Below are 144,179 nucleotides of genomic sequence, written 5' to 3'. Positions count from 1 at the left end.
AGTTCACATTAATATTGTCTTATATGATTTTTGTGTTTTTTTCACATCTTTATTGGAGTATAATTGCTTTACAATGCTGTGTTAGTTTCTGCTGCACAACAAAGTGAATCAGCTATATGTATACATATATCCCCACATCCCCTCCCTCTTGAGCCTCCCTCCCACCCTCCCTATCCCACCCCTCTAGGTGATCACAAAGCATCAAGCTGACCTCCCTGTGCTATGCAGCTGCTTCCCACTAGCCATCCATTTTACATTTGGTAGTGTAAATATGTCAGTGCTACTCTCCCACTTCGTCCCAGCTTCCCCTTCCCCCCGTGTCCTCAAGTCCGTTCTCTACATTTGCGTCTTTACTCCTGCCCTGCCACTAGGTTCATCAGTACAATTTTTATAGATTCCATATATATGCGTTAGCGTACAGTATTTGTTTTTCTCTTTCTGACTTAGTTTACTCTGTATGACAGATTCTAAGTCCATCCACCTCACTACAAATAACTCAATTTCATTCCCTTTTATGGCTGAGTAATATACCATTGTCTATATGTGCCACATCTTCTTTATCCATTCATCTGTCAATGGACACTTAGGTTGCTTCCATGTCCTGGCTATTGTAAATAGAGCTGCAGTGAACATTGTGGTACATGTCTCTTTTTGAATTATGGTTCTCTCAGGGTATATGCCCAGTAGTGGGATTGCTGGGTCATATGGTAGTTCTATTTTTAGTTTTTTAAGTAACCTCCATACTGTTCTCCATAGTGCCTGTATTAATTTACATTCCTACCAACAGTGCAGGAGGGTTCCCTTTTCTCCATGACGTGTTTTTATTTTAATGAAGAAATCCCTTAACTCATTGGAGGGAAATAACATAAACAATGTGCCAACTTGCTTTTATTAGTATAAATGTTTTCTAATAGAGCTTTCCCATTGCCGAATGTAATCACTGTGGATCCATAACTTGATGGGCACAATGGACTTGTGGTCTAAGACAAAGGAAAGAAAAATTTAGATAATTGTCTCAGCTCTGCCTCATACTTATCTATATGACATTGAGCAGATCATCTGAGCTCTGGATCTTACTTTTCCTTTTACAGCAAGAGATAAACGGACCTCCGCTACATTATTTAGAGAATTACTATAAGAATACAGTGGTAGAATATAAGGAGGAAACGTACAAATTCTTATAAAATGTGAAACTAACAAATGCAAATGAATGCAAATTATTATTACCTAGGCATCTCAACATCCTAATGTAATTTATGTAATATGTAGAAGTATTAAAGGAACGACTTTTGATGAATGTTTCTTGAAGATGAGTGTTTCAAATTTGTTTAATGTGCTGAGGGTTGGTTTATGTTTTAAAAGACCTGTAAAGGGGTCAAAAGGATGAGTCAATTAGAGATAATTTGGTCTCCTCCTACCAGATTTGTCCAGTGCCTACAAAATCAAGTCTAAACACTACTTCCCAAAGGGGCAGTTCCTCATTAATCATCATCAGTGAATATTTATGAGGCCTACCTATGGCAGTGGTGACACAGCTGGCATCCTTAGGTTGGTTTATTAATCTACGGCATATATGGTGTAGGCAGGCAGTTGTTTCTGATGTCTTTATTTGAAAAAAATCAGGTTTGTGAACTTGGGTTGATAAGTTCATGTTTTTGCAATCACCAAAAGCTTGTTTTTGACAGGCATCATTCAAGGTTCCCTAGAGCAGAGGTGTCCGTGTTGACTGTAGACCCAATGGGAGATGACAGATGGGTAAAGGGAGTTAATTGTATACAAAACTTTGCCCACATGTGTGGCTGGATCCACAGTCTGGATCCACTTCTAGGCAAGGGGCTCCTGGCTGCCATCAGGTTCTCTAGGGAGAATGTAACTTCTGTGACAATACATCCTCACTCTAGAGAAGGGTGTTTTTGGGGCCCACACTGTGTGTGATATGGAAGAATGCTCGCCGTAAGAGATGTTCTGAATGTCAAGTCAATATGAGAAGCTCTTTTCGAGACTTTTTCCCCTTTTCTCAGAAGATATCCCATTTTTATTACTTTTGAATTCTACATTTATCATTTTCCTTATTACTTCAAGTGTTTTGACATTTGTAAAAGGCTAAACTGTGTTATGTTTAGCAATCTGTGAAATAGCGCAGTGATTCACATCTAACACGTAACCGCTTCCACAGATGTATTCCTGTTTATTAAAAACTAATTTAGAATTGCACTTCCTATTAGATCATCAAGTCTCTACTCAGGATCCTCATCTAATCTTCACGATGTTTTTCTAAAAATCTCAAGGTGGGGCTTCCCTGGTGTTGCAGTGGTTAGGAATCTGCCTGCCAATGCAGGGGACACGGGTTCGAGCCCTAGTCTGGGAAGATCCCACATGCCGCGGAGCAACTGGGCCCGTGAGCCACAATTACTGAGCCTGCGCATCTAGAGCCTGTGCTCCACAACAAGAGAGGCCGCGATAGTGAGAGGCCCACGCACCGCGATGAAGAGTGGCCCCCGCTTGCCGCAACTAGAGAAAGCCCTCGCACAGAAACGAAGACCCAATACAGCCATAAAATAAATAAAAATAAATAAATTTAAAAAAAAATCTCAAGGTGACATCACATTTCACAATATATCAATAAATAATTTACAATTTTTACCAATCATACCACAATCCTAGATAGTTACTACTATCACAGCTTAAAAAATGAAACTCAACCCCATTTTGTTTTGTAGTCTTGATTTCAAAGTCATAGCAAATAAATCTGTAACTCTTTAAAACAGATGGTCATTGCTCCAGAAATAGTATAATGGTGAAAATTTTTTTGCAACTTATTTATCCAGATTGAGTCACTTGTCTACTGTCTTTCTGTTGGGATAAAACATTGGCTAATTGTCTTGGGGCTATGAGACCAAAACCGCTTTTTTAAATGCCACGTTAATGGTAATTTGTAAATTATACTCTGTGTCTATTTCAGTGTGGTTGCTTTCTCAGCAGTCATTAGTAATAGCTTCACTACTATCCACATACTTAAATAGTCATTTAAGTATGTGAAAATCTGAGTATAGCCCATTTGGGCTTTCTGATGTTCGAGAATATTTTAATGAATACCAAGAAGAAAGCTGTTATGAGAGGCCAGAAGATAAGAGTTGGGACATTTGGTCTGGACTACATTGTACAAATTTAGCATTTATTTTAATTTGTGATCACATGAATGGTAGGTTGAAACATTCTGAAGAATTCTGATTTCTGAAGTTTCTTTAGGAAGACAGGGGTTGGGTTCAGGACCTATAACTGTCATGTGCTACACAGAACCCTGACATCATGATCCACAAAATTCTATTCTAGGTTTTGCAGATCATAACGAACTTTAAACAACAGGATTTCCTGAAAAAGCTAATATTATAAATGATAAAGTGATTAAAATATTTTGGGGGCAAGTTAAGAAGAGGATTGCTAATTTAGAATTCAGGTAAGTTATGTGGGATACTCAGGTTAAAGGGCAGAGATTTTAAATCAGTGCATATCTTCAGTACTTTCTTTGATCATCCAGATAAAGAACTGTTACAGATTTATTTTATTTGTTTATTAGGACAGAACAATTTGGTGGTAACTTACATTTGGTTCACCTTTAAAATTGTATAATAGTAAAGCTGGAATCCTTCACATTTCCATTATTTAATATGGATGACTAGTGTAATGTGAATATCTATTTAACCATTTATGTTAGACATAAGAGAGGAATATGCATAGAACTAAACCAACATCTTTGGGGCTACAATACTGAGAAATATCTTAGATAATTCTGGATCCTTTTCCAAACCACAAAGTAGGCAGTATATTTACACAAAGTCCAAAAAACAAAACAAAATAAAACACAGCAGTGTGTGTGTGTTTACTTGAGTCCTCTAGGGAAAATGTTTTTTAATTGGAGTCATTTCCCAATACACATTACAACTTCTTGTCTCTTCTCATAAGATCTCTAATATTTATCAAGGAATATTTGTTGTTATGGTGGTAGGGGAGACAGGATAAGATTGTGAGAAATATTTCAATGGATTGTTGGTGTTTAATCTCTTATCCAGACTCAAAAGCCAGACTCTGCTGGCTCCTCAAAACTTACTACACTCTAAATGACATCTGTTATCTCTTCACACTGCAATGATTCAAATTTGGTTGCTTGAAAAATGATACCTTAACAAAAAGAAGAAAGTCATTAAGAGACAATTGATTTAGGATAGGAAAGATTAATGTCATTTAAAGTATTGAAGTTCAAAGCGTAAAGTGGATATTTACCTAGAGGAAGATGTCCAGTGGGAATTGTGAAGGGGGGACAGAAGCTTATGACTGAAAGGCTTAACAATATATTCATAAATCACACTTGAGTTTAAGAGAGTGAACAAGATCAGTCCGAGGGAAGGATTATTAACCTGGGGTCAGTGAATCCCCTAAGGGTATTCATGAACTCCTGAATTTATATCAAAAATGTTATAAGAACCTGTTTCTTTAAAAAGAGCCCATAACTTAAATAGATTCTCAAAAGATGCTATGATCCAAAAATTGTTTTTAGAAGTTGAACCAAGGAAAGGACAAATGAACATATAAAGAAAGGACATGAATAATATGGATAGTGAAGAGACATTTGATAAAAGGCATTAAACCAGCATTTCTTGAAAGCCAATGATGTGCCAGGCAATGTCTCAGGGAATTTCATATAGAATGTCTCATTTAATCTTCTCAACAGTTCTGTGAGGCTGAGATCACTAACATGGTTTTACACATGACATAAATGAAGCTCAGAGATTAAAAGGATTTCTCAAAATCTAACAGTAACTAAGCAACAGGGCAATTCCTGTTTGGAGAGCATGATTCCAAGTTTGGTGCTCAGTATCATAGCTACAGAAGAACTAGAGAGAAAAGTGGTAGGAAAACAAAAATGTGCGAATACCAGGATACACACTATCAAGTAGGAAACAATAACAAAGACAATTTTCTGCAGCCTAAAGTAGATTTGACAGGATGCATGTCCATGGAATATTATGGTAACAAAATTTAGCTGCAAGTATTTTTAACAATTAAGTCAGGGAAACCTCAAGCATATTGAAATCTATTGATAAGTTGAAAAATAATTCCCTTGACTATTAAAAATCATCATTAAGATACTATTCAAAAACTTTTAATAATAGTTTCATTCATTCTTTTAGCCTACTTGGTGAAAGGTACTGCATTATAAAGCAGTTTAAATAACCTCAATAAGTTTTTCATTATGGTTGTGTCGTGTTTGAGTACTGAACATTTTCAAGAAAGTCATTACACAACATATGCAATGAACAATATTGAAATGTATGAAACGTTATTATATCTTCAATTCACTGAATTGATATGATCTAGAAAATGAGCTTGGAAATAACCTAGTTAAAGAGTAAAAGCATCTTTATGTGTTAAATGCAGGTTAACTGATAGTAAAAAAAGAAACTTTTACCAATGAAAATGTAACTTTTATAGTTTGAGACACAAAAACTGTATATTACTGTTTTCTTTAATATTTTTTAAAAATAAAATTATTCTTTCAGAAAAATCAGGCTGCCACCATTTAAATCTCTTGACCAGTATCGATATCAGTAAAATCAAGAAAGCCAACATCATGTGCTTTACAACATAATGCAGTAGAAAGTACACAACAACATCTATGAGATATTTTGGCCTAAAGAAATTAAACCTGAATCTCATAGAACCATTAGTCTAATTATCAATTTATAAGAAGTATAGAGGATAGAGGAACAAGTTAAATGATACCACAAGGAAGAAATAAGTCAAACTTGGAACATGGGACAAATAGCCAAGTTCTCCCCAGTAAACCAATGGCATTAAAAAAAAAAAGAAGAAGAAGAAGAAAGAAAAAGTAAAAGAAAGGGATAATTGTGATGATATAAAAGACACTTAAGAAACAGAAAACCCAACCAAATGTAGAGAACTTTTTGGATCCCGATTTGAACATGTAGCATTTCTTGAATCTGAGGATTCACGTCTTTTGTTAATTCAGAAAAATTCATAGCCATTATCACTCTTCACCATGTCTATTAACTACTTCCATGTCTTTTCTGTCTTAATCTGTGTGCTGCAGGGTAGGTAACTCCTTCATTTTATCTTCCAGTTTACTAATCCTCTCTTCTGGTGTTTCTGATCTCCTATTTAACCCAACCACAGAAGTTTTTATTTCTGAAATAAATATATTTCAGATGAAATATATTTTGTGAATATATTTTGTTATTTTTAGTTCTTTTGGGGTTTTTTCTCTACCCTGCCATTTTTAGTGTGTCTGTTTGCTTTAGGGTTTTGATTCTCTTTTATGTTTTTAATTTTTTTTAATAATAATTTTTTTCCTCACCTGTATCCGAAATTTTGTGGGGTTTAAGCACACTTGCCATTACACTGCTGACTCTGACTCATGCCACTTTATGCTTTGATAATTTAGGATAATAAACTCATCTTCAGGAGCCATCTTCAGTGGCTCCTAATTGATGGGAACTCTAAATAGCTAGAGTTAAGTACATAACATTCCAGAGAGGTTTTGCATTTGCTTCTCCCCAGCGACCCTGCATTGCTGCCTTGGGACTATCCTGACTATTAACTTGTCCAGTTACTGATTCCTGTATCTCATAGTAGCGTGTTATGGCATAGAACCTTAACTAAAAATTCCTAGGGGACACTATTTGTCCCCTAAGCCCAGACCAAGACAATCAAGATTCTTATTATCCATCCTAGCAAGTAAGCAGATTTTTCACTCAATATATAACCCTCTGAGATTTCTGCCTATTTTATGTTGCATTTTTAGGTGACTGAGGAAGGAGGGCTTTCATTTTATCTAGTTCACTGTTTATCCAAAATTATAAGATCTGTTTATTGGTCTTCAAAACTTGAAATTAAAAAATCAACAGAGATTTAATTATAGGTATCAAAAATGTCAGTTTTGTTAGTTTGGCTATATAAAAGTAAAGTACAGTCTTCAAAATATGGAGGAAGATAGGGAGGGTAGGTTGTATTCTCTATTACTGTCACATTATGATGGGAATTGAGAAATATAATCTATAGTTGATGTAACAAGAAACTGAGGTTTCAATAGATTATTCATAATTAAATATATAATTATGAATATAACAAAAAATAAACTAAAAATAGATATATAACTATTTAGAGGAAAGAGAAGGGAAAGTGAAGTTATTTGAGCTAACTCCCAAAAAATTTAGTTAGGATGTGACAATGGGTTTGGATAGGATTATGGTAAGATTAGGTTGTTCCCAAGACCATGAAGTGAAGTTGGAGGGGTAGCTCACTAGAGTTGAGGAGGTCAAGGAAGGGTTGTAGACTAAAATGTTGAAATTGAGAAAGAACACATAATCATAGTAGGAATGCAATGATATCATGGAAAGAAGGAGGGAGGGATATGCATGTGGGGAAGAGGAAGACACTGGGGATTATTAAGTACTTTTGTTCACATTCTCACAATGCTAGAAGGTAAATAAGGTATCAAGCTATTATTTATAATTTTGCAAATAAAAAATCATACTCAGACACACTGAGTAAATTCACAAAGATCACATATTTATTTAGTGACAGATCTGGGGCTGCACAAAACCTTCTGATTATAAATCTAGTAGAAAATCAGCACCCATTTTATTTAAAATAAAATAAATTTTATCCTGGATGAGAACATAGGTAGAGGAATGAAAGCTAAGAATCCTTTCTGGAAACATGAGAAAAACAAAACGATTCTAAAAATAAAGGGGGGGACCTTCAAGATGGTGGAGGAGTAAAACGTGGAGATCACCTTCCTCCCCACAAATACATCAAAAATACATCTACATGTGGAACAACTCCTACAGAACACCTGCTGAATGCTGGCAGAAGACCTCAGACTCCCCAAAAGGCAAGAAACTCCCCACATACCTGGGTAGGGCAAAAAAAAAAGGAAAAAACAGAGACAAAAGAATACAGATGGGACCTGCACCTCTGGGAGGGAGCTATGAAGGAGGAAAAGTTTCCGTGCACTAGGAAGCCCCTTCACTGGTGGAGACGGGGGGTAGGTGGGGGTGAAGCTTCGAATCCATGGAGGAGAGCACAGCAACAGGGGTACAGGGGGCAAAGCGGAGAGATTCCCACACAGAGGATCAGTGCCAACCAGCACTCACCAGCCTGAGAGGCTTGTCTGCTCACCCACCAGGGTGGGTGGGGGCTGGGAGCTGAGGCTAGGGCTTCAGAGGTCAGACCCCAGGGAGAGGACTGGGGTTGGCTGCGTGAATACAGCCTGAAGGGGGCTAGTGCACCACAGCTAGCTGGGAAGGAGTCCAGGAAAAAGTCTGGATTTGCCAAAGAGGCAAGAGACCATTGTTTTGGGGTGCACAAGGAGAGGGGATTCCTTCCCTGTCTGCCCACAGAAAGCAGAGCACCACCTAAACGAGCTCCAGAGAAGGGTGCAAGCCATGGCTATCAGCTTGGATGCCAGAGATGGCCATGAAATGCTAACAATGCTGCTGCAGCCACCAAGAATCCTGTGTGCAAACACAGGTCACTATCCACACCCCCAGGAGCCTGTGCAGCCTGACACTGCCAAGGTCTCGTGATCCAGGGACAACTTCCCCGGGAGAACACATGGCGTGCCTCAGGCTGCTGCAACGTCATGCTGGCCTCTGCCACCGCAGGCTTGCCCTGCATTCCCATTATAACTATCATAACCCTCCATCCCCCCAGCATGAGTGAGCCAGAGCCACCTAATTAGTCGCTGCTTTAACGTCGTCCTGTCTGGGTGGGAACAGAAGCCTGAAGGCAAACTACGCACAGAGGGGGGGCCAAAAACAAAGCTAAACATCAGGACCTGGGCAAACAAAGAAAAAGGGAAATTTCTCTGTGCAGCCTCAGGAGCAGCAGATTAAATCCCCACAATCAACTTGATGTACCCTGCATCTGTGGAATACCTGCATAGACAACGAATCAACCCAAAATTGAGGTGGTGGACTTTGGAGCAACTGTAGACTTAGGGTTGGCTGTGGGTGACTGACTTATTTCTGACTTTTATGTTTATCTTAGTATAGGTTTTATTGCTTCTTATCATTGGTGGATTCGTTTATTGGTTTGGTTCGTCTATTCTTTTTTTCTATTACATTTTTAAAAATAATACTTTCTATTTTTTATTTTAATTATTTTTTTCTTTCTTTTTTTCTGCCTTTTCTTCTGAGCCATGTGGCTTACACGCTCTTGGTGCTCCAACCTGGTGTCAGGCCTGAGCCTCTGAGGTGGCAGAGCCGAGTTCAGGACATTGGACCACCAGAGACTTCCCGGCCCCACGTAATATCAATCGGGGAGAGCTCTGCCAGAGAGCTCCGTCTCAATGCTAAAACCCAGCTCCACCCAACGGCCAGCAAGCTCCAGGGCTGGACGTCCCATGCCAAACAACTAGCAAGACAGGAACACAACCCCACCCATTAGCAGAGAGGCTGCCTAAAATCATTCTATGTTCACAGACACCCCAAAACACACGACCGGATGAGCCCTGCCCACCAAAAAGAAAAGATCCAGCCCCACCCACCAGAACACAGGAACTAGTCCCGTCCACCAGGAGACCTACAGAAGTCACTGAAACAACCTTACCCAGTGGGGGCAGACACCAAAACAAAGGGAATTACAAACCTGCAGCCTGTGAAAAGGAGACTCCAAACACAGTAAGTTAAGCAAAATGAGAAGACAGAGAAACACACAGCAGATGAAGGAGCAAGGTAAAAACCCACCAGACCAAACAAATGAAGAGGAAATAGGCACTCTACGTGAAAAAAAATTCAGAGTAATGATAGTAAAGATGATCCAAAATCTTGGAACTAGATTGGAGAAAATACAAGAAACGTTTAACAAACACCTAGAAGAGCTAAAGAGCAAACAAACAATGATGAACAACACAATAAATGAAATTAAAAATTCTCTAGAAGGAATCAATAGCAGAATAACTTAGGCAGAAGAACGGATAAGTGACCTGGAAGATAAAATAGTGGAAATAACTACAGCAGAGCAGAATAAAGAAAAAGAATGAAAAGAACTGAGGACAGTCTCAGAGTCCTCTGGGACAACATTAAACGCACCAACGTTCAAATTATAGGGGTTCCAGAAGAAGAAGAGAAAAAGAAAGGGTCTGAGAAAATATTTGAAGAGATTATAGTTGAAAACTTCACTAACGTGGGAAAGGAAATAGTCAGTCAAGTCCAGGAAGTACAGAGAGTACCATACAGGATAAATCCAAGGAGAAACACGCCAAGACACATATTAATCAAACAGTCAAAAATTAAATACAAAGAAAAAATATTAACAGCAGCAAGGGAAAAGCAACAAATAACATACAAGGGAAGGCCCATAAGGTTAACAGCTGATCTTTCCGCAGAAACTCTGCAAGCCAGAAGGGAGTGGCAAGACATATTTAAAGCGATGAAGGGGAAAAACCTAAAACCAAGATTACTCTACCCAGCAAGGATCTCATTTAGATTCAAGGGAGAAATTAAAACCTTTACAGACAACCAAAAGCTAAGAGAATTCAACACCACCAAACCAGCCTTACAACAAATGCTAAAGGAACTTCTCTACACAGGAGGCACAAGAGAAGGAAAAGACCTACAATAGCAAACCTAAAACAATTAAGAAAATGGTAATAGGAACATACATAGCAATAATTATCTTAAATGTAAATGGATTAAATGCTCCAACCAAAAGACACAGACTGGCTGAATGGATACAAAAACGAGACCCATATATATGCTGTCTACAACACACCCACTTCAGACCTAGGGACACATACAGACTGAAAGTGAGGGTATGGAAAAAGATATTCCATGCAAATGGAAATCAAAAGAAAGCTGGAGTAGCAATTCTCAGATCAGACTAAATAGGCTTTAAAATGAAGACTATTACAAGAGACAAAGAAGGACACTACATAATGATCAACGGATCAATCCAAGAAGAAGATATAACAATTGCAAATATTTATGCACCCAACATAGGTGCATCTCAATATAACGCAAACACTAACAGCCATAAAAGGGGAAATCGACAGTAGCACAATAATGGAATGGGACTTGAACACCCCACTTTCACCAATGGAGAGATAATCCCAAATGAAAATAAATAAGGAAACACAAGCTTTAATAACACATTAGACAAGATGGATTTAACTGATATTTATAGGACATTCCATCCAAAAACAACAGAATACACTTTTTTCTCAAATGCTCATGGAACATTCTCCAGGATAGATCATATCTTGGGTCACAAATCAAGCCTTGGTAAATTTCAAAAAAAAAAATTGAAATTGTATCAGTATCTTTTCTGACCACAATGCTATGAGACTAGATATCAATTACAGGGAAAAAAATGTAAAAAATACAAACACATGGAGGCTAAACAATATGCTACTAAATAACCAAGAGATCACTGAAGAAATCAAAGAGAAAATCAAAAAATACCTACATATAAATGGCAATGAAACCATGACGACCCAAAACCTATGGGATGCAGTAAAAGCAGTTCTAAGAGGGAAGTTTATAGCAATACAATCCTACCTCAAGAAACAAGAAAAATCTCAAATAAACATCCTAACCCTGCACTTAAAGCAATTAGAGAAAGAAGAACAAAAAAAGCCCCAAAATTAGTAGAAGGAAAGAAATCATAAAGATCAGATTGGAAATAAATGAAAAAGAAATGAAGGAAATGATAGCAAAGATAAATAAAACTAAAAGCTGGTTCTTTGAGAAGATTAAAAAAAATGATACACCATTAGCCAGACTCATCAGTAAAAAAGGGAGAAGACTCAAGTCAACAGAATTAGAAATGAAAAAGGAGAAATAACAACTGACACTGCAGAAATACAAAAGATTATGAGAGCTTACTACAAGCAACTATATGCCAATAAAATGGACAACCTGGAAGAAATGGACAAATTCTTAGAAAAGCACAACCTCTGAGACTGAACCAGGAAGAAAAAGAAAATATAAACAGGCCAATCACAAGCACTGAAATTGAGACTGTGATTAAAAATCTTCCAACAAACAAAAGCCCAGGACCAGATGGCTTCACAGGTGAATTCTATCAAACATTTAGAGAAGAGCTAACACCTATCCTTCTCAAACTCTTCCAAAATATAGCAGAGGGGGAAAACTCCTAAACACATTCTACGAGGCAACCATCACCCTGATATCAACACCAGACAAAGATGTCACAAAAAAAGAAAACTGCAGGCCGACATCACTGAGGAACATAGATGCCAAAATCCTCAACAAAATACTAGCAAACAGAATCCAACAGCACATTAAAAGGATCATACACCATGATCAAGTGGGGTTTATCTCAGGAATGCAAGGGTTCTTCAATATAAACAAATCAATCAATGTGATACACCATATTAACAAACTGAAGGATAAAAACCCTATGATCATCTCAATAGATGCAGAAAAAGCTTTTGACAAAATTCAACACGCATTTATGATAAAAAGTCTCCAGAAAGTAGGCATAGAGGGAACCTACCTTAATATAATAAAGGCCATTTATGATAAACCCACAGCCAACATCATTCTCAATGGTGAAAAACTGAAACCATTTCCTCTAAGATCAGGAACAAGACAAAGTTGCCCACTCTCACCACTATTATTCAACATCGTTTTGGAAGTTTTAGCCACAGCAATCAGAGAAGAAAAAGAAATAAAAGGAATCCAAATCAGAAAAGAAGAAGTAAAGCTGTCACGGTTTGCATATGACATGATACTATACATAGAGCTTCCTAAAGATGCTACCAGAAAACTACTAGAGCTAATCAATGAATTTGGTAGAGTAGCAGGATACAAAATTAATGCACAGAAATCTCTTTCATTCCTATACACTAATGATGAAAAAATCTGAAAGAGAAATTAAGGAAACTCTCCCATTTACCACTGCAACATAAAGAATAAAGTACCTAGGAATAAACCTACCTAAGGAGACAAAAGACCTGCATGCAGAAAACTATAAGACACTGATGAAAGAAATTAAAGATGATGCCAACAGATGGAGATGTATACCATGTTCTTGGATTGGAAGAATCAACATTGTGAAAATGACTATACTACCCAAAGCAATCTACAGATTCAATGCAATCCCTATCAAACTACCAATGGCATTTTTCACAGACCTAGAACAAAAAATTTCACAATTCGTATGGAAATGCAAAAGACCCCGAATAGCCAAAGCAATCTTGAGAAAGAAAAATGGAGTGGGAGGAATCAAGATCCCTGACTTCCGACTATACTACAAAGCTACAGTAATCAAGACAGTATGGTACTGGCACAAAAGCAGAAATATAGATCAATGGAACAGGATAAAAAGCCCAGAGATAAACCCATGCACATATGGTAACCTTATCTTTGATAAAGGAGGCAAGAATATAAAACGGAGAAAAGACAGCCTCTTCAATTAAGTGGTGCTGGGAAAACTGGAGAGCTACATGTAAAAGAATGAAATTAGAACACACCCCAACACCATACACAAAAATAAACTCAAAATTGTTGAAATACCTATATGTGAGGCCAGGTACTATAAAACTCATAGAGGAAAACATAGGAAGAACACTCTTTGACATAAATCACAGCAAGATCCTTTTTGACCCAGCTCCTAGAGAAATGGAAATAAAAACAAAAATAAACAAATGGGATCTAATGAAACTTAAAAGCTTTTGCACAGCAAAGGAAACCATAAACAAGATGAAAAGACAACCCTCAGAATGGGAGAAAATATTTGCAAACAAAGCAACTGACAAAGGATTAATCTCCAAAATTTACAAGCAGCTCATGCAGCTCGATATCAAAAAAACAACTCAATCCAAAAATGGGCAGAAGATCTAAATAGACATTTTCTCCAATGAAGATATACAGACTGCCAACAAACACATGAAAGACTGCTCAACATCATTAATCATTACAGAAATGCAAATCAAAACTACACTGAGATGTAATCTCACATCGGTCAGAATGGCCATCATCAAATAATCTACAAACAATAAATGCTGGAGAGGGTGTGGAGAAAAGGGAACCCTCTTGCACTGTTGGTGGGAATGTAAATTGATACAGCCACTATGGAGAACAGTATGGAGGTTCCTTAAATAACTAAAAATAGAACTACCATATGACCCAGCAATCCCACTACTGGGCATATACCCTGAGAAAACCATAATTCAAAAAGAGTCATGTACCACAATGTTCATTGCAGCTCTATTTACAATAGCCAGGACATGGAAGCAACCTAAGTGTCCATCAACAGATGAATGGATAAAGAAGATGTGGCACATATATACAATGGAATATTACTCAGCCATAAAAAGAAATGAAATGGAATTATTTGTAGTGAGGTCGATGGACCTAGAGTCTGTCATACAGTGTGAAATAAGTCAGAAAGTGAAAAACAAATACTGTATGCTAACACATATATATGGAATCTAAAAAAAAAAAAAGGTTCTGATGAACCTAGTGGCAGGACAGGAATAAAGACGCAGACATAGAGAATGGAATTGAGGACACGGGGAGGGGGAAGGGTAAGCTGGGACGAAGTGGGAGAGTAGCATTGACCTATATACACTACCAAATGTAAAATCGATAGCTAGTGGGAAGCAGCTGCATAGCACAGGGAGATCAGCTCAGTGCTTTGTGACCACCTAGAGGGGTGGGATAAGGAGGGTGGGAGGGAGACGCAAGAGGGAAGGGATATGGGGATATACGTATACATATACCTGCTTCACTTTGTTATACAGCAGAAACTAACACAACATTGTAAAGCAATTATAGTCCAATAAAGATGTTAAAAATAAATAAATAAGGTATAAAAATAATGAGGCCCACACTGTACATGTGTTTTGTCCTCTAATTGAAAGCTGCCTCAATTCGTGCTTGTCTAATGAGGTGCAATATAGCCATGCCTGAAATAACTTTGGGTAATGAGATGACTTCCGTTAATCTACTTATGAAAGAGTCTGTTCATTAATTAGCCTGGACAGCACAAAAGCAAGAACAGCGATGCTCCTGTTTCAGAGTGGCAGCCAGAATCCAATTAGAAATTAGTGGCTGAAAGGACTCAAATATTTCCACCTACACTGATACCGACCTGCAGGTACTCAGCTGTGATGGTAAATCATTTCATGTGTGAGACGGCTGGAGCAAGGGGAGCGTAGCTTGATGGGGCAGGTGGCAGAGAGCACGTCAAGGTCAGGGCCAGCTTTCAGACAGGCTCCTTTATCTCCAAAGATAAGAGGGTTATTAGGAAAGTGGAGTAAGAAAATCATCGCTTCATCTTTCTTCTCTCTCTGTGCTCTTTGCTCTTTCTCTCCCACTCCTCTTACACACACACACATACATGTCACCACTACCATACATGATCCTGAAGCTGTTTACAAAATAACATGTAGGTAATAATATGAGTGCTTATATTCTTATTCAAGTGATCTTTTATTCCTTCCAACTTCTAGATTAACAAAAGAGCCAGTTTCAATCCCTCTCTCTCTTTCTCTCCTCCTCCCACTATAGAAAAAACAAAAACAAAAAATCCCCAAAATAACCTTTCAATGAAATTTCCTAAACACTCATTCTGTCAATATCCCAGAAAGAAAAAGTCTATTCTGAGGCAAGGGATGATTGTTGAGTGATTTTAGAGATCGAGTGAGTCTATTCACGTTCAAGAATAATATTCTGAGGAAAAAGCACTTCAGTATTATCAATTACTTTTAAACCATTTTACCTAAGTTGAATTGCCTCTTTTATGAAAATATGTTGTCTAACATTTCTTTGCCTTTCAGCTCTATGTGGGCTTAGGTTTTTCTCACAATATTTTCTTAAGCAGGTCAACAGGGTCTAGTTCCCAGTTTTTCATCTTGAAATCATGAGACAATATATTAACCCTTAACCTATATCCCATTAGAGAATCTCTGTAAACTGAATTAGGTAGTATGTTTTAGGCAAGAAAATGAATTATTCTGTAACAATTTTCTGCTTTCTAAAGAAATGTGGCATACAAAATATCTAACTTTGCTCAAGATAAATATGTATTGAATAAATGGAATAATGACTGGATTGGGAGTTTCGTTATTGTCATGAAACAGGGATTTAAATGCTCAAAGGAATACCCAGTGGTCCTTTCCCACCATTAGCCTGGACCAAGCTTCCTCTTTGCTCAGAAAGCTGAAAAGTGTCTCTTGCAAGTAGGGGTAGGAGAAGGAAAAAGGCAGTTTATAAAAGGAAGGAGATTAACGCTACCCAAAAACATACAGGAAAAAGTTGCTCACAGATATTGTCCAGAACAGAATAAGGTGAATGAGAGAAAATATGTGAAACAAAATAAACTCCAAAGAGAATGCTAAATTAAAAAACCCAAGTCTAGGGAAAACTTGAATTTCTATATATTGTGCTGGATTTGGGGGAAAATTCTGAGATGGATAGATGGGCTATTAAGCTTTGTCTTCTTCACTCTTTCTGCTCAAATTCTTAAGCAAGTGTCAAATCAATATTTATTACTGATGATGACATTACTGATATGGATTCCTCTGCTTGCAACCTTTTCATAGACAAAGGGGTTTAGATTTGGAGGCCGCATAGAGTTTATTTAATCCACCTTCTCTGTAAATAAAGAACGTGAATCCTAGGGAGACCAGTGACCGGGTCAAAGGTACATAGTCTAGAGGAGCTTGGTCCTCCCAGTGTTATCTTTATCTGAAATGATTAGCTCAGATTCAGTCCTTGATTTCCAGGTTGGCTCCAATGCAGCCTTTATCCTGCTGTGATATAACTGTCAAGTCTCCTAATCAGTCTTTGTCATAGACTCTGAGCTTTTCAAAAACAGGGAATGTCTTTCGACTCTTCATTTCCAGGATACATGCCTGGCATGAGAGGGTATACACTCTACCTATTCATGCATACTCATCCCACACGAAATTTAAGCATTCAACTTGTAATTTACAATACTTAGGAACTCAGGCCTGCCTGTATTTCAATTCATAGTTATTCTCCTCAAACGGAGTCCTTCCCACCCCTCGAGTCCCATCTCTCATCTCACCTTCTCCTGAATGCTATGTGCCAGCCACAGTGCTCTCCTTGAATCAGCCCTGCTCTGCTGGTTTTCACATTCCCTTCCTTTGTTCACTATGCCTCATAATATACAATCACCAATTCCCCTTTCTACTTCCTCCTGGGCATACAGCTAGCCCACCTTTCCCAACCCTCCTTGCAATTACATAAAGCTACATGATTGAGTTCTGGCCAGTGGACAGAAGGTGAAGGTGATACATGTCTCTTCCAGGCCTGGCCCTTAACAACAACGAGCATGATACTTCAAGATGCATGGAGAGGAATATGGAGAATACAGATGAAGGAGCCATGTTAGGGAAGGAACCTGGATCTCTGAGTCATTGGCCCTGGAGAATATTTGACCAGGAGAGTCATTCAGCTAGGAACACTGTGTAGAACTGATGTATAAATGAGAAATAACTTTCGTTGTCTTAACGCACTGAAATGTGGGGGTTTTTTGTTACAGAAGTTAACCTACATGACTAATATTCTAATGTTGTTCCTTCTTCCTGGAATGCCATTCAAACCTTTTCTACTTGACAAAGACCTTCTCAGCTTTCAAGATTTACTTTAAAGAACAACTTCTACCTGAAATTCCTTTCCCTCCCTGCCTTTTGTAAACTTACTGTATCCTCACTTTCTGCTCCTATCTCCCTCTGAAGTCAGTATTAGCAGACCCCATGCACAAAGCAGATAAGGATTCAGAAGATGCTGATTCCATGAATTAAAGACTGAACTCTACCCACAGTTTCTTCCCTCCAGTGCTCTTGAATTGGACTCATGGAAAGTCCTTTATTTCTTTTTTCATTGGCATGCTCTGTACCCACTGCTCTTACACTGAAGATGCTCTTTTTTCCCTTGTTTGCCAAGTTGCCACACACTCCCTCTCAGGCTGTGGGGGAAATGATAATACCACAGTCTTACAGGAGGAAATAATTTATGTTTGCAGGATGTATACATTTACATGAAGAGTTTTACAAAACTTCTTGTTTCCAAATCAAGTAAAAATCTGGATCCATGTTTCCACTCATAAAACATGGCAATGTATCCAATATCCATGATTCCTGGGGGGCGGGGGGTATCCTCTCCTCCCTTTGGCTATAAAAGTGTCCGAGGGTCCTAAACAATCCCTGAAACTGAGAAGTCCTTTGTGCTTTGCAATTTGGTCATCACTAAGTTGGTCATTGCATGATCGTGTTGGGGTAATAGAAGACAGGGCTCCATTCCCCTTGACCTCACACCCAATAAACTTGAGGCCAGTGATACTAAGCCTGGTTCCTGATGGACCATTAGGAAGAGAAAAACATCTCACTTATTTTCTGAATTCTTTTCATAAGAGTTAGTCAGTAAGAAAACAAGACACAGTTCATTTTACTAACTGGTTTTTCTGCCACAAAAAATTATAAAATATTGGTTAAAACATCACAACATACTAACATTGTTGCTTAGGAAAATCATTTTACCTCTACGTGTTATTATTTATTAAAAGGGGTAAAAGTAAAGAGAGAATGGGAATGGAGGCTTATAGTAAACCATAAGATTTCTGGAAGCAAATTTAAACTGTATAACAGAAAGTTGAAATGAATTTACCTTTGGTCAAAAACAAGTAAAACGTAATTGTAAAACTAAACTATAGTCCAGAGCTTCTACTATTAGATGATAAATATTCAGAAAACATCTAAATGAAAGAAAGCAATATTTGTTCTACTTTGAGATATAGCCTCCTCCCCAAGGCAAAATAAGCACAATCAAATAAGCAAACAAAAAGCAACCCTGACAACTGCCTTTTTGTATAAAACTCACCATCTTCTGGTGCCCTCTTTGACCTACCAGGCCCTATTCTAAGTGTCAGGATACAATGATAAATAACAGATCATTTCAGCTCACAATGAGTTCCAAGATCAGCTTGGAAGATGAGAGATGCACACAAACACCTATACAACAATATAGACAGCGATACAATCACAGAAGAGAGAAAGCACAAGTAAATTATAAAAGTGATGTAGAAAAGACTCAACATCTTTGGGTGAGAGGAGTGAAATATCATGATGCTTCTTTCACTGCTGTTGCCTGCAGAGTATGTTCCTTTGCATTTGCTGTGAATGCGTCAGACTCACACTGTCTTATATCATTTGCTTCCTTCGGAATTAGAATTTATGACATTTTTATATCTGGAATGAACACATGGCAAATGAGCAAAAATCCAGTTTCTGAATTTAGTAATAAGCGCTCTTTGCCATCTGATATTTTCAAAAGTACATTCAATACCATTCATAATAAAATTAGTTCCTACATACTAGCTTGAGTACCTTTCTACTAAAAAATTCAACATTTGCAACCCATTTGTGCAGTTTATCTTTCAGCTGTTGTCTTTAACTACTAAGGAAACACACCTGTCATAGCATTAAAACAATACAGAAGTGTTTGAAATAAAAAGTAATGTTTTATTCCCACAGAAATTAGTGGCTATGAGATACTATACATGAAATGCTCATGTGAGAAGAGAGTTACTGGCAGAATTTAAAAATCAACAATGTTTCAATTAAGATTATCCTGCCTGAGGAATAGACGAAAATGGGAGGGAGAAAAAATGACCAGAGCCTGACAGAACTGTGACACATTGTCAAGCATGTCAGTATCTGCACAACGAGTGTTCCAGTTGGAGATGAGGCAGGTAAAGGGGTAAAAATAATATTTGAAGAGATAATGACCAAACACTTCCCACATGTGAGTTAAAAAATTATTTACACATCTAAGAAGTTCAATCAACAAGTAGCAGAAACTCAAAAAGATTTACACCATCAATAAACTGCTGAAAGATACAGACACAGAGAATGTTGAAAGCAGGTAAAGGAATGACTTGTCAAGGGATGTACAAGGGACCCTCAATATGATTAACAGCTGATTTCACATCAGAAATCATGGCAGTAGAAAGGCAGTGAGATGATACATTTTCAAAGTGTTGAAAGAAAAAGATGGCAAACCAAGAATTCTACATCAGCAAAGCTATCCTTAAAACATGCAAGAGTTATTAAGACATTGCCAGATTTTTTTTAAAAAAAGGAAAACAGAATTTGTCACTAGCAAACCTTCCCTATAAGAAATACTACAGGAAATCTTTCAGGCTGAAATAAAAGGATACTAGATAGTAACTCAAATCCACATGGAAAAAAAAGAGCCTTCATAAAGATAATACTGATAAAGAGAAAAGGCAGCATAAATGTATTTTTCTCTGTGCCTCTCTCCTCCTCTATCTGATTTAAAAGACAACTGTGTAAAACAATAATTATAAAACTGTGTTGATGTGCTTATTATATAGAAAGATGAAATGTATATGACAATAATGGCACAGAAGAGGGGAAGGAACAAAGCTATATAAGAACAAAGTTTTATATACTGTTGAACTATGTTGTCTGAACTGAAAATTATATGTAATAATCTGAACTATATTGTTATAAGGTAATATGTTCATTGTAATGCCCAAGGCAGCCACTGAGGAAATAACTTTTAAAAACGTAGTAAGGGAAACAACAAGGGAATTAAAATAGTTCAATATAAAGTATTTCTTTTAAAGAAGGCAATTATGAAGAAAGAGAGGACTGAAAAATAAGACATAAAAAGCAGATAGCAGACAAAAATCCTATCTTATAATAATAATTAAATGTAAAGGGAGTAAACACTCCCCAACAATGAAAAAGATTGTCAGACTGAATTTTTATTTTAATATAGGCTACCTACAAGAGATACACTTTAGATTCAAAGGCACAAATAGGTTGAAAGTAAAAGGATGGAGAGGTGTATACATGTAAACAGTTATTAAAAGAGGGCTTCAGTCACTATACTAACATCAGTGAGAGCAATAGAATTTAAAACTAAATTGTTAATTGAGACAAAGAAGGACATTTAAAAATGGGAAGTGTCAACTCCTCAAAGAATGACGATTATAAACATATATACACCAAAACAGACAATTCAAAAATAATAGTTGGAAACTTGAACTATAGAGACTTCAGCTTTCAGTAATAGAACAACTAGCTAGCGATCCATGAGCCAAAGAAGACTTGAAAAATATTATAACATTAAAAACCAACTAGATCTACCAGACATCAATAGAAACCTTAACAAGAGAAGAATACACATTCTTCTCAAGTTCCCATGGAATACTCTGCAGGAGAGAACTCTTATAACTCAACACAATAATAAGACAGAGTCCCAATTTTAAAAATAGCTAAAGGGTTTGAATAGACTTTTTTATATACAAATAGCCAATAAGCCCTCAAAGAGATGTTCAACATCATCAGTTATCACAGAAATGCAAACCAAAACCTCAATGAGATACCCCTTCACACCCACTAGAATGGCTACAATAAAAGAGACAAAAAATAACAGTGTGTGAGATGTAAACAGATGGGAACCCTCAAGTATTTACTGATGGGAATGAAAAATGGTACAGCAGCTGTGGAAACCAGTTCAGCAGTTCCTCAAACAGTCATGCTTATATGAGGGAGCTCAAGCTGCCTGGGGAGAGATCCACACTGAGAGGGACCAGGCCACACAACCAGATGGGCTCCCGGCCAGAGCCAGTAGCAATGTGAGTGAACCATCTCCAAAGTGGGTCCTCCGGCTCCCATTTGAACAGCCCCAGATGAGACCATGTCAAGCAGAGACAAACCATTTCTCCTCAGGCCTGCCTGAATTGCAGATTCATAAGCAAAATAAATTAACGTTGTTATTTTAAGTCACTAAAAAAAGAATCAAGCATAGTGTTACATATGACCTAGCAATTCTACTAAGTATTTACTCAAAAGAAATGAAAATATATCTCTGTACAAAGACCTGTGTATGAATGTCTATTGTAGCATTCTTCATAGTAATCAAAAAGTGCAAAAATCAAATGTCAGATGATGAACGGATAAACCAAATGTGGTGCATCCATCCAATGGAATATTATCTGGCCATAGAAATGAATGAAGTACAGATTGGTACAACATGGATGAACCTCAAAAGCATTATGTTAAGTGAAAGAAGCCAGACACAAATGGTCATATACTGTATGACCATTTATATGAAATGTCTAGAATAAGTAAATCCATGGCGACAGAAAGCAGATTATTAGTTGCCAGGGGCTGGTTGGTGCATGGAAGCAGGGGAATAGAGAGTAACTGATTAAAAGATATGGGGGCCTTTGGTGATGATGAAATATTCTGGATTCATTTGTGTCAATGGTCATACAACTTTGTGAGTATCCTAAAACTACTGGATCACACTCTAAAAGGGAATTTCATGTTATATGCATTACATCTCAATTTAAAAGTTGCCATGGTTTTGCTCCCAAACAAATGCCACTAATAAAATTCTGGAAATTTGAAATCACTGTATGCAGTAGAAAGTCCCACGTGTTGGGTACCCAGCATACACCTGGCATTTTACATGCATTGTCTCTTCCAGCCCTCACCTCATCACTCTTGCATAAGTAAACTAGTGTTTCAAGAGGTAAAATAACTTGTCCAGAGTTATATTACTAATATGGAAGGAGATGAAATTGAACTTAGGTCTCCTGATTCAAAATTCTCCATTGTATGCTGCCCCATGACCTGTGCTGAGGAGAAAATTGTGTCCTAATTAGGAACACGGCAAAAGGTCTGTTTATTGGACAACAATGAAAACTGAAGTTGAGTCGTAAACAGCAAACGAATGATAAGCCAAGAAAGGGATGCTCAGTCTTCTTGTCTTTGCATTTCTAACAAAGCTCTTACATTCAGGCTGATGGTGAGGAAGGGGGTTGAAATGATGAGTTGGGGACGGGGGAAGGTAGGGGAACAGGACAAGAATATTCCCCATAGAGAACAGAAAATGATTTTGCAATGTGTCTACTTTATTTCAATTTCACCTGAATGAGTCATTCTCATTAATAAAACTTTCCTCTGACACCTTGAACTTCCAAATGTTTTACAATTGTCTTTTATTACTGCCGTATTCTGCTTTTGCAAATGCACACATTGTTGACTTGAACTGTTCCATTCAATGAACAAAGTAAGTGATGAAAAAGCCAGCAAAAAGCAAAGCCAGACGTGGGTATGTAAACAGAAGTTAAGGAGAGAAGGTGACAGTGACTGACATAGATGTTAAAAGGGAGCTAGGTACCGACTATGGATGCTTGTTCATTTGCTCTCTCTGGGTGGTGAAGCTGAGTAGCTGGGGTTAAGAGTAGGAAGAAGATCCTTCACTTCCCCTTCGTATCCACTGAATTGTGATATGAAACCACTGAAATGTGAATACCTAGTTCATAAATGGTTATTTAAAATTAAATTTTTAGCGAAAAAGTAATTAAATGCCAAATTCTGGAAAAAGCATTAAAATTCCTTTGAGAGAGGCTGTTTTTGTTCCAAGCCAGGCTGTGGATGCGTGTCATGAGTGAGCACAAGTGGTGCATGGCCACGAGAAGCTGCCTCCAGATTCTGAAAAGCAAAGAGTTAAGACCAAGAGTCAATGAGAGCAAGGAAAAGAATTCCCCTAACTGGGGACAGAAGAGCCCCGGAGGAGTCACATGGAAAATGTTGGGTGTGAGAAGCTGTGATATTTCCTCTTCTGCTCTTTGGTCTATAAGAGGAAGTGTATAGAGTCCTTGAGTGCTCAGAGCATGAATGGAAGAGGGAAGAAAGATGTATAAATACATGTCAAAGATTTTTCCTGGGAAGAGCAGGAAGTCAGACTGATGACTTTCTTTCTAGTGGCAACAAAACTATAGCAAAAGGTTTAAAGATAAACGAAGGTGGTGGGAGGGATAAATTAGGAGTTTGGGATTAACAGGTACACACTAATATATATAAAATAGATAAACAACAAGGACTTTTGTATAGCACAGGGAACTATATTTAATACCTTGTAATAATCTACAATAGAAAAGAATCTGAAAAAGAATATATATATGCATACATATGTTATATATATAACAGAGTCACTTGCTGTACACCTGGAACTAACACAACACTGTAAATCAACCATACTTAAATAAAAAATTTTTTAAGGAGCTTCAAGATGGCGGAAGAGTAAGCCGTGGAGATCACCCTCCTCTCCACAAATACATCAGAAATACATCTACATGTGGAACAACTCCTACAGAACACCTGCTGAACGCTGGCAGAAGACCTCAGACATCGCAAAAGGCAAGAAACTCCCCACGTACTTGGGTAGGGCAAAAGAAAAAAGAAATAACAGAGACAAAAGAATAGGGACAGGACCTGCACCAGTGGGAGGGAGCTGTGAAGGAGGAAAGGTTTCCACACACTAGGAAGCCCCTTCGCGGGCGGAGACTGCGGGTGGCAGAGGGGGGAAGCTTCGGAGCCACGGAGGAGAGCGCAGCCACAGGGGTGTGGAGGGCAAAGCGGAGAGACTCCCGCACAGAGGCTCGGCACCGAACAGCACTCACCAGCCCGAGAGGCTTGTCTGCTCACCCGCCGGGGCGGGCGGGGCTGGGAGCTGAGGCTCCGGCTTCGGTCGGATCCCAGGGAGAGGACTGGGGTTGGTGGCGTGAACACAGCCTGAAGGGGTTAGCGCGCCACAGCTAGCCGGGAGGGAGTCCGGGAAAAAGTCTGGAGCTGCCGAACAGGCAAGAGACTTTTTCTTGCCTCTTTGTTTCGCGGCGCGCAAGGAGAGGGGATTAAGAGCGCCGCCTAAACGAGCTCCAGAGGCGGGCGTGAGCCGTGGCTAACAGCCCGGACCCCAGAGACGGGCATGAGACTCTAAGGCTGCTGCAGCCGCCACCAAGAAGCCTGTGTGCGAGCACAGGTCACTCTCCACACCGCCCCTCCCGGGAGCCTGTGCAGCCTGCCACTGCCAGGGTCCCGGGATCCAGGGACAACTTCCCCGGGAGAACATACAGTGCACCTCAGGCTGTTGCAACATCATGGCAGCCTCTGCCGCCACAGGCTCACCCCGCATCTGTACCCCTCCCTCCCCCCGGCCTGAGTGAGCCAGAGCCCCCGAAGGAGCTGCTCCTTTAACCCCATCATGTCTGGGTGGGAACAGACGCTCTCAGGCGACCTGCACGCAAAGGTGGGGCCAAATCCAAAGCTGAACCCCAGGAGCTGTGCGAACAAAGAAGAGAAAGGGAAATCTCTCCCAGCAGCCTCAGGAGCAGAGGATTAAATCTCCAGTCAATTTGATGTACCTGCATCTGTTGAATACCTGAATAGACAACGAATCATCCCAAATTGAGGAGGTGAACTTTGGGAGCAACAACATACATATATATTTTTCCTTTTTCTCTTTTTGTGAGTGTGTATGTGTATGCTTCTGTGTGTGCTTTTGTCTGTATAGCTTTGCTTTTACCATTTATCCTAGGGTTCTGTCTGTCCCTTTTTTTTTCTTTTTCTTGTTTTTTTTTTTTAGCATAGTTTTTAGCGCTTGTTATCAATGGTGAATTTGTTTTTTGGTTTGGTTGCTCTCTTCTTTCTTTCTTTGTTTTTATTACTTTTAAAAATTGTTTTTAATAATTATTTTTTATTTTAATAACTTTATTTTATTTTATTTTATCTTCTTCTTTCTTTCTCTCTTTCTTTTTTTGCCCTTTTATTCTGAGCCGTGTGGATGACAGGCTCTTGGTGCTCCAGCCAGGCATCAGGGCTGTGCCTCTGAGGTGGGAGAGCCAAGTTCAGGACAGTGATCCAAAAGAGACCTCCCACCTCCACATAATATGAAATGGCGAAAATCTCCCAGAGATCTCCATCTCAATGCCAAGACCCAGCTTCACTCAACGACCAGCAAGCTAGAGTGCAGGACACCCTATGCCAAACAACTAGCAAGACAGGAACACAACCCCACCCATTAGCAAAGAGGCTGCCTAAAATTCTAATAAGGTCACAGACACCACAAAACACACCACCAAACGTGGACCTGCCCACCAGAAAGACAAGATCCACCCTCATCCACCAGAATACAGTCACTAGTCCCCTCCACCAGGAAGCCTACACAACCCACTAAACCAACCTTAGCCACTGGGGACACACACCAAGAACAACGGGAACTACAAACCTGCAGCATGTGAAAAGGAGACCCCAAACACAGTAAGTTAAGCAAAATGAGAAGACAAAGAAACACACAGCAGATGAAGGAGCAAGGTAAAAACCCACCAGACCTAACAAATGAAGAGGAAATAGGCAGTCTACCTGGAAAAGAATTCAGAATAATGATAGTAAAGATGATCCAAAATCTTGGAAATAGAATGGAGAAATTACAAGAAGAACTAAAGAGTAAACAAACAGCGATGTACAACACAATAAATAAAATTAAAAATTCTCTAGAAGGGTTCAATAGCAGAATAACTGAGGAAGAAGAATGGATAAGTGACCTGGAAGATAAATAGTGGAAATAACTACCGTAGAGCAGAATAAGGAAAAAAGAATGAAAAGAATTGAGGACAGTCTCAGAGACCTCTGGGACAACATTAAATGCACCAACATTCGAATTATAGGGGTCCCAGAAGAAGAAAAAAAGAAAGGGACAGAGAAAATATGTGAAGAGATTATAGTTGAAAACTTCCCTAATATGGGAAAGGAAATAGTTAATCAAGTCCAGGAAGTACAGAGAGTCCCATACAGGATAAATCCAAGGAGAAACACACCAAGACACATATTAATCAAACTATCAAAAATTAAATACAAAGAAAAAAATATTAAAAGCAGCAAGGGAAAAACAACAAATAACACACAAGGGAATCCCCACAAGGTTAACAGCTGATCTTTCAGCAGAAACTCTGCAAGCCAGAAGGGAGTGGCAGGACATATTTAAAGTGATAAAGGGGAAAAACCAACAACCAAGATTACTCTACCCAGCAAGGATCTCATTCATTTTTGATGGAAATATTAAAACCTTTACAGACATGCAAAAGCTAAGAGAATTCAGCACCACCAAACCAGCTCTACAACAAATGCTAAAGGAACTTCTCTAGTCAGGAAACACAAGAGAAGGAAAAGACCTACAATAACAAACTCAAAACATTTAAGAAAATGGTAATAGGAACATACATATCTATAAATATCTTAACTGTAAATGGATTAAATGCTCCAACCAAAAGATATAGACTGGCTGAATGGATACAAAAACAAGACCCGTATATATGCTGTCTACAAGAGACCCACGTCAGACCTAGGAACACATACAGACTGAAAGTTAGGGGATGGAAAAAGGTATTCCATGCAAATGGAAATCAAAAGAAAGCTGGAGTAGAAATTCTCATATAAGACAAAATAGACTTTAAAACAAAGACTATTACAAGAGACAAAGAAGGACACTACATAATGATCAAGGGATCAATCTAAGAAGAAGATATAACAATTGTAAATATTTATGTACCCAACATAGGAGCACCTCAATACATAAGGCAAGTACTAACAGCCATAAAAGGGGAAATCGACAGTAACACAGTCATAGTAGGGGACTTTAAAACCCCACTTTCACCAGTGGACCGATCACCCAAAATGAAAATAAATAAGGAAACACAAGCTTTAAATGATGCATTAAACAAGATGGACTTAATTGATAATTATAGAACATTCCATCCAAAAACAACAGAATACACATTCTTCTCACGTGCTCATGGAACATTCTCCAGGATAGATCATATCTTGGGTCACAAATCAAGCCTTGGTAAATATAAGAAAATTGAAATTGTATCAAGTATCTTTTCTGACCACAACGCTATGAGACTAGATATCAATTACAGAAAAAATCTGTAAAAAATACAAACACATGGAGGCTAAACATTACACTACTTAATAACCAAGATATCACAGAAGAAATCAAAGAGGAAATCAAAAAATACCTAGAAACAAATGACAATGAAAACATGATGACCCAAAACCTATGGGATGCAGCAAAAGCAGTTCTAAGAGGGAAGTTTATAGCAATACAATCCTACCTTAAGAAACAAGAAACATCTCAAATAAACAACCTAACCTTACACCTAAAGCAATTAGAGAAAGAAGAACAAAAAACCCCAAAGTTAGCAGAAGGAAAGAAATTGTAAAGATCAGATCAGAAATAAATGAAAAAGAAATGAAGGAAACGATAGCAAAGATCAATAAAACTAAAAGCTGGTTCTTTGGGAAGATAAACAAAATTGATAAACCATTAGCCAGATTCATCAAGAAAAAAAGGGAGAAGACTCAAATCAATAGAACTAGAAATGAAAAAGGAGAAGTAACAACTGACACTGCAGAAATACAAAGGATCATGAGAGATTACTACAAGCAACTATATGCCAATAAAATGGACAACCTGGAAGAAATGGACAAATTCTTAGAAATGCACAACCTTCCAAGACTGAACCAGGAAGAAATACAAGATATGAACAGACCACCAATCACAAGCACTGAAATTGAAACTGTGATTAAAAATCTTCCAACAAACAAAAGCCCAGGACCAGATGGCTTCACAGGCGAATTCTATCAAACATTTAGAGAAGAGCTAACACCTGTCCTTCTCAAACTCTTCCAAAATATAGCAGAGGGAGGAACACTCCCAAACTCATTCTACGAGGCCAGCATCACCCTGATACCAAAACCAGACAAAGATGTCACAGAGAAAGAAAACTTCAGGCCAATATCACTGATGAATATAGATGCAAAAATCCTCAACAAAATACTAGCAAACAGAATCCAACAACACATTAAAAGGATCATACACCATGATCAAGTGGGGTTTATCTCAGGAATGCAAGGATTCTTCAATATACGCAAATCAACCAATGTGATATACCATATTAACAAACTGAAAGACAAAAACCATATGATCATCTCAATAGATGCAGAGAAAGCTTTCGACAAAATTCAACACTGATTTATGATTAAAAAAAACCTCCAGAAAGTACACACAGAGAGAACTTACCTCAACATAATAAAGGCCATATATGACAAACCCACAGCCAACATCGTCCTCAATGGTGAAAAACTGAAACCATTTCCACTAAGATCAGGAACAAGACAAGGTTGCCCACTCTCACCACTATTATTCAACATAGTTTTGGAAGTATTAGCCACAGCAATCAGAGAAGAAAAAGACATAAAAGGAATCCAAATCGGAAAAGAAGAAGTAAAGCTGTCACTGTTTGCAGATGACATGGTACTATACATAGAGAATCCTAAAGATGCTACCAGAAAACTACTAGAGCTAATCAATGAATTTGCTAGAGTACCAGGATACAAAATTAATGCAGAAATTAACAGAAATCTCTTGCATTCCTATACACTAATGATGAAAAATCTGAAAGTGAAATTAAGAAAACACTCCCATTTACCATTGCAACAAAAAGAATAAAATGTCTAGGAATAAACCAACCTAAGGAGACAAAAGACCTGTATGCAGAAAATTATAAGAAATTATAGATGAAAGAAATTAAAGATGATACAAACAGATGGAGAGATATACCATGTTCTTGGATTGGAAGAATCAACATTGTGAAAATGACTATACTATCCAGAGCAATCTACAGATTCAATGCAATCCCTATCAAACTACCAATGGCATTTTCACAGAACTAGAACAAAAAATTTCACAATCTGTATGGAAACACAAAAGACCCCGAATAGCCAAAGCAATCTTGAGAAAGAAAAACGGAGCTGGAGGAATCAGGCTCCCTGACTTCAGACTATACTACAAAGCTACAGTAATCAAAACAGTATGGTACTGGCACAAAAACAGAAATATAGATCAACGGAACAGGATAGAAAGCCCAGAGATAAACCCACGCACATATGGTCATCTTATCTTTGATTAGGGAGGCAAGAATACACAGTGTAGAAAAGACAGCTTCTTCAATAAGTGGTGCTGGGAAAACTGGACAGCTACATGTAAAAGAATGAAATTAGAACACTCCCTAACACCATACACAAAAATAAACTCAAAATGGATTAAAGACCTAAATGTAAGGCCAGACACTATCAAACTCTAAGAGGAAAACATAGGCAGAACACTCTATGACATAAATCACAACAAGATCCTTTTTGACCCACCTCCTATAGAAATGGAAATAAAACCAAAAATAAACAAATGGGACCTAATGAAACTTAAAAGCTTTTGCACAGCAAAGGAAACCATAAACAAGAAGAAAAGACAACCCTCAGAATGGGAAAAAATATTTGCAAATGAAACAACTGACAAAGGATTAACCTCCAAAATTTACAAGCAGCTCATGCAGCTCAATAACAAAAAAATAAACAACCCAATCCAAAAATGGGCAGAAGACCTAAATAGACACTTCCCCAAAGAAGATATACAGATTGCCAACAGACACATGAAAGAATGTGCAATATCATTAATCATTAGAGAAATGCAAATCAAAACTACAGTGAGATATCATCTCACACTGGTCAGAATGGCCATCATCAAAAAATCTAGAAACAATAAATGCTGGAGAGGGTGTGGAGAAAGGGGAACCCTCTTGCACTGTTGGTGGCAATGTAAATTGATACAGCCACTATGGAGAACAGTATGGAGGTTCCTTAAAAAACTAAAAATAGAACTACCATATGACCCAGCAATCCCACTACTGGGCATACACCCTGAGAAAACCATAATTCAAAAAGAGTCATGTACCACAATGTTCATTGCAGTTCTATTTACAATAGCCAGGACATGGAAGCAACCTAAGTGTCCATCAACAGATGAATGGATAAAGAAGATGTGGCACATATACACAATGGAATATTACTCAGCCATAAAAAGAAACAGAATTGAGTTATTTGTCGTGAGGTGGATGGAGTTAGAGTCTGTCATACAGAGTGAAGTAAGTCAGAAAGAGAAAAACAAATACCATAGGCTAACACATATATATGGAATCTAAGAAAAAAAAAAAAAGTCATGAAGAACCTATGTGTAAGACAGGAATAAAGACACAGACCTACTAGAGAATGGACTTGAGGATATGGGGAGGGGGAAGGGTAAGCTTTGACAAAGTGAGAGAGTGGCATGGACATATATACACTACCAAACGTAAAATAGATAGCTAGTGGGAAGCAGCCGCATAGCACAGGGAGATCAGCTCTGTGCTCTGTGACCACCTAGAGGGGTGGGATAGGGAGGGTGGGAGGGAGGGAGATGCAAGAGGGAAGAGATATGGGAACATATGTGTATGTACAACTGAGTCACTTTGTTATAAAACAGAAACTAACACACCATTGTAAAGCAATTATACTCCAATAAAGATGTTAAAAAAAATTTTTTAATTAAAAAAAATACATATATACGCTTAATAACATATGTGTGGTAATTTGTGTGTATAAGTAAAATTTACATATATTGAAAAAAAGACATATATGGAATCAGAGCTCTCAAAATTCTGGTCCCTTAGAAAGACCTAGTATTCCAACTGTGGAAGAAACTTCCATCTAACAAATGGGAAATGGCTGAACACTGGATTTTTCTAGGCTTAGCTTTTTGTCCAAATAATATATATTTGAATATTCATGTCAAAAAAACTACTTTTCAAAAAATAAAACTAAGCAATTTTCACTATTTTTGTTTGCCATGTTTTGCTTTTATGTTTGGAAAATTGTTTGTTTTTTGGTGCCAGTCATGTCTTTAATTAGTGTCATATTTCATCTGCAAGTATACTTATTGACCTAAAATACGAAGTCCTTAGCTGGTAGGACATGTCATGCTGTGTTAGAAGCAGAATTATGAAGTATTTCTGGAAACTAGGTGCCTGGATGTCCATTGCATGAGGACAGGATCTCACTGTAGCAGCTGCTGGCCCTGACCTTGACATTCATGGACAGAAGTCCCAAAGGTTTTCTGCTCTTTGATTTGCTTTGCAACCAAAGCGACCCTTGGCTTTCATTATTTATCAAGTCATTAGTCACAGCACAGATGCATAATGCAGAGATGAGTTTTAAATTGTAGATCCTGAATCCTGCAGACTCGGGTTCATGTGAGGAGAGAAGCACGCTTATTAGGCCTATCTCATGGATATTCCCTTCTAGTTATAGTGACGAAAAAGTAGAGAGAAAGTGTACTATCTCATTGCTGTGTTTTAAACAAGGTAATGCGAGCAAGTGGAGACAACTTTTTTCCTAGGTTATAATGCCCTCAGAACTTTTCTTTCTGGTCTAGAGAGTTTAATTACTATTTTAGTAGATACATTTTAGGAAGATATTTATAGAGCACAAAAAAGAAATAGAACTGACCTGAGGAATAGGTTTTGTGAAATAATTTCGGTCAACAGGGTAGTTCTAAAGGGTGACTAGAAGTGTGAAGTTATTACCGCCCCAAAACCACGCCCCAAAAAGTAAAAACAGTTTCTTTCTTATCCAAATGTAACTTTGAGTAAGACTTGCTGCCCGCACGTGCAACCAAATTGCCCCCCACCTCCTAAGTAGCTATTCCAGTGTTACCGTTACTAACTCGCTAACCCAGGAATATATTTCTCATTTTCTAACATCACGTTCACTGTCAAGGATTTGTAAAGTACCAATTACATAGGAAAACAGAAGAGGGCATGATGAAAGAATTTTGAAATACCAACAGAAAATTCAGCAGCAAAACACAGCTGGGGCTCCAATCTGATCAACTAAGAGTTCAGAAATATATCCTCAATTAGGACCTCTTTTCAGTCCAATGAGGTATATGTTGTTTCCCAGAATTCTCCTCCTTTCTTCTTTTTTTTTTTTTTTGTACTCTTTTTCCATGTAAATTGTGCAAAATAATCTCTTGGCATTTTTCCATACCTTATATAATCCTTTTGGAAAATTCCTAGCTATTATTCTCTCACAGACCCAAGAGCAGCTGCTTAATCAAAAAAAAAAGCTTAAATTTTACCAATGATGAACTGAAGGTAGAAAATACCACTCTTTTATGAATAATCATAAAGTGATAACACCAAACATTTATTGCATGCTTCCTATATGCTAGGTAGTGTGCTCAACAGTGAGGTTATCATGATAAAGGGGGATTACCTGAGGAAAGGATGTGATGGGGAAGATGACAAGGCAGGACCTTCCATTGAGAACATCAAGTGCAAAGCCATGGAGGCTTGAGCTCCCATGGCACGGTGGAGAGCCGCAAGCCGTTCCCTATGTTTGGAGGAAGTGACATTAGATAAAGAAGGAATAGATGCACATTTATGTTCACATATGCATAAAATATACTTGAGAGGATCCCAAGAAATTTAACATTGGTTTGCCTGGGGAAAAAACAGCACTCATCTAGGGTGGATGAGATTCTTTGTGTCAATTTAATATTCTACCTCATATTTTTCAATCAAGAAACTAATAATAAAAGCACTCAATGAGATGTTTCATTAAGATTACTACCGCAGTATCATGAAAAATAAGTTTTCTAGGAAGAGGAAAGAGCCTTATGCTGTGCAAAAGGGGAAAAAGTTAAGAAGGATAGGACTAACTCTATGGGCAACAGGAAATGAAGTAAACAGGAATATGGTCAATAATTGCTGACTTAGGGCCCAACCAGATTTAAGGCCCATTAATTTGTGGAGAATTTTCCCCATCATTGATTGGCAACCTTCGTACCACTGCCAGTGAGCAAGTGGTCAGGAAGGGAACTCATTGAATATGGATCAAGCACGAGGAGGCATGGAAGTTGTGGGGATCGGAGAGAAAGGGAAGGTAGTCATGCACTATAGGATTTTTATTGCTTAAGGTTGTAAAACCAGAAGAAAAGTGATGAAATGAGTAAGTAATGACTGGAAATTCTAAAGATGCAAAGAACAAATGTGGTGGAAATAAAGGCGGGAAAGAGCCAAAGGAAGAGAGGTCTTAGTCAGCAAAAGAGACAAGGTTTACTATTTCAGAGAGGAGCAAAGGTGTGGCCATGGGAGACGTTGGCTGAAGAGCCATGATGGTAAAACTTAGTAGAACTGGGCGGGTCAAGGTACTTCATGTCTTCAATGGTTAACGTGGCTTTTACTGATGTGTTGCCTAGAATGACCTTAGGACCTGGGATTTCTGGTTCATGACCATAAAGAGGTATTCTTCACATTGACCTGGAATTAATTTATCTGCAGCTGGGATAACACTGAGAAGGTACAGATGGTTTGGTAGAAGCAGTAAAGCAGAAAATAAATCTTTTTAATGGAATATAGATGCATGAATAACCAGTGGTGAAAGTCTCGGGGAAGACCTGCCAAAGAAGTGACAGTTGAAGTAGGTCTTGAAGTTTAAGTAAGAATTCAACTGGAAAAAAAAAAAAAACCTTGGGGAAAGCATTACAGCCTGAGCGAAGGGATGCTGGGGTCTCTGTATCTGTCCTGTGAATGACTTAGCTTGAAATCTGAATTCTGAAAATTGTTCTTTCATCCTCATATGCAAGTCATTCTTTGACTTGTCTTTTCTTTTAGGCAAATTCACCCCCTTCTTTGTGGGGCACATACTAGTTAGCACATAATAAATAAGTGGGCACTTATGAGATTTGTTTCATGTTCCACTTATTTTTATTTGTTTCCTTCCCACATGAAGGAGACAATAGTACAGCCTAGCAATTAGAGGAGAAATACTTTAAAGTGGTTGCAAATTATATAATGAGTACATTGTAAATGTAACTCAAATGATTAGAATTTGAATGAAGGTTGCTTTTTGAAATTCAACATCTAAGAAGTGTCTAGAGCACTTGGAGGAGGAATTGGTCAAATGTCCTGGGGTGAGGCTTTAAAATACGTAATTCAAGAGGAACTGGTGTGTATGGTTTGTGGAGCTGGTGCTGAGTTGGCAGGCCAAAATAATTTGTAAAATGTATTATACCTCCAACAACTATACATCAAGATAAAGCACAGAGGATTGGAGCTCCTACTCCAGTATGAAATATCTGAGACCATATTTTAAATTTCAATATGGCATGCAATTCTTAGCCATTCCTTTCAACAGCTAAAGCTTTAAATAATATGTCGGTATAAACATATAATTGTCAATCACAAATAAACATTCCAGAGATAGGTTTTGTTCATGGCTCATCTCGCTGACCCTTAAGCAGTATGTTAACAATAGAATAAATAAAATGAATTTTCTTTGCTACTGACACAACACAGATGGTTCCTCACTTTTGACACATAGCTAATTATAACCCTCTTCAAAATCATTACTAATAATTTTCAGATATTTTATGCAGATTAATTTCCTATACTTTAAGCTAAATAACCTTGGCCTCACACTCTGTGTTTCTCCACTCCAAAAGGAGGAATCTCATTTCCAGACAACTTCATTTTTTTTTTTAAGTTATTTATTTATTTATTTATTTTTGGCTGTGTTGGGTCTTCGTTTCTGTGCGAGGGCTTTCTCTAGTTGCGGCGAGCGGGGGCCACTCTTCATCGCGGTGCGCGGGCCTCTCACTATCGTGGCATCTCTTGGTGCGGAGCACAGGCTCCAGACGCGCAGGCTCAGTAGCTGTGGCTCACGGGCCTAGTTGCTCCGCGACATGTGGGACCTTCCCAGACCAGGGCTCGAACCCGTGTCCCCTGCATTGGCAGGCAGATTCTCAACCACTGCGCCACCAGGGAAACCCCCAGACAACTTCTAAGTCAGTAACTAATGCGACAGAAGGAAGGAGACCGAGGATGTGAGGAAGAGGGAGTTTCTGCCTTGCTACACTTAGAGATGAACCAGAAGATGATAAGTGTGACCTACACAGCCAGTGAGGATAACACAAGTGCTATCACAAGCAACGCATTGTGGGAACGTGGAAGAAAGGGGTACTGAGTCCAAGGATTAAGGATCAGAAGAGGCTTCATGGAGAAGAGATTTTCTGAATCATACTTGAGGACATGTGTATTTTCAGCAGATGAAAAGAGAGAAGAGAATAATCCAGGTTGCCATGACAGTTTGATTTAAGGAGAGAGGCCTAAAAGTGTAGGCAATATTGAGAAAATAGTGGGTGGTCCAATATCAGTCTAAGACTGTTTGCACCCGGAAGGCTGTATATGTATATATTTTTAAAAGATTATTGAAATCTGGCTTGAAAATATATCAGAAAGGACCTCGAATAAATTTCTAACAAGTTTGGAATTTAATGGGAAAGTCCTAAATACATTGTATAAACTTGAAGTACAGTGATGGTGTCTTATCTTCTAGGGAAAAAGTGTGTGTTTTATGATTTAGAAGGTAATTTAGGTCAAGAAATCAAGACCTGAAAACAAATTCAATGTTCCAATAACCGACTATAACAAGCAGCTCTCCAGTGCGTGTTATGAGGTTTTAAGGGCAGTTAGAAGGTAATAAAGGCTTAAAAAAGTTCACTGAGATAAATTCCACATTGACATTTTTATGTATGGACCTCATATTTTCTCCCACAAAGACTTGTGTCTGTAAGAGGTAGTCTGAGTGGTCATTTGTTAATGAGGTTTAGTGAAATCTAGCTTCAAAACATGGATGAGTCAAGAACTTAAATTTAGGGGTCTAATAATCGGAAGTAGGTAAACTTTCCTTCCTCTTAAAAGAAGTTAATACACATGCTGCAAAATTGACGGGTATGGATTCATCTATTCCTTTCTCTTAGAATGTTTCCAACATTTACCTATTAGAAAATGAATACTAATTGAAAACGGGTGGTAAGAATAGCAGCTGCCTCACCTTCCTAGTTCTAACCTAATGCAGCATCTACTGCAAAACTTATATATTTTATGTAATAGTTGAGGTGCCAGTGACAGAAACTCAACACAAAATTGTATACTGTTAAAACTGCTCAGTGACAAAACCAAGGAAACAGTGTAGATGGAGCCATGTTCTGGAGGGACTAGATCCAGGATATTAAGTACCATTAGGGTTCGCTCTTTCTCCTTATCTCTGCTTTTTTTTTTTTTTTTTTCTCTGCTTTTTTCTGTTGGTGTAGATTTGCTATTTCTTCATGGCTGGAATCATGACCACAGACAATTCTGAACTTTACATAAGGGTTCCTCAATTTCAGAACTGCTGACATTTTAAGCTGGATCATTCTTTGTTTGGGGGATCTGTTTTGTGGCATGTAGGGTGTTTAGCAGTTGCCCTGGTCTCTGACCACTAGCCTCCCCACCCCTGAGCTGTAACAACCAAAAACCAGACACTGCCAAATGTCCCCTGGGAGGAAAAAGTGTCCCCACTTGAGAATCACTGCCTTATAGGCTTAATGTCAGAGAAGAAGGAGCTGTTCATTCACACAGCTTTCATTTGGAAAAATCCAACAGAATTGTTTTGGCCCTATGTGGACCACATACCCATCCTGAACCACACTTTTCGACAAGGAAAAAAAAGGAAAAAACTTTATGACTTTGGGTTAGGTCTTAGGACACATAAAGCACAAATTATGAAAGAAAAAAGTGATAAATTGATAATCAAAGTTAAAATTTTACTCTTTGAAAGGCATTGCTAAGAACATGAAAACCACAGGCTGGCAAAACAAATATCTGATAACGGGATTTGATCCAGAATATAGAATGAACTCATTTAAAAGAAGATGGGCAACCCAGTAAAACACTGGCAAAAGATTTGGACACCTCACAAAAGAAGACATGCAAATGAAAAATAAGCATAAGAAAAGATGTTCATCATCATTCATCATTAGAAAAATACACATTTAAACCACAATGAGCTACGCCCACTAGAATGACTAAAATGAAAAGTACCAACTGTTGGTGAAGATGATGAGCAAGTGGTGGGAATACACAAGGACAAAGATACAGCCACTTTGAAAAAGTTTGGCAGTTTCCCATCAAGCTAAACATGTATTTATCTTAACATCCAGAAATTCCTCTTCCAGTCATTGCACCAAGAGAAATAAAGCATATGTCTACACAAAGACCTATATGCAAATATTCACATAAGCTTTATTCATAATTGCCAAACTCTGGAAAAAACTTATCAACTGATGAATAGATACATTGTTGGCCTTCCTTAAAATGGAATGTGTCTCTTTAAAATGGAATACAGCGACAAAAGGAAAAAACTATTAATAAATGCAATGATATGGATGATTCTCAAAGTAATTATGCCAAATGAAAGAAGCATGATATAATATACCTTATACTGTATATAATTCTATTCATTTAATATTCTGAAAAGCCAAAGCTAAAAGGAGAGAAATCAATTCCAAGATCTAAGTGTAGACGGAAAGAACCGACAATGTAGAATGATTGTACTGGTGGTTACATGACTCTGTAGATGTGTCAATTTTCACCAAACTTTACACTTTAAAGGGGTAAATTTTATTGGGAATGTATGTAAATGATACCTCCATATATCTGATTTAAAACCAGATATAGGGACTTCCCTGGTGGTGCAGTGGTTAAGAATCTGCCTGCCAATGTGGGGGACATGGATTTGATCCCTTATCCAGGAAGACCCCACATGCCGCGGAGCAACTAAGCCCGTGCACCACAACTACTGAGCCAGTGCTCTAGAACCCGTGAGCCACAACTACTGAGCCCACATGCCACAGCTACTGAAGCCCACACACCTAGAGCCCGTGCTCCACAATGAGAAGCCACCACAATGAGAAGCCCGCACACCGCAGCAAAGAGTAGCCCCTGCTCGCCACACTAGAGAAAGCCCACATGCAGCAACAAAGACCCAACGCAGCCAAAAATAAATAAATAAATATATTTTAAAAATAAAGTGTAAAGAAGAATTGCTGATCATATTCTTTAAAAAGAAAAAAAAATACAATTTTTTTTTAAAAAACCACAACTCAACTCTAACTTTAATACACCTCAACCACTTTCTTCATGAAGTAGGAAGTTTTGCTGGGCTCCGAAGAAGTCAATACTGGCCTCATACAATGACTTCATTAATTTGTCCCTTCATTCATCCAACAATTTTCTATGTAATATCTACTCTTGCCAGGAACTGACCTCAATGCTTGGGTTACATCTAGGAATATATTCAAAGATTCCTACCTTTAGGGAACTTACCTTCCAGAAGGAGGGAAACAGATAAAAATAATTTCTATAAGAAGAGAAAGGAAATTCTATCATATACCAAGTGATACAGAAGAAAAAAGAAAAAGGAGGAGGCGGGAAAGGATTAGGAGTTCTGGAATGGGCAGAAGAGAGCAGACTACGTAGTGTCAGTAAATTTAGGCCTCATTGAAAAGGTGAGTTGTGAGCAAACACCGGAAGGAGATTACAAATTTAACAAAGGAAAAATCTGGCACAACTTTTCAGGCAGACAGAACCCTAAAGCAAAGACCCCGTAACAGGAGTGTGATAATGTATTTGAGGAACAGTATGGAGACCAGTATGGCTGGAAAACAAGCAAGGGAGGAGGAGAGTGTTTTACAACATAGGTTTTGTTCTCATTCAAGTACTGTGAGGCCAGCAGACCAGCAGACGACTGCCATTAACAAGAGAGTTGTTACTCCCAGTTCCCAAGAGGAGGGGGCACCCCATACCACACAGGGGAAGCCCCAGTGTCAGTCAGGAGGCAGAAGGAGTGGGATGAAAGCATAGGCAAGAGCCTTGACTGTGGTTTTTGAGAAAAGGAACAGGCAAGCCAGGGTAAGCAGGCCTAGAATTGGCTAGTTGGAATAATTTCAGAGGGATTTGGGGTGCAGGGCTGTCCTGACTTGTCTGGTACCTGGTCTTGGGGTGATTAGGACAGATGGGAAGTAGCCCGGAGTGTGATAGCCCAGTAAGGTAGACGGCTGGAGTGTGGATTCTGGGTTGGCTAGTTTGTATAAGAAAGACGTGCTCATAAATGATCTCTAAGAATTGGGTAGACCTGGAAATGGCAGTCTTTTCCTGATCATCAAGGCCCCAGAAGCTACAGCATCAAGAACACAGGCATTTTTTAAAATATAGTTAATACAGAAAGCAGTTCAGAGGGATAAGGGGTAGGGCAGACAGAAATGAGGAGCCATGGAAAGGTTTTAATCTGACTTATGTTTATAAAATGCCATCCTGATTGCTCTGTTGAAAATGGACCACAGTGAACAAGAGGAGAAACAGGGAGACACGTTCCAGGCTGTGGCATAACTGAGCCTGATGGTCAGCAGTGGAGGTGGTTAGACGTGGCAGGTTTTTAAAATATTTTGAAGGTAGAGGAAACAAGATTTACTGAGAGATTAGATTTTGCATGTGAGATGATGTGAGAATGACTCCCGGTTTTGTCATCTAAGTGGAGGAAAGGGTGGAGTTGTCAGCTCAGTTGAGGAAGGCTGCAGGCAGCACAAGTCTGTATTCATCTGGGTTCCCCCAAAAGCAGAGCCTGAGACAAGGACTTGGGTGCAGATATTTATGACAGGTGATCCCAGGAAGCAGAAGTGAGGGAGTACAGAGTGAGACAGGCAATAGGGCTTGATTCCAGTGGGCTCTCTCAGAAGCACAGAATGTCTCCCAGAACTTTCTACTGGAAATACGGGAGCATTTATCCACTGTATATAATATAATATACACTATTATATTATAATAAATTTTATTCTAATTTTGTTTATCTTATCATCTACTATAGGAGAAAAGGTAAGACTAATCTGCAAGAGATATTTATTACATGAATGATTTAGGACACTCCTAGAAATAAACTCATCTCAAGGGAAAGAAGACTAGTTTATAAAAAAAGAAAATAATAAGACTATTAAAACAATTTGGTAGAAATCAACAAAGGGCCTGAGCAATAACCTGTAAGTATGCAAGAAGTATCCATTCAGAAACCTTTGTGAATATGCAAATCCACAAATAATTTTAGGGCATATAATTTACTTCCATAAAATGCAATTAGATAGAAATACAACTAGAATGTAAGCTCCATGGGGGTAGGAATTTTTGTCTCTTTTATTCACTCCTATATCCCTGGTTACTAGAATAACACCAAGAACATACTATGTGAATATTTGTTGATTGAACAAGTAAGCCAAATATTTTAAGAAACCTCAACTCATCTACGACCTGATACATGCAGGACTGTGTTGAATATTTTCCATTAGTCCCCCCAGATCTACTCCCCAAATTCCACCCTGCTCTGTATCCCAGGAGGTGGACCTTTATTGAGTCCATCAAGAGTTTTCCTCACTCTTTGGCTTCAATGAAGGCTCAACCAATGACAGGCTCCAGCAGATCGGTTGGTAGGAGGAGAATAAGGATAGGTATTACCCTGGCTCCATCTCTTCCAAGCTGCCACAGGTTGGCTGCACCTCTCCTCCAAAGGCCGCCACCCTTTAAGAAACCGCTACCCTCTCCAGGTTCAGGTACCCACTCCCATCCCTTGGCACTTTAGACCTGCAGGTCTAAATCTCCTCACGTTTGAGGAGGTCTAAAGCTAAGGTCCTCCACCTTTGAGGACGTCTAAAGCTTTAGACCTGCAGGTCTAACAGCTCCTCACTTTTGCTTGCTTTGGGGTCCAGAATCATTGCTTGTCCGTTTCCTTTAAACCCATCTTCACTTTTGCAAATAGTTTTTCTTCATCTCCCCTCCATTAACTTATCTAAATGTGCCATCTTCTTCCTGTTCAGACCCTGACTTTTACAAAATTCATTCATGAAGAGATTAAAATAAATGTGCTTTTAGCATCCACTGAAACAGTTTTGTGAGTTGTCTGGTCTTGATTCCCCGAAGATAGTATGGTGGACTCACTCAAAAAGGTGTTGACTGGCATTGAATCTGACATGCCATGATTTAACTTACCCATTGCTTATATTTTCTAGCTAAGATCCGTTCAGTTCTTGAGACTTCAGCATGTTCTCTTCATTTCAATCACCAATATGTTTTAGAGCCATTTTTCACGCATACACACACAGCCCCCCAAATTCTGTTGTTCCTGTTTTATCACTTTGCATGAAGTATTGCCAGTGGAGCGATAAGAAGGAACAATAAAGCTGAGTTGAGAGGTGGGTAGCTCAGCACTCCCACACGCTAGCCTCCCTATACCTGTAACTAAGACTTACACCCCGGTAATATTACACGTGATTACATGTTACAGACCATCAGAGGTGCTGACAACCAGGCCAAACCACGAATATAATGGTCATGAATGCAAAGAGCCTCATGTACTACTTTGTGAATCAATGTGTCATCTCCAGGTGGGGGTGGCCTATGAAATAGTATCACTGGATGAATTAGTTGAGCACGACATCCCTTAGTAAAAACTTCTCAAAGCAAGCACTATTTTTATTCCCATTTTCAGATGAGGAAACTGAGAAACATGCAAGTTAAGTAAATTGCCCAAGTTCACAGAGTTAATAAGTGTTAGAGCTGGCATTCAAATAAGGAGTCAGGTGGTACCATAGTTCATGCTTGTAACTCCAAACTCTCAAGTAATTAAATGACAGGATAGAATAACGGTCCTTAGATGTAAGCCAGTAGATAGATAGTCTCCATTATATCCTTGCTAAAGATTAAATGGGGCTTCCCTGGTGGCACAGTGGTTGAGAATCTGCCTGCCAATGCAGGGGACACGGGTTCGAGCCCTGGTCTGGGAGGATCCCACATGCCACGGAGCAACTAGGCCCGTGAGCCACAACTACTGAGCCTGCGCGTCTGGAGCCTGTGCTCTGCAACAAGAGAGGCCACGATAGTGAGAGGCCCGCGCACCACGATGAAGAGTGGCCCCCGCTTGCCGCAACTAGAAAAAGCCCTCGCACAGAAACGAAGACCCAACATAGCAATCAATCAATCAATCAATCAATCTTAAAAAAAAAAAAAAGATTAAATGTCTCCTCATGTGTCCTCTTCAGACTCCATTTCCACATACATAAAACAGAGACAATAAAAATGCCAATTCTTGAGGTTGTTGCAACGAATCACATCAAATGAGACAATGAATGTAAGGTACTTGGCTCCGTAAATTTTAAGCGGTACCATTTTCTTAAGTCTCCGGAAATATCCGTCAAATGCAATTGTCTTCATTAGAGTTAACATCTTAATTATTGTTTCTAAATATTGTTTCCAAGATAACAAATCATCTATTTCTTCCACATTGTAATAATAAGCTATAAAATCCACAGACAAGAGGCTATTTTAAATTTCTTTGATTTTTATAACAAGAAAATGTACATCCAAATGCAAATTTCAAAAAGGGCCAGGGGGGAAATTATCCTTCCCATGTTCCGCAGAGGTGGAAAAGCGAATTTTCCTCAGATTTGCCTGGTGGAAAATTTGAACCCCACTCTGAAGGATTCCAATGTGTTGGATAGTATTCTACCCCAAGGCCACCCTCTTCTCGGAAAACCAGGTGCTGGAGGAGCCCATGAAACTATAGGAAATCCAGCACCTTCCCTGCAACATACTCTTGTTCCCCCTCCAGTTTTACCTGGTAGGTAAGACTTAGGGTGAAATCTAAGATTTTATTGGCATGGAATGATGAAAAATATCATGAATTCACATGGATAAAGGCATATTCCCCATTCCCACAGAGTCAACACATTTAATTTCCTGTTTCACTTCCAAGGTGTATAAACAGATGATGGGAGCCCAGCTTCTCCAATGGATAGGTTGTACAGGTAGTCTGGGAGAGAAACCAGAGCATCCCCACTGAGGGCTTCCTTCATGGCTCATGTCTTGTCCTGGCCCTTGCCCACCAGCAAATGTCAATGTTTTTGCCAATCACATAGCTATCCACGTGTCAATGTCCATCTCTTAAGAAAGCTTAAGGATACAGAAATATGGTATGTATTTTTAAAATGTCAACTGTGTCTCATGGTCACTTAAAATACAATTTTATTATTTTTTTAAAAACATGAAGATATTATGGAATATGATTCAAAAGTCACATTAATTTTTATGATGAAATACAAATTTTTGAAGAAATCTGACTCTTGGTTCAGGCTTCTTTAAGACAGACTCTCCCCACCCCAATGATGTCTAAGCTATGCATTTCTCTCTTTTGATATTGCTAATGGTAGCTTAGTTAGTGAGAATTAAAGGAATCATTTTACAAGGCAGATGATAGTGCTGCGGGTTAGGTACGGAATGGTGAGAGGCTTTGCCATTGAAGTCTTTCTCTAATACTACCTAATAATGCTGTGGACCTCTCGTATATGCCACATAACATTATATATAGAAGAGCCTTTCTAGAGTTAGATACCCAAAAGACGTGAAGCTTTTAATTCAAAATGAGCATGTAGGTAGTGGGGGAAATGCTGAGTGTAGAGAGCTGATTCTATCATTTTGGACGTTAATTTCAAGCTAGTAGTGAGGTGCAGGTTCCAGAGTGTAAAAGAATAAGTAATGAGGACTCTTTTTTTTTTTTGCTGCATTTGGTCTTTGTTGCTGCACGCGGGCTTTCTATAGTTGCCGTGAGCGGAGGCTACTCTCCGTTGCGGTGCACAGGTTCTCATCACGGTGGCTTCTCTTGTTGCAGAGCATGGGCTCTAGGCACGCAGGCTTCAGTAGTTGTGGCTCACGGGCTCTACAGTGCAGGCTCAGTAGTTGTGGCGCACAGGCTTAGTTTCTCCATGGCATGTGGGATCTTCCCGGACCAGGGCTCTAACCCTTGTGCCCTGCATTGGCAGGCAGATTCTCAACCACTGCGCCACCAGGGAAGCCCGAGGACTCTATTTTAACTTATGTATTTTAACCCAAAACTGGTTCCCTCTCTCTGCATACACACACACACACACACACACAAAAGGTCACTAAATATTGTGGAATAAAAAACTGAAATTAAAAAATTGAAACTAAAATACTCTCTGAAGTTTTTGCCACTAGATGATGATTAGTCCATACTAGAATAGCTCTACTGTATGGCCTGTTTATCCTCATGTCAAATGCTGGCCTTAAAAATCAAGACATCAGATGGTAAATGAGAAAACAGTCAAAAGCTTGGAGGGATAATCCAGCAAATTAATACTTCTTTCCTTTCAAAAATTTTAACTCAACTTAATCAGTGACATAAACTAAAATTTTGTTTGTATTTTACATACTACTATTTAGTTTCAACTAAATAATAAGAACTTAAAAATTCTTGTTATAAGAACTTACAAGGTCTTGTTATAAAAACTTAAAATTTTGATTTTAACTTCAGTATGATTAGTTTGGAAAGCTCTAAGTTGTTTTGTATGTATAACTGAGGTTTACCTGATGAATTTTTCTTGGGGGACATGTTCTAGTGTCTTATTTCCCTGTGGTTTAAAGACTTACTAGCCTGGAGAATTCTCTTTAAGCCCTTAAAGCTTGAAAAATGACATTTCTTTATTATCAACATTAACAACATTGTATTTTTGAATTTTATTTTATTTGTTTTTTTATACAACAGGTTCTTATCAGTTATCCATTTTATACATATTAGTGTATATATGTCAATCCCAATAACAACACTGTAATTTTTAAATGAGCACATAGGTAGTGGGAGAAATGCTGAGTGTAGAGAACTGATTCTATCATTTTGGATGTTAATTTCAAGGTAGTAGTGAGGTGCAGGTTCTATAGTATAAAAGAATAAGTAATGAGGACTCTATTTTAACTTATGTATTTTAACCCCAAACTAGTTCCCTAAGTTCCCTAAGGGGCTTCTGAGCACTTGGAGCACTGGTTCATGAAACTGGTCAAAGGTTTAATTTACTTTTGTCATATTATTCTTCTAACTCAGAATCTGTGACCAAACTACGGAAACTTCAAAGTCTCTTGTTTTACTTATTCTTTCCATTTCATTGTTTTCTGTGACACATTCAGAGAACTGTACACACAGTTTCCTATATTATCAAGCTCTTCTTGTTCTATTCTGCTCATAATGAAATTCAAATTGTATTCAAGAGCTCATTCTCCAGCGTGAGAATTTTTAAGAGGAAACTAATCTCCAAGTCTTAACTTTGCCATTATTCCCTAAAAAGACAAGATGCTATTAGATTCACTTTATTTAATTATGCCTTCTCCAACCTACTAAAACATTAATGTCTCTAATACAAAGTACAGGATGAAGTTTTCCAAGGCGAACCTTTGGATGTTAGACTGTTGGGTGGCAAGACTGTTAAGTGGCTATTCTTTCAAGGTTAAAACTTGCTGTTCTTGTTCATGGGATACTTTATGAGCTGCTTTCTTTCATCTAACTTTGAAATACATACTCAGCATCCACAGTGTACTGTTAATGGAGCCTTAGACTCAGAAGCAATGTAACATTTAACATTCTAATGGGGAGGAGCTATATAATATACAAATAAATAAAATAATTTCAAATAGTAATAAGTACAATGAAGAAACAGCAAATGAAATGATATGCTAGTGAGTGATAGAGTAAGAACTTGTTACATAAGGTCTTTTTTTCAATTTAATTTTATTTATATATTTATTAATTTTATTAATATCATTTATTAAATTTATTAAATTTATTAAATTAATATTATTAATTTTTATACAGCAGGTTCTTATTAGTTATCAATTTTATATATATTAGTATATATATGACAATCCCAATCTCCCAATTCATCCCTGAACTGAACTTGTTCAGTTCAACTGAAGTTGTTACATAAGGTCTTTCTGAGGAACCGACATTTGAGCTGAGATTCAAACAAGGATCCAACCATGCAAAGATCTCAGGAAACTGGTATCTGGGTAGAAAGAAGAGAAAGAGCAGGAAGAACATAACTGGCATGGCCAACGAGTAGAAAAAAAAAAAAAGCCAACTGAGTGAGGAACAAGAGAGTAGTGAAGATGTAGGAGAAGTAGCCCCAGGCCAGAACACTTGAGACTTGGATTTGTTTTCTAAGTGCCATGAGAGGTCACCAGAAAATTTTAGGCAGAAGAGTGTCATGATCTCTTTTCTATTTTTCCAAAGAAATTACCCTGGCTTTTCAAATTTTACTTGCTTGAAAGTGTGCTCAAGAGGGCAAGAGCTGAAAAAGCCAACAGTCGTCCGTGTGAAACAATCCTATGCTAGACTCTAGCAGGGACATCATCACAGATCATGCTTTCCAAAGCCAAGGTCACATTAGAACCACCAAGGAGTTTTTAGAGCCTTTAAAAACACAGATTTCCAGGCCTCACTCCTTCAAGTTTCTGATTCAGGGGTCTGGGGTTGATGCCAAGAATCTGTATTTTAAAAATCTCCCCAGAAGTTTCTGAGGCGCATCCCTGCTTAAAAACCCGAACTAACTAAGCCATGCCGATCTAAAAATAGTGGAGAAAATTATTTTAAATGCCAAATAAAATTTTCATGTAAGAAAACTGTACAATGAATAGGCATTTTGAAAATAATGGTTTTTTTCTTATGGTTACCAAAGGGGAAAGGGGGAGAGGGATAAATTAGGAGTTTGGAATTAGCAGATACCAACTACTATACTATATATAAAATAAACACAAAGGTCCTACTGTATAGCACAGGGAACTATACTTAATATCTTGTAATAACGTATGATGGGAAAGAATCTGAAAAAGAATATATATATGTGTGTGCATGTGTGTGTGTGTGTGTGTGTATATATATATATATATATATCTGAATCACTTTGCTGTATTCCTGAAACTAACACAACAATGTAAATCTATACTTCAATTAAAAAATTAACGTTAAAAAATTAAGTTTTCTCACAATTATTTTTCACAATACTGAAGGGAATCAGCAGTACTTATGGATGAGAACACAGGTACTGAAATATTCCCTTTGGTATTCCTTCCGTCCACTGACCATTTGTTGCCTGCAACCTCTCTTAAAGCTAGTCGGTGCAGAGAAAGACAAATACTGTAGGATGTCACATATGTGGAATCTAAAAAAAGGTTACACAAATGAACTTATTTACAAAACAGAAACAGACTCACAGACATAGGAAACAAACTTATGGATACCAAAGTGGAAAGGCTGGGGGTGGGATAAATTAGGAGGCTGAGATTAACACATGCACACTACTATATATGAAATAAATAAACAAGGACCTACTGTATAGCACACAGAACTATAGTCAATATCTTGTAATGACCTATGATAGAAAAGAATCTGAAAAAGAATATATATATGTATATACATATATATATGTATAACTGAATCACTTTGCTGTACACCTGAAACTAACACAACACTGTGAATCAACTCTCCTTCACAAGAAAAAATTAAAATTAAAAAAAAAAAATTTAAAAAGCTACTCAGTGTATTTACTCCTTCGTACACACAGTCTCTACAGAACTTTACCAGGCAAGTTAGGTATACATTGGCCTCTAACCTAAGGTTCAACCTCAATTCTACTGTGTTTTCTTTGATCTTCCTTTACACGATTCTTCAGGACGTGCATTCTAAGCATGGTCTCCCTTGGTTACTATAGTGGCTAATAACTTTTCTACTCCTCTAATTAATTCTGAAGCACAGCAGTGGGATTTGCCTAATGTGGCTGACCGGCCAGTTGTGTTTATTAGCTCCTCCTCTCCTGACAAACTCAGCAGCCACGCTATGAACTTGCCTCCACCTGACCTACATTCACCCTCCTCAGTGGACCCGAGTGCTGGGTAAGTTGAGAGGATTAGGTCAGAGATTGTAACCCAAATAGCTAACTTCTCGACTTGCTGGTTTCTCTGAGCCTGAGCTGGAACCCTCACCATCCCCTCAGGAGCGTAAGGCGACATCACTTTTAGACGTCACGGCCCAATCAGAACAACCTGACTAGACAAATCTGCCTTTTTATCCCCTCGCTCTCATTCATCAACCTGAGCGTAGTTCTCATAGGAAATTTCAGAACTGATTTTGTTCTGCTTTTGTAACAGGCAGAGTTTTTCATCTTTTCCTATTGGCACAGTTTATTAGATGCTCCTCCAGTGGGTGGATCTGAGACAGGCTGGGACCTGGGACCCTTTGCTGCAGTGCTTGCACCTGGACACACGTCTTCTCAAGCAACAAAATACAAAGAAATTATAAGGGACTAAAAATAACTGCATGCATGCACAGTTGGGGCAAATTCTGGACAAAAGACCAAAAACATTCAACTGCCACTTCTGAAGAGCCAGGAGCAAAAACAGGGCACATGCCCCCTGCACACACCACCACCAAAGGGGTGGGTAAACCACCTAAGACACCCCTCCGGCCCGACCCCTGGACACACTCCTAACCTCACCCCATTTAAGGAACCAGCTCGCCCCTCCTCGGGGAGCAAGCAAGGGAAGCTGTTACTTGTTTTTGCTCCCTCCTGCGGAGGCAGGAGCCCCAATAAAGCCTTGCCTGAATTTCCTGGCTGACCTTCTATCAATTTCTATTGACTGGGGAAGGCCAAGAACCCTGGTCGGTATCAGATCTGCTCCTTGAACAATTTGCCTCTCTAGCTCTGTCCAGCACGATGACAGCCTCCCCACTGCCCACGTCCACCCCCTTCCACACGGGAGGGGAAAGTCTGCATGAGTCTGAAGGACAAGTTCAGTCTCCCCGGGCACCACATGACAGTGACTTGGACTCCACAAAAGCTCTGTTTGAAATAATACTGGGGTTTGACTTGAGCAGAGACTTTCCACTTCTCTTAAGATACTCAGGAAGGGGCTTCCCTGGTGGCGCAGTGGTTGAGAATCTGCCTGCCAATGCAGGGGACATGGGTTCGAGCCCTGGTCTGGGAGGATCCCACATGCCGCGGAGCAACTGGGCCCATGAGCCACAACTACTGAGTCTGCGCGTCTGGAGCCTGTGCTCCGCAACAAGAGAGGCCACGATAGTGAGAGGCCCACGCACCGCGATGAAGAGTGGCCCCCGCTTGCCGCAACTAGAGAAAGCCCTCGCACAGAAACGAAGACCCAACACAGCCAAAAATTAATTAATTAATTAATTAAAAAACTAAAATAAAGTGCATGAAAATTGTTAAAAAAAAAAAAAAAAGATACTCAGGAAAAGGAATGTTTTCCCATTTAGTGTAAGCAATTGGGTGCCCACAGTGTCTGGCACAGTTCTAACCAATGGACAAGTGCTGCCCTCCTTAGGCATATGGCCCGAGACCACAGAGACCTTCCTGAAAATAGGAAACGGTGTAATATCCTCACAGAGCAGTGGTTCTCAACTGAGGTTGTACCACCTCCTAATGGACACTTCGCAAACTTGCAGGGGTGTTTTTGTTTTTGTTTTGTTTTGTTTACTGAAGTATAGTTGATTTACAATATTGTGTCATTTTCAGGTGTACAGCAAAGTGATCCCATTATACATATATTTTTCAGATTATTTTCCATTATAGGTTATTACAAGATATTGAATATAGTTCCCTGGGTTATACAGTAAATCCTTGTTGCTTGTCGATTTTATGTAAAGCAGTTTGTGTCTGTTAATCCCATACTCCTAATTTATCCCTCCCCCACCCCTTGCCTCTTTGGTAACCATAAGTTTGTTTTCCATGCCTGTGAGTCTGTTTCTGTTTTGTATATAGATTCATCTCTGTATTGTTTTTTTAGATTCCATATATAAGTGATATCATATAATATTTGTCTTTCTCTGTATGACTTACTTTACTAAGTATAATATTCTCTAGGTCCACCCATGTTGCTACAAATGGTATTATTTCATTCTTTTTTATGGCTGAGTAGTACTCCATTGTGTATATGTACCACATATTCTAAAGCCAATTGTCTGTTATGATTATGACAAAAGTAAGCACTACTGGCATTTAGTGGTGAAGATGGGGGTGGGGAAGGGCAAGATGCTCTATGACCTGCAATGTGAAGAACACTCTTGCCCAATAAAAAATTGTTCCATGCCCTACACTACTCTTGAATGTCCCACAGAACAATTAGTACAAGTGAAAAATCTGTAAGTTTCCGATTCTAGAGTCTAAGACCATTTTACATTTAAATATAAAGTATTTTTTGCACAGTTTTAATATAAACTGAATTATGCAGGGATACAATTACAAAGTAAAATAAGGAAAAGTGTTCCTTTGATTTGTTGGAAATTCTACCAAGAGCTCTTGCTTATTTCATAAAATCATGTTACCAGTAACTGTGCCACTTTTGGTATTTGAGTCAACTCTCTCAATGTCACCTGAGAGCTGTCCCACTGCCAGTGATTCTACATATGAGGACATCATCTGACAACTTCACTATGCTTTCCAGAGCAGTGGTGCCTATGCGTTTGCATATTAAAATACACATTTTATTGTGAATGTCTTTCCTTGGATTTTCCCTGTATATTACATTAGAACATTATATTGATTTTTAAAAATAATTTAAGTGTGGTTAAGCTATATTACCTATGAATTTTTTTTCAGTAAAAGGTAGTGTTTTAAATACTATAAAAAGGAGGCTTTGTCTGATAAGATTGGGAACTTCTTCCTAGATATAAGTCTCTCTTCACATAGACTTTATTTAAACCTGATTGAGGATAGCTCACTGAAAGCCCAATCTGCCACCTCCCTACCCAACACTAGTAGCATAAAAGCCTATTTGTGACAGGACTTTCTTATACCAAATATAACAACAATTCTTATTAAGTGAACACCTGTTATGTACCAGGCCCTGTGCTACACACTTTCCATATATTGTATCTAACCCTCAACTCGCCAAAAGAAGTAGTATTTATTATTAGCTCTGTTTTACAGGCAAGGAAATCAGTGCAGGATAAAGGTTAAATAACTTCACTGAGGTCACACCATTGTAAGTGATTTGATCCATATGGATCAAATACTAATGTCTGACTTTGCCCAAGGCAGATGGGTCAGAATTCAAAACTGGAAATTTGGTAAGTAGCCAGGAACAGCCATGCTCAGTTTGGCTGAATAACTGTGGAAAAGTGGAAGCAAAGAACAGGACACATCACCATCTATTGCCCTCCCTCCTGGTTCTTCACCCCAACATTCGGACCCTCACTCAAGCCCCAGCAAATTCCCACCCACCTCATGCTCTCAGCAACAGCAATCGAAAAGTGGCTCATCTGAATTGAAATGCGCAAGACATGTAAAATACATGTCAAATTTCAAACTTGGCACAAAAAAGGAAAATAAAATATCTCATTAATAATTTTATGTATATTATATATATGTTCCCATGATAATGTTTTTGGATATATTGGGTAAAAATAGATTAAAATTAAGGTCACCTATTTCTTATCATTAAAGTTTCTAATTAGGCTATTAATTTTTTTTAAATTATATGTGGCTCATTTAGTATTCCTATTGGACAGAGCTGAGAGAGATGGTTTTCCTGTCACTTAGTATCCTTTCCCTACCCCACAGTAATCTGAAGAAACTTGGAGTCTAGGGCAACTGCTTCCTCAAGTGACCATTCAGGCCACTGAAAGCAGCAGGAGAAAAGCATGGGTGTGGGAAGGGGAAGGTCAGCAGAAGTTCCTCCACATTTTCATTGTGGTCCCTTTGGTCACTCGGATTGTGGAAACCACATGTTCATTCCCTATTTATTACTATTATTTTCATCCCATATGCTTCACACAACTGCCAGCACATGGGAGCAGTGGGCAAAATCTGTAACAAAAGCTGTGTTTAAATACACGTGTAAAGAAAAGTCAAAATATTTAGCATATTACCTAAATATGATATTGTTTACATTTACTAACAGTGAAGGAGGTGGCTTGTAGTTCTATGGAAACCCAGACAAGTAGTATGAGCTCATCACAGATGGAAAGCACTAGAAATAGTTTAAATATAAACTAATTAAAGTCAGGGGAGTAAAGTCTATGACTTCATAAGATCTGTCCCTCCCAGGATCAGACCCCCAACTTCTGTACTGTGATCAATTAATAACAGCAAAAAAATATCAATTAAAAAACCAGAAAGGAAACTGAATTGAATGAAGTTGACTACAGAGATCAATCACAGTGATTTTACTCACACTTAATAACTGACCAAAATATCAAGTTAAAAAAAGTAAAGCTTATAGACAAATCGCGTGTACCACTTCAACGTCTATTGATAGAAGAAGTGTTCATTATTTCTTATATATCCTTACTGTGAAATATGACACACTTTGGGGAGGGGGAGAGGGAGGGAGGGAGAGAAAGAAAGAGGGAGAGAAAGAGGAAGGAGGAAGGAAGGAAGGAAGAAGGAGGAGGGGGTGGAAGGGAGGAAGGGAGGGAGGAAGGAAGTTTTAGTTCTTGATGTCCAGAATGTACTATTGTCTGTTGTGGCTTCCTCCCATCACGCTTCATAGCTCTTAGAGAAACTCAACACACTTGTTTGATACACAAGACCTGGCCATGACAGAAAGAGTAAAGAAGAGCCTCTAATAATTACGCAGACAACAGTGTGAAACAACTGTTTTAACAACTTGGCTATGTTCTCTGAGCTCATTACTTGGCATGTGCCCACGAGGACCATTTGAGAGTCTTCAGCCGAGACAGCCAAGCTGCTGGGGAACTGCAAAGCTCTCGCCACATCATTTTTCTGGAAGAAACTAAGCAAAATGCAGCCGCATTTTGGAGACTCTTTAGTTTCAACTCGAATGTGATCTAATCTCAGAAAGTGTTTCTGGAGCCTGCTACAGAAGGGAGAGTTCATCTCTCCCTTCTCTCTGCTCCTCACTTCTTTCTGCCTATTACATAATTAGGCGCCTGTAGGTCTGTCTTCCCCATCAGACGACAAATTTCACAAAGGTGAGGAGTAGGTCTTATTCCCTTTTATATCTCACCTAACACCTGGCGCGTAGTAAGTTTTTTTTTTTTTAAAGGATTTGTTTTTAAATTATTTATTTATTTATTTTATTTTTGGCTGTGTTGGGTCTTCGTTTCTGTGCGAGAGCTCTCTCTAGTTGCGGCAAGCAGGGGCCACTCTTCATCGTGGTGCGGGGGCCTCTCACTATCGTGGCCTCTCTTGTTGCGGAGCACAGGCTCCAGACGTGCAGGCTCAGCAGTTGTGGCTCACGGGCCCAGCCGCTCCGCGGCATGTGGGATCCTCCCAGACCAGGGCTCGAACCCGTGTCCCCTGCATTGGCAGGCAGACTCTCAACCACTGCGCCACCAGGGAAGCCCCGTAGTAAGTTTTTGTTATGTTGATTTAATCGCTCTTGACTCTTTTAAAGAGCAGTAGCAAAGAGGGGGCATTGGCAAAAGCACAATGGACTGAATACCTGGTGGAGCTGAGTTGTAATCCAGACCCTACCACGTAATCTCTCCTGGGTTCAGCTCCGTTCTCTATAAAACAGGAGGGCTAAACTAGCCTGTCTCCAGGGTCCATTTCACTTCCAAATCTTTGCTTCAGAAGTCTGAAAATGTTTCCATTTTGTCAGCTTGAGGATCTAAAGTATAAACTCTGTTTCCCATGTTTTTATTATCTGCAAAGCCCAGATCAGATTTTCACCACCTCCAGGAAATCTATATCACACTGTAACAACTCAGTTTGAGATTTCTTCTAGTAAATCACAGACTAGCTTTTATTTTATTAAAGAACAGTCCAGGTTAAGCTGTTCTATATAATAGTTTAGTTAGGTGTAAGCACATGTGAGAGAGAAAATAGAGAGAGCAAAATCTCTAAGACAATGTTTAATCTCCTCTAGAGTGGGTACCATACCTCCTCCTCTTTTTGAACCACTGATGCCCAGCCCCTCTTGCATATAGGATGGTGCTTGACACATAATACATGTTTATTAAATAATGGATGAATGAATGTGTGAATACACGAATGAATGAATAAATGGATTTTTGGAAAACTGTTATCAAAATATATTTGCAGTAAGAATGTGTATGTCCTGATTTTGGCTTTTCCCTGGAAGGGCCTAGATTCCTAGGCCAAAAAGAAAAAGAGAAAAAACCTGCCCATAAAGGTAAAAGAAACAAACAACTGCACAGCAGGGCAAAATTGAAGTGCCATCTTCACCCAGAGATACCAGAGGGACTGATCTGGGAGAATTAGAGCAGGCAAGCCAAACCTCCCAGGTTAATTCTCATCAGAGAACACCCAGACCTTTGAATCCACCTAGCAGCTCACTATGGAATTCAAAATTATTTCTGATTGAACTCCAAAGCCAACTGACAGTCTCCTCTAGGAGTTACAAGAAAAAGATTAGGGATTATGGTTCAGGACTTTCTAAGATAACTGGTACCTTTGTTACTTCCCTTGGATTGTTGGTATCTGCAATATATTGGGTTGGCCAAAAAGTTCGTTCGGCTTTGTGGAAAAACCCGAGCACATTTTTTGGCCAACCCAGTATATTTCTCTCTAATCATCATATACTGGGGGGAAAAGGAGACGTAGGTTTCTCATATTAAGGCAAACGAAAGAAGTAGAAAGCAAAGCTTAGGGAATGAGAAACTTCGGGAAATACAGTGAGAAATGACAAGTTTAACGTAGAAAGATGAGTAAAGCTAACCCAGCTCCAAGAAAAAGAAGATGGTGTAAAGGATAGTGTGGGACTGGGAAGTGACCCTAGAGTTTCACGGACAGTAAATCCACTTTTCTCCCTTAACACAGAGATTCAGTACTGAGAAAGAGCATGGCAACCGCAGACTGTAATACTCTCTACTGAGAAGTATGAACCCCAGAGATAACTTGGGAGGTGCTGTGGAAATAGCTATTACAAACCAAAAGCATACGAGCCAGAAGGAGAGAAAGGCTCCAATACTTTGAGCCCCTTTTCCACTCATCATCTAAAAAGCTTGGCAGACAAGGAGAGATTAAAGCAATGATACCACTAAGAAGTCTAAAGCTGTTCTGATGATTTTTCAAATCCTGCTATTCAAAAGACCATTTACATCTTGATCAAAGTCTTAGTTTTGGGAAATAATGAAGTATTAACTAGTATTAAAATGGGAATTAGGGGCTTCCCTGGTGGCGCAGTGGTTAAGAATCCACCTGCCAATGCAGGAGACACGGGTTCGAGCCCTGGTCCAGGAAGATCCTACATGCCGCAGAACAACTAAGCCCGCGCAGAACAACTAAGCCCACGCGGAACAACTAAGTCCGTGTGCCACAACTACTGAGCCTGTGCACTAGAGCCTGTGAGCCACAACTACTGAGGCCGTGTGCCACAACTACTGAAGCCCGCGCACCTAGAGCCCATGCTCCCAACAAAAGAAGCCACCACAATCAGAAGCCTGCACACCAAAACGAAGAGTAGCCCCCACTCACCACAACCAGAGAAAAGCCCGTGTGCAGCAACGAAGACCCAAAGCAGCCAAAAATAAAATAAAATAAAATAAATAAATTTATTTAAAAAATGGAAATTAAAGGGCTCAAAATTTTCCTCGGCATCAATCTTAAACAAAAGTCTTTCTGGTAGGCAGCCTCCCAGAGGGTTCTAATTATTCTTGCCCACTGCTATGCATGTTCCTCTGCTCTCCTCAACACCACACTGGGCAGAGGTGATTGGTGTAACCATAGGATGTTGCAGAAATGATGGTGTGTGATTTCTGAGGATGAAGGAGGAGCCCCTCCCAACGTGGAGGTAAACAGAGAAGATCTGAAAATGAGGCAGAAATATTGGGGAAAAACCATCTAGCATCATAGCACCCACCATAAGTACAAAGTAACACGAAAAAAATTTGAAGCTGATGGTACCCTGAAGGTAATCAGAGCACAACAAAACCCAAATCCAGCTCAACTCCTTACATACATGAACGGTCATCAGAAGGAGAGGCATGCCCATTGCCAGTCATAAATACCCTCAGTCTCTACTGTTCTACACATTATTGTCCAGCATTCAGTCAAACGCAACTAACACGAAGATGGATTTAAATCTACTCATATCAAAGATTATATTAATTGTATATGGTGGAAACACACCAATAAAAATAGAGAAATGATCATACTGGATAAAAAATTAAGACCCAAATATATGCTGTCTATGAGAAATCCATTTTTAAGTATACAGATATAGATTAAAGATAAAAGGATAGAAAGACATATTATGTAGTCACTAATTAAAAGAAAACTGGAGGAGGAGCTTCAAGATGGAGGAAGAGTAAGACGTGGAGATCACCCTACTCCCCACAAATACATCAGAAATACATCTACATGTGGAACAACTCCTACAGAACACCTGCTGAATGCTGGAAGAAGACCGCAGACCTTCCAAAAGGCAAGAAACTCCCCACCTACCTGGGTAGGGCAAAAGAAAAAAGAGAAAACAGAGACAAAAGAATAGGGACGGGACCTGCACCAGTGGGAGGGAGCCGTGAAGGAGGAAAGGTTTCCACACACTAGGAAGCCCCTTTGCAGGCAGAGACTGCAGGGGGCGGAGGGGGGAAGCTTCGGAGCCACGGAGGAGAGCGCAGCCACAGGGGTGCGGAGGGCAAAGCGGAGAGATTCCTGCAGAGAGGATCGGAGCCGACCAGCACTCACCAGCCTGAGAGGCTTCTCTGCTCACCTGCCGGGGCAGGCGGGGGCTGGGAGCTGAGGCTCGGGCTTCGGTCGGATCCCAGGGAGAGGACTAAGGTTGGCTGCGTGAACAGAGCCTGAAGGGGGCTAGTGTGCCACAGCTAGCCGGGAGGGAGTCCAGGAAAAAGTCTGCAGCTGCCGAAGAGGCAAGAGACTTTTTCTTGCCTTTGTTTCCTGGTGCGCAAGGAGAGGGGATTCAGAGCGCCGCTTAAAGGAGCTCCAGAGACCGGCGCGAGCCGCGGCTATCAGCACGGACCCCAGAGACGGGCATGAGACGCTAAGGCTGCTGCTGCCGCCACCAAGAAGCCTGTGTGCAAGCACAGGTCACTATCCACACCTCCCCTCCCGGGAGTCTGTGCAGCCCGCCACTGCCAGGGTCCCGTGATCCAGGGACAACCTCCCCAGGAGAACACACGGTGCGCCTCAGGCTGGTGCAACGTCACGCCGGCCTCTGCCGCCGCAGACTCGCCCCGCATCCATACCCCTCCCTCCCCCAGGCCTGAGTGAGCCAGAGCCCCCGAATCAGCTGCTCCTTTAACCCCCTCCTGTCCGGGCGGGAACAGATGCCCTCAGGCGACCTACACGCAGAGGCGGGTCCAAATCGAAAGCTGAACTCCGGGAGCTGTGTGAACAAAGAAGAGAAAGGGAAATCTCTCCCACCAGCCTCAGGAGCAGCGGATTAAAGCTCCACAAACAACTTGATGTACCTGCATCTGTGGAATACCTGAATAGACAACGAATCATCCCAAATTGAGGAGGTGGATTTTGGGAGCAAAGATATATTTTTTTTTCCCTTTTTCTCTTTTTTTGAGTGTATATGTGTATGCTCCGTGTGTGATTTTCTCTGTATCGTTTTGCTTTTACCATTTGTCCTAGGGTTCTGTCTGCCCGTTTTGGGGGGTTTTTTGTTTTGTTTTTTCATTTTTTTACTTTTTAAACATTTTTTCTTGATTATTTTTTATTTTAATAACTTTATTTTACTTTATTTTATTTTATCTTCTTCTTTCTTTCTTTCTTTTCTCCCTTTTATTCTGAGCCATGTGGATGAAAGGCTCTTGGTGCTCCAGCCAGGCATCAGGGCTGTGCCCCTGAGATGGGAGAGTCAAGTTCAGGACATTGGTCCACAAGACACCTCCCAGCTCCACATAATATCAAATGGCGAAAATCTCCCAGAGATCTCCATCTCAATGCCAAGACCCAGCTTCACTCAACGACCAGCAAGCTACAGTGTTGGACACCCCATACCAAACAAATAGCAAGACAGGAACACAACCCCATCCATTAGCAGAGAGGCTGCCTAAAATCATAATAAGGCCACAGACACCCCAACACACACCACTGGACGTGGTCCTGCCCACCAGAAAGACAAGATCCAGCCTCATACGCCAGAACACAGGCACCAGTCCCCTACACCAGAAAGCCTACACAACCCACTGAACCAACCTTAGCCACTGGGGACAGGCACCAAAAACAATGGGAACTACGAACCTGAAGCCTGTGAAAAGGACACCCCAAACACAGTAAGTTAAGCAAAATGAGAAGACGGAGAAACACACACCAGATGAAGGAGCAAGGCAAAAACCTACCAGACCTAACAAATGAACAGGAAATAGGCAGTCTACCTGAAAAAGAATTCAGAAAAATGATAGTAAAGATGATCGAAAATCTTGGAAATAGAATATTGAAAATACAAGAAACGTTTAACAAGGACCTACAAGAGCTAAACAGCAAACAAACAGTGATGAACAACACAATAAATGAAATTTAAAATTTGGTAGAAGGAATCAATAGCAGAATAACTGAGGCAGAAGAACGGAAAAGTGACCCGGAAGATAAAATAGTGGAAATAACTACTGCAGAGCAGAACAAAGAAAAAAGAATTGAGGACGGTCTCAGAGACCTCTGGGACAACGTTAAATGCATCAACATTCGAATTATAGGGGTCCCAGAAGAAGAAGAAGAAAAGAAAGGGATTGAGAAAAGATTTGAAGAGATTATAGTTGAAAACTTCCTTAATATGGGAAAGGAAATAGTTAATCAAGTCCAGGAAGCACAGAGAGTCCCATACAGGATAAATCCAAGAAGAAATACGCCAAGACACATATTAATCAAACTATCAAAAATTAAATACAAAGAAAAAATGTTAAAAGCAGCAAGGGAAAAACAACAAATAACACACAAGGGAACCCCAAAAAGTTAACAACTGATCTTTCAGCAGAAACTCTGCAAGCCAGAAGGGAGTGGCAGGGCATATTTAAAGTGATGAAAGGGAAAAGCCTACAACCAACATTACTCTGCCCAGCAAGGATCTCATTCAGATTTGACAGAGAAATTAAAACCTTTACAGACAAGCAAAAGCTAAGAGAATCCAGCACCACCAAACCAGCTTTCAAACAAATGCTAAAGGAAATTCTCTAGGCAGGAAACACAAAAGAAGGAAAAGACCTACAATAACAAACTCAAAACAATTAAGAAAATGGTCATAGGAACATACATATCGATAATTACCTTAAATGTAAATGGATTAAAGGCTCCAACCAAAAGACATAGACTGGCTGAATGGATACAAAAACAAAACCCGTATATATGCTGTCTACAAGAGAACCACGTCAGACCTAGGGACACATACAGACTGAAAGTGAGGGGATGGAAAAAGATATTCCATGCAAATGGAAAGCAAAAGAAAGCTGGAGTAGCAATTCTCATATCAGACAAAATAAACTTGAAAATAAAGACTATTACAAGAGACAAAGAAGGACACTACATAATGATCAAGGGATCAATCCAAAAGAAGATATAACAATTGTAAATATTTATGCACCCAACATAGGAGCACCTCAATACATAAGGCAAATGCTGACAGCCATAAAAGGGGAAATCGACAGTAACACAATTATAGTAGGGGACTTTAACACCCCACTTTCACCAATGGCAGATCATCCAAAATGAAAATAAATAAGGAAACACAAGCTTTAAATGATACATTAAACAAGATGGACTTAATTGATATTTATAGGACATTCCAACCAAAAACAACAGAATATACATTCTTCTCAAGTGCTCATGGAACATTCTCCAGGATAGATCATATCTTGGGTCACAAATCAAGCCTTGGTAAATTTAAGAAAACTGAAATCGTATCAAGTATCTTTTCTGACCACAACGCTATGAGACTAGATATCAATTACAGGAAAAAAATCTGTAAAAAATAGAAACACATGGAGGCTAAACAATACACTACTTAATAACCAAGAGATCACTGAAAAAATCAAAGAGGAAATCAAAAAATACATAGAAACAAATGACAATGAAAACACGACGACCCAAAACCTATGGGATGCAGCAAAAGCAGTTCTAAGAGGGAAGTTTATAGCAATACAATACTACCTTAAGAAACAAGAAACATCTCAAATAAACAACCTAACCTTACACCTAAAGCAATCAGAAAAAGAAAACAAAAAAACCCCAAAGTTAGCAGAAGGAAAGAAATTATAAAGATCAGATCAGAAATAAATGAAAAAGAAATGAAGGAAATGAGAGCAAAGATCAATAAAACTAAAAGCTGGTTCTTTGAGAAAATAAACAAAATTGATACACCATTAGCCAGGCTCATCAAGAAAAAAACGGAGAAGACTCAAATCAACAGAATTAGAAATGAAAAAGGAGAAGTAACAACTGACACTGCAGAAATACAAAGGATCATGAGAGATTACTACAAGCAACTCTATGACAATAAAATGGACAACCTGGAAGAAATGGACAAATTCTTACAAGTGCACAACCTTCTCAGACTGAACCAGGAAGAAATAGAAAATATGAACAGACAAATCACAACCACTGAAGTTGAAACTGTGATTAAAACTCTTCCAACAAACAAAAGCCAAGGACCAGATGGCTTCACAGGCGAATTCTTTCAAACATTTAGAGAAGAGGTAACACCTATCCTTCTCAAACTCTTCCAAAATATAGCAGAGGGAGGAACACTCTCAAACTCATTCTATGAGGCCACCATCACCCTGATACCAAAACCAGACAAAGTCGTCACAAAGAAAGAAAACTACACGCCAATATCACTGATGAACATAGATGCAAAATTCCTCAACAAAATACTAGCAAAGAGAATCCAGCAGCACATTGAAAGGATCATACACCATGATCAAGTGGGGTTTATCCCAGGAATGCAAGGATTCTTCAATATACGCAAATCAATCAATGTGATACACCATATTAACAAACTGAAGGAGATAAACCATATGATCATCTCAATAGATGCAGAGAAAGCTTTCGACAAAATTCAACACCCATTTATGATAAAAACTCTCCAGAAAGTAGGCATAGAGGGAACTTACCTCAACATAATAAAGGCCATATATGACAAACCCACAGCCAACATCGTTCTCAATGGTGAAAAAATGGAACCATTTCCACTAAGATCAGGAACAAGACAAGGTTGCCCACTCTCACCACTATTATTCAACATAGTTTTGGAAGTTTTAGTGACAGCAATCAGAGAAGAAAAGAAATAAAAGGAATCCAAATCAGAAAAGAAGAAGTAAAGCTGTCACTGTTTGCAGATGACAGGATACTATACATAGAGAATCCTAAAGATGCTACCAGAAAACTATTAGAGCTAATCAAGGAATTTGGTAAAGTAGCAGGATAAAAATTAATGCACAGAAATCTCTTGCATTCCTATACACTAATGATGAAAAATCTGAAAGTGAAATTAAGAAAACACTCCCATTTACCATTGCAAGAAAAAGAATAAAATATCTAGGAATAATCCTACCTAAGGAGACTAAAGACCTGTATGCAGAAAATTATAAGACACTGATGAAAGAAATTAAAGATGATACAAATAGATGGAGAGATATACCATGTTCTTGGATTGGAAGAATCAACATTGTGAAAATGACTATACTACCCAAAGCAATCTACAGATTCAATGCAATCCCTATCAAACTACCACTGGCACTTTTCACAGAACTAGAACAAAAAATTTCACAATTTGTATGGAAACAAAAAAGACCCCGAATGGCCAAAGCAATCTTGAGAAAGAAAAACGGAGCTGGAGGAATCAGACTCCCTAACTTCAGACTATACTACAAAGCTACAGTAATCAAGACAGTATGGTACTGGCACAAAAACAGAAATAAACCTCAATGGAACAGGGTAGAAAGCCCAGAGATAAACCCACACACATATGGTCATCTTATCTTTGATAAAGGAGGCAAGAATATACAGTGGAGAAAAGACAGCCTCTTCAGTGAGTGGTGCTGGGGAAACTGGACAGCTACATGTAAAAGAATGAAATTAGAACACTCCCTAACACTGTACACAAAAAAAAACTCAAAATGGATTAAAGACCTAAATGTAAGGCCAGACACTATCAAACTCTTAGAGGAAAACATAGGCAGAACACTCTATTACATAAGTCACAGCAAGATCCTTTTTGACCCACCTCCTAGAGAAATGGAAATAAAAACAAAAATAAACAAATGGGACGTAATTAAACTTAAAAGATTTGCACAGCAAAGGAAAACATAAAGAAGACGAAAAGACAACCCTCAGAATGGGAGAAAATATTTGCAAACCAAGCAAATGACAAAGGATTAATCTCCAAAATACACAAGCAGCTCATGCAGCTCAATTTCAAAAAAACAAACAACCCAATCCAAAAATGGGCAGAAGACCTAAATAGACATTTCTCCAAAGAAGATATACAGACTGCCAACAAACACATGAAAGAATGCTCAACATCATTAATCATTACAGAAATGCAAATCAAAACTACACTGAGATGTAATCTCACGTCGGTCAGAATGGCCATCATCAAAAAATCTAGAAACAATAAATGCTGAAGAGGATGTGGAGAAAAGGGAACCCTCTTGCACTGTTGGTGGGAATGTAAATTGATACAGCCACTATGGAGAGCAGTATGGAGGTTCCTTAAAAAACTAAAAATAGAACTACCATACGACCCAGCAATCCCACTGCTGGGCAAATATTCTGAGAAAACCATAATTCAAAAAGAGTCATGTACCAAAATGTTCATTTCAGCTCTATTTACAATAGCCATGAGATGGAAGCAACCTAAGTGTCCATCGACAGATGAATGGATAAAGAAGATGTGGCACATATATACAATGGAATATTACTCAGCCATAAAAAGAAACGAAATTGAGTTATTTGTCGTGAGTTGGATGGACCTAGAGTCTGTCATACAGAGTGAAGTAAGTCAGAAAGAGAAAAACAAATACTGTATGCTAACACATATATATGGAATCTAAAAAAAAAAATGGTCATGAAGAACCTAGGGCAAGATGGGAATAAAGATGCAGACCTACTAGAGAATGGACTTGAGGATATGGGGAGGGGGAATGGTAACTTGGGACAAAGTGAGAGTGGCATGGACATACATACACTACCAAACGTGAAATAGATAGCTAGTGGCAAGCAGCTGCATAGCACAGGGAGATCAGCTCGGTGCTTTGTGACCACCTAGAGGAGTGGGATAGGGAGGGTGGGAGGGAGGGAGACGCAAGAGGGAAGAGATATGGGGACATATGTATATGTATAACTGATTTACTTTGTTATAAAGCAGAAACTAACACATCATTGTAAAGCAATTATACTCCAATAAAGATGTTAAAAAATAATAATAATACAAATGAATGTTTATATCAAAACAGAAACAGACTCACAGATATAGAAAACAAACTGATGTTTACCAAAGGGGAGAGGGAAGGGGGGAGGGACGAATTAGGGGCATGGGATTAAGAGATACAAACTACAATGTATAAAATAGATAAGCAATGAGGATATATTGTATAGCACAGGGAATTATAGCCATTATCTTGTAATAAGCTATAATAGAGTATAATCTGTAAAAATACTGAATCACTGTGCTGTACACCTGAAACTAATATAATATTTTAAATCAACTATACTTCAATAAAAAAGTACCTAAAGTAAAAATAAATAAATAAATAAATAAAATAGGAAATAAAAAAAATAAAAGAAAACTGGAGAGGCTGTACTGATATCGGAAGTAAACATTTCAAAGGATAAAAATGACATTGCAAAAAAAAAAAAAAGACATTATATAATGATAAAAGAGTCAATTCATCACAAAGAAATAACAATCCTAAATTTGTATGCGTCTCACAACAGAGCTTCAAAATACATGAAGCAAAATCTGAGAGAAATGAAAATAGACAAATTCATAATTAAAGTTGAAGATTCAACAATCCTTTCTCAGTAAACAACAGAACAAGTAGACAGAAAATAGGCAAGGATATGGAAGACCTCAATAACGTTATTAACCAACATAACCTAATTGATATTTCTTGAATGGTCCACCCCCAAAACAACAGAATGTAAATTATTTTCAAGTGCACATAGAACATTCACCAAGATAGACCATATCCACAACAATAAACCCAGGCTCAAGGAATTTAAAAGAACTGAAATCATACAAAGTGTGTTCTCCGATCACATGGAAACAAACTAGAAATCAACAACACAGAGATATCTGAAAACTTCCCACATATTTGGAAACCAAGCAATACATTTCTAAATAACTGTGTCTAAGTGAAAGTCACAAAGGAAATTAGAAAATATTTTAAACTGAATAAAAATACAATGTATCAAAATCTGTGAAATGCAGCTAAAGGAGGGCTTAGAAGGAAATTATACTAATAAGTGTTTATGCTGCAGAAGAAGAAAATCTTAAATCAGTTATCTAAGATTCTACCTTAAACAGATGGAAAAAAAAGAAGAGTAAATCAAAACACACAGCAATCAGAAGGAAGGGAGTAATAAAGAGCAGAGCAGAAATCAATGGAATTGTAAGTAAACAAACAAAAAAAAAAGGAGAAAACTGAAGAATCAAAAATCTGGGCTTTTTCATCGACAGACAAATGGATAAAGAAGATGTGGTACATATAATAATAATACAATGGAGTATTACTTAGCCATAAAAAGGAATCAGATTGGGTCATTTGTAGAGATGTGGATGGATCTAGAGAGTGTCATACAGAGTGAAGTAAGTCAGAAAGAGAAAAACAAACATTGTATATTAACGCATATATGTGGAATCTAGAAAAATGGTACAGATGAACCAGTTTGCAAGGCAGAAATAGAGATACAGACATAGAGAACAAATGTATGGACACTAAGGGGGGAAAGTTGGGGGGGGATGAATTGAGACATTGGGCTTGACATATATACACTCATATTTATAAAACAGGTAACTAATAAGAACCTGCTGTATAAAAAATAAATAAAATAAAATTCAAAAAAAATCTGGGCTTTTTAAGATCAATAAAATTGAAAATTTTGCAGCCAGAATGATCACAACAAGAGAAAGAAGGCCCACATTACCCATATCAAGAATAAAAGAGAGGACAAACCTATAATTCCTATAGACATTAAAAGAATAAGAAAATATTACATGAATTCTTATAGTAAATTCTTATAGTAAATACTCCTTTATATCTGTCTTCTTTTGCTCAAAATTTGGGGGGGGTGGGAATTCATCCATGGTGTGTATGGCAATAGTTAATTGACTTCATTGTTGTATAATATATCACTGTATGAATATACCATAATTTGTTTACTTATTCTACTATAAATTGACTTTTTTATTGTCTCCATTTGAGGGCTATTGCTACAGCTATAAAATTCTTACATAAACGTTCTTGTGTATGTCTTTTGGTGCACTTACAAAGTCAGTTCTGTTAGATATACACCTAGGAGTGGAAGTTCTGAATTATTGGCTATGCATGTGTTTAGTTTTACTACATATTGCCAAAGGATTTTTCCAAATGACTGTGAATTTATAAGTCAAACAGTAGTTTACAAGTGTTGCGTTTGCTCTTCATTACTTGCAGGACTCATAAATGATTATCTTCATTGTAGTTGACAGTATTTATTCTCAGGCAAAGCTCTTTCTTATATCCAAAGACCGTTAACCTTTCCTCAGGCATAAGTCAGGCACCATGTCCTGGAATGCCCTCGTGTGTGGGGACGGAGGGGAAGATATAATAATCAAGCTTAAATGGTTCTTTGAATACTCTCACCACAGTGCTTGAGGTGAGGAAGACACATCCCCAGTCTTCTGTTTTGAGGGGTGGAACTCATAGCACAACAATAGCTTCCTCTCTCTTAAATTATGGTAAAATATACTTAACACAAAGCCATTTTAACCATTTTTAAGTGTACAATTCAGTGGCATTAATCACATTCACAATACTGTGCAGCTATCATCACTCTCCATTTCCACAACTTTTTCATCATCCCAAACAGAAACTCTATACCCATTAAACAATAACTCCCATGACCTCTGCCCCCAGTCCCTGGAACGCACCATTCTACTCTCTGTCTCTATATTAACAGCTTTCTCTTAAACCTCATTACTAAATCTTCTGCCTGTATTAATAAAGCCTACATTTCTACGCCGTTACTACATGTACAATGCCGAAGAGTCATAAAACACAGTCCTGAATACTTCCTCTGAGAATTCTTGGTCTGACTCCCATACTTAGGAATTTCATTCTTTGTATATGTTGATGGCTCAGTCAAAATTTCTCCATTAAAATGGACCTAGAGTCTATCACACCGAGTGAAGTCAGTCAGAAAGAGAAAAACAAATACCGAATGCTAACGCATATATATGGAATCTAAAAAAAAAAAAAAAAAATGGTACTGATGAACCTAGTTGCAGGGCAGGAATAAAGATGTAGACATAGAGAATGGACTTGAGGACACGGGGTGGGAGGGGGAAACTGGGGCGAAGTGACAGTAGCATTGACATACATACACTACCAAATGTAAAACAGTTAGCTAGTGGGAAGCAGCAGCATAGCACAGGGAGATCAGCTCGGGGCTTTGCGATGACCTAGAGGGGTGGGATAGGGAGGATGGGAGGGAGGCTCAAGAGAGAGGGGATATGGGAACATACGTATGCATATGGCTGATTCACTTTGGTGTACAACAGAGGCTAACACAGTACTGTAAAGCAATTATACTCTAATAAAGATCTATTTAAAAAAATTTCTCCATTAAAATTCTATTACATGAGCAGGAAACCTTAGTGAATTACTTTTTTCCCCTTTCATCTTCCTGCATCTCTGACTGTATTTTTGTACTGTCCTTCTAAAGAGTCAGAATTTTTTCACAGAAGAGTCTCCATGAGTTCTGCTTGCCATAATGTGGCTGGTGTTTGAACTTGCTGTTGTGGCTTTGACAGTTTAGGAAGTGGAATATTTCCTAATGTGGGAAATGTGGGTTTAATAGATCCTACGGTGCATCAGTCCAACTGATGCACTGTAGGATCTATTAAATTTAGCTGCTATCGTGGGAGTTCCCCCAATAACTCAGCATATCTATAAATGTATCATCCTGCAAAAGGATGTTCTTACATATTTGCACAGCACTTTTGGCCTCTCCAGCAAATTGAAGATAATGAAAACTGGTAGTAAAGTGTTAGAAATTGTCTCTTTTGGTGATACATGAAGAAATTGCCTATAAATTGTGATTTACTGTCTACAACAAGTTCTTCTGAAATCTCCTTATGAGCAAAACAGATCCTTCATCTCTCAAATGACATCCAACCTGGATAAAGAATGCTTTTTCCTCCCAATGGAATGAAGAACCTGCCTAATATGAAGAAGTGTGTGTATATATATATATATATATGTATTAGTAACGAATCTTCCCCAAATTGCTGTCATTTCACATTGCCAGCACTGTACATTTTCCCAACACCAGAGCTTAACCTGGAAAGGACCTCAAGAAATCTTTCATCTGTCATCATTTCAGGGGAAAGTGCCCAAATTGGCAGTTGGAAACTGTCTGCCAACTATATAATAGCACCAACACAAAGCGCTCAAATGATCCCACAGACCAGTGAGTATCTTGATGAAAGGACAAGTCATCCTCACCTATAGAAGGCAACAGAGGAAGGCTTCCCTAGCTAAAAATCTTCCCATTTAAGCTCTATGTCAGGAGTCGGCAAACTTGTTCTGTTAAGGGCCAGAGAGTAAATATTTTAGACTTTGTGGGCATCTAGTCTCTGTCACAAGTACTCAACTTTGCCACTGTAGTGCAAAAGCAGTCAGAGACAATATGGAAACAAATGGGTTCTGTTACAATAAAACTTTTATTTACAAAAATCCAACAGGGGGCGTCATCTGGCCCACCGTCCATAATTAGCCAACACCTGCCCTACATATTCTTGAATTCTAAATTAGTTATTATGCCTTTGCATTAAAAACTGTCCTTTGCATTAGAGGGTAACTAAGTCTGTATTATTATCAAAAATTCCTTATTTTTAAGGAATTTAAATATACATATAGCAGACCTCAACCCAAATCTCTTCAGCTGAGTTCTCCTATATCTGCTTCAGTTGCTGGCCAATTAATTTATGACAAAGGAGTCAACAATATACAATGGGGAAAGGGCCAGTCTCTTCAATAAATGGTGTTGGAAAAGCTGGACAGCCACGTACAAAAGAATAAAACTGGACCACCATCTCACACCATAGACAAAAATTAACTCAAAATGTATTAAAGGAACTTCCCTGGTGGTGCAGTGGTTAAGAATCTGCTTGCCAATGCAGGAGACACAGGCTGGATCCCTGGTCCAGGAAGATCCCACATGCAGCACAGCCACTAAGCCCACAAGCCACAACTACTGAAGCCCAGGTGCCTAGAGCCTATGCTCTGCAACAAGAGAAGCCACCACAATGAGAAGCCCACACACTGCAATGAAGAATAACCCCTGCTCGCCGCAACCAGAGAAAGCCCATGCACAGCAACGAAGACCCAATGCAGCCAAAAAATAAATAAAAATTTTAAAAAATGGATTAAAGACTTGAATGTAAGACCTGAAACCATAAAACTCCTAGAAGAAAACATAGGCAGTAAGCTCTCTGACATCAATCTTGGTGATTAGTTTTGCATTTGACACCAAAACACAGACAACAAAAGCAAATATAAACAAGTGGGACAATAACAAACTAAAAAGCTTCTGCCCAGCAAAAGAAACCATCAACAAAATGAAAAGGCTGAAAATGAAATTACTGAACGGGAGAAAATATTTGCAAATCATTTATCTGATAAGAGGTTGATACCCAAAATACATAAAGAACTCACTCAATAGCAAAAAAAAAAAAAAAAAAAAAAACAATTAAAAATGGACAGAGAATCTGAATAGACATTTTTCCAAAGAAGACATACAAATGGCCAAGAGGTACATGAAAAGGTGCTCAATGTCACTAATCACAAAGGAAATACAAATCAAAACAACAGTGAGCTATCATCTCACACCTGATAGATTGGTTGTCATCAAAATACAAGAAATAACAAGTGTTGGCAAGAATGTGGAGAAAAGGGAACACTTGTGCACTGTTGCCAAGAATGTATATTGGTGCAGCCACTATGAAAAACATTATGGGGATTTATCAAAACATTAAAAATAGAACTACCATATGATCCAGCAATTCTACTCTGAGTTTTTATTCAACGAGGAAAATAAATACTAACACCAAAAGATATATTCACTCCTATGTTTACTGCAGCATTATTTACAATGACCAAGATATGGAAGCAATCTAAGTGTCCATCAACAGATGAATGGATTTAAAAATGAGGTTTGGGGGGATCTTCAAGACGGCAGAGGAGTAAGATGTGGAGATCACCTTCCTCCCCACCAAGTACATCACAAATACATCTACATGTGGAACAACTCCTACAAAACACCTACTGAACGCTGGCAGAAGACCTCAGAATTCCCAAAATGCAAGAAAATCCCCACGTACCTGGGTAGGGCAAAAGAAAAAAGAAAAAACAGAAACAAAAGAATAGGGATGGGACCTGCACCTCTGGGAGGGAGCTGTGAAGGAGGAAGTTTCCACACACTAGGAAGCCCCTTCACTGGCAGAGACGGGGGGGGTGGGCAGGGGAGAAGCTTCAGAGCTACAGAGGACAGCGCAGCAACAGGGGTGCAGAGGGCAAAGTGGAGACATTCCGGCACAGAGGATCAGTGCCGACCAGCACTCACCAGCCTGAGCGGCTTGTCTGCTCACCCGCTGGTGTGGGTGGGGGCTGGGAGCTGAGGCTCGGGCTGCACAGATTAAATCCCAAGGAGAGGACTGGGGTTGGCTGTGTGAACACAGCCTGAAGGGGGCTAGTGCACCACAGCTAGGAGGGAGGGAATCCAGGGAAAAGTTTGGACCTCCCTAAGAGGCAAAAAAACATCATTTTGGGTGCTCAGGGAGAGTGGATTCAGAGCACCACCTAAACGAGCTTCAGAGATGAGTGTGAGCTGCAGCTATCAGCTCAGACCCCAGAGACAGGCATGAAACACTAACGCTGCTGCTGCCGCCACCAAGAATCCTGTGTGCAAACACAGGTCGCTATCCACCCACCCCACCTCAGGATCCTGTGCAGCCCACAACTGCCAGGGTCCCATGATCCAGGAACAAATTCCCAGGGAGAACACACGGTGTGCCCCAGGCTGTTGCAACATCATATCAGCCCCTGCTGCCACAGGCTTGCCCTGCATTCCAATTATAACTACAGTACCCCTCCCTCCCCCCAGCCTGAATGAGCAAGAGCTCCCTAATCAGCCACTGCTTTAACCACCACCCCCCTCCTGTCTGGGTGGGGAAAAGATGCCTGAGGGTGACCTACACACAGGGGTGGGGCCAAAACCAAAGCTGAACCCCAGGAGCTGTGAGAACAAAGAAGAGAAAGGGAAATCTCTCCCAGCAGCCTCAGGAGAAGTGGATTAAATCCCCACAATCAACTTGATGTACCCTGCATCTGTGGAATACGTGAATAGACAACGAATCATTGAAAAATTCTGGCGGTGGACTTTGGGAGCAATTGTACACTTAGGGATTGCTACCTGTGACTGATTTGTTCCTGATTTTTATGTTTATCTTAGTTTAGTGTTTAGCACTTCTTATCATTGGTGGATGTGTTTATTGGTTTGGTTGATCTCTTTTTTTTTTTTTACTATTTTTTTTTTCATAATTTTTTTCTTTTTTTAATTTATTTTTCCTTTTTCTTTATTATTATTATTTTCTTTATTCTTTTCTCCTTCTTCTTCTGAGCTGTGTGACTGACAGGATCTTGCTGCCACAGGCTGGTGTCAGGCCTGAGATGCTGAGGTGGGAGAGCTGAGTTCAGGAGTAGGACCACCAGATTTCTCCCAAAGCCACATAATATCAATCAGCAAAAGCTCTCCCAGAGATCTCCGTCTCAACCTTAAGACCCAGCTCCAGTCAATGGCCAGCAAACTCCAGTGCTGGGGGTCCCATGCCAAACAACTAGCAAGACAGGAACACAACCCCACCCATTAGCAGAAAGCCTGCCTAAAATCATACTAAGTTCACAGACAACCCAAAACACACCACCAGACGTGGTCCTGCCCACCAGAAAGACAAGATCCAGCTCCACCCACCAAAACATAGGCACCAGTCCCCTCCACCAGGAAGCCTACACAAGCCACTGAACCAACCGTACCCACTGGGACAGACACCAAAAACAACAGGAACTATGAACCTGCAGCCTGCAAAATGGAGACACCAAACACAGTAAGTTAAGTGAAATGAGAAGACAGAGAAATACAGAGCAGATGAAGGAGCAAGGTAAAAACCCACCAGACCAAACAAATGAAGAGGAAATAGGCAGTCTACTTGAAAAAGAATTCAGAGTAATGATAGTAAAGATGATCAAAATCTTGGAAATAGAATGGAGAAAATACAAGAAACGATTAAGAAGGACCTAGAAGAACTAAAGAGCAAACAAACAATGATGAACAACACAATAAATGAAATTAAAAATTCGGTAGAAGGAATCAATAGCAGAATAACTGAGGCAGAAGAACAGATAAGTGACCTGGAAGATAAAATAGTGGAAATAACTACTGCAGAGCAGAATAAAGAAAAAAGAATGAAAAGAATTGAGGACAGTCTCAGAGACCCCGGGACAACATTAAACGCACCAACATTCGAATTATAGGGGCCCCAGAAGAAGAAGAAGAAAAGAAAGGGATTGAGAAAATATTTGAAGAGATTATAGTTGAAAACTTCGCTAATATGGGAAAGGAAATAGTTAATCAAGTCCAGGAAGCACAGAGAGTCCCATACAGGATAAATCCAAGGAGAAATACGCCAAGACACATATTAATCAAACTATCAAAAATTAAATATGAAGAAAAAATATTAAAAGCAGCATGGGAAAAACAGCAAATCATACACAAGGGAATCCCCATAAGGTTAACAACTGATCTTTCAGCAGAAACTCTGCAAGCCAGAAGGGAGTGGCAGGGCATATTTAAAGTGATGAAAGGGAAAAACCTACAACCAAAATTACTCTACCCAGCAAGGATCTCATTCAGATTCAATGGAGAAATCAAAAGCACTACAGACAAGCAAAAGCTAAGAGAATTCAGCACCACGAAATCAGCTTTACAACAAATGCTAAAGGAACTTCCCTAAGCACAAAACACAAGAGAAGGAAAAGGCCTACAATAACAAACCCAAAACAATTAAGAAAATAGTAATAGGAACATACATAGCGATAATTACCTTAAATGTAAATGGATTAAATGCTCCAACCAAAAGACATAGACTGGCTGAATGGATACAAAAACAAGACCCATATATATGCTGCCTACAAGAGACCCACTTCAGACATAGGGACATGTACAGACTGAAAGTGAGAGGATGGAAAAAGATATTCCATGCAAATGGAAATCAAAAGAAAGCTGGAGTAGAAATTCTCATATCAGACAAAATAGACTTTAAAATAAAGTCTATTACAAGAGACAAAGAAGGACACTAATAATGATCAAGGGATCAATCCAAGAAGAATATATAACAACTGTAAATATTTATGCACCCAACATAGGAGCATCTCAATACATAAGGCAAATGCTAACAGCCATAAAAGGGGAAATAGTCAGTAACACAATAATAGTAGGGGACTTTAACATCCCACTTTCACCAATGGACAGATCATCCAAAATGAAAATAAATAAGGAAACACAAGCTTTAAATGATACATTAAACAAGATGGACTTAATTGATATTTATAGGACATTCCATCCAAAAACAACAGAATACACTTTCTTCTCAAATGCTCACAGAACATTCTCCAGGATAGATCATATCTTGGGACACAAATCAAGCCTTGGTATATTTGATAAAATTGAAATCATATCAAGTATCTTTTCTGACCACAATGCTATGAGACTAGATATCAATTACAGGGATAAAACTGTAAAAAATACAAACACATGGAGGATAAATAATACACTACTAAATGACCAAGAGATGCTGAAGAAATCAAAGAGGAAATCTATAAATACCTAGATACAAAAAACAATCAAAACATGACCCTAAACCTATGATATGCAGGAAAAGCAGTTCTAAGAGGGAAGTTTATAGCGATACAAACCTACCTCAAGAAACAAGAAAAATCTCAAGTAAACAACCTAACCTTAAACCTAAAGCAATTAGAGAAAGAAGAACAAAAAAACCCTAAAGTTAGCAGAAGAAAAGACATCATAAAGATCAGATCAGAAATAAATGGAAAAAAAAATGAAGGAAAAAATAGCAAAGACCAATAAAATTAAAAGCTGGTTCTAATCAAGCCAGACTCATCACAGAACTAGAACAAAAAATTTCACAATTTGTATGGAAACCCAAAAGACCCCGAATAACCAAAGCAATCTGAAGAAAGAAAAACAGAGTGGGAGGAATCAGGCTCCCTAACTTCAGACTATACTACAAAGTTACAGTCATCAAGACCGTATGGTACTGGCACAAAACCAGAAATACAGATCAATGGAACAGGATAGAAAGCCCAGAGATAAACCCACGCACCTATGGTCACCTTATCTTTGATAAAGGAGGCAAGAATATACAACGGAGAAAAGACAGCCTCTTCAATAAGTGGTGCTGGGAAAACTGGACAGCTACATGTAAAAGAATGAAATTAGAACACTCCCTAACACCATACACAAAAATAAACTCAAAATGGATTAAAGAACTATATGTAAGGCCAGACACTATCAAACTCTTAGAGGAAAACATAGGAAGAACACTCTTTGACATAAATCACAGCAAGATCCTTTTTGACCCACCTCCTAGAGAAATGGAAATTAAAACAAAAACAAAAAAATGGGACCTAATGAAATTTAAAAGCTTTTGCACAACAAAGGAAACCATAAACAAGACAAAAAGACAACCCTCAGAATGGGAGAAAATATTTGCAAATGAAGCAACTGACAAAGGATTAATCTCCAAAATTTACAAGCAGCTCATGCAGCTCAATATCAAAAAAACAAACAACCCAATCCAAAAATGGGCAGAAGACCTAAATAGACATTTCTTTAAAGAAGACTTACAGATTGCCAAAAAACACATGAAAGAGTGCTCAACATCATTAATCCTTAGAGAAATGCAAATCAAAACTACAATGAGATGTCATCTCACACCAGTCAGAATGGCCATCATCAAAAAATCTACAAACAATAAATGCTGGAGAGGGTGTGGAGAAAAGGGAACCCTCTTGCACTGTTGGTGGGAATGTAAATTGATACAGCCACTATGGAGAACAGTATGGAGGTTCCTTAAAAAACTAAAAATAGAACTACCATATGACCCAGCAATCCCACTACTGGGCATATACCTTGAGAAAACCATAATTCATAAAGAGTCATGTACCACAATATTCACTGCAGTTCTATTTACAATAGCCAGGACATGGAAGCAACCTAAGTGTCCATCGAAAGATGAATGGATAAAGAAGATGTGGCATATATATACCATGGAGTATTACTCAGCCATAAAAAGAAACGAAATTGAGTTATTTGTAGTGAGGTGAATGGACCTAGAGTCTGTCATACAGAGTGAAGTAAGTCAGAAAGAGAAAAGCAAATACTGTATGCTAACACATATATATGGAATCTAAAAAAAAAAAGGTCATGAAGAACCTAGGGGCAGGATGGGAATAAAGATGCAGACCTACTAGAGAATGGACTTGAGGACACGGGGAGGGGGAAGGGTAAGCTGGGACAAAGTGAGAGAGTGGCATGGACATATATATGCTACCAAATGTAAAAGTGATAACTAGTGGGAAGCAGCTGCATAGCACAGGGAGATCAGTTTGGTGCTTTGTGACCACCTAGAGAGGTGGGATAGGGAGGGTGGGAGGGAGGGAGATGCAAGAGGGAAGAGATATGGGGATATATGTATATGTATAGCTGATTCACTTTGTTATAAAGCAGATACTAACACACCATTGTAAAGGAATTATACTGCAATAAAGATGTTAAAAAAAAAAGATGTCAACTTAGAAACAAAAGATAAAAGTGTTCATTAAAAATAAATTTATGTCAATCACAAAAAAAAAAAATAAAAGAAGATGTGGCACATATATACAATGGAATATTACTCAGCCATAAAAAGAAGCGAAATTGAGTTATTTGTAGTGAGGTGAATGGACCTAGAGTCTGTCATACAGAGTGAAGTAAGTCAGAAAGAGAAAAACAAATACCGTATGCTAACACATATATATGGAAACTAAAAAAAAAAAAAAAAATGGTTCTGATGAACCTAGGGGCAGGACAGGAATAAAGACACAGACGTAGAGTGGACTTGAGGACATGGGGAGGGGGAAGGGTAAGCTGGGATGAAGTGAGAGAGTAGCACTGACATATATACACTACCGAATGTAAAATAGATAGCTACTGGTAAGCAGCTGCATAGCACAGGGAGATCAGCTCGGTGCTTTGTGATCACCTAGAGGTGTGGGATAGGGAGGGTGGGAGGGAGACACAAGAGGGAGGGGAATGGGGATATATGTACACATAGAGCTGATTCACTTTGTTATACAGCAGAAACTAACACAACATGGTAAAGCAATTATACTCCAATAAAGATGTTAAAAATACATAAATAAAAAATAAAAGTTCCAGATTTGGAGGGAAAAAAAAAATAGAAAATATCTGACTGGCTGGGCCCACATAGTCAAGCTTGTCTGGGGTGAGAAGAAACAAGGAAATTAGTGTCCAGTGCCAGCTTGGCATTTGGGAATTGGCTGACTGATACACTGCATTTCTAGCAGTTGGAGCATTTACAGGGACATGAAAGTTACCTAAATTTCGGTTTGCCAAGGTGGCACTCTAGGTAGGACAGGCTTCACTTTTGACCTAGAAAATTATATCAACAATACTAATAAAAATAAAACTACCTTCAGGATAAAAAATAAAATAAAATAAAAATTAAAATGAGATTTATAAAATTTTTTTAATAATCTAAAATAAAATTTTTTAAAATTAAAAAATTAAAATGAAGTTTATATATACAATGAAATATTATTCAGCCATAAAAAGAATGAAATCTTACCATTTGCAGCAACATGGATGAACTGCAAAGGCATTATTCTAACTGAAATAAGCCAGACAGAAAGACAAATACTGTATGACTTCACTTATACGTGGATTTCAAAAACAAAAAACAAGCTCATAGATACAGAGAACAGATTGGTGGTTGCCAGAGGTACGGGGTGGAGGTGGGGGCCAGAATGGGCGAAGGGAGTCAAAAGGTACACATTTCAGTTATAAATTATATGTCATGGGTTTGTCACATATAGCATGGGGACTATAGTTAATAATACTGTATTGCATATTCAAAAGTTGCTAAGAGAATAGATCTTAAAAGTTCTGATCACAAGAAAAAAAAATTTGTAGCTATTTGTGATGATGGATATTAACTAGACTTATTGTGGTGATCATTTTGCAATATGGACTAATATCAAATAATTATGTTGTATACCTGAAACTAATATAATGTTGTATGTCAATTATACTGCAATAAAAAATAAATGCTGAATCAACAACAACCAAAACAACTAACAGGTCAAATTAAAACATCATGTAAACAGAAACAAAGTTGATTTATGTAAACAAATTTTAATATTTGACTGGATTCAATCATTTCCCTAAGTGTTAGGCTACAAATATTTGATACGTATTTAACACTTCATATATGAATGGATCCTAAGCTGTATGTGTAGACTCCGTCCTTTGGAATATCACAGTTTAGGGCAGCACCACAGGGTGAGGAATCAGGCAAATCTGAATTCAAATCCCCACTCTGCCTGTCTACCATCTGTGTGAGCTTGGATGAGGTACCTCAACTCTCTAGTTTCTTCATCAGAGAAATGGAGACAGTATTACCTATTTGCTGTGTCTCCCGGCAGGTAAATGAGATAGTACATAAAACACCCACAGGGCACCTGAACACAGAAGTCACCCAGATATTAGTTCCCTTTCCCATTTCCTTCTCAGCTTAAAAGGTCAGCTGTAAAGAACAGATGACCAAGAACACCATGCACCCAAGTTCAGACATGTACTAAAACCGAAATACATATGGCCTTTATCCTTTGGGACTATAAAAGCAGAAAGGTACTGATTGATCAGGAATGACCACGTACAGAGCGTAGAGCATCCTCATTATACTCAGAACAGAGAAGCTCTGACTTGTAGAAGCATCAGTTACAAAAGCTCTCTGCCTTCCTGGATGTAAAGATATCCTAGAACTTACCTTTTCAAAAATTATTTTCCAACATGCCTGCCTACATTCAAGGAGTATTTCGTTTCATTTTTGTTGTATAAATAATGGGTTGGGATAGTGAGTGTTTGCAATTGTCTGCATTCTCCAAGGCCAGTTTCATCATGAATATCTGGGTCCCGGGAGAGTCAGATTGAAGCAAGTGCCTATTTATTTTCCTGCCCTCTGAACTCTCATGCACTTCCTCACAGGACTTCCCTAACTCACAAACCAAGGGAAAGACCATATGCTGAATTATGACAACATATAACACCTATTACACAATTGATATAGTAGTGTCTAACACAAAGAACTCTTTGATATTGTTCAAATGTCCACAATAGTTATGTTTCTTCCTCCTTCACACCGGAGATTATAGTTGTAACTTCCTCCCTTTAGAAAATTATAATTTTTCTTATCTCCTACCATGGCAAGATGGCAACTTTGGTGCTTCCTTCCAAGACTTGCCTTTATTCTCAAGACTCCAATACCAATACAAGTATTACAGAGGCCTCTGTGTGTGCCCTCATATTGGTGGAAACACCTTCCAGGACATCTCCATACTAATCTTACCTGCTAAAAGAAACCCACTCTATCTAATTTACCTGCATCAACAAAAAATATCCTAATAGTTGCAGGAAGAATGACTTCTACCATTCTGTAAAAATGTGTTTTAAATTTTTAGAATAACGAAAGCAAATTTTTTGATAGAGTTCAGGTTCCAAAACTAAGAAGTCAGCAGATTGGTAATGCATAAATCATCTGATAAAGATTCATTTTAAGCAAAGATGCACTTCTCAGGGCTTAGATTTGGAGAAGAAAACTCGGCCATATGGGAAAAAATATATTCTAATTGGAAAATCACCATTATTGAGCTTTATGAAACTCTGGAAACTTCATACAATATTACAGCAAATTGCTTAAAAGTGAGGGCCTTGTTCACTCACTAGCTAGGTGACCTGAGGACATTGCTTCATCTCCCGAAGTCCTAGTTACCCCGCCAAGAAAATAGAAATTGTAATAACATGATTTACCTCATACACTTACTGTGAGGATTGAATGAGCTAATGCATATATAGCCACTTAAGTGACAAGGACAAATGTGTTCCTGTCCGAGTTCTTCCATGTTTTCTTCCACCAAATCCTTTAAAAGAAAAGGTTTTGCTTTCTCTCCTTTGCTTTCTTTTCCTTTTCTTTTCTTCCCTTGCTTACCCTCAAAAGGATTCTGTCTTTGCTGACTTCATTCCCAAGCTTTTAAGATAAAGATTCGAGAGCAAGGGGTAGGGAATAATAGAGTTAGAGAAAAGTGGGAGAGAAATAAACAGACAAACCTGCTCAGACTTCAGGGACAGTAAGGGGCAGCTGTGTGAGAGACACCAGAGCACGTGGAATAATGGATATTTTAGGAGCAGAAAGGGGCTTTGGAGATGTGTTGAGATTTGTGCTGCTCTGGGTTATGCTTTGAATACTCTTTAATGAGACTGATGTTTCCTTTCTATTACTTTGGGTTGCTATTCAGGGTTTCTTTGAATGTGACTCTGCATGGAGACTGGACCACATAGGACTCCAGCTTATATGTGTAACAATTATGGTGGTGATGACAAAAGACAATGATGATGATTGTATGATCCTCTTCCTATATGCAAATGTGGGTGGGCATAGTAGTCACTAATTTTCCTTGGAAACAGGATACTGTTTTGAAGTCCAAGTATATTCAAAGAAGATAGCGTGAAAAAGAATATTCTGGGTTCTACATGGAAAACTGATGCTCTCTCTTTGAAGAATTATAAGCATAATTTTAAGAAACTTTAAGAAATATTTGCCACAATAATTTACCTAAAATCCCCAAACCAGACAACAAAAGCTAGCCAGAAGCTCCTAAAAATTTTTGCCATGTAAGAAAATATACTGGGAAATATAGAATAGGGAAAGCCAAAATCAGATTAAGAAACGATATGTAGCAATTAACACTAAAGAAGAAGAAACTTTTGGTTCCCAGTTTCCACATTCGTAAAATAAAAAGGGTGAAAGAGATCACACTGCCTCATGAAGCATTAAGGTCCTATGGAGTTGCCGTTGAGATGAAAATGATGAAGTAAAAAAAAGAGAACTGAGTTGTCCAGGCTCTGAGTCCTTCACCCCAGCTTCAATCAAAGAGACATATCCTCAGAACTTTTATTGACTGAGGATAACATTACATTCGGAATTTTAAAAAAAAAAAAAAGAATTCTCTGGCTTACAAAATGTTTTTCAGTATTCAATTAGCAGGTCTACTTCCTGCTAGCTCAAAAGTGCTCCCAGACCTAGATATGTTTTAAATATTGCTGTAAACAATATTTCCCATTTAAAATTTGTGCAGATGTATTTTATCAGTGATTCACTCTAATGTTTACAGAATATAATTTTATTAAAGAATAATATTTTTGGGGAAAGGTCATTTTAAATAAAGTATTTAGCTCTACAATTTAAAAAGAGAAGAGCAAAACAAAGCCAATGAAATCAATAGATAGAAATGAATTCATGTGATAAAGGTAAAATTCTTATCACAATGCCTGACACAGAGTAAGTAATTACACCCACTAGCCAGATAAAGATAAAAGGTTAATTAATAAATCAAAAAGCAGAAAAATGTTGTAATTGATAAACAAGAACAGGATCTGTAGAGGAAACGTGTGGGGTGGGCAGAAGTAGGGTAGGAGACACTAAAACAGATCAAACATTGACAAATCTGATCAAGGAAAAATAAAATCACAACCTGAATAAATATCATTAGAAATAAAACAAGACACAAGTGATGTAAAGATATTGAGAATTAGCATCATTTTTAAACAAGGTGAGATCCACCAGAGAGCAGACAGCAGAAGCAAGAAGAACTACAATCCTTCAGCCTGTGGAACAAAAACCACATTCACAGAAAGATAGACAAGATGAAAAGACAGAGGGCTATGTACCAGATAAAGGAACAAGATAAAACCCCAGAAAAACAACTAAATGAAGTGGAGATAGGCAACCTTCCAGAAAAAGAATTCAGAATAATGATAGTGAAGATGATCCAGGAGCTCGGAAAAAGAATGGAGGCAAAGATCGAGAAGATGCAAGAAATGTTTAACAAAGATCTAGAAGAATTAAAGAACAAACAATACAATAACTGAAATGAAAACTACACTAGAAGGAATCAATAGCAGAATAACTGAGGCAGAAGAACGGATAAGTGACCTGGAAGACAGAATGGTGGAATTCACTAATGCAGAACAGAATAAAGAAAAAAGAATGAAAAGAAATGAAGACAGCCTAAGAGACCTCTAGGACAACATTAAATACAACAACATTCGCATTACAGGGGTCCCAGGAGAAGAGACAGAGAAAGGACCCGAGAAAATATTTGAAGAGATTATAGTCAAAAACTTCCCTAACATGGGAAAGGAAATAGCCACCCAAGTCCAAGAAGCACAGAGAGTCCCATACAGGATAAACCCAAGGAGAAACACGCTGAGACACATAGTAAGCAAATTGGCAAAAATTAAAGACAAAGAAAAATTATTGAAAGCAGCAAGGGAAAAACGACAAATAACATACAAGGGAACTCCCATAAGGTTAACAGTTGATTTCTCAGCAGAAACTCTACAAGCCAGAAGGGAGTGGCATGATATACTTAAAGTGATGAAAGGGAAGAACCTACAACCAAGACTACTCTACCCAGCAAGGATCCCATTCAGATTTGATGGAGAAATCAAAAGCTTTACAGACAAGCAAAAGCTAAGAGAATTCAGCATCACCAAACCAGCTCTACAACAAATGCTAAAGGAACTTCTCTAAGAAACACAAGAGAAGAAAAGGACCTACAAAAACAAACCCAAAACAATTAAGAAAATGGTCATAGGAACATACATGTCAATAATGACCTTAAACGTGAATGGATTAAATGCCCCAACCAAAAGACACAGGCTTGCTGAATGGATACAAAAACAAGACCCATCTATATGCTGTCTACAAGAGACCCACTTCAGACCTAGGGACACATACAGACTGAAAGTGAGAGGATGGAAAAAGATATTCCATGCAAATGGAAATCAAAAGAAAGCTGGAGTGGCAATACTCATATCAGATACAATAGACTTTAAAATAAAGAATGTTACAAGAGACAAGGAAGGACACTACATAATGATCAAGCGATCAATCCAAGAAGAAGATATAACAATTATAAATATATATGCACCCAACATAGTAGCACCTCAATACATAAGACAACTGCTAACAGCTATAAAAGAGGAAATCGACAGTAACACAATAATAATGGGGGACTTTAACACCTCACTTACACCAATGGACAGATCATCCAAACAGAAAATTAATAAGTAAACACAAGCTTTAAATGACACAGTAGACCAGATAGATTTAATTGATATTTATAGGACATTCCATCCAAAAGCAGCAGATTACAATTTCTTCTCAAGTGTGCATGGAACATTCTCAAGGATAGATCACATCTTGGGTCACAAATCAAGCCTCAGTAAATTTAAGAAAATTGAAATCATATAAAGCATCTTTTCTGACCACAATGCTATGAGATTAGAAACCAATTACAGGGGAAAAAACGTAAAAAACACAAACACATGGAGGCTAAAAAATACGTTACTAAATAACCAAGAGATCACTGAAGAAATCAGAGGAAATCAAAAAATACCTAGAGACAAATGACAATGAAAACACAACAATCCAAAACCTATGGGATGCAGCAAAAGCAGTTCTAAGAGGGAAGTTTATAGCTATACAAGCCTACCACAAGAAACAAGAAAAATCAAATAAACAATCTAAACTTACACCTAAAGGAACTAGAGAAAGAAGGACAAACAAAACCCAAAGTTAGCAGAAGGAAAGAAATCATAAAGATCAGAGCAGAAGTAAATGAAATAGAAACAAAAAAAATAGCAAAGATCAATAAAACTAAAAGCTGGTTCTTTGAGAAGATAAACAAAATTGATAAACCATTAGCCAGACTCATCAAGAAAAAGAGGGAGAGGACTCAAAATAATAAAATTGAAATGAAAAAGGAGAAAAAAATAAAAATAAACAATGTGAGAGCACTAACTTTAACTAGGAAAGGTTTACAGAAACTTGGGGATCCAATGTTTTTGAGTGATCCTTCTTTGCCATTGGTGACTGGGGGGAGAAAGTGTGAGTAGATTTTAAAAGGACATGAGTAATCTTGCTAGGCAGAAGTCCCCACATCATCTTCAAGCAGATGGCAGAACTAACCTTCAACTAGAAAAAGCGATAGCTCTTACTTCTGTAGGCCCAAAGCATCCAGGAAATTCAAGATATTTGAGTGTGTTAACTCAAATGTCTAGATCCCAAGTGCTAATACTCTATTCCTGCCAGGTCAGGGCCCTGACCTTGGCATAACAGACTTTGTAAGGTTGAAAATTTTCCTGGATCTCTACAACTCTTATAATCAAAATACATGCATACACACACATATATATATACACACACATGTGTATAGATATGTGTGTGTATACATCCATATACACATATTTAAAAATATAATAAATATTGGGTTGGCCAAAAAGTTTGTTCGGGTTTTTCCACAAGATGCTACAGAAAAACCCGAACAAACTTTTTGGCCAACCCAATATACAATTAATAAAAGAAAGAAATCTAAAAATAAAATAAGCCTGATGAACTAGAAATTTCAAATCAATGTATGGAAAGAAATCGCTACATAATTATATTAAAATATAGATGAAAACATTTAATACTTATCCCTTCTTCTGCCCATGTGCTCTTCCACATTTTTTCAGAACAGGCTTTGACAATAGTCCTTGCTTTTCACCCTCCTTTCTTTAACCTTGAGATTAGAAGTATGTTCTTTTTGTGAGAATCATTTGATGTTCAGAAGACTCAAAAAGGCTTGTGAAGTGACTTTGAAAACCTCGAGGTCTTTTATGCCACTTTAAGGCAGTCCTTCCTATCAGTAGGTATTTGAAATCTCTCCCCTGCAAATTACCGTTTTCCTTGGTTCACAAGTCCAACCTGCAAGTTTAAAAATGGGTCAGGGATTTGAAAAATTCAAAGTAAAATCCCCTGATAGAAAGCAATGTGGTGACACAGACAGACTCAAGAGTCTAATCATTTTTGATGCCTCGATGGGCCATGACCTTGAGCAACTGAGTTAACTCTTTGGCTGCTTCATTGTATAAAACCGAAAGAAGCAAGCGCTTGGGTCAGCCAACTGTGCAGGAGAAATGAGATTGTCAGGAGCAATGTTTGCCAGAAGTGAATGCACACCTCAAAAGATGACCCAGAAATCCACAATTTCTCCAGTTTACTTTGCCAACCTGAGCATGATTCGTTGGTTCTTAGTGGCCCCATGGGAACAGAGTATTAAATAAAGGTTTGAGAGGTATGCAGCTAAGAGGCATGTATACTCAGGTTTGAGTGGCATGTAGCTCCAAGCTAATTACCAATACTTTTCCCCCAGAAACCTAGATTGGATATGATGGAGAAAGAGGAGGCATTTAGGTTGAACCGAAAGTATCATTATGTCCCCTTCTCCAAACTATCTACCTAATCTTTCCCTGACCACATTCCATCAATTCAAGTTAATTTGGCTAAAAAGCTCCTCTTTAGGGCTACAGATAGGTATTAAATATAGTATAGTATATAGTATATACGATACAGTATAAAGTATAAATAGTCATTTACTCCTTAATGTTAAAAAGCACTAAGTTACTTCAGGCTCAATGACTGGGAGTTTTTTATTAAAGGGAACAGAAGGAAGAAAAGCAATCATGGAAAGTGAATTCCTTAGGCAGGGAGGAACAGAGCAGACCACATGGGGGTTGAGAACTTGGGAGCATGTTGGCACGAGGTGGGCACTTGTCAGCAGGTTGGGGTGGGGTATGGAAGTAGAGAGGGAAAAGGAGAGAAGTGGCCGTGGTTTGGCAGATAACTGTCCCAACATTCATTTGCGGGAAACCTTATTGGAGGTTCGTCTGACTAATGTCTTGACTGGAGTAATTCAGACTTGCTTGGAAAACTGCAATCTTCTGTTTGCCACAGTTTATTCCAGCCTCCCCAGTCCTGTGCAGCCTAATTCCAGTCCTAAAGTATCATTTCAGTCCCTGCCTACTTGGAGATAAAAGTGAGAAAGGAGAAAACGGAGAAGAGAAGGGAAAAAGCTACATGCCTGTTCCCTGCAGACGCAGGAACAGGTAGGTCACTCCTGCTTTCAGGAGCCATACTCTTCCCCATTCTATTCCGTTAAGGCTTCTCCTACTCAAGTGAGCCACTAGAAATTATTCTCCATAAATGAGTTAGACCTCCAAGATTTACATAATTCAGGATAGAGCTGCTTTACTGCAGGTCTTTTTCAAGTGGTTAGGGCTATGTAGACACAAGCAGGAGTCATTATAAAGTAGAATCGGGCTGAGAGTGGTCACTGGTAGAGGGGTAAGAGAAGATGAGAAAGATTGCAAGGTCAATGCCTGTATAAGTTAGGATCCAGTAAGGAGACAGAAACCACATAGTAATGTGAATGAGAAAAGTTTAATGTAAAGAATTATTAGCATGGAATTGGAATAATGGAGAATTGGCTAATAAGAGTTAAAGAGAATACTTAAGAACCAGGAGGAGCAGAGATATGGAGCAACCCATATCCTTAAGGTTGAAATGGGTACCCTCAGAAGGGCCCTCTTCTCCAGGGCTGAAATGCTGTCCCCTTTGGGAAGGACAAAACCACGGCTCTCTGGGTGGTGGGGAGTTCCTAAGTGCCTCATAAGTGGGAATTGCAGAAAATCTGCCCTCCAGGCACCAATGGAAACTGCTGGAGGAAGCCTTCCCTGTAGGAGCCCAGTGCAAGAGAAAGCCATGACCCTGCGGGCTCCCAGAGCTAGAGAAAGCTGAGCCATTGCAAGCGCTGACCACTGAAGAAAGTGTGCACCAGGAAGGGATCGGGATAGAGAAAAACAGGCTGTTGCAGGATGCGAGCACTGCAGAAAGCACACTCTGCAGGAGCCCAGCACTGGAAAAACTGGCAACGCTGGCCAAGGCGAACGCACAAAGCGTATCTTGGCGAGTAGCCCACACTCATCAGCAGGGCACCAGGAGGTCTGAGGTGCATGATGTCCATGTAAGGTGGTCGCCAGGCCAGAGCTGGGGCTGGGCGCCTTCAAAATGGCAGTGTACTCTGGGCACACAGCTTGAATTGAGTGCCACGGGACGCTCCCCATCCCCTGTCCCGCCACACACACACAGCTGACAAATCCAGGGAGAAGAAGCAAGTCCGCAGCTGCAGAACGAGGAAGCCCCATCTTGTACCATCACCCTCTAGCTCCCTCTAATGGCAAATCTTGACAGCGCACTTGCGGCAAAGTAGAAATGTGCTCCATTGCAGCAGAGAAGGTAGGGAAGGGTGAACGTTCAGCTGGGAAGCCATAAATTGATAACAGGCAGAATGCCTAGTAAAGAATCATAAAACTCAATTAAGTGTACCTACAAATAACACCAATACTAGTTATGTCGTCCAGAGATAACTTGGAAAGCCCAATTACGGTATAACGTTGGATAGGTAATAACTAATAGTAGTCTGTTTACTTTTTATTGAGGTATAATTGACATATGACATTAGTTCCAGGTATGCAACATAATAATTTGGTATTTGTATATATTGCAAACTGGTCGCCACAGTAAGTCTAACATCCATCACCATACAGAGTTATAACTTTTTTTCTTGTGATGAGAACTTTCAAATATGCAATACAGTGTTTTTAAATATAGGCACCGTGGTGTACCTTATATACCCATGACTTACTTTATAACTAGAGGTTTGTATCTTTGGATCTCCTTCATCCATTTTTCCCACCCCCCGACATCCCTCACCTCTGGCAAGCACCAATCTGTTCTCTGTATCTATGAGCTCAGTTTTGTTTTGTTTTTTATTCTACCTAAGTGTTGTCGCAAATGGCAAGATTCCATTCCTTTTTATAGCTGAGTAGTATTCCATTGTATATATACACCACATTTACTGTATCCATTTATCCATTGTTGGACACTTAGGCTGCCTCCATATTTTGTCTATTATAAATAATGCTGTTTTTGTTTTCTTTGACTAAACACCCAGAAGTGGAATTTCTGGGTCACATGGTAGTTCTATTTTTATTATTTTGAAGAGTCTCCGTGATGTTTTCCATAGTGGCTGTATCAATTTACATTCCCACCAACAGTGCACGAAGGTTCCCTTTTCTCCACATCCTTGCCAACACATTTTATTTCTTGTCTTTTTGATGACAGCCATTCTCATAGGTGTGAGGTAATAACTCATTGTGGTTTTGATTTGCATTTCCCTGATGATTAGTGATGTTGAGCACTTTTTCATGTGTTTCACTCTTAGCCATCTGTATGTGTTCTTTGGAAAAATGTCTGTTCAGATCTTTGGCCCACTTTTTAATCATATTGCTTGGGTTTTTGCTATTGAATTGTATGAGTTTTCATATATTTTGGATATTAACCCTTTATAAGATATATGATTTGCAAGTATTTTCTTCCATTTGGTAGGTTGCCTTTTCATTTTGTTGGTAGTTTCCACTGCTATGCAGAAGCTTTTTAGTTTGATGCAGACCCACTAGTTTATTTTGCTTATGCTGCCTTTGCTTCTGATGTCAAGCCCAAAAACTCACTGCCAAGACTGATGTCAAGGAGATTACTGCCTATGTTTTCTTCTAAGAGGTTTACGGTTTCAGGTCTTACAGTCAAGTCTTTAATCCATTTTGAGTTAATTTGTGTGTGGTTTGAGATAGTTGTCCAATTTTATTATTTTGTATGTGGCTGTCCAGCTTTTCTGACACCATTTATTGAAGAGATTGGCCCTTTCCCCAATGTATATTCTTGGCTTCTTTGTCACTAGCTTCAGTTTTATTAATTGCAAGCCATACATTGCTTACCCCAATTCACCAATAGAATCTAGCAGATGAAAATGGCACAGTTAAAACTCATCATTGGCCACAACCCCAAAAACTTCCTTCCTCATTTACTCAATCCTCATCCTCCAAAGACCTAAGCTTTAGAGTTGCACATGATTCTTCTGATTCTGTAGCCCTTCTGCCCCCAGCATTTAATGAATCACCATCATGGTTGTTTATCTTTATTTCTACTACTACCAGTTCAGGAAATCAGCTCCTAACACCATGACTTTTACAACAGCTTTCTGGTTTATGTTTTTATCTTCCCTTTTTTACTACTTTAATGTATTCTATAATAATCATCAGACTTTAACCTCTACAAACACTTCAGTTATATCACATTTGTTTCAAAAAGTAAATAACCATGTTTTGTTTGATCAAATTAAACTTTCTTAAAGTTACATAAAATGTGCTACATCCATGGACCTCAAATGACTTTTCCGAGCTATCTTATTAAACAGCCTTTTTGCTTTGCATCTTGCCATGGGTAGTGCTTTTCCAGGCCTTCCAGCATTTCTACATTGTCTCATAAAGCAGGAAATTGATGGTTTACTCTCCTAGAAGAAAATGGTCTCTAGGTGCTCTCTCTCTAATCTTTTTGGTACAATTGAGAAAAGGAACTGAAAACACTTGATTCAGTACCTTCTGGATACTCTTTTTGGAAAAGTGTGCCCTCAGGATGCCTATATTCTCTGCTTCTCCAGGCAGTAACCTTACAGAGGCATCTATTTGCTGTTCCGATAAATCAATGTACCAAGCAGAGAAGCAGTGTAGTGAAATGTAAGAGGTACACTGGCTGCAGATCTAAACCATATTCTCCAATCCAGCTTTTATAAAATTAAAATGTATAAGATGGAAATGTGGTATCCATCTGTTTTAGGAACATATTTTACTTTCATGTGATTCCAAATTCTGGAGAGGAAGAATAATGCTACTTAGCTCTCTCCCTAAGCCCCACCCCTATACTTGGCACGAAACTACAGCTCACACCAGGGCACAGGTAAAAACACTGCTGCCCAAAGAGGTTAAGGCGACTAGCCCAACCGTGTGCCTAGCTAGTGAAAGAAGGATTTAGGTAGTCCAGAGTTCAGAAGTCCAAATGTAATGTTACTGGTAATAAACCATGATTCTTTCTATGTGGGAGTCATTGGGGTCCCTTTGAAAATCTGGTGAAAGCTGAGAACCCTCTCTTCTAAAAAAGGCACATTATCACAATGACATTTGCAACAATTTCAGGAGGTTTACAGACTCCCTAAAGCTTAAAACTGACCCTCAAGCATTGCATGGAGTCCAGGGTAAGAACTTCAAACTAACCCTTATTCTGCTTGTACCTTTTTAATTTATATTTACACCCTTCCTCCTCCTCTCATTTCATCTTCCTTCCTGAAAAATCTCATTCTTTCTACGATGTCCACTGGCTATTGGTCATTTAATTTAAAATTTTAAAGTATTAGCTAGCATGCTTCCCAGGTCTATGTTCTTAGTTCTAAGTGGCATTTAACTGTAGAAACAACTAATACCCCCTCCAAGACAGCATGACACAGCTGTTATAATCTGTACAAAATGTTACCTCTACACACAGACTCCCGAAAATAGATTTTGACATAGATGAACTGAATTGAATTTTGAATATTAAAGCGATGCCTTTAAATTACACAAAAACGCACTCAAATTCTAAATAGGTAGGTATAATAAATTTGGGACACATAGATTTGGTCAATACCATCAAAATGCCTAGAATAGAATTGACTAACCATTTTAGGTTGAACTCACATATAAAATTGATTAATAATGAACAGTTGGCACAGTTCTAATATTCACTGCTTCTCAGATCATGCCAATTTTTTGTGTAGCCTGAAACATGCAAATTAAAATTATTCATATTATGCAAAATGAACATAATAACATCTGTTATCCCTTCATGTCACAGGATGTTAAGTGCAAGTTTCACCCAAAGCCCTAAGGACAGTACATAGTGCCTTCCAAAGGAAGTGCGAGACCCCATGCAGAATTCATAAAGGAAACGTCTGGAAACAGTTCATAAGCCTCACACCCCACTCACATGAAATGTAAGAAAAAATTAAATTTGATATTGAGGAAGGATTTATTGGGGGGGTCGGGGAATATTTGGAGAGAGCTCTTTTCCTGCAAGAATTAAGGCAATGGATGTATTTCCTCCTCAAGTCAAGTAAAAGGGGCATTCTGTGTCCCCTTCTGTGTCCTCTAAGTTAGAGGACATGGTTAACCGGCATCTTCTTCCTGCCCAGGGGACCTAAGGTGTAAGAAATAAGCTTTGACGGCAGAGTCAAGGAAAATTACTGGCTCTTGGACACCTTGCATGCAATGAGTTTTTCAGAGCAAAGAATGTGTGAGTGTTTGGGGTGGATCAGATGTGGGGCACTCATGGGAGACCCAATGTTCAGTCTTGTCCAAAAGGGCTGGCTGACTCAGCTTTAAACATCTGCCAAGTGTGTAAGTGCTGATGCCAGGTCATGGAACAGCCATCAGATGAGAACTTTCTTGACCACCTTTCCTTAACTCTCTCCTTGCATGCAACCTGGTGTAGTAGGAACAGAAGTGGGGAAAGAGACAAGAAGTGGATCAGGTCCCCTTACCCAACCCGAGCCCTTACAGGTGTGGTGGGTCCAGGCTGGGGGAGGGAGGAGACGCACCTTTAGATGATGGGCACAGTCATGAATATCATGGGGGACTGGACATGTTAGTCCCTGGAGTGAAGTCATTTACATTTGCTGGGAGAAACCAGACAACCCAACGAACATGACTTACTTTTAATCCTGGGCAGGAGAGAAACAGGGGCAGTGGGAGCCAAAAATAAAGTTGTTCATGATTAAATCTCCCAGGAAGTGTTCGCTCAATATTTATTTAATATTGTAAAACTAAAGGAGAGAAATTTTAATCTCCATCCTTTTTCAAAAATAAATTAAGATATAACACTGGCCTTACAGTACTCTAGAAACATGTAAACAGAAGTAAAATGATAAGCAGACTTCTGCCAGAGGGGGAAAAAATACAGAAATAGTGGAAAATAGGCTGGTCAGTTTATACTGACATCAGTGAGATGTAATTATATCGTTCTTACATGGTTTAAAACATATAAGCATAACATGGCATGCATGAACTCGGAGGAAAATTAACTACTGTTATGGTTATTACCAAGGCACCAAAAAGGTTAAACTGAAAGACCAACCCAAACCCCATGTTTAATGACAAGATGATAAAAGATAAGCGCATTATGAACCTAACATCTGTAGGTAGATGTTATTGCAAGATAACCCTGAGGGAGGTAATAGGCAGAGTAAAGAGAAGGAACGTAACAGGAAAAGGCGTTTGGGTTTGGTTTGTACACATGAGTATCTCATTTTATTGCATTTCGCAGACGCTGAATTTTACAAATTAAAGGTTTGTGGCAACCTTGGGTCAAGCAAGTCAATGGTGCCATTTTTCCAACAGCGTTTGCTCTGCATGTCTCTGCATCACATTTTGGCAATTCTCCCAGTATTTCAGACTTCTTCATTATTATTATATTTGTCAAGGTGATCTGTGATTAGTGGTCTTTGAGGTTGCTATTGTCATTGTTTTGGGATGCCATGAACAACTACCATGTAGAGGGTGAACTTAATTGATAAATGTTGTGTGTGTTCTGACTGCTCCACCAACTGGCAGTTCCCGTTTCTCTCCATCTCCTGAGGCCTCCTTATTCCCTGAGACACAACAATATTGAGATTAGGCCACTTAATAACCCTACGTGTTCAAGTGAAAGGAAGAGTCGCATGTCTCTCACTTTAAATCAAAAGCTAGAAATGATTAAGCTTAGTGAGGAAGCATGTCAAAAGCGAAGACAGGCCAAAAGCTAGGCCTCTGCACCAAACAGTCAAGTTGTGAATGCAAAGGAAAAGGTCTTTAAGGAAATTTAAAATGTTACTCCAGCGAACACATGAATGATAAGAAAGCAAAATGGCATTAGATTGTTAATAATAAAAAAAAATGCAGTAAAATATATGTAGATACTAGTCTATCCTTTCATAGGCATAAGGTGATATTTAATGTAAAATTAATAGCATTTTAGTTTTCTTACTGTTTTATAACTTTACTTTCAAAGAATCACACTATCGGGGCTGCCCTGGTGGCACAGGGGTTGAGAATCTGCCTGCCAATGAAGGGGACACGGGTTCAAGCCCTGGTCCAGGAAGATCCCACATGCCGTGGAGCAACTAGGCCCGTGAGCCACAAATACCGAGCCTGCGCGTCTGGAGCCTGTGCTCTGCAACAAGAGAGGCCGCGACAGTGAGAGGACCGCGCACCGCGATGAAGAGTGGCCCCCGCTCACCGCAACTAGAGAAAGCCCCTGCACAGAAACGAAGACCAACACAGCCAAAAAATAAATTAATTAAAAAAAAAAAAAAAAAAGAATCACACTATCATTCAGGATGCCTCTCCCATAATCAAAGAAACTACATATCAGCCTATCATCTCAGGTCAGTGGTTTTTTTTTAAAAAAAATGTAACAATTTTTCCAATGCTGCATTATGAATATGACTGTAATATTGTGTGCCATAAAAATTTTATGATTAGTGTATAGGTTAGGCCACTGTGAAGCAATCGTATCAATTACACTAGGCGACCATAAAGCAATCATACTACTGCTTCTGCATTATCAATGCATGAATAGTGATACCTATAAATAAATACGAAATTTTTTCACGTTATCTTTTCATTTTTGATGTCTAGTATTAATAGACATCAAAAATGGAAAGATACTGTCTTTTCTCCACTGTATATTCTTGCCTCCTTTATCAAAGATAAGGTGACCATATGTGCGTGAGTTTATCTCTGGGCTTTCTATCCTGTTCCATTGATCTATATTTCTGTTTTTGTGCCAGTACCATACTGTCTTGATTACTGTAGCTTTGTAGTATAATCGGAAGTCAGGGAGCCTGATTCCCCCAGCTCCATTTTTCTTTCTTAAGATTGCTTTGGCTATTCGGGGTCTTTTGTATTTTCATACAAATTGTGAAATTTTTTGTTCTAGTTCTCTGAAATATGCCATTGGTAGTTTGATAGGGATTGCATTGAATCTGTAGATTGCTTTGGGTAGTATAGTCATCTTCACAATGTTGATTCTTCCAATCCAGGAACATGGTATATCTCTCCATCTGTTGGTATCATCTTTAATTTCTTTCATCAGAGTCTTATAGTTTCCTGCATGCAGGTCTTTTGTCTCCTTAGGTAGGTTTATTCCTAGGTGTTTTATTCTTTTTGTTGCAGTGGTAAATGGGAGTGTTTCCTTAATGACTCTTCCAGATTTTTCATCATTAGTGTATAGGAATGCAAGAGATTTCTGTGCATTAATTTTGTATCCTGCTACTCTACCAAATTCATTGGTTAGCTCTAGTAGTTTTCTGGTAGCATCTTTAGGATTCTCTATGTATAGTATCATGTCATCTGCAAACAGTGACAGTTTTACATTTTCTTTTCCTATTTGGATTCCTTTTATTTCTTTTTCTTCTCTGATTGCTGTGGCTAAAACTTCCAAAACTATGTTGAATAATAGTGGTGAGAGTGGGCAAGTTGTCTTCTTCCTGATCTTAGAGGAAATGGTTTCAGTTTTTCACCACTGAGAATGATGTTTGCTGTGGGTTTGTCATATATGGCTTTTATTATGTTGACGTAAGTTCCCTCTATGCTTACTGTCTGGAGAGTGTTTATCATAAATGGGTGTTGAATTTTGTTGAAAGCTTTTTCTGCATCTATTGAGTTGATCATATGGTTTTTATCCTTCAGTTTGTTAATATGGTGTATCACATTGATTGATTTATGTATATTGAAGAATCCTTGCATTCCTGGGATAAACCCCACTTGATCATAGAGTATGATTCTTTTAATGTGCTGTTGGATTCTGTTTGCTAGTATTTTGTTGAGGACTTTTACATGTATGTTCATCAGTGATGTTGGCCTGTAGTTTTTTTTGTGACATCTTTGTCTGGTTTTGGTATCAGGGTGATGGTGGCCTCGTAGAATGTGTTTGGGAGTTTTCCTCCCTCTGCTATATTTTGCAAGAGTTTGAGAAGGATAGGTGTTAGCGCTTCCCTAAATGTTTGATAGAATTCGCCTGTGAAGCCATCTGGTCCTGGACTTTTGTTTGTTGGAAGATTTTTAATCACAGTTTCAAATTCAGTGCTTGTGATTGGTCTGTTTATATTTTCTATTTCTTCCTGGTTCAGTCTCGGAAGGTTGTGCTTTTCTAAGAATTTGCCCATTTCTTCCAGGTTGTCCATTTTATTGGCATATAGTTGCTTGCAGTAATCACTCATGATCCTTTGTATTTCTGCAATGTCAGTTGTTACTTCTCCTTTTTCATTTCTAATTCTATTGATTTGAGTCTTCTCCCTTATTTACTTGATGAGTCTGGCTAATGGTTTATCAATTTTGTTTATCTTCTCAAATAACCACGTTTTATTTTTATTGATCTTTGGTATCGTTTCCTTCATTTCTTTTTCATTTATTTCTGATCTGATTTTTATGATTTCTTTCCTTCTGCTAACTTTGGGGTTTTTTTGTTCTTCTTTCTCTAATTGCTTTAGGTGTAGGTTAGGTTGTTTATTTGAGATGTTTCTTGAGGTAGGATTGTATTGCTATAAACTTCCCTCATAGAACTACTTTTGCTGCATCCCATAAGTTTTGGGTCATTGTGTTTTCACTGTCATTTTTTATAGGTATTTTTTTATTTCCTCTGATTTCTTCAGTGATCTCTTGGTTATTTAGTAGTGTATTGTTTAGCCTCCATGTGTTTGTATTTCTTACAGATTTTTTCCTGTAATTGATATCTAGTCTCACAGCGTTGTGGTTGGAAAAGATACTTGATACGATTTCAATTTTCTTAAATTTACCAAGGCCTGATTTGTGACCCAAGATATGATCTATCCTGGAGAATGTTCCATAAGCACTTGAGAAGAAAGTGTAATCTGCTGTTTTTGGATGGAATGTCCTATAATTATCAATTAAGTCTATCTTGTTTAATGTATCATTTAAAGCTTGTGTTTCCTTATTGATTTTCATTTTGGATGATCTGTCCATTGGTGAAAGTGGGGTGTTAAAGTCCCCTACTATAATTGTGTTACTGTCGATTTCTCCTTTTATGGCTGTTAGCATTTGCCTTATGTATTGAGGTGCTCCTATGTTGGGTGCATAAATATTTACAATTGTTATATCTTCTTCTTGTATTGATCCCTTGATCATTACATAGTGTCCTTCTTTGTCTCTTGTAATAGTCTTTATTTTAAAGTCCATTTTGTCTGATACAAGAATTGCTACCCCAGCCTTCTTTTGATTTCCATTTGCATGGAATATCTTTTTCCATCCCCTCACTTTCAGTATGTATATGGCCCTAGGTCTGAAGTGGGTCTCTTGTAGACAGTATATGTACGGATCTTGTTTTTGTATCCACTCAGCCAGTCTGTGTCTTTTGGTTGGACCATTTAATCCATTCACTTTTAAGGTAGTTATCGATATGTGTGTTCCAAGTACCATTTTCTTAACTGTTTTGGGTTTGTTATTGTAAGTCTTTTCCTTCTCTTGTGCTTCCTTTAGCATTTGTTGTAGAGCTGGTTTGGTGATGCTGAATTCTCTTAGCTTTTGCTTATCTGTAAAGGTTTTAGTTTCTCTGTTGAATCTGAATGAGATTCTTGCTGGATAGAGTAATCTTGGTTGTAGGTTTTTCCCTTTCATCACTTTAAATATGTCTTGCCACTCCCTTCTGGCTTGCAGAGTTTCTTCTGAAAGATCAGCTGTTAACCTTATGGGGATTCCCTTGTATGTTAATTGTTGTTCTTCTCTTGCTGCTTTTAATATTTTTTTTTAATTTAATTTTTAATAGTTTGATTAATATGTGTCTTGATGTGTTTCTCCTTGGATTTATCCTGTATGGGACTCTCTGCATTTCCTGGACTTGATTGACTATTCCCTTTCCCATATTAGGGGAGTTTTCAACTATAATCTCTTCAAATATTTTGTCATTCCCTTTTTTTTTTCTCATCTTCTTCTGGGACCCCTATAATTCGAATGTTGGTACGTTTAATGTTGTCCCAGAGGTCTCTGAGACTGTCCTCAATTCTTTTCATTCTTTTTTCTTTATTCTGCTCTGTGGTAGTGCTCTCCCCTATTTTACCTTCCAGGTCACTTATCCATTCTTCTGCCTCAGTTATTCTGCTACTGATCCCTTCTAGAGAATTTTTAATTTCATTTATTGTGTTGTTCATCATTGTTTGCTCTTTAGTTTTCTAGGTCCTTGTTAAATGTTTCTTGTATTTTCTCCATTCTAGTTCCAAGATTTTGGATCATCTTTACTATCAATACTCTGAATTCTTTTTCAGGTAGACTGCCTGTTTCCTCTTCATTTGTTTGGTCTGGTGGGTTTTTACCTTGCTCCTTCATCTGCTGTGTGTTTCTCTGTCTTCTCATTTTGCTTAACTTACTGTGTTTGGGGTCCCCTTTTCGCAGGCTGCAGGTTTGCAGTTCCCATTGTTTTTGGTGTCTGCTCCCAGGGGGTAAGGTTGATTCAGTGGGTTGTGTAGGCTTCCTGGTGGAGGGAACTGGTGCCTGTGTTCTGGTGGATGAGGCTGGATCTTGTCTTTCTGGTGGGCAGGACCACGTCCAGTGGTGTGTTTTGGGGTGTCTGTGAAATTATTATGACTTTAGGCAGCCTCTCTGCTAATGGGTGAGTTTGTGTTCCTGTCTTGCTAGTTTTTTGGCATAGGGTGTCCAGCACTGTAGCTTGCTGGTCGTTGAGTGGAGCTGGGTCTTAGCGTTGAGATGGAGATCTCTGGGAGATTTTCGCTGTTTGATATTACGTGGGGCCTAGAGGTCTCTGGTGGACCAATGTCCTGAACTCAGCTCTCCCACGTCAGAGGCTCTGGCCTGACACCCGGCCAGAGCACCAAGACCCTGTCAGCCACGTGGGTCAGAAGAAAAGGAAGAAAGAAAGAAAGAGAGAGAGAGAGAGAGAGAGAGAGAGAGAGGGAAGGAGGGAGGGAGGGAGAGAGAAGGAAGGAAGGAAAGAAAGAAAGAAAGAAAAGAAAGAAAGAAAGAAAGAAAGAAAGAAAGGAAGGAAGGAAGAAAGGAAGGAAGGTAGGAAGAAAGGAAGGAAGAAAGGAAGAGAGAGGGAGGAAGGAAGGAAGGAAGAATGAAGGAAGGAAGGAAGGAAAGAAGGAAAGAAAGAAGGGAAGGAAGAAAGGGAGGAAGATAGGAAGGAAGGAAGGAAGGAAGGAAGGAAGGAAGGAAGGAAGGAAGAAAAATAATAAAATAAAGTTATTAAAATAGAAAAAATTATTAAAAATAAAAAAGTAAAAAAAAAAAAGGAGAGAAAGAAAGAAGAGAGCAACCAAACCGAAAAACAAATCCACTAATGATAACAAGCACTAAAAGCTATACTAAAAAAAACAAAACAAAAAAAACAGACAGAACCCTAGGACAAATGGCAAAAGCAAAGCTATACAGACAAAATCACACAAAGAAGCATACTCATACACACTCACAAAAAGAGAAAAAGGAAAATATATATATATAAAAAAATTTTTTAAGGGAGAGCAACCAAATCAATAAACAAATCTACCAATGATAATAAGCTCTAAATACAAAACTAAGATAGACATAAAACCAGAAACAAATTAGATGCAGAAAGCAAACCCCAAATCTACAGTTGCTCCCAAAGTCCACTGCCTCAATTCTGGGATGATTCTTTGTCTATTCAGGTATTCCACAGATGCAGGGTACATCAAGTTGATTGTGGAGTTTTAATCTGCTGCTCCTGAGGGTGCTGAGAGAAATTTCCCTTTCTCTCCTTTGTTCTCACAGCTCCTGGGGTCCAGCTTTGGATCTGGCCCCACCTCTGCATGTAGGTCACCTGAGGGCATCTTTTGGGAAGTCTGAGGTTTTCTACCAGCGTTCAGTAGGTGTTCTGTAGGAGTTGTTCCACATGTAGATGTATTTCTTATTTATTTGTGGGGAGGAAGGTGATCTCCACATCTTACTCCTCTGCCATCTTGAAGGCGCCCCCTGGTGGGGGGTTTTTTGGTTGGAGTTCACTCTAAGCAAGAGTTTTCCCTGATCCTTCAGTTATGTGTTGGTAGTTTGTTTTAAAATTTGTTTATTCTTACTAAAACTTTATATTATTGTATACTGAATATAGATTCTGACCATGATTTACTTTCATATTCAAACTGTCCTAGATTTGACCACTGACAGTCTTCAAGCTGTCTTCTGTGCCCTTTTGAAATGTCTCATAATTTTTCAAGCCCTTTCTTATTTTCTGACCCAATTTGATGTTCCAGTTTATTCGTGTGTTTTCCTTGCCCTAGCCCTGGAATAAAACATTTCTCCAAGAAGCGTCCCTGAGTCCTTTGGGGAATGGCATTTTGCAATCAAAATCTTGGTATTTGTCTAAATCTTAATAGAACAACATAAAATCCTTATTATGCACTGAAACATTCTACTCATAAAAACAGGCTAACAGGCTGCCCACTCCCACCCCTTCGCAGGCATGGGTGTCAGGAGAGGGGCTGGTTTCTTCTCAAGCACTTTGCATACTTCTTTTACCTGCATTGCTCTTGGCCACCCCTGCCTTTAAACCCATCCAGAAGCAGGGCTACGTGAGAATGCCCAGCTGCTTTCCTGAAGAGGTGCAGAGCAGCTGATCCTAACTCTGGCTCAGGGAAACACGGGCCAATCCTTGAGAGGAAGACTTGCCAGACTTTTTCATTGTGGTACCATACATATTACATATAATTTATCATTTTAACCATTTTAAAGCATACAGTTCAGCAGCACTATGTACATGTACAATAATCACCACTAGCTAATTCCGGAATATTTTCATCATCCCAAACAGAAACCCATGTACGTTAAGCAGTCACTCCCCTCACCCATCTCCCCTCCGCCCACACCCCCCAGCCACTGGGCACCACTAATCTGCTTCTGGTCTCAATGGATTTGCCTGTTCTGAATATTTCATGGAAATGGAATCATATAAAATGTGGCCTTTTGTGTCTAACTTCTTTCACTTAACATAACAGTTTTCAAGGTTCATCCATGAGATAACATGTATCATTTCTTCAATTTCCTATGGCTGAATAATATTCCATTGTATGGCTATACCACTTTGTTTATCCATTCATCAGTTGATGGACATTTGAATTGTTTTCACTTTTTGGCTATTGTGAATAGGGCTGCTTTGAACATTCCTATACAATTTTTGTTTGAACACCTGTTTTCTGTTCTTGGCATCTTTCCTCTCCCATTTCAAAACCATTTGGCTATTTGGGTCCCCTTGCAATTCCTTATGAATTGTAGAATTGGCTTTGCCATTTCTATAAAAAAGCCATTGGGACTTTAGTAACGATTTTATTGACTCTGTAGATCACTTTGGATGTCATCTTAACCACAAATAACTTACCAGTTTTTCTACAACACCACGACCCCTTTCACATATATTCACTTTAGAGTTAACTCTACATGTGGATGCAATTTTATTTCTTATTCCTCAGGGTCTTTCTTTTTCAAATATGTATGGATTATTCATGACACAACTACAGCTCAAAGGAATCACAAATGATTCCTATAAACATCTCCCATGACATGGAAATTTATTTTCTGAAAATGAAAGTCACTCCATAGTCCAAAAGTGAATGAATACCTATGAAACCAAATGACCCAAGTGTACTGAAAACCAGGCATTCAAACTTGAATTGTTTAAGATGCTTAACAACAAAAACAGCACTCTCCATCTCCCTCCTTCACTAACTGGCATCTCCCAGAAAGGAGCTTGTACCCTCCTCTGGCACCCCAATTTTTATGGCTGCTGCAAAATCTAGAGGTCACCTGGCTCTGGTGGCCAGTGGGGCTTGTGCTTGAGGGTTCCCCAGGACTAGAACCACTGAAGAAAGAGTTCTTAAAAGGCTACTATCCCTAAAGCATAGCAAGAGATAAAAGTCAGAGGAGACTTTCTGTGAAAGAGGCATATTCTCCTCTCATCATAGCTGCAGCCTCAGGGGCAGGCTTCTAATTAAACATATCTAGGGCCTAATGTAGTCCTGTCCAGAGACATCAGAGAGATTGTATCTTCTTCGTGTGCTCTCCCTCTGCTGCACTGCAGAATGCTAGTATATCCCAGAGGGGAGCTTTTACACATGTCTGGTGCACTGGTTTTTGCAGCTGCTGCCCAGGGGATACCCCTTGATTACCTGGCTCAGGTGGCCAGGGGGGGCTTGTGTTCCTGGGTCCCTTGGGACTGTAACAATCAGAGACAGTTCTTGGCAGGCTACCAGCCCCAGGGCACTGTGCAGACAGCAGACTGAAACGCCCCCAGTCTTTCTGTGAAAGAGGCCTGTGTGCTTGTCCTGGAGCTGAAGCCCGAGGAGCAGGCCTCTGGCATGGCCCACATCTCTCAGGAGACCGAGGCCAGTGAACATCATCTTTGCACGCTCCCTCTGCCTTGCTTCAGCTTGTCAGTATCTCTTAAAAAGGAGCTTGTACCTGTATCTGGTGCCCCAGTTTTCGTGGCTGATGCCCAGGGATGCCCCTTCATCACCTGGCTTTGGTGGCAGGCAGGGCTTGCATCCCTGTATCCCACGGGACTGTAACAAACGGAGACAAAGTTCTTAGCCAGCTACCACCCAGCACAAACAGCAGACTGAGAAAGAGAAAGACTAGCTCTGGAGCTCCAGTCTGAGGGGCAGGCTTCAGGTTCTCACACATCTAGGGGTGCACTGAGGTGCAATCTGGGGATGGAGGCCAGTGGATGCCATCTTTGTACTCTCCCTCTGCCTCATTCCAGGCCACCGATAACTCCTGGAAGGGAGCTTGTACACACCTGACACTCTGATTTTTGTGACTGCTGCCAAGAGGACACCTCTAGATTGCCAGGCTCTGGCAGCCAGTGGACTTCTGCTTGCAGTCCCATGGGACTGTACATATTTGCACACTGTAAAGGTTGCTGCCTGAGGGTCTGGCTTCCAATCAGTCCAAACCTAGCTGCTAAGACCCTCCACTTTGGACACTGACAGGTATTGGCACATCCTCAACTACTGGGAGCCACTAAAAATAAAATAGTTGCTTATATAATCACAAAGGTTTAAGAGACAACCAAGAGGTAGGGCAGAGTTAACAGTTCATCTCCCATACAAGGCCACTTCTTCAAGACTGGGAGAGGTGGCTATTTTATATAATGCATAGAAACAAACACAGAGAGTCAAGTAAAATGAAAAAACAGAGGACTATTTTTATAAAAAAATTTTTTTTAAAAAAAGAGGAAGAGTAAACACTTCCAAACCCATTTTGTGAGGCCGGCATTACCCCTGATACCAAAACCAGAGAAGAACACCACAAGAAAATTACAGGCCAATATCCCTGATGAACATAAATCCTCAATAAAAATATTAGCAAGTGAAATTCAACAGTATATTAAAAGGATCATACACTATTATCAAGTGGGATTTATTCCAGGGATGCAAAGAAGGATGGTTCAACATTCGCAAATAAACCAATGTAATACAACATATTAATAAAAAGAAGGACAAAAATCATTTGAACATATCAAAAGATGCAGAAAAAGCATGGGACAAAATTCAGCATTCATTTTACAATAAAACTCTGAGCAAAGTGGATGTAGAGGGAACGTATCTCAACATAATAAAGGCCGTATGTGACAAATCCATATATGATGCCATGTATGACATCATAGTCAATGGTAAAAAAAAGCTTAAAGTTTTTCCTCTAAGATCAAGACAAGGATGCCCACTCTTGCCAATCTTATTTAACATAGTATTGGAAGTTCTAACCAGAGCAATTGGACAAGAAAAAGAAATAAAAGGCATCCAAATCAGAAAAGAAGATGTAAAACTATCACTATTTGCAGATGACATGAAATTACATATAGGAAACCCTAAAGATTCTATACAAAAACTGTTAGAATTAATAAATGAATTCAGTAAAGTTTTGGGTTACATAATCAACATACAAAAATTTGTTGTGTTTCTATACACTAACAGCAAACTATAAGAAAGAGAAATTTAAGAAACAATCCCATTTACAATTGCATCATAAGAATAAAATACCTAGGAATAAACTTAACCAAGGAGGTGAAAGGCTTGTATACTGAAAACTTTAAGACATTAATGAAAGAAATGGAATAAGATGCAAGTAAATGGAATGATATTCCATGCTTATGAATTGGAAGACTTAATATTGTTAAAATGTCCATACTACCCAAAGCAATCTGCAGATTTAACGCAATTCCTATCAAAACACTAATGGCATTTTTTCACAGAAATAGAGCACACAATCCCAAAATTTGTATAGAACCTCAAAAGAGCCCAAATATCTAAAGCAACCTTGAGAAAGAAGCACAAAGCTGGAGGCATCACATGCTCTGATTTCAAACTATATTACAAAGCTACAGTAATCAAAATAGTATGGTACTGGCATAAAAACAGACACATAGGCCAATGGAACAGAATAGAGAGCCCAGAAATAAACCCACACATACACGATCAGTTAATTTATGACAAAGAAACCAAGAATATACACTGGGGAAAGAGAGTCTCTTCAATAAACGATGTTTCAAAGACTGGACAGCTACATGTAAAAGAATGAAATGGGACCACTACCTTACACCATTCACAAAAATGAACTCAAAATGGAATAAAGACTTGAATGTAAGACCTGAAATCATAAAACTCCTAGAAATAAACAAAGATAATAAGTTGCTTGATATTGGTCTTGGCAATGATTTTTTTTTTTAATTTGACACTAAAATCAAAGGCAACAAAAGCAAAAACAACAGCAAAACTACGGGGGTCTACATCAAACTAAAAAGCTTCTGTACAGCAAAGAAAACCATCAACAAATGAAAAGGCAACCTAGCAAATGGGAGAGAGTATTCACAAATCATATATCAGTTAAGGCGTTAATAACCAAAATGTATAAAGAACTTATAACTCAGTAGCAAAAAATACACAAACAATCCCATTAAAAAATGGGCCAAGGATCTGAACAGACATTTTTCCATGGAAGACTTACAGATGGCCAATAGGTACATGAAAAATTCCTCAACGTCACTAATTAGCAGGAAAATACAAATCAAAACCACAATGAGACACTGCCTCACGCCTGTTAGGTTGGCTATTATCAAAATGACAAAAAATAACAAAATGTTGGCAAAGATGTAAAGAAAAAGGAACTCTCGAGTTTGCATTGTTGGTGGAAATGAAAATTGGTGCAGCTACTAGGGAAACAGTATAGAGCTTCCTCAAAAAATTAAAAATAGAACTATCATATGAGCCAGGATTTCCACTCCTGGGTATTTATCTGAAGAAAACAAAAACACTAACATGAAAAGATATATGCAATTCCATGTTCACTGCAGCATTATTTACAATAGCCAAGATACAGAAAAACCCACGTGTCCATCAATGGATGAATGGATAAAGAAGTTGTGAGATATATATATATACACACAGGCACACACATATATGTAATACATATATATATACACATACATATATATCTACATATATATATATAAAGATACACAATGGAATATTCAGCCATAAAAAAAATGAAATCTTACCATTTGTGACAACATGGATGGAACGTGAAGGCATTATGCTAAGTGAAATAAGTCAGAGAAAGACAAATACCATATGATCTCACTTATAGGTGAAATCTAAAAAATTAGGAACAAAAACAAAAACCCAAACTCATAGATACAGAGAACAGACAGGTGGTCGTCAGAGGTGGAGGGCATGAGGGGTGGGCAAAATGGGTGAAGAGGGTCAAAATGTACAAATTTCTAGTTATAAAATAAATAAGTCACGAGGATGTAACATACAGCCCGGTAACTATAGTTAATAACACTGTACTGCATATTTGAAAGTTGATAAAAGAGTAAATCTTAAAAGCTCTCATCACAAGAAAAAATAACTTTGTAACTATGTATGGTGACAGATGTTACCTAGGCTTATTGCAGTGATCATTTTGCAATATATACACATAGCAAATCATCATACTGTTCACCTGGGACTAATATAATGTTATAGGTCAATTATATGTCAAAAATAAACTTAAATTAAAAAAAAAAACAGAAATTTATTTCTCACAGTTCTGGAGGCTGTGAAGTCCAAGATCAAGGTGTTGGCCCACTGGGTTTCTGGTGAGGGTCTTCTTCCTGGGGTTGGCAAATGGATGCCTTCTTGTTGTGTCCTCACAAGGCAGAGAGAGAGAGAGGAAGCATCCTCTCTCATGCCTCTTCTTACAAGGGCACTAATCCCGCCGCGGGGACTCCATCCTCATGACTTCATCACCTCCCAAGGGCCCTACCTCCAAACACCATCACACTAGGGATCAGGCTTCAAGATATGAATGGAAGGCAGGGGACACAAACATTCCTTCCCAAGCAGGAAGGAAGGACCTTCCCAGGTTGTCCTTCCCAAGCAGCTGCCACACCCCAGATGGACACTTTGGCAGTCTGGGAGAGTGAAGAGCTTGCAGTATCAGTGAGTTCTTTATCTCAAAACCCTCTGAATAACCCATTCTATGTGTAAACTTACTGCTTCTACACATCTGTCCCTTTCAGTCCAATCTACAGGCTCATACTTTCCCATCCCTTGGATAAAATCAAATCTTATGCAGTTTCCATAAATGTTATGGCCAAATTCAAATAATGCAGTTCTTCAGGTCATTTTCAGCCACAAGAAGAACCATTTCATTTCAGTTAATCAAATGTCCAACCTGATGTTAAATAATCTTATTAATTAAAACCAATTCCTCTCCTCTAGCTCTGGGGTAATTTAGACTTTGCAGGCTACAGTGGGGAGGAAGCCAGGGATGGTTTCTTCATTCTTAGCCTGCCCTGGGTTTCTGCTCCTGCTTCCACTCACTAGGCTGCCTCTGGGTCCTCTAGTGCTGGACAGGGAACTGGGAAAAGAGTTAAGGAACAGCTGGCAAAGACACTTTGTGTGTTTACTGTACCGTTTCCTCTTCCTTCACATACAGGCAGACTACATTTCCCAGCTTCCTTTGCAGTCAGTTTGGCTAATAAAATGTCACCTCCAGACCAGGACAGGTAAGAGCCTGTGTACCTGGCCCATTCCACCTAAGGTCCCTGCTGCAACAGCCTTAGAGACCACGTGTTCTAGATGATACAGCAACAAGATGGAGCAAGGCACCCAAACCCCATTCATCTTTATGTGGGAACAGAAAGAGCTTTCATCGTATTAAGCTGATGTGATTTACAGTTAATTTATGATTGCAGCAGAAACAATTCTACCTTGACTGATACCAACAGGAAAGTTCATATGTAGCTGCAGTGGTTGCAACCATGCATTGTCCTCTGGGTGTGGCAATTTCTCACACGGGGACACTTTCATAAGATCCTCAGAGACAGCCCCGTCTCCCAAGATGCAGGCAGTGCCCCTCATCTATCTTTTTGCTTTTGACTCCTTAGCCCTCGGCTCTGGCAGTCTGCCTTTCTGCTTGCTCCCTCCAGGCAGCCCTCTTAGACAGAGTTCTTTAAAGGACTAAGCTGGTCATACCTGGTCCAGGGGGGCACCTTTTGACCCACTTGTATGATGCTCCTAATACATCCCATCTTTCCCTCTTTCTGCTTCTCAAGCCAATTATCAGAACCACTTGGGTTTAGATTTTTTAAGCCATATGTCAAACCCCAGTTCCTCTGTGTCCTCCAAACTACAGGAGACACATATCAAACTTCCTGGGTGATTCCCTTGAAGCTCCTTTCACTTGGCTTGAAATAAGGAGAAACAATTCCCTATACCACAGCAAACATAAGACAGTCATCCTGCATTTCTATTCCGATAGATTCCTCTGCCAGGCTCTTCAACCTACACTGTTCCTACTGGAAATGGATGACCAACAGGGCTAACTAATCTTGGTCTGTCTCCTTGATCTTGAATTTGGACATACTCTGGGGGGTAATTAACTGCGGGGTACTTACAAATCACAACTGAACCCGAGAGGAAAAATAGTCTTACATCCAGTTACATCAGTAAAATAATCATGGGGTATTTTGTCACTCCAAGTGTCCAAAACCATTTGAGAGTTACTTTACTGAGACTCTGTTTCCTCATCAACAAAATTGGAACAATAATAAAGATAAAATGAAATCCCATATTCAATAAATGTTCTTATTTTTATTGTCATATGGAAATTAAAGGGGATTGTGTGTACCAAATGAGATAAAGCATGTGGAAATATTTTATAACATGTAAAGGGCTATTTTGTACGTGAAAGTTTATATAGAAAACCTGTATTATTTACACAGAAAGTATGAGAAAAAACACAAACATACCAGCACAAGCTATGATGTCTAAAAATTGCTGCATTATAAGGTATGCTTAAATTGCCCAAGAAATCCCAGAGGCTTCAAGGCAGCCTGTGAAAATGTGGTCTAGCAAGATTTCAAGCAGCAAAAATGCCAGGAACACAGAATCCTGCTTTCACTACAGTCTCTTCCCTAAGGATCTCTCTGTGCCCCACAGCAGCCATAAACATTGAGCATTCCCTGGTCCCCATTCCATAGGAATACATAATCCTCCTCTCTGGGGTAAAGATTTCTCCTAAATTGATAGGCAAATACCACTCCTAAATTCAGGTTTTGAATGAATCAGAGTCGCATATAACAGAATACTAATTAAGACTTAGGTCCTTCTTGATTTTGACTTTAAAAAACAACAGTGTTGATTTGGTTTCTATCTTCCAAACTCCTGTTGTCTTATTGAATAACTTTAGGTCAGTTCATATCAGTCATTCAGGAAGTGAATTCAATTATTTCTGAATGAAATATATTTTGTTTTCCAAATGCATTTCCCTTCTCAACCTCATTCAGAGATCAGAGGCTGGATGGCTCCCATTTTGATGGCAAACTGCCTAGTTCCATCAGTTTTGGCATAAAGCAAGAACAAATAATTCTGACCTGGAGCTAATGGCTCCAGGCTTCACAGAACATTTAAAATATAAGGAAACTTTGAAATCCTTGCCTAATGAAGTGTTTGGAGGTAATAGAATAAATTACTTCAAATTTATGTACATTTTTTTCAGACACATGCAGAAACCCACTAATTTTCATTAGTAAGTACATTCATAAATATAATAAAACTTCTAGATCTATATTACAGAAATGCTGGCTCAAATATACTGAGGTGCATGTACAAGACACTTGTACTCTGAGATACTCATTCTGTCTGCTTGGAATGCTCTTGGACAAATACCCACATGGCCTGCTCCCCGACTTTACCCAGTTCTCTGTTCAAATGGTACTTTGTCAGAGAGAACTTCCCTGAACCCCCTGCCTAAAATGGATCCATCACTCCCCTTCTCTACCACTGTGTTCAATCATGGCACTTATCCCCACCTAACATTCTGTGTTTATTATGAATTGACATGTTTGTCTTCTGTACTTAAATGAAAGCTCCATGAGATAACAGTTTTATCCGCTTTGTTCACCCTGTATCCTCAGTTCTCACAAAGATTATGTAACGCATACTCAGTGTTCGACAAATGAATTACCTTTTTTTTTTTTTTTTTCTTGGCTGCTCGGCATGTGGGATCTTAGTTCCCCCACCAGGGATTGAACCCGGGCCCCCTGCATTGGAAGTGTGGAGTCTTAACCACTGGACCTCTTGGGAAGTCCCATGAATGAATTTGTTTTGTGCTGAAACTCATTACTCCTCCCAAGATTTGTTAGTCTTCTACATCTTCTTTTGTTGGGAAAGTATCTTAGAGATCATCCAAATAAGGAAACTAAAGACTACAAGGGTGGCATGACTTCTTCAAGGTCACATCCTTAATTAGTGAGCAGGCCAGGCCTAAAATCCATGTCCTGACTCCTAGAAACCATTACGGCACACTGCCTTTGCTTTATACTCATATGATAGGGTTTGCACTTGAACACAGCAGATGACTTAAAAGCACAGGCTCTGATTTCAGACTGATTTCAGATTCCAGGTCTGACGCTTACCAGCTATGAGAACGTGGATGAATGATGTCTTTAAGGCTCAGTTTCCTCACCTATACAAAGAGGGTAATGATAACCACCTTGTGGGGCTTCCCTGGTGGTGCAGTGGTTGGGAATCTGCCTGCCAATGCAGGGGACATGGGTTCGAGCCCTGGTCTGGGAAGATCCCACATGCCACGGAGCAACTAAGCCCGTGAGCCACAACTACTGAGCCTGCACGTCTGGAGCCTGTGCTCCACAACGGGAGAGGCCGCGACAGTGAGAGGCCCGCGCACCGTGATGAAGAGTGGCCCCCACTCGCCACAACTGGAGAAAGCCCTCGCACAGAAACGAAGACCCAACACAGCCGAAAATAAAAATATAAATAAATAAATAAATTTATAAATAACCACCTCATGGAATTACTGAGAGCATGTATAGCACTTAGAACAGTACTTGGAAAACAGTAATCTCTCAAATGTTCCCTCACATATTATTTCCAACTTTTATTCTCCTGTTGCCTAGCACTGAATTTTTTTTTTTTTTTACAATACACAAAGTTCTAAAATGTTTTTGTGTAAAAATTCTTTAAAAATGTTTTGTCTTTCTGCCAAAGTTCTACAATTCCTTTATTCTCAGAAAGAAAAGTTGCCTCTAGCCCTTAACCTCATCCGTGACTCCAGCCACACAGAATCAATAGCATATATTGAAAGACTTGGATTTTCAAGATTAATCATGAAAAACAGAAATATACTTTTAATTGACCAGTATTTCTGCTTTGCCCTATTTCTTGAATTACAAGAGAATTTAGGCTCTTTTTCTGTAAGTTTCTTGCTCCTTAGGGAAAAAAACAGAGGTACTGTTAACTTTTACCAGAGAGAAGAACTATTGTTTTTTCACCAAAGAGAATATTGAGCAGATTCACCAGGCCTTTGTAGGTTTTACCTTTAAAGCCAATGTATCCTGTAAGCTGGGAGTCAGTTCTGTAATGAGTGGGTTCTGTTGCAAACATACAAGTAAAAAGGTAACTTCGTTCTCAAATTTGTCTCTGTGTATTACTGAAAATGTATTTATCTAAATGGTCTTCTTGGTCTCAGCAATCAAGATATTAATAGAAGTTTCCTGACATTCCTAACAATGGCCAACACCAATAATCTATTGGAGACTTTGGATGCCAGCCAAGGTGAAGTAAGCCCCCTACACCCAATGACTACAACTTTCAAAAAAGCAACCACGTGAGGATTTAGAAAAGTAACTATCAGTACACAGATTAAAGAAGGGAGTCAAAGGTGAAGAAGCAATCTATACGTGGGTGGGCTTTTTTTCTGTCTCTCCTCCCAGCTTTGAAAAGACGGTGGCCCCAGCCATGGAACTGCACAGCCGAGGTAGCAGCAAAACTTTCAGCCCATCTTTCTGGCTTGAGAACAAGGAAAAGGAGGGCCTGTGTAAGAGAAATTGCTCCTCTCTCGCCACTTTGTGTCAAGGGTGACTCCAGCTGCACCAGCCTGCAAAGTAGTAGTGTGGGCAGCCTAAACCCAGAGGAGCCCTGACTTCCTGGCCAGGGAACTGGGAGGAGGGAACCACTGGGAGCCACAGCGTGGGAGTGATCCCAGGAACGGGAGAATTGGGGAAGCACATCCCCTAATTCCAGGCAGGACCTGGCACGAACCCTAGCATGGCCCCTGAGATGCACACGGGTGGAAAAGACCCGAAGGAGCATGGCAAAGACGCTGAGATTAGAACTACAATGTAAACCAGAGCAATTCTACCCTTGGTTATATATCCAAGGAAATTAAAATCAGTACCTTAAAGAGATATCTGCATACCCATGTGCAGTGCAGCATTATTCACAATATCCAAGACACGGAAACAACCTAAATGTCCTTCAATGGATGAATGTATAAAGAAGATGTAGTATATGTGTGTGTGTGTGTGTGTGTGTGTGTGTGTGTGTGTGTGTGTACACATATATACAAACAGGGGAATATTATTCATCCATAAAAAAGAAAGAAATTCTGCCATTTGCAGTAACACAGACAAACCTGAAGGGCATTATGGTAAGGGAAATAAGCCAGACAGAGAAAGACAAATACCGCATGGCACCGCTTATACGTAGAATCTTAAAAATATATATATTAAGCCAATATCGTAGAAACAGAGTAGAATAATATTGCCAGGGGCTGGGGGGAAGGGGGAAATGGGAAGATGTAGGTCAAAGGATACCAAAAAAAAAGTAGATTGCCCTCCATAATGTGGGAGGATCTCATCCAATCAACTGAAGGCCTGAATAAAACAAAAACTGATCTCCCCCAGGAAGAAGGAATTCTGCTTACAGACAGCCTTTGGAATTGAACTGTAAAATCAGCTCTTCCTGAATCAACAACCTGCCAACTTGCCCTACAAATTTTGGACTTGCATCTCCACAACTGTAATGAGCCAATTCCTTAAATATATATAGGTATATATGTGTGTGTGTGTGTGTGTGTGTATATATATATGTATGTCATTAAAATATATATTATATACACACATACATCCTACTGGTTCTGTTACACTGGAGAACTCTGATTAATACCTTTGTCCCGGACTTCCCTGGTGGCGCAGTGGGTTAAGAATCCACCTGCCAATGCAGGGGACACGGGTTCGAGCCCTGGTCCGGGAGGATCACACATGCCATAGTAACTGAGCCCGTGCGCCACAGCTACTGAGCCTGCACTCTAGAGCCTGTGAGCCACAACTACTGAAGCCCGCGCGCCGAGAGCCCGTGCTCCGCAACAAGAGAAGCCACTGCAGCGAGAAGTCCGCAGACCACAACGAAGAGCAGCCCACACTCGCCGCAACTAGAGAAAGCCCGCACACAGCAAGGAAGACCCAACGCAGCCAAAATAAATAAATAAATAAATTTATTTATTTTTAAAAAATACCCTTGTCCCCTGTCTCTTAACCTAGAAGTTCTCGTGATGGGGCAGCACAGCTGCTTGCTGGAAACTCAGTGTGATTCCAGCTGCAAACATCCTACAATCTCTGGAACCTGTAAACAAGGGTAAGGTAAGAAGGATGGTTCTTTTCTTGGTCCACCTACTCCACGTGCTAAAAGATACCTACAAGTGCCATGAATTTGATCATTCTGTAGATAAACCAATGGCTTCTGTGAATGTAGCCATAGGTATCGTTTTCTTTCAGAAAAGCAGGAAGAATCTACACTCAGACATCAGCCTTATCACTCAGCAGGGACATAATGGATTTCTATTCCATTTTTTAAATCTTGTTGGTCATATTGTATCATAGCACAAAACAAATATGAATACAAATGTTTTCAAAAGCTCATTCATCTGAGATCAATGACAAAAGTCAGTAAGTAGCAATAAACAAAGCTTTCTGAAGATCAGATACCCTGGGTACTGAGTTTAGGACATGAGGCATGAACCTCACTGGTCTACCAGAACTCTGAGCTGACCAAGGTAGCCCTGTGCCCTGGTTCTACACGCATGTGTGAATGCCTACAACAGGAAAGTTCTGGAAGCCTTGCTGCCTCATTACAATCACCTTGGGCACAAGAGATGTTTCCAGGTGCTGTTTTTGAAACACAAATGGATAATTTTGCTGACAGATCCAATTTTTTAATGTTCTAAGAATAAGGTTAAAGTCATAGAAGAAAAGCATACCTTTATACCATATGACTTAGCTTCTGGAAGCCTAATGCTGATGCTTTTATACTTATGTAACATTTTACAATTTAGCAAAACATTTTTACACAAACTATTTCCCTTTATCCTTGCCAAATTCCTATGATGCCAAGCAGGTAGATAATATCCTCATTTTACAAATAAGTAAACTAAAGCTGAGACTGATTATGTGAGTTGCCTACATTCACCCAAATAATATAGAGTGCGTTCAGTACAAGAACCCAGGGAACCTGATTTTTAATCCCCTGCAATAATTAACATATTCTTTTTGACTACATTTTTCTAAACTCAGCAAACTGACAAAATTTTGCTTAATAAGGAAAACACTAAACTAATAAATTTATTTGTAGGTAGTCAAATGTTAATGAAATAATAAATGAGTAAATAAGCAAACAAAGTATTTTCAAGGAATAGCAACTACTGTTTTCAAATACACGTGACGACCAAATCTAAAGCAGCAAAAGAGATTTAGGAAATCTTCCACAATAAACAGTCCAGTGGTCCTTTATGGTTTGTAGTTGTCAATTACGTATATAAATGACCTCCTTGTGAACAGCCCTCAACCTTTGTCAACCATGAATGGGTTTGCTTAGGCAAATTGATGACGTAAAAGCAATTCAGCTAAATACTATCAGAATTACTTGAAAAATTAGAATAAATGCAACCTGAGGCTAAAGTTTTATATCTTAGGAGTGCTTCCTCCTCAGCTATCCTGTCCCTAAATTATTAGCATGCTTTCCCAAGATTTAACCTCTGTTTTTGCTTCAGGTACCACAAAAAATTTCCCATGGAAATCAACTGGGATTGTAAAAACAAAGGACCAATGCCCAGTTTTATAAGACTGAACATTGTTGCTATTCATACACTTCCTTGGTGACACTACAGGGACACTCATCCTGTCCTAGTCTCCTGCTCTACTATAGACATCCCAGAAAGAAAGCTTAGCATCAGCCAAGTTAAACCAGAAGGAAGAAGGGATTTAACAGCCACTAGACGCATGGATTAGCGAGCAACTGTTAGGACAAAACATAGCTCTGATAGGGCTGATCCAAAAGTAGGTCTCCATCTAAGCTTTTCTAATTATTTCTATATTGTTGACTTTAAAACAGACTCGTTATGATATATCTATACTCTTCCAGTGATTGCAGGTCAAGTAAAGGCACTCTTTGGTTAAGAGGGGAAAAAATGCAAACATAATCCACGGCATTGACTATTAAGCAAGATACAAAAAGCCTTGGAGAAAAGAAGGGTCAGAATAAATTGCAGCCCACAGGTCAGTGGAGAGTGGACAGGAAGGAACACACATATGCTAACGAAGTGGCAAGGATGTGGTAGAAAAGTTTAAGAGCTCTCTAGAGAAAACCTCCAAAGGAAGCAGGGGTGACAATAAGGGTGAAGCAGAGACTTGGAAGCATGAAAATGGAGCTGTGGATGAAAAAATATTGCCTGCCATATCAGCAAACAAAGGATTCTGCGGCCATCAAGCCCTCAGCCTCTGCAGCCACCCCCAATGGTGCATCCTGAGGGGACTCAGGATGGGAAAGAGCAGGATGCCGGCCCTAGACAGCCAAGGTGCAGAGCAAAGGAATGATTCCAATGAGCCCAGACACTTGCAACTTCCCATACATAGAAAAGCCTAAATTCTTTAACTTGAGATAAATGGTTTTCTTTAATTAAAAGTAATCTTTTGATGTTCCAACTACCTGGTTTTTGTTGCAAAAACCCCTATATATCCTGGCTTCTCCCTTACCTCTTTGGAGCAGTCCCTCAGAGCAATCTGAGAGACCATCTTCTGGGCTTAAGTCCTCAGAAAATCCGCCGAATAAAACATAATTCCCAACTTTTAGGTTGTGCCTTTTTTTTTTTTCAATCGACAGAGCTCAATTTCTAGAAGAATGGTTTTCCACTGATAGAAACACCACTTCTCATCCGAATTTCAAAACCGTAACATGTTTAGCAGTGGGCGTTTCAAACTCCTACCCAAGTACACAGCTTGAAATTGGGGGCTACAGATCAATGAAATGGCAAATTCCCCTAGCCCACGTGTCAAAATACCTGTGTTCTTGTTCTTTATGTCTACCAAAGATACAGTCCCCTGTTTGGACAATGTGCAACATGTCAAGATGAATATCTAACCTAAATTGCATCCAACTCTCCCACCCAATAGATGTATGCTCTTGGGTAAGCCAGAGCATTTGTAAGAAGCTGGACTCTACTATAATAGATTATCTCAAAGACGCCCGAGAGATTTAACATCATGCAGATTCTAAGTGCATTTCTAAAACTATGTCCTGATAGCTTTTTTTTTTTAATTATTAGCACCTTTAATTATTATTTATTTATTCATTTATTTTTTGGCTGTGTTGGGTCTTCGTTTCTGTGCGAGGGCTTCCTCTAGTTGCGGCAAGCGGGGGCCACTCTTCATCGTGGTGCGCAGGCCTCTCACTATCACGGCCTCTCTTGTTGCGGAGCACAGGCTCCAGATGCGCAGGCTCAGTAGTTGTGGCTCACGGGCCCAGTTGCTCCGCGGCATGTGGGATCCTCCCAGACCAGGGCTCGAACCCGTGTCCCCTGCATTAGCAGGCAGATTCTCAACCACTGCGCCACCAGGGAAGCCCCCTGATAGATTTTTATAACTCTGGAAATGACTGTGCTAGTCCACTCCACCCCTAAACAATACTGATAATCACTTAAGAGAGAGAAACATGGTGGACGTGCTTCTGATTAGGAAAGATAGCAATCCTGTGTCAGATGGTTGGTGTGCAGCTTCACTCTATGGAGATAATCTTTACTCTTTTTTAATTTCAGTCAAGTTAAAATTTTAAGTGCTGAAGAGAATGGAAGCAAAAACTACAACAAATATTGGGAGCCCTGGGTCCATGGATTTCCTAGATCTTTGTGTGTCCAAGGAAAAGATAGCAAAGACTTTCTGTATTACAGGAAGGATTTAGCACAATAGGTTAAAAAAAATAATAGTTATGGTTTAAAACCAGATGAAAACAGTCCCTATCAAAGGCAATGGTAGAGCTTGAGCCTTGAGGAGAAAGGAAGAAAGGGACTGCCCAATGCTTTTGTTTTAGCGTGTTCTTTAAAGTAGTGGGGTAGGGGATGGGTGGCATGTTCTGAGTTGGGACAGCGCTCTTCTATACCTATCTGTATCCAGGATAAGTATAGACTGATGTCTATGATATCTGGGGAATTCTAACAAGGCAAACATTTCTAAACTACATTGAAACCCTGAAGTAAGCCAAGGCCATGTATATACTCCTGAAGGTTTCATTACAAAGTAAAACATTTGGGATGAGATAGTTATATCGACGCCTCAGAGAAAACCATTCGTAGAAAACAGTTAAGTAAAATATCTACGTGTGTCTAGGTGTTAGCATTTCTTTAACTCTTGCTCTAAATTTATATTGAAATACCCTAATTGTGTCTGTGTGTGTTTTAAAATTCTTCTAAGAATGAGTATAAAAACGCTCCTGGGGCTTCCCTGGTGGTGCAGTAGTTGAGAATCCGCCTGCTAATACAGGGGACACGGGTTCGAGCCCTGGTCTGGGAAGATCCCACATGCCGCAGAGCAACTGGGCCCGTGAGCCACAATTACTGAGCCTGCGCGTCTGGAACCTGTGCTCCGCAACAAGAGAGGCCGCGATAGTGAGAGGCCCGCGCACCGCGATGAAGAGTGGCCCCCGCTTGCCACAACTAGAAGAAAAAAAAGCCCTCGCACAGAAACGAAGACCCAACACAGCCAAAAATTAATTAATTAATTAATTAATTTAAAAAAAAAAAAAAAAAAAACGCTCCTAAGCATTTTTTCTCATTACACATAAGCCACTAATCCCTTTAACATTTCTCCTTTTTTTTTTTTGTAAATATCATTACCATGGACCCTTAATTCCATACTACTAGACTATTTCCAGAGCTGTGGAACCTCTCAGCACCTCACATCACTTTTTTACAAATCCATCTTGTATTTAGCTGCAAATTGGCCCTTCCAAAGCACCAGTATAGATCATTTTTCTTATTTAAAATATCTTAATGACTGCATCATTTCTGTTCAGCCCACACTGCTTGGCTGAGCATTCAAGGATTCTCCTGGAACGGGAAAACCCCTAGTTTTGCAGCCTCACCTCCCTCCCCCTTTCCACAAAGCTCTGCTCCAGCCCATCAGAAGTGTTGCCATTCCCTGAACCAGCTGTGAACTTGACTAGTTCTGTGTCTTTCATCTCCTGCTCCTCCTTCAAGATCCAGTAAGTCAGAATCCATCCCTGCAGCCACCTCTCCTGGAAGCACCAAGCACCGGGGACAGGCGTCAGGACCAGCATCATGGACCTCAGACCCAACTTCTCCTGGTGCTGCCCTGACATGCCCCTCTCCTCTTCCCCGCTCCGGTAGACCCTGCTGCCTGGTTTACCTCTCAGCCTTTCATCTTTTTACCTGGTGTCCTGGTTCCTCTGACATTCCTCCTGTCTCTGTGGTTTATCCTCTGTGCCTCAACTCTGTATCAAAACAACCCTATCATCCCTCTCCCAACTTTATGCTGAAACTTGATTATCTCCTCCCTCCCCTCCCAGCTACTTCATTGTCCTCTGACCTGATCCTTTTCCCTCCTCATAGGAAGAACTACTATGGAATCCCAGCCTGCCTCCAGGAACTTCTAGAGACCCCACCAGTGGTCCAGCCTGAAGACTGACACCCAGCGGCTCCTGCAGCCTTTTCCTGGCTGTGCCTGCCATCTTGTGGACACAGATAGTAACTACACCAGGGCTGGGCTCAAACACCCACCTAAGGACCAAATGACTTTGTTTCCTTCATGGAAAACAAGATACCTTGAATGCGGCTGTATACACGATGCCTACACTGGGTGTTCCAGGCAAATGGGAGTTCTGGGTTTGCTCAGATACACCTCCTAAAACATCTTATATAAAACCCTCTATCTTGCAGAACACTTAGCACCATGCTTTTCCCTAAGCTCTTACTAAATGTTCTGGAAAATTCCGAATCTAGCTCTTCAAACCATGGTCCTATAATTAACTTAGAGGCAACTTATCTCAACTGCAAGTCAAGTGCCAGAACTCTTGGCCTACCAATAGATTAGATTCCAAAAGGCTATTTTTAGTTCATGCGTTTTGTGAGAAATTTAAGCTTATAGTCTCTAGATATATTTCCGCTACTTAAGAGTGTGGATCAGTCCTTTGAAGTTTTAAAGCAAGGCACATTCTCATTCTCCCTGTGAACACAGGTTCTGTAGGCAACTCCTCTATTTTTTTTCTGCTGCTGTGCTTTCTGTATTTGCCCTTTGTCCTGGGGTTTCTCTGTTTGCCTCCCCACCTTCCACCCACATCACATCTTTCTCTTCCCCACTCTGTGGCCAGGAGACTGACTGATGCAGACAGAATCCCCCGGGCTCCCTGCCCTCTGACTTCCTGTAGAGTTGGGTCTTTGAAAGGAGGGAACACCTTCAGGAAAGGCGTGTAGTAGTCTTCTAGGGTTGCCATAACAAAGCACCACAAACTGGGTGGCTTGAACAACAGAAATTTAATTTCTCACAGTTCTGGAGGGTACAAGTTCCAGATCAATGGGTCAGCAGGTTGGTTCCTTGTGAGGTCACTCTCCTTGGATTGCAGATGACCACCTTCTCCCCGTGTCCTCATGGGGTCTTCCCTCTGTGTGAGTCTGTGTCCTAATCTCCTCTTCTTATAAAGGACACGAGTCACATTGGATTAGGGTTCATTCACTCTCATGGTCTCATTTTACCTTAATGACTGTATAAAAGGCCCTGTTTCCTAAGAAGTCACATTCTGAAGTGCTGGGAGTTAAGGCTTCAACATATGAATGGGGGGGGGGACACAATTCACCCCAGGACAAGGGTGAAGACGTCAGGTTGTAGATTCCCCTGTCCCCTCCCCTGCCTCAAGGCAGTGCTGGCAGGGCATGCCCTTCTCCCAAGGCTGCAACCCTCTGGGCTCTGGCAACACTGTTTCCTTCGCTGACCCTTCAAGCCCAGGAACAGGAAGTGCTTCCGCCTCGTTCGTTCGCCAACGGGCACCTTGTATCCATTCTGGTTCCCTTGTTCCTTTTCCTACCTCTGTAAATAGTTCTATCATTGAATAATTTTCACTAAACCCTTTGGAGTGTGCCTCTGCTTCCTTCTGGAACAGGGGTCAGCAAGTTTTTTTTCTATAAAAGCCAGAGAGTAACTATTTCAGGCTTCGCCAGCGATAAGGCCTCTGCCGCCATGACTCGACTCTTCTGTTGTAGCCCCAAAGCAGCTGCAGACAATGCGTAAATGAATGGGCATGGCCGTGCGCCGATAAAACTTTACTTAGGAAGACAGATGGTCTGCCAGACTTGGCTGGAAGACCAGTTCTCAACCTCTGTTAAAGAAGCCTGACAGTGGGACTTCCCTAGTGGCGCAGTGGTTAAGAATCTGCCTGCCAATGCAGGCGACACAGGTTCGAGCCCTGGTCCAGGAAGATCCCACATGCCACGGAGCAACTAAGCCCGTGCGCCACAACTACTGAGCCTGTGTGCCACAACTACGAAGCCCGCGCGCCTAGAGCCTGTGCTCCACAACAAGAGAAGCCACCGCAGTGAGAAGCCCACGCACCTCAACGAAGAGTAGCCCCCGCTTGCTGCAACCAGAGAAAAAGCTCACATGCAGCAACGAAGACCTAACACAGCCAAAAATAAATAATATATTAAAAAAAAACAAAACCAAAGAACCTTGCCACTGCACAGCCACTGACCACTCACTGTGATAGAAGTGCTTTAAACCAGCAAAGCCATGCCTGGTTTCCAAGTTGGTGACAAAATCATCGACAGTTCTTTCAAGATGCGTCAAACTCTGAAATAAACTCAGCCTTGTCTGGAGTTAACACTGGGTAACTAAGCACCCCACATTAGCAATAATGCTCCACGTGACCCTGACTTACAGAAGCATCGTTTTGCCCATCACCTTTCCTCGTTTCTTGCTATTTACCGTTGATGGCATGAGCACACCCTGTCCATCTCTTTCATGATTTGCTTTGTCCTTTAGAATCGTCCTCAGTGCCAACTGATTACCCCACGTCTGTGGACAATGAGAGGTGGGGTTTTCATGAAGCCGATGACTCTTCAGGGCCCCTCATTTGCACACACCACTTCATGGTCCCAGACAATGTTGTATGCTTTTGTAAAGTTTGCAAAACTAACATATTTTCGCCACAGTTTGTGACGACTGCTGTATCTTTCCACACCTACCCATCCCACTCCCTCTCACGTGGGGTAACACTGGAGTGGCCGTGAGAACATTGGGGCTCTGATTAAAAGGAAGTTGATTCGGGCACACATTTGAAAAGGGTTTAGGGGGATATATTTGGGTGGCTTATAGTTATTTGCGAGTGCAGTTAAGTTACTGCTGGCTGTCTCAGTTTTGGAATGGCTTCTGGTAATCCTCCCACCACCCCCTTTCATATCTAAATTTTCTATTTGTAATTTTATATTCTTTTTCTTAAAGATAATCTCAATTTTTCAATAAACTTCAGGCGCCACAAAACCTGGGTCGACTCCTATAGGGAAAAATCTTTATTTCTCTACCATCGTTTTATTTTTGGATAATCATTTCTTCTTTAGTTTCCATCCATCGTAAACATCATTTGTACCAGGACATGCAACATTGATACTGCAGTAGTACTATTGGGTATAATGAGATAATACATCTGTAAAATGCCTCAAAACTAAGCACAAATGCAGTGAGCACTCATGAGCAGTACTGGCCAAGAAAAGCCATAAGTGACCATTTGTTACCACCAGTTGGTGTCTGCAGTGTTGATGTGCTCATATCAGGAAAATACCTTCAGATAATAACCAGGCTCTTCTTTTCTGCATTTTTCTATTTCTGAGCCCCTGTGACCTGTGAATCAGTAGCTTCTCAGCCACGGGGGAGAGCTAAGCCAGCCTAGAACAGAATAGTCAACTTCTGAATGAGCCCCTTAACTGTAAGGGAAGAATAATAGTCTGAAAGAACAAAGGAGGATTTGAAAGAGGCAGGCACTTGGGAAAGAAAAGTGTTTGGAATCCTATCAACTTGCTTTTGTTGTTTATCAAGGACGAAACATGGATGATCCAGCAATTCCACTTCTGGGTATTGATCTAAGGGAAATGAGAACACGAACTCATAAAGATAGCTGCACCCCCGTGTTCATTGCAGCATTATTCACAACAGCCAAGGCATGGAAACAACCTAAGTGTCTATCAATGGATGAGTCAATGGATGAATGGATAAGGAAACGTAGTATATACTTACAGTGAAATATTATTCAACCAGTTTAAAGAAGGAAGAAATCCTGCCATTTGCAACAACATGGACGGACCTTGAGGGCATTATGCAAAGACAAATACTGTATCATATCACCTATAAGTGGAATCTAAAAATAACTTACGGAGAGCAAATTGGTGGTTGCCAGAGACAGCAAGAGGGGTGTGGGCAAAATGGGTGAAAGGGGTCCAGAGACACAAGCTTCCAATTTTAAGATAAATAAGTCCTAGGGATATAATGTACCGCATGGTGATTTTCACTAATAATACTGTATTTATTGTATATTTGAAAGTTGCTAAAAGAGTAGGTTTTAGAAGTTTCCATCATGAGAAAAAAATTGTAACTATGGGCAGTGATGAAATAAACAAATAAATAAATAAGAAAGAAACATGAAGGACTGAAAACAGAGTTGCGTGCTGGTCTAAGTTTTTGGTTGAAAAGAAAACACGGTGGAGGAAGAGCAGCTTTCCCACCACCCAGAGCTCAGGCACAAGCCTTTCTAGGCTCAGGAGGGCAGCCAGGCACATCAGATATGGGCATGGGACGCTCTCTCTCGGAGTTCAGGCCATGGAGTGGAAACCCAAGGTCTAGACCCGACGGCACACATGGCCGAGGCGGACTCTCAGTCTGGACAGCAAGACGCAAATCTGAGTGACTGCCAAGCCAGCAAGGGGAGGCCACAGGGCTCCCCCAGAATCACAGCCGTTCCCGAGATGATGCTGGCATCGGATGTCGTCAGAGCTGCCACCACACCCTTCCCCGACCACAGGGCGGTGTGCAAGCCCCACACAATTATGCTACTTCCTGCCAGAAGACAGGAACAGTGAAGGAGAACACAATGCATTTGACTGTGTACCCGAAAGAGACAGAATTCTAAATTTTCAAAATGGATGGATGACCTTAAATTACAAAATTAAGTTTTCCCTATAGAGGAATAGGGATTCAAGAGCCAAGGTCTGTTAGAAGAAAGCAAATTTCCATTTCTGCTCACCAAGCCTGAAACTCAAAGAAAATCATACTCATTCGAAGCTGTGGCCACTGCTGTAAATGTGTCAAACTTGCAAGTTCCTACCAAGAGCACCTTCTGCCTCCAGAAATTAAGAAATTCTCAGCCACACCAGACATCACGAAAAGTGATAGGGAACATCTCACTGCAGGCTGTGTGGTCTCCAGGGGTGGTTCAGTGAAATGAGGGAGATTTGGCCTAGCACCATGTACATGAAGGAAGGGAAAGGGGGTGAGCCCTTGAGGGCTGAATCTGGTAGTTTTCCAGTTTTGTATTTCTTTCCATCAATCACACAGTTTGCGGCAGGGTGTGCAAACCACCTGGACCACTGGCCAGTCATGGTTTGGGAAAAGCATGTAACTGGAGTCATGATGAAAAAGAGAAGTGATGGGCTTCCCTGGTGGCACAGTGGTTGAGAATCTGCCTGCCAATGCAGGGGACATGGGTTCGAGCCCTGGTCTGGGAAGATCCCACATGCCGCAGAGCAACAAAGCCCGCGCACCACAACTACTAAAGCCTGCACTCTAGAGCCCGTGAGCCACAACTACTGAGCCCGCATGCCACAACTACTGAAGCCCACACACCTAGAGCCTGTGCTCCGCAACGAGAGAAGCCACCGCAATGAGAAGCCCACACACCACAACGAAGAGTAATCGCCACTCGTCACAACTAGAGAAAGCCCGTGTGCAGCAACGAAGACCCAACGCAGCCAAAAATAAACAAATAAAATAAATAAGTTTATTTAAAAAAAAACACTAACTCAAAAAGATATCTGCACCCCCATGTTCATTGCAACATTATTTATGATAGTTGAAACAAGGAGGCAACCTAAATGCCCATCAACAGATGAATGATTGAAGAAATGGTGTGTGTACGCAACGCAATATTATTCAGCCATAAAAAAGAAGGTAATCTTGTGACAGTATAGATGAACCTGGAGGGAAATATGCTAAGTGAAATAAGTCAGATAGAGAAAGACAAACACCAAGTGACCTCATTTTTATGTGGAATCTAAACAATAACAACAAAGAACTCATGGATACAGAGAACAGATTAGTGGTTGCCAGGGCAGCAGGGGCAAAATGAGTGAAGGTGGAAAAAAAAAGGAAGAAATTAGAAGTGCAAGAGATTTGGGATGCAGTGGTTCTGAAGGATAAAGGGGAGAAGGATAAAGTTGGTGAGGAGCACCTTAAACTGTGACGCAGGTGGACACCTATGTCGGAGGGGAGGGAAGAAGGGGGATTGGGGAGGAAGAGCTTTCATCTTCACCGCAGAGCTAAGAGTCTCAGTCAGACCACTGGGGGCACCCAGAGCAAGCGTGTCCTCTATAGTGCCACACTGGGCAGAAATGGCTGGAGTTTAGTACCCCATCATCCTCCATTACTGGCTGGAGAGGCCGGGTGTGGCCTCAGTGGATCTCAGGGGTATGTCAGCTGGAGGCTATGAGCTGACTACATTCCTCACAGCAGGCTGTCTTAAAAGGAGATCTGAGGGCTTCCCTGGTGGTGCAGTGGTTGAGAATCTGCCTGCCAATGCAGGGGACACGGGTTCGAGCCCTGGTCTGGGAGGATCCCACATGCCGCGGAGCAACTAGGCCCATGAGCCACAACTACTGAGCCTGCACGTCTGGAGCCTGTGCTCCGCAACAAGAGAGGCCACGACAGTGAGAGGCCCACACACCACGATGAAGAGTGGCCCCCGCTTGCCACAACTAGAGAAAGCCCTCGCACAGAAACGAAGACCCAACACAGCCAAAACTAAATAAATAAATAAAATTATAAAAAATAAGGAGATCTGAGCAGTGTATCCTCATGGCTGCCAAAGGTTGGTTTAAGGGTGATAGGGGGAGGGAGGATAGAAAACAGTGAATATAGACCCCGAGCCACTTAGTCCTAAGCTTTTCAGTTGGTTAAGACAGCTGTGAGAAGTCTTCTAAGTACAGAGCTCTTCTGAGCCAGCTCATGCTTCTCAGTTCTGTAGCTAACAGAGGCCAGCAAGCCAGGTCTTTGTATACCTGAGAGGGCAGAGGCAAGCCTAATACTGATGTACTTTGGGGGATTGATCTGACCCAGGTAATGACTCTTGTATCTGAATTCTCAGCTGTCAGTGTCTATTACTGTTGGCTTCAAAATCATGGGGTCTAAGATTCTGCTCAGTCAGGCTGGGGGGAAAAAAACTATCACGACACTGTAATTCCTGGGTACTTCTGAAACGTAAAGAGAAAGGTAGGAACATTTAGGTGGGTCCATAAGAATGTTGCTATGGTAGCCTGTGAGAATAAAAATGTGATGCTTAGCAATGTGCTGGTATAACATAGGCACTCAAAGGTATTAGATTTAGTTGAGGCGTTTGGCTTTTATTCTGCGGTTGGACACAGCCCACGGTTAGCTCTGGTCTCACGCAGAGACTGGCACATCTCTCTGGTCTAACTGGATGCCCCAGGGGACTCTGGGAGTAAGTGCCACTCAGCCTGCAGCTGACTCCTGTGTCCACTTACTTCTTTTCTGAGACATTTGGAATAATGACTTAACGTGGTCCTGAAAGTTTTGGACATAAAATAATAACTTTTGAGCAGAAAGCTACTAGAAAGACTACCCCTTTGGAGATAATAGAAGTATTCTCTCTATGGATTTTAATTACTTTCTAAGAGGTGATATTGCATAATAGCTAAGAGCCCAGACTCTGCACACTAATTAGGCTCAAATTTTGTCCCCCTAGCTTACTTGTTCTATGACCTTGGGAAAATTATTTAACGCCGCACTCAATTTCCTTATCTGTAAAATGGGTCTGATGTATATAAAATGGACACTTGGTATATAGATAATACTTAATAACCTGTTACTTATTATTATTATCATCCATTTTAAGCACCTCTTGGGGATAAAAGTTAAAATATGTTCATATTTGCTTGCCTTTGTATAAAGAACCTCTGGAAGTATATATAAGAGGCTCGTGTAAGTGGTTACCTGTCGGGGTAGGGAGTGGAGGATGAGAATTCTCAGTGATTATCTTTCTATGTGTACACACACACACAGACACACACACACACACACAAACCACTGAAGACATTTTTAAGGTTCTTCATGTATATCTGATAGAGACTGAAATCCCGTCTCTGTATATGTCCAAGAATGTCCACAGCTTAAAAGGGGAGGGAGGCACTTTAAAACTTTTAAACTCCTCTTCACCACCGCATAAACGTGGGGTTCAAATTGCCAAAATAAAATAAGACTTTTCCTGACACATCCCAACTTACAGGCAGAGTTCCAACCTCTCTCTTCCCCTTTCTATCCTCCCATGTTCCCTTTATCTTTCCCTCCCTCTCCCTCCTTTTCCTCTCTCACTGTCCCCAAAGGTTGGGTCAGGATCAAGGAGACTCATCAATCACGGAGCTAGAGATTTGGGCTGACTCTAGATTTCCCCTTTAAATGGCTACTTTCTCTTCTCCTTAATTAGATGTAGCAAGATGGCCCTGGGCCCACTGGGTGTGGGCAGCGTACACAATAATGCTCCCATTACAGACTTACAGGCTCGTCTGTAAATAGTTACCTCCTCTAATCCTCACAGCAGCCCTGTGAGGTAGGCACATGATGAGGAAACCAAGCCACAGAGAGTTCTAGATTTCAACACCACTGAGTGCTGAGCTGGGATTAGAACCAGCCTGGCTTCAGAGCCCTACCGACCATTCCATGTTGCCTCAGCTTGGCTCTAGGCACTGGGTATGGGGCACCTTCCTCCCTTATTTGTCTTGGCCACCCTTCCTCACCACCAGAGGTATAAAATCCATGGCTTGGTATTAGTGAGAGAGGGTCCTGGAGGCCCATGGCTTGTTTTTAGTGATGACCTTGGGTTAACCTCTCATCTGGCTGTCTTCCCTCTCTCTTTCTACAAGCTCCCTCCTGGATCATCAGGAGATGCCTTGGGTCTGAGGCAAAAACAAATGTTGCCTGGACATCCCCTTGGCCCATCTGTCCCGGTGACCTGTGGTACAGGCTCCCAGGTCCCAGTCAAGCATTATCTCTTCACCTCCAAGGTTGATCTGCACAAGGACATCATCTAGGTGATGTGTCAGACCTGCTGAAGACACCCGGGTAAAGATGCCAGTAAAGAAACACTGGTTTTCGTCTAATTCTTTGCCAGAATCTTTGCGTGCCCCTCTTCCACCAAATGTGGATTTCTAGACTTAGAGGGGTTGGAATCCCCAAGGGTGTGGCCCTGGGCCTCTCCCTCTTTGTAGCCCTAACCGTGCTGCCTAGCACTTACCCTTTCCATGTGTGCTGGCCCAACTTCAAAGTGCTAGCACCTGCCGTCTTTGCCTGAAGGCAAAACTGGGCGTCAGCAAGCCAGGGAGCAGACACCATAGCGCCGTGACTGATGGATGGTGAGAAAATTCTGAGGCTCACATTCTCTTTCCCACAGCCCCCTCCCCCCTGGAAGAATTAAGTTCTATTTGCCCACAGTAGAAGCTTGTTTGATCATACAGCCTTTATCAGCTTCCTTCTCCTCCCTATCAAAGGATCCATTCCCGAGATCACCTCCCAAATGAATGCCTTGAACGCAAACGTTTATCCAGGGCCTGCTCCCGTGGGAACACAAACTAAGACACTCTTCCATCTCAAGCAGACTTAATACAGCTGTCAGCAGCTGCAGCGTCTGCCCTGTCCACCCCCAGGTAACCTGTGTAATGCACCTGGCCTGTGTCTAACATGCAGCAGGTGTCCAATAAATGTCGTTGCATCAGAATCAGCCATGCACACTGCAGTCCTCTACGGATTTTACAGGCATTCATTGCAGGGTGAAACAGTTTTCATTTTCAGGCGTTAGACCCAAAGGGTTTTCTTGGTGTTTATTTTTTTTTAACTTAAAAAAATTAAATAAGTCCTGGCATACTCCATGGTGCCTTGGCAAGAAGAAAACGGACCAAACACATTAGATCCTTTGCCTGGCCAGTCTTTGAAACAGTGGGACAAAAAAGGAAACTCGTTACGTGTCAAGCTCAGATGGTTAGATTCTATTTTCCATATTAGACCTCCCCAGGCTACAGGTGCACAAGCTCACAAGTGCAGAGGAAGCTTAAAGCGGTTGTTGGGCTCTGCCTGGTTGGACTTTATGCTAAAGTGGCTGCGTGAATTACTGATCTCAGCGTCACCACTTAACTCTGTCTTGGCACTTCAGGATTCAAAACAAAATAATTCACAGGGATTTCAGTTTAGACAGTAGTTACAACCACCCTGGTTACCCCCGAATGGTTGAGACTCTGCAAGAAATTCAACAAAGCAGAGCTTCAGAACTTAGAAGAGAAACGGTAGAATAAGGCAATGAAATGGATCAAAAGCAACTTGGCATCTTCCCAAAGAGGAAGAAGGAAATGGGGAAAGAGTGTTTTTTATTCTACGTCATTTGATTTCAACTGATCATGAATCATACCATCCCCTATTTGTACAGTTCAGTAAATGTTCGAGGCCCCCTCGAGTCCATTGTCACATTTATTCTAAAAACGTTCTGTCCTTTGCTAGGCACGTCTCAATCATGTCTGCAAATTACATGTATTATGTCATTCAATCTTCCCAATAAGCCCACGAGGTGTATTCTAATGGAATTCTCATTTTACATGTGAGGAAACCAAGGTTCGGCAAGGTTTGATCATTTGCACAATATCTTACAGCTAGTAAATTGCAGAGCTGCCATTTAAATCCAACTTTGCTGCCTCCAAGTGCCTACTTACACCACGAAATGGACCATTAACTAGGTATATGTACCAGGGCCACCTTCTGGCTGTGCCACTTTAACTAAGGTCTCGATTTCTCACCTGTAAACTGGAAAAGCTGCATGCAACTTGCTCTAATACTGCTCTGGCTCTAAAATTCTTTGACGTCGCCTAACGTTGGTGCAGGAAGCAGCTGGCAAAAGCCCTACAGGAAGATATTATTGTAATTTCAGAATGTGGCCACTAGGTGACAGCATTGTACTTCACTTTGACATAGTTCCCAAGGACAGATTTACCACCAAGGAACTCCACCCACGTGCCTATTAGGAAAAGTATCTTTCTCCTAGAGGTATCTGCTTAGCACAGAATTATCCAAACTGCAGACTGTATGTAAGCTTGGGGCAAAGCAGAACAACCCCATCCCCAGCCCTTCTTCATTATTTTTAACTAATTTGATCTTTCAAATTTAAAAAGAACATTTGAAAACAGTCGTTCTGGTAAACAAGTCAGAACTTCTTTGACTTTACCACACTTATTTTACCATTTATAATTGATTTCCTCTGAATTTACATGTGTTGGGTTGGCTACAGATATATTTTTAATTCTTAGGGTCTTTAGAGGCCTTAAGTCTGGGATTGACCAAGGGATTGATAAACAACATGTTTTTCCATTTTTTTTGATATTCATAAATGGTCTTTTTCAGAAACATAACACTTTTCCAGGAAAAACGGTTGGCTCATTATTTCGAATTGGAGAGTTTTCTCAGCCTTATGCAGACAAAGCTGTGAAAACACTTTTTACTCGACCTAGATTCTCAAACCTCTCTCTTAAAAAAATCCAAGACTTGGACTTCCCTGGTGATGCAGTGGTTAAGAATCTGCCTGCCAATGCAGGGGACACGGGTTTGATCCCTGGTTCGGGAAGATCCTACATGCTGCGGAGCAACTAAGCTGGTGAGCCACAACTACTGAGCCTGCGCTCTAGAGCCCGCGAGCCATAAATACTGAAGCCCGCACGCCTAGAGCCCGTGCTCCGCAACAAGAGAAGCCACCGCAATGAGAAGCCCATGCACCGCAAGGAAGACCCAACACAGCCAAAAATAAATTAATTAAATAAATTTTTAAAAAAGAAATGGACTAAAATTATAATTTTAAAAAATCTAAGACTTTCTACCCACTGTGAAGCTTTTCTGCACACTGAGAAGAGATCACTTCTCTTATTCAAATACCAGATTTTTTCTTTCTCTGCTTTCAATAAACTCTAGACCCTAAAACCTCCAGGTCTGGGCACTTTCTGCATCAGAAATAAGCATTTCAGACACCCTCTCCCTTGCATTTCAGCCTGGAGCCCTGGGCAGGAAGATGGCTGTGACCCCTGCAGTGCCCGCCCACCTGGTTCTCGTTAAGGTTACCAGGCACTGCCCATGCACAGTGACCCAGGAGAAACTGGACCCAAGATTAATGCTGCCTAAAAATTCCCACTACGAATGTCAACTCTGAGCTGCGGGATTCTTGTCATTAGAAAGGAGATAAAAGCTTACAGGCATTTTCTCTCACTTCAAGATGTTATGTGACCATCCACTAAAGATAAGGAACACGCATGTAAGGACACAAGGAGTATTATTAAACAGGGAGAGAAAATTGTACCTATAAAGAGCCACTAGAGCACAATCTCAAATTTCATTTCAATGAAGGATCCCAGGGAAGAGAGAATAGAACACCAAAAAAAATTGTATAAAATATATAGGGAAGCTATTTAAAGAAGGAAGTCATTAAAAATTACAAGTGACAGTGGCACATTATTCTTAACATCTCTGGGGCTTTTTGCGGATCCCATACATGCACACTGCACTCTAGAAAAATCCATTTATTGGTCGCTAGGAGAGAAGGATGTTTGCCCTTTGCATTTCAAAAATCCTCTCCAAGCTACCCTCCAAAGGACAGAGAAAGAGGCAAATGAGAGCTCAAATTCCCACGACCTCCACCGGCCTCTTATTTTTTTTTTTTTAAATGATTATTCTATGTTTATTTTTATTTATTTTATTTATGGCTGTGTTGGGTCTTCGTTTCTGTCCGAGGGCTTTCTCTAGTTGTGGCAAGCGGGGGCCACTCTTCATCACGGTGCGCGGGCCTCTCACTATCGCGGCCTCTCTTGTAGCAGAGCACAGGCTCCAGACGCGCAGGCTCAGTAATTGTGGCTCATGGGCCCAGCCGCTCCACGGCATGTGGGATCTTCCCAGACCAGGGCTCGAACCCGTGTCCCCTGCATTGGCAGGCAGATTCTCAACCACTGCGCCACCAGGGAAGCCCTCCACCGCCCTCTTTGATTCTGTCCTTGGCTTGACCTGACCTCTGGGAGATATTTTCATGACCTAGCACACCCGTGTTAAATTTATTATTACCTCTTCTCCTGGATTCAAGATAACACAGCTGTCATGCTATCACCTCATTGCCTGGTTTCCAAAACAGACACCAATATTCACTCTCCTCTCCTTTTGGGAGAAAATATCATCTGCCCATGACCTTGACATAAGAGTCATTTCAAGCCAAGACATTAACTGGTTTCAGAAAACACCAGCCCTGACGATCATAACCAAAGAACACACATCGAATTTATCAAGTAGGTCATTCAGGCCCATCAAACAATTCCTAGAGAGCTGCTTTCCCCTGGACAGGCACTGCCTAGTATTAATTGTTTGTAATGCTTAATTGAATGTCATAGGCTAGGATTGACTAATTCAGGATTCCTGATACTTCAAACTACATGGGGCTCTCATTCATTCATTTATTCATCAAATTTTCATCGACATCTAGTACATGTCTGGCACCTGCTGGGGACTGGGGACAACATCATGATGTGGAGGTTAGTGGCTGCCATCAGTGACATGAAGGACATATCCAGGGTGCTGTGTGAGCCCAAGTCCCCAGGAAGGATGAGAGACAGGAAGACGTGAGGGATATTTAGGAATTTGAATGGGCATAAAGCTGAGAAGAATGTGTCAAGAACAAGTCTTAAGTTTCTGATTTAAGTTTACCTAATGAAAGTGATAGCATACACCATGGCGAACAGTATGGAGGTTTCTTTAAAAACTAAAAATAGAGTTACAATATGATCTAGCAATCCCACTCCTGGGCATATAACTGGAGAAAACTCTAATTCAAAAAGATACATGCACCCCAATGTTCACTGCAGCACTATTTACAATAGCCAAGACATGGAAGCAACCTAAATGTCCATTGACAGATGAATGGATCAAGAAGATGTGGCACAGATATACAATGGAATACTACACAGCCGTAAAAAGAATGAAATAACGCCGTTTGTATGTAGCAACATGGACGGAACCAGAGATTATCTCATTAAAGTGAAGGAAGTCTGACAGAGAAAGACAAATATCATATGACATCACTTATTTGTGGGATCTAAAGAAATGATACAAATGAACTTATTTACAAAATAGAAATAGACTCATAGACATAGAAAACAAACTTATGGTTACCAATGGGAAAAGGGGGATAAATTAGGACTTTGGGATTAGCAGATACAAACTACTATATATAAAATAGATAAACAACAAGGACCTACTGTATAGCACAGGGACCTACATTCAATATCTTGTAATAACCAATAATGGAAAAGAATCTGAAAAAGAATAAATATATATGTATGTATAACTGAATCACTTTGCTGTACACCTGAAACTAATATGATATTGTAAATTAACTATACTTCAGTAAAAAAAAAAAAAGTGATGGCATAAAACATAATATATACATGGCAACGCAAGTCACCATAATTTTTAAGATGAGTTTTACGTCTATTGGTAAACATAGAAATATAGTAAAGGGTTTACTCAAAATGTCAGGGAACTAACTGCTTCCAGGTTAATATCTCTGAAGTTCAGAAATCGTAACTTCATTGTAACACAATATTTTAGGAAGACACTTTAGCCCATAAGGCAACAGTACCAAAAAAAGGGATGTAGAGTGTGGTAAGAATTAAGAAAAATTTACAAAGTCTATTGTTCAGTACAAATTAACTGAAGAATGTATTGAGTATCCAAAATCAATTCATATCAATTAAAACTACTTGGTTTTATCTGCAAGTAAACAAAAGTCATATAATATTCCAAATATTTAATACCATAAACACATTGAATACACCTAACATAATTTTTACACACACAAAAGAATCAAAACTAGCATTATGTATTTACTGCATTTTAAAAGGCAGAGAATACTGTGAACTAGACACAGAGATTTTGTGTTTCTGGGCATCTTTATTGACCAGTGGGGAGGAGTGCGACAGAAATCACTCAGAAGTGGTCTTTATTAACATTCATCAATATCCTCTGCTTGCTCTAGCTTCATCTTTCTTTCCAAATTGTGCTTGTCTATCCACCTGGAATATCTCTTGCTCTAGAGTAAATGACCTTCGTTCCATGTAATTTATAAGATTTTCATAACATCAAACAACTTCTGACAGGGTCATTTTTCATATGTCTGCTACAAACCCCATCACGCCGTCTGGATCACAGAGCTTGGACCACTGGGACACAGCCCCTCATTTCCTGGCTTATTACACATCACTGTGCCCTGAGGCAGACTGTCCTTCCATTCCTGCAGATGTGTGAAGACCAAATGGATGATCATAATAACAGAATTCTTTCAGAACTACCTCAGTGTTTGGATAGCTTTGGGGTTTATCCTCCTAAAAAAAATAAACTTCTGTCCAGCAAAACCTATTTTATTGAGAGCACATGAGCTCAGCACTGAGAAACAGTCCCTGTCCTCAAAGAGCACATAACCTATTGGAAAAGTTGAAACGAATGCACATAAGACCGCAGTAAGCCTTCCAGGTGTGCTCGATCGAACAGTAGAGCCTTTAAGTTCTACGGAAGCTCAGGGGGATAGTCAGGTGGGGACACTGCCATGGGTACCGCAGTAGGGACTAGTGGTGAATAAAAAGGGCAGAAAACTCCATCAAGAATAAAATAGGAGGGAAAAGCTAGTGCTAGTTTTCCCTCCCTAAATCTAAAGAAATCCAAGCCACATGAGATATCACCTCACACCAGTCAAAATGGCCATCATCAAAAAATTCACAAACAATAAATGCTGGAGAGTGTGTGGAGAGAAGGGAACCCTCCTACACTGTTGGTGGGAATGTCAACTGGTGCAGCCACTATGGAGAACAGTATGGGGGTTCCTTAAAAACCTAAAAATAGAGCTACCATGTGATCCAGCAATCTCACTCCTGGGCGTATATCCAGAGAAAAACATGGTCCAAAAGGATACATGCACCCCAATGTTCATTGCAGCACTGTTTACAATAGCCAGGACATGGAAGCAACCTAAGTGTCCATCGACAGATGAATGGATAAAGATGCGGTACATATATACAATGGAATATTACTCGGCCATTAAAAAGAATGAAATAATGCCACTTGCAGCAAAATTAGCATTGTTCCACAGAAAAAATTGAAGGACCCAAATTTGTAGCAAATTCCACGGCAGTTTTAAAGTTGAGCTGCTATAGTAAACTGGGCATTCTGGGTACTTGAACATGGAATGTGTGCACAGGGAAAGGAAATAACATTGCACTTTACAAGCACAGTATTGTAAGTGGAGAATGCAATGTCTTAAATAAAACTGTATTTAAATTGAAGAAAAAAAACATGGATGGACCTAGAGATTGTCATACTGGGTGAAGTAGTCAGAGAAAGAGAAATATCATATGATATTGCTTATATGAGGAATCTAAAAGGACATGATACAAATGAACTTATTTACAAACCGGAAACAGACTCACAGACTTAGAGAATGAACTTATGGTTACCAGTGGGGGAAGGGTGGGGGGAAGGGATAGTTAGAGAGCTTGGGATTGACATGTACATACTGCTTTATTTAAAATGGATAACCAACAAGGACCTACTATATAGCACAGGGAACTCTGCTCAATGTTATGTGGCAGCCTGGATGGGAGGGGAGTTTGGGGGAGAATGGATACATGTATATGTATGGCTGAGTCCCTTTGCTGTGCACCTGAAACTATCACAACATTGTTAATCGGCTATACTCCAATATAAAATAAAGAGTTAAAAAATAATAAAATAAAATGGATAACCAACAAGGACCTACTGTACAGCACAGGGAGCTCTGCTCAGTATTATATAACAACCTATATGGGCAAAGAATTTGAAAAAGAAGAGAGACATGTATATGTGTAACGGAATCACTTTGCTGTACACCTGAAACTAACACAACATTGTTAATCAACTAGACTCCAATATAAAATAAAAAGTTTAAAAAAAAAAGAAAGAAATCCAAGCCACTAAAGAATTGTTAACAAGAGTCCATTCAAAAGCAGTGGGGGACTTCCCTGGCGGTCCAGTGGTTAAGACTCCACCTTCCAATGCAGGGGGTGAGGGTTGGATCCCTGGTCCGGGAGGTAAGATCCCACATGGCTCAGGGCCAAAAAACCAAAACATAAAACAGAAGCAATACTGTAACAAATTCAATAAAGACTTTAAAAATGGTCCACATCAAAGAAACAAAAACAAAAAATGAAAACAAAAGCCAAAAAAAAACTTAAAAAAAAAAAAGCAGTGGGTGGTAATGATATGTCAGTGTTAGGTTCATCACTTATGACAAATTTCCCACCTGGTGGGGGATATTGATAACGGGGAGGCCGTGCATGTGTGGAACAGGGGGTCTGTGGTCAGTCTCTGTACCTTCCTCCCAATATTGCTCTGAACCTAAAAGTGCTCTAAAATATAAAGTTTTTTTAAAGTAGTTTCCTTTAAAAATTGTTTCTCTCCGGCCCCGGCTCCTCAGACAGCTTGGGAGCAACCTTCCGCCATGCCTCTGGCTTTCTGGCTGGAGGCAGTGCCCTGACCCATCTTCGGCTCCATTCCCTTGAACATCGCAGCGGTGACTCCGTGCGTTCTACTTAGAGGAACTTGGCCTGCGTTCCCAGTCCTCCCCTGTGCTTTTTCTCCTGAGGAACGGTGGGTGGATTTGTGAGGAAAGCACTGTCTGTTTCATTTCACCCTGTGCAAATGTGCTCACAGCTAGGCCAACACCATCAGCTTTCATTGCTCCGACTGGGGACACACGGTCGTCTCGGGGACTCTGCCAGCTGCAGCTCCTGCCCGCCTGGCAACACGACCCACACCAAAGGGTGTGCACGGTGTCAGAGGAGCCGAGCTGTCAGCGGGTGGCGACTTGTTTGCATGCCCAGCTTCCAAAGAAGACAGCCCTTTGGTCCAAGGAGTATGTCATGTTCTGAAAATGAAATCACGTCACCGGCCATGGCTGTTTTATCAAGATGCCCCATGACACCCTGCTTAGCAGAACTGATGGAGAAGCCGTTCACTTTGGCCTCTGTCCCAAAATAAATAGGACATCTGGCACCACATTTATAAGAGTTTGTAGTGAGTGAGAGGAAAAACGCCCTGCAAGCAAAGAGACAATGCTGGAAGTTTCAATCCCAATCTGAGAGAGAATTACTATGGAGATGGCCATTGGGCCACTCGTGTTCAAGTCACAGCCCACAGGGTCCTTACTCAGCAGTGAAGATGCAAAAGTATAGAGAACTCTGTCTACAGAAGGAAGGGAAAGTGTTAACTCACCATCCTTGCAGAGCCTCTGACCTTGCCTGCTGGGAGGGGCGGCTTCCCACAGGTTTCCATGGCGATCCAGAGCGTGTTCGGGTCCTAGACGAGGGAGCTCAGAGGCTTTAGAGATCCCAGAGCTTGGCAGAAACCCACAAGGCCACCCAGCAGATCCCCAGCCCCTCAACACTTGCTGCCCTAGCTCCTGCAAAACGAGAATGGAAAAGGAAGGTAGGCTACTTCCTCAAGTGATGGAAAATCTTTGATACGTTAGGAGTCCACAATTCGTCTCTAAGAGACACACGTAAGATAAGGCTTTGGAGGGGAAAGAAGAAGAACAGGTAGAGAAACAGTATCGTTTCTCCAAAGAACTGTCTTTCCTGGTGGTGATCTGCCCCGAAGCAGAGCCCTGGTGGTCTTGCTGCAGATACAAATCCACTCTGTCACGTCAAGGAGAGAGATGGAGGGAGATCCAGCCAGAACAGTCCTCAGTGATTAAAGGGTCCTGGAAAAGTGTTTGTCATTTTGATACCTGTGAGCGTTGGACAAGAAACAGTTTCTTCACTCCATCCACTGAATGCGCAGTGAGCATGGGGAGGAGGCTGGGTCACCTCTGGGAGAACTCGGAGTGTAGGTGTGTCGTCTACCATCAACGAGCATTTGGAAAATACATGCCAGACCTGAACCAGGCAAGGACCAAGGCAGGACTCAATCCCCAGTGAGGAAACCCCAGGACAGAGAGGAAGACACAAACAGCTGAGTTAGAATGCAATGTGTCCAGTGGGATGATAGAGATACATGTAGGACATAATGGGAACGTAAAGAGGGGCACCCAACCCAAGGAGTGGCACCTGAGTTCTATCCTCTATGAGCACAAAAGGAAGTGGACGGACAGTCCAGACCATGGTGCTGACCCTGGCTCTGCCACCTCTGGGTACCCTGAGCAGGTCACTCAACCTTCCTGAGCCTCAATTTTCTATATAAAATGAGGTCAGTTGTTTGTTCAAACATCAGCCTGGATGATGCTGTCAGGGCATTTTGTAGACGGGATTAACATCTACCATCATTTGACTTTAAGTAGATTATCTGCAATAATTTGGGTGGGCCTCATCCAATCAGTCGAAGGCCTTAAGAGCAAAGACCGAGGTTTCCCTGAGAAGGAATTCTACCTCAAGACTCTAACATAAAAGTCCTCCTTGCGTTTTCAGCCTGCCAGCCTGCCCTACAGATTTCAGACTTGCCAGCCCCCAGAATCACGTGAGCCAATTCCTTTAAAGCAAATCAATCAATCTCTCCATCTATCCCCCTCCCTCTCTACCCTCATTGGTTCTGTTTCTCTGAAGAACGCTGACTGATTCGAGGATTAATTCAATCAAAAGGAAAGTGACAAGAAGGGGTTTTTAATTATGTAATTTCAAAACCTAAGCGATTAAGAGAGGAAAAAACTCTCTCAAAGAACTGACCTGGGCATCACAGGGAATTTTCCTTGCAGAACATGAGAGCAGTTCACCCATGGATTGATTGAGCTCTAAGGGTACCTCATTGGCATGAAACTGGGGACGTGACTGCAGCCCAAAAATGATGGAAATGAGGAAATCCAAAGTCTAGGATTCAGCACTGGACAGCTCATTTAAAACCTGGTATCTACAAAAGCAGATCCTACATTTTAATCCTCATCAAGCTAGATTCGGGATTAAGCTGGATACCACAAAAGAACCACTAAAACAGATGGAAGCTGCAATGCCCAGCAGAGGGAGTGATGCCTTGGTGCAAACAGCGGGTCGCCAGGGGTTTCCTTGCGGTTGTTGACCCTTTCTGCTAGAGATGACTTGGACACCACATGGGGACTTTCAGAAATCCCTGGGGTGACTTTGCGGGAGGAATGGAGTCTGCATGAGGCCGCCTGTGCTATGTGTTGCAAGCCAATAAAACACAGTTTTCATACATTTTTTTACTAAACCAAAATCAGTTGAAACATTTGAAGGTAAATGGCTGCAGCGGGTAGATTGTAAGCTTAAGTGCTGTGTTTTATGTATCAAGTAATTCCCGTGTGCTTATTCACTCTTCATCAATAGTCACAGCAGCTGCACCTGAGCTAGTAGCACACGGATCAGCCTGGAATGAGGTTTTCTGTCTTGTGGGGTATGAACACAGGAATACCTAAGTCAAAATGATTGTTTTTATTGCACCCAGAAATCCAACTCTTGACAATTGGTCCCTTGCTTTAAAGCGTAAACAATTTCAAAATCTTCACAGGTTTAAACACAAACAACCAGCCAGGGCCCACAAAGAAGAGTCTTTTTTTTTTTTTTCTAAGTGATGACTCATTCTGTCTTCTGGGACTAACTGAGCACCAATTTCACAAACCAGAGCACACTTGTGCTTTTAATTCTGGCCTGGAGAAGGACAATGATTTGCAAACCACTTTCCCTTTCAAAGCAATGAGAACTTCAATCAAGAGGACACTTTGGAGTCACTATTATTTCAAGTCTTCTCCCATCCCCACCAAAATTGGGTCATTGAAACTCAGATAAAAATTACAGAAATGTTTGAAAATACCGATCGACCACATTGCTATTGACGTATATACACAAGCTAATATCTGCCGCTATAATGTGCAAGACCCCTCTTTTTTCTTTCCTTCTCCCCTCCCTTCCTTTGCTTTTTTTCTGCCTTCACCTCCCTGTGCCCCAACAATGCACCTCCCTTAAATCTTAAACCCCCTCCTTTCCATAACCAAAAGCACGTGATCCATTTCTAAGTCCAGAGCAAAACTATCACCCAGATTATCCATCCACTGAAATAGGTGGAATTCCAACAGGTGTGGGGGGCCAGGGGAGCAGGTGACACTCCACCTTCTGTTTCTGGAGGATTGCTTCCCCTGGTGCCCTCTTGATCGGAGTTACAGAGGATAGCCCGAGACTTCACGCGGCAGGAAGTTCCGTCCTTGCTAGAAACAGCATGAACATCTGTCAGTCATAAATCTTTGAGGAACAGTTGACATTTTGGATCCTCCAGCAGTAGGTATACCGCAAGAATTACTTAAATCCATCCAATTGCTTAAACACACCTATCAAATGCTGGGTAAACATGATGACAAACAAGATATAGAGGTCCCTGCCCTGAAGACATGTGTGGCTCAATCATGGCAAAAAGTTCAAGATACAAGATCTAGCAATTTTCCTTCATTTACTCATGTCCCAGATGCCCAAACGATAGTAAATGTAGCTTAAAATGTCAGAATGTGAGGTGAACATTAAAGGGAGCATATCTATGCGTCCCATTCCTTTTATCTAGATTCAGTTACATCATGTACTTTTAGGTTTAAAGTTCTCTCAGTGCAGAACTTTGAGTTTTTATTCCCTAAAATTAGACCCTTAGTCTTTCAAAGACAAAGGAGACTGATGGTGAGGGGCTGGAGGGCAGAGCACCTGTTTGTTGGTGACACCCCATTCTCGTTTGCTGGCTCCCAGGACCTGTGGTCAAAGATAACCCACCACCTCCAGCTTTCCGTTCACATACTCCAGCCACATCATGGGAAAGAGCATGTTCCTGTGTTCAGGTATCTATTCTTCTGCAAGCTCCTCTCCTCACCATGTAGGAACTTGCCAGAAGGAACAAGTGTTTCTAGACTTTTCTTCTATATGGGTTTCAAAATTGTAGACTCTCATCAGGTAGGAAGGATGGGTTCCAAGCCATCCTTGAACCTGAAAGAGCCTATAGATCTACTAAAAGGCTCCCTGAGCCCCTAGACTAGTAAACTTCCAAAAATCAGCTTTGAAATTGATCTCCCTTTGGGACCAAGGGCAGCCATCATTCAAGACGATACCATCAAGGTGAGCAAAACCATTCAGGATAGGATAGACTATGCCGTGATGAAAATCAGCCTCAAATATCAGTGATTTAACCCAATAAAGATGTATTTCTCGTGCATGTAAAAACCATACAATTTTTGTGATTTTTGTTCTCTTAGGAGGACTTGGTTTTCTCTGCTTAGGAGGAGAGACTAGAGGACTGTGTAGGGATTTATACTGTGTTAGCTCACAAGTGATCCCTACAACTTTTACCCATATTTCAGTGGCCAAAATATGTCTCAAGGCTCCATCTAACCACAAATTGGCTTGGAAATCTAATCTACCACATGCCAGGGCTGAAAACAGCGATTTGAGTCAAGGACCTATAAAATGGATGAGGGTGGGAAAGACAGCGTGAACGCCTCCACCCTACAGAATCATTTCCTCCCCAATGCTCCCTTTGGAACATATGACCCAGACAGGCCTTAAAGTCGAGGCATCCTCTGCCTTTGCAAAGACGTACCACCCCATCCTGGTCCTCCCCACCTCTATCCACAACACCTGGTCCTTCCTGGGATGGAGATTAGGATGGGGATGCTCTGTTTCACAAAAAAAGTCTGCATGGGCAGAAGGGGAGAATAAAGGCAGGGTGGTGGTGTTATGAGAATCAAAGAGACTTTAAAATGAAAAAGTAGATATGTACTTATTAACATAGAAAGGTGTTTGCTACATATTTATAAATAAGTGTATATTGCTACCTATGGTAGTCTTTTCTATATATAGACACATGCATTTCCATTTTTGTAAACATATATTATATACATGTCTTGTGTACACAGGAAAAGTCTGGAAGAGTATTCCAAAACGTGAACCATGGTTATTGCTGGTGTAGTATCCTATGTGATTTTTCTTTTACATATTTCTTGTCTGTATTTTCTAATTACCATAAACATGAATAATGTGTATAAAAATCAATCATGAGTAATACAGGAACCCCCCTCCCTCATGTGGTCATCAGGGGAGAGGAACTGCCCCGTTGGGAGAGACACATAGTGGACGTGCCTCCCTGATAGTTAAGACCAGTATCCTGCTGACTCACGTTGGGGGCAAAAGGAAACATTGGTAATACCCATCTTGTCTTTATTTAAAATTGTATTTTGTTCATAATGGATTTTTGTATTAATTTTGATTTTGAAGCTATTTCATGAAAATATTTTGATGACTGAGTTTTGGCACCCCTAAATTTGGGGGTGAAGTCAAGGATCTTCCTAGCCTCACCCTAGTCCTGCCCTGGGTCTCCTCCAAGACAGGGAGGGGGGTGTTTGGGACCCATCAAGGAACCAGAGAGACTTAGAAATGACCTCACCAATAAACACCCAAGGCCAGTCGTAATGACAGTCGTATGATGCATAGAAAACAGGAGACATTGGAGAACTCTAACTTGGGGGGGGGGGTGGAGTTTGAGGTCTACAACATATATGTTCACTGAGTATTAAACAACAGAGGAGGGATATAACAGCCTCTTCACTTCAAGATATAGAATTACCCTTGGATGAATTTAGTGATGTTAAAAGGATTTGGATGTACAAGCACATGATACTGGCAGAGCTAACAATAAGTTGTTAAAGAAAAAGAAAACATAACAGAATGTCACATACAGAACAGAATGGGCTTAACTTCTTAAAATGTATAGATTTTAAAACTGTAGGGATATACCTAAAAATGTGATTATCTCTGAGTGGTGTCATGATAAATATTCTTCTCTTCTGCAGGTAACTGGCGTAGCTCCTGTTCTCTCTACCCAGATCATACGCCTTCTCCATTGTGTTGTGTAGCACAGCCCCTCTGTCTTATAGGCAGCCCTTCTGTGGGCTGTAGGTAGCTTGGCCTTCTCATCCCTGAGCAGAGGAAGGCACATGACCAGGCCCAGCCAGAGGATTCAAGTAAATGGCTGCCCACGGTAGTTAGCTCAGGGATGTGCACAGGCTCTGAACCTGGCCCATCAGCACCTTCCCTGGAGTGTCAGGAAAGAGGCCCTGTCTTCTCTCTGGGTCACCATCAGCTGGTAAAGTTATTGTTAACTTAGAGATGCCAGTGTGACTTTTTCTTGTGGTGGTGGTTTTGTCACCTCATTAAGACAGCCTTCTAACATGAAGCCAAGATACAGAAAAGAAGAAACAAAACAGGGAGAGAAAAAGAAAGAGAGAGATTCTCTCAAGAAATATGATCTCTATGTAGAAAACAAACTTACGGTTACCAGGCGGTGGGGGAAGGGATAAACTGGGAGATTGGGATTGACATATACACACTACTATATATAAAATAGATAACTAATAAGGACCTACTGTACAGCACAGGGACCTCTACTCAGTACTCTGTAATGGCCTATATGGGAAAAGAATCTAAAAAAGAGCAGATATATGTATACATATAACTGATTCACTTGGCTGTACACCTGAAACTGACACAACATTGTAAATCAACTACACTGCAATAAAAATTTTTTTAAATAAAATTAAAAAAATATGATCTCTAGAGAGAATATCATCATTCAATTCAACATCACCATTGATCCAGAGTTTTCTGAAACTTCATTAACCTCTTGACTTTTTATGTATTGAGCCATACATTTCTCCTGTGTTCAGATTAGTTTGGATGGGTTTCTGTCATCTGATAACAAGATATGACTGACTGACACATCTTTTATGTACATTTCCCAAATTTTTATTATGAATATATATTATTTTAAGTAGTCAGATATTATTGGCTTATTTTTTAAAGGTAATTACATAGGCGAGTCTAAAATTCTGGTTAGAGTCGTCATACTGACTAGTCTACTGCATCTTTTTCTTGTTTCTAGGATATAGTCTCCTGGTAGCCTCCTTTTATAAGTGGCTCAAAAGCATCAAAGGAACAAACCAGGTTTTTCCAAGCAGACAGGGGACAGTCACATAACAGACTGCAAGTCACAGAGCCCCAGTATGTATTCACAGTTTAAGGGGTTGTCTGACTTAACCGAGACCCACAGTTCTTTAAAGAGGTAGGACTTTTTTTCAGGTATCATAGATGTCAACCCCAGAATTCATCCAGAAAGATTATCAGAAAGTCAAGAATAACGTCTGAGTCTCAACTCTACAAATCAAATAAGGAAAGAAAACAGACTAAATTAATTTAAAGATTTGTTCTCTTGCTAATATTTCAAGTCTGTTTTTTAACTCATAGAAGATAAGGCTGGAAAAAACTTGCAAAAAACAAAAAGTCTACAAGGATGTTTGGGAAATACGCTATAACCATAGAGTCAATGGGTCCAAATGGCACAAATCCCAAGATAACAAGGGAACTAGCAAGTGGGTCTACCAAAGCCTTATAATTTACTATAAACAATCACACTGAATGTAATGTGGTAAGCTGAAAAAAAAAAAAAATGTTGTTTTCTCTGTAAGAAAGGAGATGATCCCTAAATCTGCACCGAAAGAGAGATACCTTCAAACAACCCTAAAATTGTCATGTTGTGAGTAACTGAACCACAACTAAATTAAGAATCATAAGAAAACAAATTTATGGCCCCTCTACATTAAGAATCAGTTGATCTGTTTCCAAAACAATTGTCTAATAATGTAGTAAGATCTTTTAAAATGTGAAAAATGCCTTTTGACCTGATAATGCCATTTATAGGGGTTTGTCCTTGAGAAATAGCTGAATTAGAAAAAAAATAAAACTTTAAGCACAAAGATACACAATGTGTATTGGATTGGAATTAATCTAGTTGTCCCAACAAGAAAGGTAAGAAGGCTGGTTGAGGAATTGGTATATCCGTCAACGTCAAATTTAACGTAAGTCATACATAGTTCAACTCCCAATGGTCTGTAAAGGAGATTCAAGGCCATCATTCTTATCATCCTATAACCCAAGAAATTAACCACTTATGGCAAGCAAAAGGAGTTTAATATAGCATGTGGCTTTTTACTGCATCCCTGCAGCAAGATTTCCTCTTCATACATACAGACATACACCCCAGGTATGCAGTATTGATACTTAACAAGATGACAAAACAACAGAACTGGATTCAACCCTGCCCCACAAATCATCAACATACGGATAATTCCTAAGCATGGTTTTTGAAAGTTCATGTTCATTATTTCATAGAAAATGAAAAGAAAGTTGTATTCATTTATGCTGGACGTGAGAACTGAACGGAGACTCCTCAAACTTAAGATCCTAAAGCACTTTCAATCCAGGTGTTTTTTTTTTTGGTTGGTTGGTTTTTGTTTGTTTATTTTGGGTTTTGCTTTTGCTTTTTAGTTCAGACTAACAAGGTAAGAGGGAAAGGAAAACTAAGTATTTCAGAGATTTTTTTAAGACAAAATAAGGCAGAAATGTTCTTGTCTGATTAAGCCAGCCTAATCGTGCTGCTACAGTGTAGTCATAGACGAGACAACTCAAAAAAGTAAAAAGAATATAAGTAATCATCACTGAAAACATTAGGCAGAAATTAAATCTCAATGTCTACTGGAAGAACTTTAGTTTCTAAAGATAGCCCGATATTGCTTTTCAACAGCTAGAGTGACACCTAGTGTCGAGCAAGGGAAGTGAAGCTGTTCTCAAGTTCAGAGTCACGGGAAGCCTTCACTTGCTTCACATCCGCTGTGGAGGGTTAGTTAAAATGGACCCTCTTCGGCTCCTTTTGCCTCAGAAACATGAGCACAAGTTGTAGGCAGCTGTTCAAGTCACCAGCACTGTCAACGTTAAGAGTCATGGAGAAACTTAACTCTCAACAATCTGACGATGCACAATGGATACTTATTTGCAAATTCAGGTTAAAAGTAGATTAAAAAATCATTAACACAAAAGTCAAGAAATATCCTTCAACAGAAGATTAATTACACAGATTATGACATAGCTTTTCAACAAAATTCTATGTAACTCAAAAGCTTAAATGTTTAATGACATGGGGAAAACATTTCTGATAGCCTGCTAAGTAGAAGAGTTACAAACAACATACAGAGAATGTTCCAATTTTGTAAACAATTTTAAAATGTATATACCTGTACATAAAATCCCAGAAGTTATCAGGAGTAGTGTTTGCCTTTGAGCAACAGGATTAACAGGGATTTTTTTTTTCTCTTTTTTTAAAATTTTTGCAACAAAAATACAATTAAAAAAAATTTTTTTTTTTTTTACCAAAAACAAAAATCTAAATAAGAAGCAAACTGGGAGATACTAAAATGTCATAAATTAGATAAATAAAAGCATGACTGAGTTTTGCTAAAATTGGGGGGGGGGGGAATTGTACATAAAATTGGGTAGGAAAAAAAATACTGATAAATATAAAATTTGCAAAATATGCTGCATTGTTTCCTGCTCATATATTCACCATCTTACTACAACTGGATCTTTTTCAAACACTATTCCTCCCTCCTCTGTGCAGCAAATGCTGGGGCCTAGTTGCCAATTCAAATGTCTTAGGGGTTGGGAGCATGTTGAAATAGGTGAATCAAATCACTGCAGGAAGTGGTGAAGGCTGTGGCATCTGAGAAGGGCCTGCTTCGTCAGAAGGCACACAGTATAACTGTTTTAATATCCTTTCTTCTGCTGTCCAAATGCACTGAAGGTATTTGGCACAAGAGTTAGACTGAGACCTCCATGTATCAAAGATGGTGTTTAATTCAATATGGCCTAGGTGCTTAGTATCATAACTTAGAGTTATGAACATGGTAGCTGAGTGAATGTTTTGTCAAATGTCCCTACTGCTGTACTCGTTCTGTTTAGATATCCTGGGAAGTCAGGGCCAACTGTTTGTCTGGATACTTTTCAGTTGACAGTACAGCCGGGACCTGTCAGAGGCAACAGACTCAGATCTAGATTCCAGCCCTGCCACTTTGTAGGATCTTCAACAAATTCCGTAACCTCCTTAAGCCTTAGCTTTCAAATCTGCACAGTGAGGATTATGATCATATTTAATGTGGCTGTGCTGAGAATTAAATGAAATTGGACTTTGAAAACACTTGAGATAGCAGCAGCTTAGGAAATGCTACTTATTACTGTGTGACGTTGCTACCTGGAAATTACCTTGCATCACACCTTAAAGTAAGTCTCAAACAATTCCTGATTGAAGCCTGGGTCTGTAACCTGCTCGCACTCTTCCATCAGCTTCTTTCTCAGATTTGCCAGGCTCCTTCCCTTCCATGCCTTATCACTTCACATAGAATGGAGCCCTCTATGATATCAAGCTCTTAACTTTTCTGAAAGAAAAGTTCCCTT

The sequence above is a fragment of the Balaenoptera ricei genome, chromosome 14, assembly GCF_028023285.1.
Source record: "Balaenoptera ricei isolate mBalRic1 chromosome 14, mBalRic1.hap2, whole genome shotgun sequence".
Lineage (NCBI taxonomy): Eukaryota > Metazoa > Chordata > Mammalia > Artiodactyla > Balaenopteridae > Balaenoptera > Balaenoptera ricei.
The sequence above is the reverse complement of the archived record's forward strand: the minus strand, read 5'-3'. Positions refer to the sequence as shown.